The sequence below is a fragment of the Patagioenas fasciata genome, chromosome 1 (assembly GCF_037038585.1).
Source record: "Patagioenas fasciata isolate bPatFas1 chromosome 1, bPatFas1.hap1, whole genome shotgun sequence".
Classification (NCBI taxonomy): domain Eukaryota; kingdom Metazoa; phylum Chordata; class Aves; order Columbiformes; family Columbidae; genus Patagioenas; species Patagioenas fasciata.
This window is the reverse complement of record NC_092520.1, coordinates 211,561,826-211,706,004: the sequence shown is the minus strand read 5'-3', so window position 1 is coordinate 211,706,004 and position 144,179 is coordinate 211,561,826. Positions and strand designations below refer to the sequence as shown.

General features: G+C 43.8%; 2 long non-coding RNA genes across 2 annotated transcripts; one reads left to right on the top strand and one right to left on the bottom strand.

The window, feature by feature from the left end:
• Window positions 1-39,837: 39,837 nt before the first annotated feature.
• LOC139826944 (uncharacterized) lies at window positions 39,838-43,177 on the bottom strand. The gene is made up of 3 exons (XR_011737096.1): window positions 42,862-43,177; window positions 41,201-41,406; window positions 39,838-40,873 (listed from the first exon to the last, which is right to left on the bottom strand). It is a non-coding gene; the product is annotated as an uncharacterized lncRNA (long non-coding RNA).
• Window positions 42,857-107,638, top strand: LOC136097287 (uncharacterized). The gene is made up of 3 exons (XR_010650771.2): window positions 42,857-42,989; window positions 78,645-78,903; window positions 107,591-107,638. It is a non-coding gene; the product is annotated as an uncharacterized lncRNA (long non-coding RNA).
• The last annotated feature ends 36,541 nt before the right edge of the window (window positions 107,639-144,179 follow it).

Sequence of the window (144,179 nt, the reverse complement as noted above, 5' to 3'; positions counted from 1 at the left end):
ATTACACCAGGCTCAAATCCTACCCCCACCTCTGGTCCTATGGCCCTCATGACTAGAAGTCCACATAGCAGCTATAGACTGCAGTAATTTGTCCATTTTGGTAATGATCCACCCCAGGGCTTAAACAAAGTAGTAGCTGGAAGAAATACATGTGAAGATGGAGCTTGGAGAAAGTTTTCCTTGCAACAAGAAGTTTTGCCCGTGCTTATATTGTGTGTCTTGAGCTAATGCTTTCCCAGGGTGGTGCTGAGGAGCTTATTAATTTTACAAGAGTGAAAAGCTACTGAAATATCTTATTTGCTTTCATCTATTGGCCCAAGATGCACGTCAAAGGATCTTTTGCAAAAAAAGAGATGCAGTGAAGTCCTCGGCAGCTCGTGGTGCTGGAAAAGCATCGTCTCAGCTGCCAAAGCCAGAAGCTCCCCCAGGGACACCGCGAACAAAAAACACCTTATGAAAGCTTTGAATAAAATGCCACCTCTAAAGACGGGAAATACAAATGGGTTTGTGTCTGTACAGTCGGAGTAAAAATGAGACGAGAAGGCAAATGAAAATAAACAGGTCGAGTTTAAGAGCGATTTATGCCCAAGGGACCCAGCCACTGAGGTGAGGGCTCAACCTGAGAAGTCAACGCTGTGTTTTCACCATGGGCTTCTGGGCAGCGAGCGTTTCAACAAACATTTAGCCCTGCGTGAGTTTATCACACTTTATCCACCTTCAAGCCTTGTCCAGTGATGGATGAAGACCCTTCATGCTCTGGACAAGCAGAGAGACATGAGGAAGGAAGGGACCTCATTGTGTATCATCTCAGGCACCTCAGAACATTTAATTTACCCAAGTGATGCTCCCAGGCCAAACAGAGGTATTAGCACAGGTCATCCCTTTAACAGGACACTATCTCGCCACTGTTAGCTTCACTGTTATTAGCTTGGAAACAAGATTTAGGATGGATTACCAAGGGGATAAGTGGGAAATAAGGGGTGGAATGAAGAGAGAAAGTGGTTAGGTTAAGTGCTGAATTGTATCCCAGTAGAAGTATTGGGAGTTGCTTGCTGCACGTACATTGTGACAAAGCTGGAGACTGGTAAATGCAGAGAACAAGTTTGTGCTGGCAGGGACGAGGACGGCGTGACCTGTTAGATCTTTCCTATCTCTAAATTCAGAGCAAAGATTTTCCTTTAATTGGCTTTAAACCATCTATTTAAGTCACTTCTATGGCTCCCAGTACTCTAGGACCTGAACGATATCCAAGATTTTAATGTACTTATCCTCCACTGCTCTGCAGAGGTAGGAAAATGCTAAGACCTGTTTTGCACTTGGGAAACTGAGGCAAAGAGAGACCAAGGGCCTGATCAAGAGCTTTCAAGGTGGAAATGGGCACAGAGCATTGGTACAGTTGTCGCTCTGCTTGGCAACTAGGAGCAGTTGGAAGAAACTGATTTGTTCCCCTCTTAGGAAAGATCAGATCTCTCTTCTGGGTGAATGTTCAAGTCACAAGGTTAAAATTGGGCTTTTGTGACTCTAGGAACTGCAACCACTGTGGGATCAGTTCACCATTGGTAAGACAGAGTGTCCCCTCCAAAGAAAAGGTCAAAACCTTGTATGCCCCTGGGAGATGGGGGAAATGTGTAGAGAATGGCACCAACTGTGGCCAACCTGAGGGAGGTGCTGGACCACCATGTAGCAGGAAGGAGAGACGTGTAGAGGAGGGTGCTACATCCCTGACCATCCTTGGAATAGAAAACCAGGTACCCTGGTTCATTATAAATGCAAAGCACAAGGGCATCTGACCCTGCAGGAGGGAAACGAACCTGCATGTTTTCAAAGTGTGAACACACATGCCAACCACACATGCCAGCCTCCATCTGACCATAACTTCACCCTGGAACAAACTTCTCCTGGGGTTATGGGCATGTCACTTAAATGGTCTGCACCTCAGGTTCTTTGTCAATTAAGTGTCACTGAGATCTGGCTGTGGCGGCCAGATCTGTGTGGCCACAGTGCATGGCCTTGTCTCAGATCTCCAACCACCAGCGGTCATACCTTGATGACCTTCCTCTTTTGGAATCTGACACATGCAAGGATGAGCACAATTTCTCAACTAGGCTGGGTCTAACCTGGCCAGATGCCAATAGTGAATTTTAAGGTGTTGTCTACTGTGTGGGTTAACCCGAACATGCTATATGTGCAAGAGTGTGGATCCATGCTCCAGCGCCTGCATAAAGCTGCCTTCTTCCAAATCCTGAAATGTGCTTGACTTCATGGAAAATGTAAAAGTTTCTTCATGGAAAGGGTTGTCAAGCGTTGGAACAGGCTGCTCTGGGAAGTATTTGAATCACCATCCCTGGAGGGGTTTAAGAAATGCATAGATGAGTTTCTTAGGGACACGGTTTAGTGACAGTGATGGGTTAACAGTTGGACTCAATGATCTTGAGGGTCTTTTCCAACCGAAATGATTCTATGATTTTATGAGTCACACAATTGACCAGTCATATTCTAGCACAGCAGAAAAATAATGTTGGCAACTTACATGAAATACCTTGAGCACCTGTGAGTCACTCCAGCAGCATCTCTCTCTTGGAGATCTATAGTAGCACAATTGGATGCAGTTTTATCACTGCGGGGTTTCATGTCAAGTTACAGTTTGTATTACCCACATTCCTCCCTCAGCAAGCCCATCAAGGACGTTGCTGTAAGACACATCCAGCAAACACCTGCCTGGAGGGCTCTGCTCCGAGCTGACATAAATACATTCTTCAGCTCCCTCAACAGAACAGCTATTCGCTTGGATGTTCTGCATGACTTGTCCCGCTGCCAGATTCCGAGCGTTGGTCTTCATCCAGGAGAAACAAGAGACCAAGTTTGGAGGCTTTTGCCTCAAAGCATCGAAGCACGGATTCCAGGTGTTGTGCTGACTAAACGAGAGGAGCCACATTATCTGCAGAGCCAAGGTCGGTGGAGGTCGCTCCGCCGCCGACCGTGACTCCCGAGCGATGCGTCAGCTCTTCTCGAGCCAATGGCACAGCACAGCGGCACGGGCGGTGACAGCTTTCCAGGCGCCGGCTGTATTGTGGAGCCACTGCCCCTCGCCCCCCGTGGCCTCTTACCTCGTAGTCACGTGAAGGCAACTTCTTGGTGAGATCCCAAGGCGATGGATGGAGTCACAGCACGGGGGAGGACTTTACTCCTGCCCTGTCTGTGCAACTAGTCCAGGACAAGGTTCAGTGTCCAGACATGACCGATTGGCAACAAAACAGGATTGTTCTGGGCAGCCTTTGCAACTCAGCAGTGGCTGAGTTTTGGCAAAGAGAACAGGGACAAAGCCTGGCGCAGGAGCAGTCGGTGACGCGGTTGGTCAGCAGCCCGACAGTTGACCTTTTCCTTTGCGCAATGAGGAAGCAATGTCCTTCCTCCACCCCGGGAGGACTACACCAGACCCCAGGCAAAGGGGTAGCACTCATCTCCCCTCCCCTAACTTCGGGTGTCAACAGCAGGCATCTGCTGTGCTCATCACATCCCTTTAATCACCCACTAATAGAGAGATGCAGGTGCAACTAGAGATTGGTCTGTCATTTCTGATGCCAACCTTAAAATTAAGCAAACCAAGCCCTACTGCTGAGATTGGCATTTATAATGCTACGATCTTTGTTTCCTGTGAATTATAAAGGTGCTTCAGTGGGACGTTCCACAGCCCACCCACAAAACTTGACCTTTTGCATAAATGGTCCTACTTGCCCTTTTAATGTGTCAAACTCTGGCAACCATTTAAGGGGAACCATGTGCCTGTTGAGTTCAGGGGATAGTACCAAGTTAATCCCTAATTCATTCCTGGAGAAGTACCTCCACTTTTATGACAATGGCCAGTTCAAAATCTGTTGGCGTGGTACTATAAATCAGAAAGTCCATGAGCCAGTCCTACTCTGGCTTACCAGAGAGCTCTGTGCAAAGCAAAGCTCATGGCCCCATTTATGTTTTGCCCCAAATGCTTTTTATGGACCTTGAATACCCTTCAGGGCTTTGGTTTTTGCCTTTGGCACAGTGGACATGAGGTTGGTCAAACTCCACTGTGCAGAGGGGGATCACAACAAAATAATTTTCTGGCAGATGTTCTATTGGCATCTCTCAATTTGGCCAAGGTGTCTTCTGTATTGCGGTGACATTGGTTCTACATTTCTACATCACATGGAAGAGGAACGGGGTTGTGTTGAATAAGGGAGCCCAACAGGACTCTCATGGGTCATATCTGACATGCTGGGAAGTGCACAAAGATGATTGTTTGTATTATCAAGTTTGAGAGTCACAGCACAATCTAATGGCTTTATTCAGGCAATATATAATAGGGCAGTTGCCCTTTCTATTCATTTTTATTTGTCTTAGCTAATGCGTGTATGAAAGCCTCTCCCTCTGAACTAGGACCTTGCACTGGTGGGATTGTAAGGGGTATGGAAAAGACAGAAAGTGCTTCTGTGCTTATAGTAGGTATTTCTAATTCCGGTATTTCCTTGTTGTCCTTCATCCCATCATGCTGAAGTAATGATTTATTGATAGCTTCATAGTCATTTTAATCTCCTGAACTCCTCACAGGCCTTAAAGAAACCAAATGCTATGATTTTCTGCTATCTTTGATGGCTTGTTTGTTTAAAAGAGCTTTTGGGGAAGAACAAGGAAAACATCCCTGAGGCTAATCTGGACACTGGATCTTTTGATATGTTCTCCTTTCTGTTGGGTGGTAAGCTGAGCTAAGCTGCTCTCTCCTTTGGAGCAGTTAATTCTATTGAGTGAGGAAGATGTATATGACTTTTAACTTATAGGTAACACTTCAGGATAGGTTAGTAAATCACCCAAAACTTCCCATTAGAAGATGCATCATCTTGCTTTTAGTGTTGCGAGTTCTGAAAAGTTTGGGCAGGAGTTTTCTCCTCTGTTTTGTACTGCTTAACCTTCAGCCAGAGTCACTGAGTCATTTCTAAGAACACAGGTAGGCAATGCAAGATGTTTCTCCCTTTAAAGAAGATTGTCCTTTAGATTCCTGTGAATATCTTCCTGAATGCAATAATATTCAAAAATGGCCATTGGCCAGCATTCAGACGAGTTGTCTTCCGTGAGAGCAGCTAAACTCAAATCACACCACAGAATAGAATCATAGAATAGTTTGGGTTGGAAGGGACCTTCAAAGCTCATCCAGTGCCACCCCTGCCATGAGCAGGGACATCTTCACCAGCTCAGGTTGCTCAGAGCCCCGTCCAGCCTGGCCTGGGGTGCCTCCAGGGATGGTTCATCCACCACCTCTCTGGGCAGCCTGGGACAGGCTCTCACCACCCTCAGGGACAACAATTTCTCCTTCCTGTGTGGCTTGAATCTCCCCTCCTTTTCTTTAAAACCATCACCCCTTGTCCTATCACAACAGGCCATGCTAATAGGTCTGTCCTCATCTTTCTTATTGTCCCCTTTTAAGTACGGAAAGGCTGCAATAATGTCCCCCCAGAGCCTTCTCTTCTCCAGCTGAACACCCCAACTCTCTCAGCCTGTCCTCCACTCTCCCTCCACCTGGAGACAGCTCAGGATTGTGCTGTCAGGGTTCTCAGGTCCAGCTCTGCAGGGTTTGGCAGCCAAAGAACAACACTGATTAGCTACTCATTAGCTGAGCACGGCACATCCTGAGCGCTGAACCAGGCAGCAGCTCAGCGCAAAAAATAGCACAGGAGTGTGTAATTAAGGGCTATCACCCACACAGGATGGATCGTTGCAGGTTGCATGGATATTTTTAAGCCACGGTCTTCCCACCTTGTGTTTGCTTATCTTTGCTTGGCTGGGGCACTCCACTGCACTGTGCCTGGCTGTGAGTTTCTGAGTTTATTTGCTGAGTTTTTCATATAGCTCTTGAAAAAAGTACTGAAATTAAGGGAATATAGGTGTCTATTATTAGTACTGACAGCAGTGATTTCTTCTTCCTCGTGCCCTAAAAGGACCTTGGTCACCCAGACATGGTAGGGCAGAGGTTTAGTGCCGTCAGCCCAAGAACAACTGCACTGCTTCCTCTCGCTTTGCAGCAAGACAGAGCAAATATCCCAGCAGCACGTCCCAAGCGCCTGTCCCATCCCACCAAACATTTGTCACAGGTTCATCCATGGTGGCAGGGCTCATGTGACCCCGTGTCAGCCCATGCCAAGCCGCTGCTCCAGTTTCGGGGTGGCCACACGTTGCTTACTCAGAGGGGATGAGGTAACATCGCTGTCAGCAGTGACGCCATCGCCTTCCCTGCAAAGCACCCTTCTTATCGCCCTCTCAGTCATGTTTTCCTGGCAGGTAGCCCAGCCAAGGGATATGGTAATCTCCCAAACGGTATCAGACAGGTCAATCAGCTGAGGCTGGAATATCTCACTGCAATGTTTAGGGTGATAGCATCCATCCGCATGGACAGGGGAAGGCCAGCAAGACAAGACAGAGATTTTTGGCTCCCTCACCCCTTCTCCCTCTCATCTCTCCTTGTTTTCTGCCCGGCATCCCCATGGCTGAGAGAGTTGGGGTGTTCAGCCTGGAGAAGAAAAGCTCTTGGGAGACCTTATTGTGGCCTTTCCATAATTATAAGGGGCCGATAAGAAAGATGGGGATGGAGTTTTTAGCAGGGCGTGTTGTGATAGGACAAGGGGTGATGGTTTTAAACTAAAGGCCAGACATGAGGAAGACATTTTTTACACAGAACGTGGTGAGAGCCTGTCCCAGGCTGCCCAGAGAGGTGGTGGATGAACCATCCCTGGAGACATCCCAGGCCAGGCTGGACGGGGCTCTGAGCAACCTGAGCTGGTGAAGATGTCCCTGCTCACGGCAGGGGTGGCACTGGATAAGCTTTGAAGGTCTCTTCCAACCCAAATTATTCTATGATACTATGATTCTATGATTCTATGGCTCTGTTCTTGGCCAGTGGGCTCTGTCCCTGCCTGGTCTTTGATCCCTGCCTTGGGCAGAGCTTTGCAAGGCAGCAAGACCCACCTGAGCTCCTTCTGCTCCCAAGGACCTGAAGAAATGCTGAGTCTCTCTTTGGATGGTTTTCGGTTTCATGGTATTTAAAAGGAATAAAATATTGGCCAGCAATAAGCAAAAGCTTTGAGTTTGCCTTGCCCAAGCCTGGATTTGATGTGGTCCCTCTCTCCCGGACCAACATGCAGCACATGCAGGATCCTTGCTTCTAGACTTTTTGGAGTTAGTGGGATCAGCCTGAGGCTTTCAGCTGCTGCTTCCAAAGAGTGGAAGGTGATCTCCATGGGGCCCTTCATCCAGAAAGGAACTGGGATCCTATGGGGACACTGGGAGAGCAAAAATTAATCCCACCAGTCCTGCCAAGACTCTAGAGGGATCAGCTGGTCCTGCTGGGCTGCAGGAGATAGATGCTTTCTTAAGATGCAGAAGACACCAGCATTGTACCAGCTCCTTTTCACTGGAGATCACTGCACCAGTCTGCAGTGGGATCACGTTTTGGGGTGAAATCAGCTCCCACAAAGCAAGCAGCTTTGACAAGGCAGGACCCGCTCACCACTGGCTCCATCCTCCAATGCAACAGCTGGATGGAGAAGAGGACATGGTCTGCAACCCACCTGGCTGCCCTGGCATGGTGGGAACGATGGCAACAGCAGATGAACTTCTTTGCTCCCAATAAACAAAGTGGAGTTGTCCTATACGCAGCCCACCATGGTTTTTAAAAATCAGGCTCGGTTTTTTTTCTCTGGATAGCGCACTCATTTCTCATGGTAGGTTTCGGCATTGCTGACTCATGTAATTTTATTATAAACCTTGTGATATTTCATGCTGTCTTTGGTGCAAGGGTGCCCGGGGTCATGCGGCTCTGTGACAAGAAGCCTTTATTGGGGGCAGAAATAGATGGTATATTTGTGGTCCTCACACCATGAGGAAAGCAGGAAAACATGCCCCCTAAAGGTTCAGAAAGCAGGCAGAGAAAGAAAAAAACTCCACAACGCAAATGAAATCTGTATGATCATTCTATAAAATCCCATGATTTTTAACCCGCTGTGATTTTTCCTGATGCTGGTTCGCTTCTCCTGCTCTCCCGAGGGCAGCCGCGGCGACGGCTTCCAAGCTCTTCCCTGAAATGTGGAAATCCCCCTTACACAAACAATGGCACTGTTAATCTTGCTGATTTTCTGGAAGCACAAAAACATGTTTGTTTTCAGCCGCGATCCACTGAGGGAATTTCCTCACTGATTTGGAGTTTGGGATTTTTTTTTATTCCTCTGAAAGCCATTTTGCCCGTTTCCAAGGACCTTAATAAACTACAATTACCAAGATTAAGAGCATTACATACTTGGCATCCGACGCAGAAACAGACCCTGAATTGTGATCACGTTGGTGGAAATGGGCAGAAATAGCTGAGTGAAATGACCTGTTTTTCCTGCACAAAGTCTGAGGCGGTGAAACTGATGTGCTCCTGTTTGGGATAACAGGTTGTCTTTAGTTTGTGTTGATGAACATGCAGGCAGCTGTTGAAAGTGGCTGATGGGCAGAGGAGCCCTGCTGGCACCATGCGAAGGTGCTGCTGGCACCATGAGAAGGTGCTGCTGGCAGGTGAGCAAGTTCATGGGAAGTTCAAGGGCATTTCCCAACAAACACACTGTGAGCCCTCGCACAGTGGGTAGAGCGGCTGAACCTGCAAGGCTCCGGCATCTCATTGATCAAGGGCACAAGCATGATTACATTTTTTACAATAGGGGCGGTGAAACACTAGCACAGGATGCCCAGAGAGGTGGTGGATACCCCATCCCTGGAGACATCCCAGGCCAGGCTGGACGGGGCTCTGAGCAACCTGAGCTGGTGAAGATGTCCCTGCTCATGGCAGGAGTTGGATGAGATGACCTTTGAAGATCTCTTCCAACCCAAACTATTCTGTGATTCTATGACTCTATGATGGACTCCGTGTCTCCATCCAATGTGCCACAGATGTTGCTGCTGGCTGTCACTTCCCATGTGTCCTCTCTCCACTCCAACGCTGTGAACGGCTCTCAGCACAAAGTCGATGGAGGGAGGGACAAAGGACACAGATCACTGCGTGGATGGGTGTCAAGGAGGAACATGTGGCCCTCATGAGAAGCACAGGAGTGTCACTCCTGGAGCTGGTGCTGGGTTTGAGGGCATGGAGTTTGTAGCTCATCGGAAAGATAGAACCATAGAATTATAGAATCTTTCAGGTTGGAAGAGACCCTCAAGATCATTGAGTCCAAACACAGCCTAACTCTAGAACTAAACCATATCCCTAAGAACCTCATCTCTGTATCTTTTAAACCCCTCCAGGAATGGTGACTCCACCACTGCCCTGGGCAGCCTGTTCCAATGCCTGACAACCCTTTCCAGGAAGAAATTTTTCCTAATATCCAATCTAAACCTCCCCTGGTGCAACTTGAGGCCATTTCCTCTTGTCCTATAGCTTGTTACTTGAGTGAACAGACCAACACCCTGCATGACAGGTGATCTGTCCTCGCATGTGGGGGCTGGAGGAAGAGCTGCTCCCGGGAAGAGCATCTCAAACTGCATCACTGGCAAATGGTTGTGTGGTTCCTGGAGCTTCCTTGCCATTCTTGCTCATATGCCCCCGTCCAGAGGAATATGGGCAATATCAAGTCATGCCCAGACCTAGCAGGGCTGGCAGTGTGCCACCAGCAGATAATAAATACCAACCCATCTCACTGAGACTTTTTGGAGCCAGATGAGCTGTGACACTAGAGCACTCCCAGTACCGCCCTTCCTTCCTTTTGTGTTTTACTGACAACTGTGGCCACCCTTTCCCTGTGCTTGAGTCTCAGCACGTCAAACCCTTTGGTCCCTGCCACGTAACCGAATGGCGTCAGTGTGCAGAGCACACCATCCAAGCATGCAGATGTGGAGCAGCTGGCAAGTCGGCTTTGGGAGAGCACTGGGTGCCTCAGCAGAGGGATCTTTGCAGTGTAGAAGATCTGAAGTGAGGTCTGAGCTGTAGAGGTGGGGAGTACCACGAAGGTTCCGCACACATCCCTCCTGTGGGAGGAAGAAGCTCCTCTGCTAGTTATCCCTACAGATCTTCCCAGCAGGGCAGACAGCAGCTATTCAAGAAGGAAGTCTTTGAAACCAGACTGTGCTGCAAGTAACTCAGAGACATCCTGAATGACCCCAAGATGAATATGTAAGGAGTTTTTTTTTTTCCTAGGATAGGTTGAAGGATACATGGAATTTCCTAAAATAATCAGCAAGGGACACATTTATATTCATTTGTGTGACCATGTAGCTTTGATTCATGAGCTTCCAGGCGTGTTAGCAGCTCAGCATGACCACTGGGGGCTGGCAATTGCTGCTGAGCTCGGTGGTCCTTTCCACCCCAGATGTTCAGTGGAGACCCAGGAGATGCTGAAAACTCTCCACAACATCCATTCTCGTTCAGGCACCCGCAACCATGCAGCTTTACAACAACATCCATGCCCATCCTAAAAATTGTCCCAAGGGGAGTGGTCCCATCTGGCTCTGGAGCTCCAGTCACACCAGCAGCTCCACAGTGGGATTGCAATCAGTGCAGGAGGATGAGAAGCATCACCCCTTTCTTGGCTGTCTGAGCTGACCCTGAAATGTCCAGCACTCAAATACATCTCAATGTGCTCAGGAGAGCATCCTGAAGACTGATGTCCAACACCCAAATACATCCCGATGTGCTCAGGAGAGCATCCTGAAGACTGATGTCCAGCACCCAAATACATCTCAATGTGCTCAGGAGAGCATCCTGAAGATGGACACGGTGCTTTTCCCACAGCAAGTTTCCTGCAGCGCTCCACCACCATGAAAACTGCTTCGCCTGCGAGGGAGGCAGGACTTAATTAGAGGAATCTGGAGAAAGGCAGATTTTGTCATGTAAATGATTCCTGTCATAGGACATGATCTAAATTTGGATTCTGAGGCTGGGGCTGAGCAGAACAATCTCTACAGTAGCGTGGCAGCTGTCAAAGGTAAGGAGAAGCTTTGAATGTTTGCAGGAGTGATGGCTGGTGCCTTTTATTTCACTGTGGTGTACGTTTCATCCTCTGAGCACATCGAGTGATTATATATTGCTGGACAGGAGCGATCCTGTGAGACAAGTTCTCTTATCCCCGCTTCTTTTAGCAAAGATAGCCAAAAACCCAAATGGTTGTAGGCAATAAAAGGAGTTTTTACCAGGGACATGATTTGGTACTGGGATTTCCAAGCTCCCAGGTCTGTGCTCAGGCCATGAGCCAATATCACAGCCTGTTTCTATTTCATATTTTCTTTCTCTTTGCTCAGTAGCACATAGCATCACAATGGGAGGCAGCGCTTCTGTGCAGTTCCACCTGCTAATGGTGTCTCTCATTGTGTTTTCTTTCTGATGCTGCACCACAAGGTACTTATTCCTTTAAAATAACAAATTCTAAATAAGTTCCCCGATAAGGATGCATTTGTGCTGGATTCTCCAGTGCCTCATAGGGTGGAAGCTCAGGATCACCTTGCTTGCAAACAAAGGTCCTACAAGACTTCATATCTATCTGAATTCCCAGGGGACTTGCGGTCAGTCTTCAATCTTTTTCATCCTTGCTGTTCCCCTTTATTTGTTTTCATTAAACTTGGAGGAATTTTGCACTTCTGAGTTCCCCATATCTCTGTGTGAAATGCAGCTGAAGATGCCCAACAGGGTCACCAGCTGCAAGAGGTGTCATAGAGCCAGGTACACAAGCATGAACCCAAATGCGTGGTGCTCAAACCCGCAAGCCTTGCCTCCTTTGGAAGCCAAGCTAAGAGGGAACAGTGAAAATTCACTTTGGAAAATGTCTGGAATAAACATGTGGGTAATCTTCCAGCGACTGGGAGAAGTGCAAAGATAACTGGAGCAGAGCAATAAAGTGCATCGTTCATAAGCACCGGCTTCTTTAACAAGTGTGGCTCCTTATTATGCTCATGAAATATGCATGGAGAAATCACAATTTCTGATAGTGTTCAGCATTCCAAATCACTGGGTTCAAGGGTTTAACTCTGCATGGACCAGGCATTGGCACCACTCTGGAGCTGATCCCATTTGGATAGGTTCACTTTGGCTGGCCAGGAAGTATGGCTGCTCCTCGACCGATTATTTAAACAGCTTCAGCCTCGATGTAAATCCCTCAGCTGTGAATATTCCGGTTGTAAATTTGACATACAGTTCCTATATGCCTGTAAAACCTGACCTAGACCAGTAAAACTCTTAATGAGCTAAAAAAACCTCCACCTACCCAAACACAAATCTAGCAAATCTCTTGGAACGTGGAAGGAAATATGGGCAAAATACTGTTGGCAGCATTTGCTGAAGGCTCTTCATTGGCTTTTACTTCTGTGACCCATAGAGCACTTCCATGGCACATTAAATCAAACAGACCATGCTAATAAACCATTTTCAGAAATAAAACCCCTGAGGGATAGGTCCAAAAGTCAGGCTGCTTGCTGTGCCATCACGTACAGCAGCAAACCACCCTCCCCTTGTCCTCTCCATCTGCAATGTGTGACAAGTCGCAATTACCCAGTCCTTGGGCTCAACAACACCTTGAGCCCAAAAAGGTTCAGGTGTGAGCCCCATTTTGTAGGAAACCTGTCTTGAGCCAACCATGAATTGAACTCTAAGGTCAAGCTGAGTTTGAAAAGAGGAGAAATCCAGCGTGCAGCAGCCCAAAATCGTGCCCCGAGTGCCCTGATCCCAGAGTGGTGGTCAAACCATGTTCCAAGCTCCAGGACACCAGGTCCTGAGGGTCTGGCCCATCTCCCACTCAGGGCTGTGGTCCTGATTTTGGAAACCTGATCCTGAGCTTGACTCACCTCCAGGATCAAGGAAATGACTCAAGTGACCCTTTGGCAGCAGCGCCTGAAAGGAAATAATAAAGAAACCCTTGAAAATAAAAGACGCGATCATTAGCAAAGAACTGAAAACCCAGTAGAGTTTTTGTGGGGTTTTTTTTGAAAGGTCCCTATCTCGGTTGAGCAATCAAACCCAAAGGGAAGCAGCACATTGTTCATATTCTTCCTATACCTGGGGACTGTATGTACAGAGCAGGACTCGTCTGTGCAAGGAACTGTACAAATCCAGAGCAAAAAGGACTGACCTTACCCCAACAGTGGCTTTTGCCTTCTGTGTTTCCCACAGGAGACAGCAGATGGACTCAGATTTAAGGACAGATAAATTAGTACGAAATTTCAGTGACAAAGCCATCTGTCTAGCCAAAGTCACCCACTTCTGTAGTCTGTGAGGCTTGGATCCACCCACTTGTGTTGTAGAGCCAGACTCTAAGATCAGTAATTTCACTTATGGTTGGGTGCGATGTCTGCTTTACGGGGAGACGAATTGTGCCCTGGGGCTACGTACTTCTTTGCATTAGTTGCAAATGCAGAGCAGGATTTAATTCTGACTTTGTCATCTATAGTCAACATGTCCCAGGCAGATGCTCAACAATTTAGCTGTTTCTTTGTTAGAGATAACTTGTTTTCGTGTCTTGGTGCATTTGTATTTAGGGTTTAAGTGATGAGCAAGCAAAGAGGATCTTCAGGATACTTTCATGAGTTGACCCAATGGCAGAAGGACTGGTGCTCACAAGGCTCCATCCTACCTCTTATCACCCACTGCCACCTGACCGGTGTCTTCTCCTAGCTCAAAAGTCTCTGTAGAAGCACAGTTAAATAAGACCTTTGATATTTTGGTATAACTCGCTGTTCCAGATGGAAAAGACATGAAGTTCCCTGCTGTGTCACAAGTTTACGTTTTGTTTTTGTGTGCTTGGACATGAAGAACTCACTGGTCCCCAACCCAGTCATCCCTGTTCAGTGTCTCCTTCAAGCTCCTGCATGCTGGGAACTGCTGGAAACCTCCGAAATGCACTCAGGGGCATTTGACCAAAGGGGAAAAACACTTGGGGCATTAGAAATAAGCCATCCAAGAAGCTCCTGTTGCCCTGGGGTTAGGCTTGCTTTGTGGAAACACTTGTATCTGTGCATGGTCCCCAGGAGAACACTCTGGACCAAAGACAGAGCCCCTGTCTCTCTTCCTCCCCATCCCTCCCACTCATAAGCAGCTGGCTGACAAAATGAAGTTGTGATGGCTCCATCTCCACGAGTCCCTAATTCCTGCTTATGTAAATCAATCTGCATCCTCCAGCCTGTTCCAGTGGGCGATAAGGGATAAGATCCACCACCGCTGATGGTTTGTCTAGCTTGATGGATGGGGCTTTGTATGCCAAGGGACCTGAGGTTTTGGTAGAGTTTTGTTTTCACATTGTTATTTTGAAATGTCGAGGCCACGTTGCATTTTGATGCCAGGCATCGTCAGGAACAGCCCCACCATCTGTGTGTGACAGGATGAGGCACGTGCAGGGAGCTGGAGCCCATCCTGGCAGAGCCTCAGAGGCTGCAGCCCAGGACAGGTTTGCAGAAGCCAACCGGGAGCCTGTGCAGCTTCCAACGTGTTTCTGTCCTCCCACCCGCGTTCCTACGAGCTCCTCATCATCATTTTTACAGCACAGCTGACAATTCCCTCCTATATTCTCTGTCCCTGAGAACTCTCTGTTCAAAGCGCCAGCAAGAACTGCCAGGTGTTTAGTCTTACACAGGTACCTCTTAAGAGCTGTTTCAACACTATTTACCTGCTTTTGAGGTGATCTGCAAAGTATTTGAGTGGGCAAAGGCATATTCACCTTCTGGGCTCTTGGGCTTTTTATGGAAAGAGCATCAAAAGCTCCAGCCTTTCAAAGCTGTGCTGAAGAGCTTCTTGCGGAGTCATCGCTGTCCTCTGCCACATTGCTGGCAGCTATCAGCTCGTTAAAATACAGATTCCCATTATCTCTGCCTCGGCCAGCAGTGTTACAGGTGCCTGGTTAGTCCCGCACGTGTTTCTCCTGCAAATGCATTACTTTCCTCTGGTCTGGCTGATTTTCCAACCTTTCCCACAGTCATTCATCGATTCTTTGAAGCAAATTGCAAAGCAAACAAACCAAGAGAAACAAACCAAACCGCAACCCCCAAACAGAACGCAAAAACACAAAATAAAAACCCCAAGCCTCATCAACTTGAACAGTTTAAAGCCAGAGAATATATTAAAAATTTCCATCATGGAAATTTCCTAGCTCAGCATGGAGATTTCCCAGTATATTAGACTCTTCTGTTTTTCAAGGCTGCAAGCAAAGAATGGAAATTTCCAATTACTGCATCAAAGGCTGATGCTCTCCTGACAGTGTGCTTAGCAGGGGTCATCTGCTCCTGTAGGACATTAAATAATTTAAGGGAGGGACAGGGAGTATTTGCTCTCAGATGCACCATTTCCTGCACAAGGCACGAACGTTTCCTCCGGTGCTTGGTGGATGGGAAGGAGCCCAGTGGCCAAAGCAGGAGCTTGGGGCTCAAGACTTGGGGGGATGCTTGTCCCCCATCCTGGTAGGCTCAATGTGCAGAGGTGAGATGCAGGGGAGCCCAGGGACCTTTGCCTTCACTGGAGCTATCCAGCCCTCGACCTGTTGCATGGTTGACTTCCCACCACCAAGATGCACATGCAGAAATCTCCTCTGTACTGATGGATCATGGTTTTTTATTCCTCCCAGTGCACTAGACTGGAAGGAGAGGGATGGAGGTTACAGCATGGGGGGTGTTGGTCTCTTCTCCCAAGTAACAAATGATAGGACATAAGGAAATGGCCTCAAGTTGCACCAGGGGAAGTTTATATTGGATATTAGGAAAAATTTCTTCCCAGAAAGAGTTGTTGGGCATTGGAACAGGCTGCCCAGGGCAGTGGTGGAGTCACCATCCCTGGAGGGGTTTAAAAGACACATAGATGAGGTTCTTAGGGACGTGGTTTAGTGCCAGTGTTGGGTTAACAGTTGGACTCAATGATCTTGAGGGTCTCTTCCAACCAAAATGACTCTATGAGTGATTGTTTGCCAAAGCAGGGAGGAATCATATTGCTCCCCCAAATTTGTAGTCATCTCCCACCAATACCTTTGAACTTCAAATAAAAAAATCTCTGCTGGCCACTTCCAGCCAGGTTGTGCATGGAGGGAGGGAGAAAGGCAGGAGAACCAGCCCTTGCTTTCATCTCTGGACTCCACCATGCATTTGCAGCAAAGCAAACCGAGCCTCTGCGTGGTGGTTGGCAAAGGTGAGTGATGGCTCCTACCAAGCAGCCCATTGTGGGACTTAATCGATTTGTGCTTATAAACGGTGTTAGACTTCCCAGCTGAAAGCTACTCTATATAAGTGCAAAGTAATGCCATTACACGGTGATTTTCTTTAACAAGTCTCGGTGCTGCAACATGAGAAATGTTCAGGATTATGCCATTAATGGTAGCCAGCTCATCTACTTTGGCAAAAGCAGCAGGGAAGGAGGAAAGGGAGAGAGGGAAGAGAATTGAATATATATGAGTCCTAGGAGAATTCAAATTCGGACTAAATGTCTGATTTTTTACAGGCCACATCGTATCTGTATTTGTAAATTTGGATTCGGGGCATTTATGGGGAGTCTCTTGTACTGATAGTTCTTCTGAACTCTCATAGTTACAGTGTGTTTTTTGTGGGTCCCAGCTCATTACAGAGGTAACCATAGGAGCCAGTTTATTTACAGGGGCAACTAGATCTGAATGTTCTCTAAACTGAAAACATCTCTTATGATCATGAGTCCGCGGAAGTAACTGCTTGTACTTTTGCACCTTCTCACATCCAAGAAATTCAGAACTTTTTGCAAAGCAGAGTCAATGTTTTCTCCCTTATAGTTATGGGGAGCTGGAGAGAGAAAAAGTGGTTTGTCTCAAGGTTTCTTTGTGATTTATTGGTAAAACATGATTAGAGGCTTGGTCTTAAGGCACGTTGGCCCATGTACCTTCTATATCCTCTCAGTTTTAAAAACAAGTCAGGCTGATTGTAATTAAGCTCAAGAGCGAGTATTTGTAGCATCTGAGAATCAACATGGGTCACAGTTACAGAACAGAGTAAAATGAGCTTTTCTATGAGCTCATCTTCATAATAAGCTTCTGAAAATGCAGCTGTTGTTAAGGGGAATGTCAGTGTGAGTCAGGTATGTGACAAGTTTCAGGCTGCCAGCAGAAAGAAACATCCACAAGCCTTCTAAAAATTAAAGGAGATCATTTCCGTCACAAATGATCTCGCACCTAATATGAGCCAACTGGTCCAAACTTCATTATGACAGATAAAATTACATTTACTACTGGACTGGAAGCTGGTGGCTGATCACAGTCTTGTGAACATCACCTACGACAGCATTTGGTGTGAGCTAAAAGAAAACAGTCTCAAAGAGAGATGCAGCAGCTGGCAGCACAGTAGGGGCTGGTTTCCCAAAGCTGTGGAGAGAAATGGGATGAAACATTGAGATGAAACCCCTTGGATGGAAATGAGAAGGTTCCAAAGAAGAGGATTTTTTTGGGATGTCCAAAAAACTACAAAGAAGAGTTTCTTGGGGATGTCCAAAAATCTGCAGTGGTCAGCGTGGTGCTCATCTTGGGTGAACAGCAACATGGAAGCACCAAGAAGAAAGAAAAAGCAGTGAATAATGGACAAAAAGCAGGGGAAAGAGGGGATGCAGATATCAGGTAAAATGTGTAATGTAGGGAATAATTAGGGAAGCTGTAGCAGTGAGAGGCATTCTGGTGGTGGTTGGAGGTGTCCTGATGAGGATAAAGAAGATACGAAGTATTTAAGGTTTATGAGGAGTAAAAGGAGCTCTTGCAATGGAGATGATAAATCTCTATTAAAAGGGAGAGGAGGCAGAAGCATTAACCCATGTCTCTATCTAGAAAGAAGCCATGCGACATGTGTGTATCACAAGGATAATGTTTTCCTAAGGTGAAATTTGGTTCATCAAACCTGGCTATCAAGCATTAGCATCTGAACCAGCTGCTTATTTTGCCTTTCTAAGCAGTTGATGGAGAGAGGCAGCTCTTCTGGAGGGTGATTCAGTTGCTCCAGGGATGGGTGGGATGAGTTACTTTCTAAAAGCGCTTTCCTCCATTGAGTAGAGAGTGGGAGGCTAGACGCTTGGCTCACACCGAACACCTGACTTTTCAGCAGCTAAAATTAGGTGAGATGAATCTCATCTGTTGGTAGAACCAAAGAGGATATTTGATATCTACTACAGACAAGTATTTTTAGGTCAGTCAACTAGGAAATGTGCATCAAGGAGTCCTTAAGAGCTGCCTCCATAGGCCTCTGGACTGCTCGTGTTAACTCTACTGCAAGCCTTGGCATATGGAGGAGCTCCTGAAGGCCAGGAGAAGGACAACGTATTGATGAAAAGGCAAATAGGACAGCATAGGCAACTATAGGTGCCACAACAGATCCTATGGAAAATGGTGGAAAGGCTGACATACAATTCAATCCATATGGAGTTAAATTACAAGAATATAATCAACATCAGTCAAGTTAGTTTGATATAAAACCAGTATTTTCAAATGAGCCTCACTTATCATTCTTGGATGAGATTACAGATTTGTTTGATAGAGGTAATTACGACTGTACAATATGCTCAGACTTTTGTCCATGTACCCCGCACTCCATACGTTCTTGTTGGTGATACATTTCCCTTAAAAAACTGATACTCTAAATTATCAAAGAACCGTTTGTAAAACAGATAAAAACCTGGCTGCTGGTAGATCTCAAAGATCAGCCTCAGCTGGGCATTAGCGCCAAATGCAACGGTGAGGGTGAGGTGTCACTGGGATCAGAAGGAGGTCTGACAGTAAATACAAAGACACTGCTGGTGATGTGCCACTTTCAGATGACACATGGGTTGATGTTGGTTGATGGGTTGACGAATTGTCTGACTCAGGCTCCCCATGCAGACTGTGCTCACTCAAACGCCCACCAATCGAAAGTTCTCCACCTAGGGAGACGGACGGCAGGTCATCCCTGTCTGCTGAAGGATTATGCTTGGAAAAGATTAACTGTGGAAATCATTCAGGAGGCAAGGAACTCTATATGACCTCCCAGTATGAGGCCTATGAAAATGGCTAATGCAGACCTTCTGTAAGAGGCACATCCTCCTCTTTGTGTGTTGTGGGGAGCTCTGCCCAGCTCATGGTTGTGAAAGGATGTTGCAAATTGGGTAAAAAGAACAGAAGGGAAACACTGGTCCAAAGAATAGCAATGAAGTTGGTGAAGGGGCTGGAGCACAAGTGTGATGGGAGCAGCTGAGGGAGCTGGGGGGTTCAGCTGGAGAACAGGAGCTGAGGGGAGACCTTCTGATCTCTGAACTGCCTGAAAAGAGGTGGTAATGAGGTGGGGCTGGTCTATTTTCTCAAGTAACAACTGATAGGAGAAGAAGAAGTGGCCTCAAGTTGCGCCAGGGGAGGTTTAGATTGAATATTAGGGAAAATTTCTTCCTGGAAAGCATTGTTAGGCATTGGAACAGGCTGCCCAGGGCAGTGGTGAAGTCACCTCCCTGGAGGGGTTTAAAAGAGGTGTAGATGAGATTCTTAGGGACAGGACATAGTTTAGTGCCAGCGTTGGGTTAATGGTTGGGCTCAATGATCTTAGAGGTCTTTTCCAAACTAAATTATTGTATGATCGGCTTTGTTCGGTGGCTGGAGGCAAAGCTGTGGAAAGACGTGCAGAAAGCTCTGGCTTTTTAGCTGGTCAGAAGCTAGGCAGAAGAAGATTGCTGTTCATGTGCACTTCCACAGGACATGGGATACTAGGCTCTTGTGGGCTCTTTAAACATCAAAACAGTAATTGCAAAGTCTAATGACTCAAAGTGGAAACCAGACGAGTTCAAATCAGAGAAGAACTTCAAGACTGTAGTGGGAAACTTAATCTACCACTGCCACAAGGGTGGCATCCCTGCGTGATTCTTTCCTGGGCTGGAACATGTGCTTCTGCTGAGCGTGCCTATGGGTCCCCATGCCAGGTGAACCAGAGCAATGTGTTGGGTTGTCATCTCGGAAAGATCCAACTGGATGATCTCATGCCCCATACACAACTCTGACTTTGAACTCCATGGCCCAAGGCACTTGCCAAGCCAGTCTCCCCTCGAAGGGGAGCTCTGCGTCAGCAGAACGTGCCACAAAGAGCCAGCAGTGCCTCCTCCGAGCCAACTGTGCACCATTCACTTTTGGGATTTGCTCCAGTACTTCGGGCTTTTCAACACTTTCCCGCTCCTGGTCATGCGTCTCTGACAGGGACCTGACTCACAAAGGGATGTGCCTCGTGTTCATGACTCCATCCGCCTCCCTGACCCGTTGCTCATGTGCATCTAATGACTGCTGGGTGATTTCAAGGTTTGGACGTTTTCCTTGCACTAGCTCTGGCTCCTGCGACTTCAGCTGTAATATTTCCCCAAATCCTGCCAGCTGCTTTTGCCAGGGGCTGTTGCAGACATTTCAACGCCGGCAGCTGTTTGGCAACGTGCCGTGCTGCTGCAGTTGGGATGAAGGATGCCGACCATAGCGGCGGTGAGCTTTGGGGTTTGCAGCCTGTGGCTGGGGTGGTGACACCCCAATGGGTGCTGCCTGTCTCAGTGCCAGCCAGATGACTCCTTGTGACTGCTCGGCTCAGCAGGGGATGAGCTGTGCCACCTCCAGGCTGAGCACAGGCTGAGGAGGGAGGATGCTCTTCCAAGCGATTTGCCTCAAAAAGCACCTTCCCCCCAAGGGCTCTCCCACTGCATGAAGAACTGGAGAGCTCAGAAGGTGGTGGCATCACCAGCTCCATCTTACAAAGTGGGATTTAGCCTCCTCACAGCTTGGAAGAGCAGCTTTTGAGGAGAAAGCAGGTGCTATGGGAAGGACTGTGTATAAACCAGAGGGTGACGCTTATTGCCTGGTGTGAGGGGTAACTTATAGAGCAGGGGCAGGGGAGGGAGATGGCAGGAGGTATCATGGCCAAGTGGAGGGAACATGTTCCATTTTTGCAGTGTCCAACATGTTGGGTGGTAGCAAATCAGTTTCCGTTTCTATAAAATCTGGTGCCATAACCCGAGCAGTATGGTGATCCCAGGAAGCAGTGCTAGATCTGACTGCTGCATCTTACAGGTGAGGCAGGAAAGAAATGTGCTGCTCATTGACTTCAGAAGGTCTGATTCTTTCAAGTCTTCTTGGCTGGACCTGCTCATTTCTTCAGGCATCCATTGGATATGTGGCCACCCAGGTGCAATTTCTCTGCAGGCTCCATGAGGAAGGTAAAGGGATTTTCTACCTGCTCCACACAGGCAGGTTGTGTGTTGAGTAATGGGAGGCACCACCCAGCAAGGTAGAGGATGGGAGGCCTTCTGTGCATCAATCTCATCACATAATTAACCACTCTAAGTAATGAAGAGATATCTAGATAGTTCAGTCTAGACTTTCACACTCAAAGGATAGCATTTTATGGGCTCTTACGCGTTTTCCAGTAGGGCCCTACTACTCTCCTGGTACCACTTTGGACTCACAGGGACTGATGATATGATATATGATATTATATGATATGATATGGTATATGATTGATATGGTATGATATGATTGATATGATATGATATGCCTTAATGCCAGACAGTTATACTTTTAAAATAAAAGGTATGTCACATGAGATGGGAAAAACTACTCCAGTAGCACAGGAGATGAAATGATGAATCGCACAAGGCTTTTTCCACACGATGCCGAAACAATGATGCAATGTGATGCCTCTTACAGCTTCACTATATCATGCACAGACAACAAGAGAGGTGCGCAGAAAGCATCCAGAAGTCCTGGGCTGAAATCCCAGTAAAGCTGGTGGCGGGATTTCCACCCATTTTGGTAGAGAGAGGACGTTTCCCCTGAGAATCCTTGTTGGCTCTGCTGGGTTCTGTGTCCATCTCCAAGTTCTCCTTCTGTTGTATCCATAAAAAGGACACAGGAATACCTGTTTTACTCATAGAGCTGTTGGGTAGCTTAACTCATTCATATTTGCATGGGGATTGTCTGTTGAAAGAGTCAAAATATCCTCATTCTTGTCTTTATTGCTTGAACAGATGCCCATGCTATAAAGGCTGGAAGCAGATTCATGCTCCCAATCTATGAAGCTTGCCAATGGTGTCCTGTCTCTCTCTCTCCATCCTTGTGCTTCATCTAAGCACCTTCTGTGGCCAATGAATATCAGTAATGAATTGGCGGTGGCTTTTCCTGGAGGCTCTGGTGTTTCACAGAATCACAGAATAGCTGGGGTTGGAAGGGACCTCTTTGCTGCCTGGGGCACAGGTGTGGTCCAAGCCCAGAGGGGATGCTTGGGATGGAAGAGGTGCCAACTTTGTGCCATTTTCACACAGGGGTCCATCTGCTCACCCACTCACCTTCTGGACAACTCATGAGTTCTGCTACTCTACCTTTTCTGGTCCAAAACCAAAGTATAAAAGCCATGTATGGGTATTTTTTTCAGATGTTTTCACCATGCAAATCACTCTTGCTCCATATTGCTCCTGGAACTTGGGTTTATATCCTTGAAAAAGCAACAAAACCAGGACTCAGACTGTGCTGGAGGGGTTTTCTCTTGGAAAGCTTCACAGATCTTCACTGCCAATGGGCTGAGCCGAACTGTGTCTGCAGAAAACATTTCCAGATGGTTCACCATTGAAACTGAAGGTGGTTGAAAATCCCCTCAAATCAAAGGATGCTGGGAGTGTCCTCCACCCTCTCAAGTGGACAAGGGAGGGAGAGCCATTATCTGAATAGCATGTCATGCCTGTGTCTTCCTGAAAAGGCAGAAGATATTTGTGTTTAAAGCCAGAAATAAATTTTCCTTGGTGAAAGAAAACAGTGGGCACAGCACCCTTGTGCTACAGAGACAACAGGAGAGAGCTTGAAGTTCAAAGAGACAGAAGCTGGGCAGAAATTTGTCATGGGCACCAGACTGGGTGGTCAAAGCCAAGAAGAAGGTGGCATCACAGGTGCATCACCCTGCAAATACAAGTCATGGCTAGAAGGGGAAACCAAGGGATGAGTCATAGCTAGCTGCTGGGGAAGGAGATGACACTGGTGCTTTCTGATGGGTCTACATCCCCTGCGCTATCTAAGGCAGAGGATTTCCTTGGGTGGGTTTATAGCTAGCTCAGGGTGATCACCTAGAGAGGTCTTGAAATCTTCTCTCTGGGGGTATGGACTCGAGGACCCTAGCGGCAGGCTACAAAGATGCTGAGGGATCCGGAGCATCTTTGTGATGAGGAGAGACTGAGAGAGCTGGGGCTGTTCAGCTGGAGAAGAGAAGCTGAGAGGGGATCTCATCAATGGTTATAAATATCTCCAGGGTGGGTGTCAGAGGATGGACCAGACTCTGTTCCGTGGTGCCAAACAACAGGATGAGGGGCAATGGGCACAGACTGAAGCACAGGAGGGTCCATCTGAACATGGGGAGAAACTTCTTTCCTTTGAGGTGCCAGAGCCTGGCCCAGGCTGCCCAGAGAGGTTGTGGAGTCTCCTTCTCTGCAGACATTCAAACCCACCTGGACCACCTTCCTGTGTGATCTGCTCTGGTGACCCTGCGTTAGCAGGTGGGTTGGACTGGATGATCTCCAGAGGTCCCTTCCAACCACAGCCATCCTGTGATTACATAAAGAAGTTTCTCCTCTTATTTAGATGGAACCTCCTGTGCTTCAGTCTGTGCCCATTGCCCCTCATCCTGTCATTGGGCACCACTGAAAAGAAGCTGGTCCCATCCTCTTGACACCCACCCTGGAGATATTTGTATTTCCCAGAGAACATTTTTAAGGCTTCATTGATTGCCACTTGCCAAGAAAATCCTGGGCTAGGAAGGACTTCAGGTAAGATGCTGCAACTCTTCCTGATGGCTTTTTGCATGTGGTAATTCAGGTTATTTTAGCCTGACTGCTCAGTCTTTGTGCAGCCTGGAGGTAAACGCTGCCAGGAGTTTGTAAGTTTGAATATTATGATCTAACGAGAGCCAAGATTTTAGTATTTCAGCGTTCAGGAGTGTTAGAGGAGCCCTAAATGACCGAATTGTTACTTGTGCTGAAAGAAGTGGGCATGGTGTTTCCAATTATTCTTCATTTCAGACAACAGCTAGCTGTTTTGGTTTATTGGAGCAGTAGCTCGGTGGAGGAACAATATTGAGTAAACGGTGCTGAAAAAGGCTCAGTGTAAGGCAACAAATTTTTCTGACATAGACCCAACCTTACTTTGGAATATTGCTGGCAAGTCAATAATAGGTACAGCAGAAATCAATCTGTAATAATGTTGCAAATGAGGCAGGGAGCACAAAAAGTCCTTTCAGCATTGTAAATAAATCTCTGTTTGTTCAAACAAGTAGCATTTATGACATGATACGGAGCTTCCAAAGCAGACATTTGGGCAAACAGAGAAAGACGGTGAGTTTATTAAGCAGAGTAACTGAAAAAGAAATAGGCAACCTCTTCTTTCTTCTTTTCCTCCCTTTTTATCCCATGGAGATAGATAAAATATGAGAAACAAAACGCAAGCAAAAGGATCTGAAGTTAAAGCATCTTACAGAGAGATGCAGCTGGGGGGAGGCAGTCTCCTGCTTAGAGAAGATACTCTCTTGGGCATACAACTATTTTTAGGATACAAACCTACGGCACGATCCTATAGAATTTAGCAGGAAATTATACCTTTCTGTGGAGCTCTTAGATGATATTAAATCAATGCAATAGAATTTTAGAGGTTATTAAAAACTCTGTAAAAATTAAATTATTCTCTGTTTAACTCTACAGCGTTTTAAAATAACTTCCATAAAACTGAACTGAATTTCTATTGACTCCCACTGCTTGCTTTCCTTACCCAATTCTACAAGATTTCTCCCATAAAGGTGTATTATATAACATTAAAATTGCGGTTGATTTTCATTTGTAAGCGGACTGTCTTCCAGCTATTTCAGTCTTTATTAAAACATACAACTCAATAGTACTAAGAAATTAGTAGCACAACAAAAAATCTGATAAAACATTCGCAGATGCATATTGGAAGAAAGGCATTGTTAAAATAACTTAAAATCTTTTGAAATTGTAGGCTTTAAACCTTGGAAGGTCTTGTATAATCTGGGTATTGAAAAAGCTAAGGAACAACTCAAAGCACAAACAGGAAAGGGCATTAGAACAAATAGGAAATTTTGTAATGTATGATACAGTAAGGAAACCTTGTAGGAAAGTGGTAATCTCACAGCCCATCAGAGAGCAAAAGGAGCAATTAGGATGTTGCAGAGAAGAGAAATCATTTCTTTGTGTCTGTTTCCAACCCAGAGATTGTCACTGAAATATTTGTTCTGTGCTTGCCCATTGCATGCAATAAATCTGGGAATATTGTCAAAGAATTAGGCTAAGCCCGCGCTTAAACATTTTGCTGGAACAACAGCGTCAGCAAAAAGCCCATGTGCTTTTTATATTATACCAGCAAAAAAGTCAGCATAATGCAAAAGACAGCTTATTCTGCTAGAGGAGGCTTGTTTACCCCAAATTAACAAAACCTAAAGCGTCGACAAAAGACAAGTATGTGTAATATCTCCATTAAGGGAGCACAGACTCTGACTTCAGGATGGGTCATGAAAGGGTTGAGTGGGTCCTTCCCCATCACCGGCTTTTGAATCTGCCCTGCAGAAGGGTTGGGGAGCCAGGAGAGCTGGTGGTAGCCCCAAAGGATGTCCCTTGGTAGAGTTGACCAATAGGCACATAAAGAGCAAAGAGCTGGCCCAGGAGTCACGGGAGGACCAAAGGCGAGAACATGGGTGGGTTGGCCATGCTGGTGCTACCCGATGGGGCTTGCCGTGGTACGCCTGGTCTTGCTACAGGGCTTGCTATGGTATGGTCCTGGTCCTCTCCTAGCACAAAGCACACTGTGGCTCGGATGTCCTTTGCACAGAGGACAGGTTGGTGCGTATGTTGGTCTTCCTTGGATGCGGATTTAGGACATGGCCAGGGCTTGCTTGTCTTCCTGGACCTAGGAACTGGGGAGGTGGTTTCTCAGTATTCTTAGTATTCTCAGTATTCTCTGCTACTGTCCTCTTCAGGCAGCAGAGCATCCAAGGCTGAGCCTCATTCTACATGGTGGATGGAGAAAAGCAGGCATCAGTTCAGAGCAAATGCCCATAATGCCTAGACCTGGTATATAAAAGGATATTTTTGGATATTCTTATGTGAACCACATCAACAATCCCCAAGAAAAAGAAGGCAAGTGCCCTGGGCTGTGTCCCAGCCACAGTTCATCCATGCTGGCTGTATTGCTTGGGGTTCTGCTTTGGGACAACCTCAACTACTGGTCATTTTCTAGCACCTCCAAGTGCTGGCAATCCCCGCTTATCTAGAGAAGTCAGATGAGAGCAGAAAAAGAGATAATGGAAAAAAAAAAAAAAAAAGGATTAATTAAAGAACAAGAGGTCTTTAGGACGGGTGAATGTACCTCCATGTATTTGGGGGAAAATTAGCTATGAAGCATTAAGCCATGAGGAACCACATGCCTTCTTTGCATTGAAAATCTGTGGCTATCAAAGGACTGGGGTACACCTGGGTAATGCTTATTGACAGCAACTATTGTGGAAGAACAACCAAGTAACAGCCATATTGGCCGTGTTCCCAAGCCCCCGGTCCAACTGGCAGCATCTGGCCACCAGGATAAACCCTTCTGCTTTCCAAAACAGGGACCTTATAGTTAAACCACCCATCGGGAGTGTTAAGCTCAGGACTGTGCCCAGACATGATCTAGGAAAGCATTCATTAGCCTCGGCCAAATCTAGACCAGGGCCACAGTAAAAATTTAACAGTGTGGGTGACGCTTGACCCTGTGCCCTGGCCCTACTTAGTCACTCGTGTAGACGCAGCTGTTGGATCAGACCAAGGTCCAACCAGTCCAACAGACGTCCTCCAGCATTGCCCCTACACGCATCCCCACACCCATGGGGCTGTTTGTAACAAGTCTCCACCCAGGAGAAATTTGTGACTGTGGGATCTGTCTCATGTCCCATAGCACTGAGCAAAAACAGGAAAGCCGTGCAGTCACTGTGGCTAAAAGTAAATTCACGATTAGCTAATATGTTTTGCTGCAATAGTAACACAGTGATGTCTGGTGCTAGCTCAATAGCCAAAAATGACTGGTGATAGTTACACCCTGTGCTTTGCACAGAACAATAAATAAATGATCCAACAAAAATGCCTTGCTCGGTTTGACCCGTTTCTTCACTAAGGTGCAGGCAGAAGTGCCAGTTCCAAGCTCCTGGGAGCTGAGACTTCCATCATCCTCCATTCATCTCTGTCCTCGGTGGCTTTCAAAAATCTCAGCTATGAAGTAACTGTCCCAAGTGAGTGCAAGATGAATAGTTGTGCTGGTAAAGGCTCAGCTTATGCCCCATGTGGTCAGTGACTGCAGCAAAAGAAGGTAGGGGGACATGCAAAGGAGGCTTTTCCCAGGTGCACCATGTCCCCGCACCAAAACCAGCGTGATGGGATCTCATCTCTTTCCACAAAGTAAAGTCTATGAAGGAGAAGCAGCAATGACCCGCTAAACCTTTTCCCCTCCTGTTTCCAGATATGGAGCACTTCCCAAAGGAGCCAGGCAGAATCTGGCCCAAGATGAATGATGTGGCTTTTGGCTAGCCCTTCTCACCTGTGACTCTCAAAGCATTTGGCAAGGCGCTCTCTTCACTTTCCTCTAATTGCAATAATCTTGACAACATGCATAATGATTCAGAATTTTTATAATTACATACCTTTGTCCAAAGGACACGGTACAAAACTGTCTGTCTGCAACAGAAATTAATTTCCCCTCATTAAGGTGCAGTCACGAGTTTAATTGCATGAAAAAAAAAAATGCAGAAGACTTCAGATGCTATCCCAAGAAATTGTTGCTGTCATTCATCCAGCTGGTCAGGATGTGATGATCAGTATCAGTTACTCAGCAACTGATCTGGCACTGGTCTCCTTTGATTTAAGGTTCCGTAGACTCACTTGAACTTGCACGCAGAAACGAGTTCTCCTAAGGACAGGCAGAGTCTCCTCTTGGAAATGTAGTATCTCTTGTAAATCCTGGAATTCCGCTGAATTGGTGGGAGGAGTTTTTTCCACTGGGGAGCTGAGTGCTTGTGAATCAGCCTTCTGAAGACAAATTAAATTTGCTGATAATTTAAGGTTTAGCTAATGCACAGGATGATCTTTTGGCAATGCTGTGATGCAAGCTTGACGTTTTCAGGTTATAAACCTCAAGCAAATAAAAGGAGAAAGAAGAATGGTTTCGGAAAAGTTCCATTGTGCTATAAGTCAGAGGCTGTTCCACAACATTTTATCTCTGAAATGTCACGCTGTACTGGCCTCAATGCTAGAAGAACAGACGGTTCATCTAATACAATTATTTTAGGATCCTTTCATCATAAACAGCGTGCATGCCAAAATGAAAACGTATCATGGGAAAGCATTTCTCATTGAAGCCTGAATCTCCTCCCTAATGTTTATTCTATGTCATGGAGAACACTAGGGGCCAAATACACTCTGGGTTAAAAACACTGGCACCAGTTCTTGCAACACAAATCTGGCAGGGATTCAGGATGTGACAGCCGAAGGAGGCTGCAATCTTCCATGTACCAACAAACCAGTTGATGCCTGATACTGGTGAGGGGCAAAAGGAGATGATCAAGAGAAATGTGCCATGGAGGCTCAGTCCTTTCTACAGCTGCTGGCTGGATCCTGGATCCCTGCCATGGTGGTGTCCCAAGTGCCTGCAAGGTGCAGAGTAGGTGGGTAGGAGCAATATCTAATCTTGTATTGATAGAAATCTCCACATGCTGGTGATTTGTACCTCCTTGCTACTGTTCTTTGAATGCCAACCTGGGTGGCAAATCAATCTCTTCGCCGTTTTCAAGTGAGACCACACCTGGAATATTGTGTCCAGTTGTGGCCCCTCAGTTCCAGAAGGACAGGAACTGCTGGAGAGAGTCCAGCGCAGGGCAACAAAGATGCTGAAGGGAGTGGAGCATCTCCCGTGTGAGGAAAGGCTGAGGGAGCTGGGGCTCTGGAGCTGGAGAAGAGGAGACTGGAGGTGACCTCATTCATGTTTACAAATACAGAAAGGGTGAGTGTCAGGAGGATGGAGCCAGGCTCTTCTCGGTGACAACCAATGATAGGACAAGGGGTAATGGGTGCAAACTGGAACACAAGAGGTTCCACTTAAATTGAGAAGAAACTTCTTCTCAGTGAGGGTGGCAGAGCCTGGCCCAGGCTGCCCAGGGAGGTTGTGGAGTCTCCTTCTCTGCAGACATTCAAACCCGCCTGGACACCTTCCTGTGGAACCTCAGCTGGGTGTTCCTGCTCCATGGGGGGATTGCCCTGGATGAGCTTTCCAGGTCCCTTCCAATCCCTGACATTCTGGGATTCTGTGATTCTGTGAATGTCAACAACTCGTTTTCCTGAAAAAAATACTTGCAGTGCTGTTAGTTGATTTGGGGTTGCCACAAAATTCCCTCTTATTCTCAGCACATTCCTGTTTAATGGATAGGACAAGGGGTGATGGTTTTAAACTAAAGTAGGGGAGATTCAGGCCAGACATGAGGAAGAAAATTTTAACACTGAGGGTGGTGAAACACTGTCCCAGGTTGGCCAGAGAGGTGGTGGATGAACCACCCCTGAAGACATCCCAGGCCAGGCTGGACGGGGCTCTGAGCAACCTGAGCTGGTGAAGATGTCCATGCTCAAGGCAGGGGTGGCACTGGATAACTCTTGAAAGTCTGTTCCAACTACAATCATTCTATGATTCTATCTACTTTAAGAAACTCTGGCTACAGCCACATTACTTGTACAGAGTAAACAAAGTACTTTACAAGAAGAAGGATGCCCGCAGGAACCTGTCCGTGCTTTCTGAGCATTCAGAACTTGTTGCTAGTCTGAGAAGGGAGAAGGTGACACCTTCAAGAGCACACAAAAATTCCCAAAGACCCTAATGGCTATGGTGAGCAACAGTCAAAATTCTTAAATTCTGTCCTTCTCTTCTTATTTTTCTCTGCCTTACCACTTCAAAATTCACAATGTTCTAGACCTTAGTGTTATCACTTTTGTTCAGATTCACCAGCATTTGTTCTATGATTCTGTGGTTTTATTTGGACAGTTTTATTGCTCCTACATTCTGGGCCATTGTTTTCCATCTTGCAAACTTGAGCTATACTTTTAACAAGAGTGACGCTGCACCTTTTTGTATTTAAATTCATCTTATTTCCTCGCTGCACTCCTACCATGGGTCTGGTACAACTGCCTTTCACGTCATCTGCAAGTTTATCACTGATGACTTTTATCATTTCCTTTGGGTCAATCGTAAAGACACTGAACAATCCAGGGTCCAAAATAAATAAATGGAAGACTTCAATATCTCTAGTATAATTGAATTTCAAATTGCATTATAAGATCTCCTGCTGAAATAGTTTTTAATCCATTTAGTATACCAGATTAGGTTTTGTACCATTCTTCTTTAATTGGGACTGTGTTCAGGAACTGTTCAATAACTTGCAGAAACCTAAATAATTTATAACTGCCTTATCTTTATTAACCGAACTTACATTCTCATTAAAAAAACATTCATTTATTTGACACGACAGGCTTTCCATAAAACTGCTCAGGCATATCAATCAGGTTAGTATCCTTTAATTCATTACTAATCATAACCTATATCAGATTTTCTTTGATATTGTGTGGGATCAGTGTTAAACCAATGAATTTGTAATTACCCAGGATTTTCCTATTATATGAAATATAGTTCTGGATTCTGCACAGAGTGTTCTTATGAATTTAGGCACACAGAACCAACAAGCTCGGGCAGTCTAGCAATTTTGTTGGTGATCAGCTGGAATGGGTGGGACAGCAACACAACCATCCCAGACCCATCTACAGAGGATCCCAGCATCACACAATGATTTGGGGAGGGAAAGACCTCCCAGACCTCCAGACCAATGTCCTGTCTCACAGCAGGTCTAACGTCACCCTTTGGTCAGATTGCTCAGAGCTTTACCCAGTTGAGCTTTGCAAGGATGGAGATCACATAAGCTCTCTGGACTCCAGTTCCAATAGTTGATCACCTTCAGCGTAATCTGCCAAATATCTAATTGTAATATCCTTTGCTGCATCTTGGGTTGACTGCCTCTTGTTCTATCACTGCGCACCTCCAATAAAAATCTGTTGTGTTTTTTTGAATAGTCTCCTATGGGTAAAGACAGCAGAAAGCTTTATCTTCTTAAGCTTGAATAATCTCTGTTCTGGGTCCCATCAAGTGTCCTCCATGGGCTCAAGAGCTGTAGGTACGTGCTGGCTCCGATGGGGCAAAATGCTTATCTTCATCAGTAGCCACAGTGATGAGGAACAGATTGATCAGATACTGAGATCTACTTATTTACTGGTCTTTGATGAAATGGAGGTTGACAGCTATATTCATCTGGCTTAAATAATAGAATAGAATCATAGAATCATTTTGGTTGGAAGAGAGCCTCAGGATCACCGAGTCCAACCATAACCTAACCTAACTCTAGCACTAAACTGAATACTACCCAAGTCCTCATAGCGGCACAGTGGAGAGTGCTAGTGAGTCTGGAGAGCCTTGGGAAAGCCTGGAGCAAGAGTCACCTGCATCTAGTTAAGGAGAAAGAAGAGGTAGGTGGACGTAGGTGGAATTGCAGGTTTGCTGTTTATGCGATCTTGCAGGTTTACATCTTTCTTTGTTTAAAGATGTAATCATTTTATGAAGAACAGCGACCTGAAGCGCTGAGAACTTAGTTTAATACATTTAGTACATGCCTGGGTTCATTGTCTGACTTACTAAAGAGATATCAACACAATTTTTGGTGGGAAAAAAATGCCATCTGTGTGCTGGATGTTATAAATCTCTAAGGATAAAGGGATGTTTCAATGCATGGTACACTCAGACCTCGTAATTGCCTTTCCTAAATGCCTGCTCAGTCTCCCACTGAGCTGGAGAGGGGTGTCTCAAGCATGCTGGTGACCTCTGAAATGCTTACATGAACCATCGTATTAATCTACCACCCTAAAAAGAGTTTTAAATAAAGCCTCTTAGCTACTCTTTAAATCTAGGCACTGGGGACAAGAGAGAAGGAGATGAGGGGATGAGAAACGTCCTCTTTCATCCTTCTGTCTGAGAGTAAAAGTCAGGGCAAGGACTGGCATATTGAAGAGGTGAGGCTGGTTTTAAGAGACAAATTGATTACTAATTAGATCTGCAATAAAAGAGCAAAATAAATAATGGTTTCCTATCTGGAAAATGAGCCAAGGGTGTTCTGAAAAGAGGGACTGCACTATAATTAGCTTTAAACTGTGTTTGGAGGAGGTTGGCCACAGAAGTTCAAACGATGGAGCAAACTTCCTGTGAAGGGAGGAAATTGTTGTAGCTTTCTGAGATTAGACTCTGACTAATGGGGAGGAGATTGCGGAGAATAGGAAGGTGGAAGTTAATGAAGTTGAAAAAGAGAACAAAATGATAGAGCGTTTTCCACTGAAGAAAGGAAGGAGTGAGGGAAGCAGAGAAAGGAGAATGGACATTGAGCTGTACAAAGACTGGAAACAAGAGTAGGAAAATGATGTCTGTAAAGGAATAACATGACTATGGAGAACTAAAATGAGAAAGATCAGGGACAAAACGAGTTTCCATTAGGAAGGGATACAGAGGGTGACAAAGGAATGTTCTGTAAAGGTATCAGAAATAAGGAGAAAGCAGCGGAAATTAAACATAACTGAATTAACAGAAAATGAGAGAACAGAAATAACAACAGAAAAAAAAAGACTGGACCATTCATTATTTCTTATGCTTTACCCACAGAGGAAATAAAATAAGATGATGAACTGATATTTATCAGAACTACTTTTATCAAGGGGCTAAGACAATCCAAAATAGCAGAAGAAACAGTTAAAGTAATTCAAAGAAGTTAGACAAATTGAAGTCAGCAGGACTGGGTGAAGTTCCCCCCAGAGCACTCCAGGCACTAACCAGAGCAATCTCTGACTCATTACTAATTATCCAGGAGAGCTCGTGGAGAACGGGGGAGATCCCAGAGGAAGGGAGAAGAGCAAACATAGCGGGAAAAAGGACTCGGGGAATTATACAGTAGTTGTTTTAGCATGTAATGCAAATAATACCATAAACTGTTAAACAATTAGTTATTAAGCACTTGACTGTTAATAGAAGTAGACAATCAATCAGATTGGATTTGTCATAAACAAGCGATGTTAAAACCATCTAATTTCCATCTTTGAACCCAACAACTGTGTTGTAGAATAAGGGAGAAGGAAGTATATGCCATATATTTTGAAATAAGCAGAGTTTTTAACATCGTTTCACATGACATTGCCAAAAGCTGACTGGGAACTATGATCTCTGTGAAATTATCTAAAGATATACTTAACGGGAAAAAATAAACCCTACTGTATTCACATAAGAATTACTAACTCCTTTCCTTCCAATTTAGAGGACTTTCCAAATGGGGTCCCACCAGGTTCACTCCTGGACCTGATTCCAGTATTTTCATTAGTTATTTGGATGACGAAATAAAGAACATATAATTACTCTGAAGGATGTGTTCCAAAATGTTGCTGGGAAACTGGAGTAAGAGTAGAAAATCAATGAGATTTGATTCAGTAAGGTCAGAAGCAACAAAATATGGCAATGCAAAGTGGCAAATCACGAGTCAAGCAGGCGATCAAAGGAAAAAGAGGCGCGAATGAGATACTGAACAGTGCACAGCTGTTGTAGAAGAAAGGCAAATCTTATTCTGGGGTGTATGAACAGGACCGTAATAGGTGAAACATCAGAAGCAATTATTCCACTCTAATGAGGGCTCAGTTGGAATAGCAGGTGTGGGTTTGGATGCCATACTAGGAGAAAGTAGAAAAGAGATGGAGATAAATCGTAGAGGAAAGCAACAAGGATTATAAATGGTTCAACAAACTTGGAGGACAGGCTGATGGATTTACTTTGTTTTTTCCAGAGGGAAAAGACTGTGGCAGAAGACAAAAACTATCATCTAAGACAGAGGGGGCTTACAAAAAGAATATTGACAATTGTTCTGGGTACAACAGAGCTAAATTGGCTCAATTTGCTGCAAAAAACACTGGTACTTGATATCTGGGAAAGAAGAAAAACCCACAAATCAAACCTAAATGCTTTCTAATTCAAAGCATATTTCTTGGAATTAAAATCAGAATTTCTAAATTAATTCTTAAGTCTTCCTCTGATTAGCCTCTCTCAGGAATGGTTGGATGGATGGTACTGAGGAAGATTCGTGGTCTCTCTCCAGCTCTACTTTTCCATCACTGTCTCCTCTAGGTTTGCCAATGCAATCCATCTTCCCCGAGCCCACTCAGAATGCAAACTATTGATAAAAAAATCTTGTCTTTCCACTTGCATGGCTTCAAACACACTGTTGGTGTTAATTAATTATCCAGCAACAGAAAGAAGTCAGTGATACCAAATGAAGCATGGAGCTTTCCCCAACCAATAACAAAATCAATCCTTCTTCCTGAGTGTCGCATAGTTTCACCAATTTTCTAATATACCAACGTAGCTCTATATAAGCAGAACGAAGAGCCTCCTTTTCTGCAGATCTCCCACAGACAGCATGTGGTTGACAGGGGGATGAATGTGATACTGCAAAACTCATTTCCAAGGGCTAGAAATATCAGTGAGTGCGCTGAAGTACAAAGCGGTTGTGCAAAAACACCCATTGCATGGCAGGGAAACAGAGCATTGCTCACTTTTCCTTAACAAGGAGCTTGTAATTTGCAAATAAAGGAATAATACACGGATAAAGTTTGCCAGGGCTGTTGTTCAAGATGGGCCAGTGATGAGAGAAAAGGAGGAGGGAGTTCACAGGCTATGTGGAAGGAATATACTCTCTCTGAACTCTAGGAAGATTATGAAACAATCTACTGGATGTCTCTGGGTAGAGATAAAGGAAGAGAGAAATCAAACAAAACCAGAAGCAGTCTCATGGTAGAGCCTGTTGTACATCAACTAATGAAGAAAGGAGATTGAGGAAGGGTTTTTTTGAAAAATAAAGGGGTCATGCAATGAACAAGTGCTGGTGAACCTGAAGGAAAACGATAACACTAAGGTCTAGAACACTGTGAATTTTAAAGTGGTAAGGAAGAGAAGAATAAGGAGATGAGGACAGAATTTAAGAATTTTGACTTGCTCACCATAGCCATGAGGGTCTTTGGGAATTTTTGGGAGCTCTTGAAGGTGTCACCTTCTTCCTTCCCAGACAAGCAGCAAGTTCTGAATGATAAGACAGCATGGACAGGTTCTGGCGGGCATCCTTCTTCTTGTAAAGTTGTTTATGCTGTACAAGTAACGTGGCTGTAGTCAGAGTTTCTTAAAGTAGATAGAATCATAGAATGATTGTAGTTGGAACAGACTTTCAAGAGTTATCCAGTGCCACCCCTGCCTTGAGCAGGGACATCTTCACCAGCTCAGGTTGCTCAGAGCCCCGTCCAGCCTGGCCTGGGATGTCTCCAGGGATGGTCCATCCACCACCTCTCTGGGCAACCTGGGCCAGGCTCTCACCACCCTCATTGTAAAAAATTTCTTCCTTATATCTAGCCTGAATCTCCTCTCTTTTAGTTTAAATCCAGTACCTTTTCTGCTGTTACAACAGGTCCTACTAAAAAGTCTCTCACCATTTTTCTCATTCTCAAAAGCCCCTGCAGCAGATTTGCAGCATGGTTTTGGGGAAGGAACAATGTCTGTTGTTACTTTTGGAGAAGGAGCAACTGGGTGCTCCTCAGCTCTACACGGTGTTGACAGGCAGCAGGGATTGTTACTAGTACTTGTGAATTTATTGCTGTATTTTATCTTGAATGTTTACCAAATGTGTGTTACTAAGGGTTTTCAACTTAAAAATCATTTTATGAAGCTTGTATGATGCTTATAGAATCCCCATCCAGCAAATAAATAATTCCTGTTCTTGAAAGGATGAAACAGAGGCAAAGAGTTCAATAATTCATACTTAGCAAATCTGGATAAGCCTTAAAGGTGAGACCCCCTTGTTCACTGGAGAAATGAGGTGTAAAATGAATGTTCGTACAGTCTCTGCACCTCTCCGCCTGGTCGCCTGTGGGACGCTGGGGTGGCTGTAGGTAGCACACTTCACATGTTACTGAAAAGGTGCATGAGGAAACGATCAGAGAGGGTAGGATGTGGTTAAAGCCTCGGTTTGCAAACTGGAGCTAATGTGAGGGAAGCACATTATGTCTCGCATCCATTAAAGCCTCCAGCAATCACCTCCCACTGAGACGAAGGAGCAGCAGAGAAGGAATTGTGACTTCCTGAGTCCCAGTAGCTCCTGGAGCTATTCCTGTTAATATTCAATTATGTGCTGCCCTGGTCTTAGAGCACTGAACTACGTCTCAGTCCAGCCCTGAGGCTCAGCTGCAACAAACACAGCTGCAGGAGGCCGAGCCACAGAGAGAAACAACCCCCAAAACAGGGTTATCACACCTCCAGCCACTCGTGCAGAAACAACATGTAGGAGGAACCGTGCTGTCCACCCCCTGCCTTCTCCATCTCCCCTCTCCAGGCTGCACAGCTTTTGGGAGGAGACCACAGGTAGGAGCTGGTTATACCATGAGCTGTGGGCAGGGCCATCAGACTCCTTTTTTTCCCCTATTTTTATCCTGGATGTGCCAACTGACCATATAATGCTCTGAGCATGCTCGTTCTCCATCTCATACCTTGCAACTTCTACTATGGCTTTTCCTTCATCTCACCCCCCAACCCTGAGTGTCTCCCATCGCTGTTGACCCATCCACCCTCTGATAAACCTCTCCCACTTCTAGATCATGGTATTAACTTGACATTTGCAAAAGGTCACTGTGTTTGCTCTGCTTGAGGGTTATATTGCTTACTCTTTTGTCTTTTTGCTTTGAAAGCCCTTCAAGGCAGAGGTTATCTCCTAGGGTATAACTATACAGTGTCCAGGAAAACGAGGGCCCTGATCTCAGTTGGTGTCTAGCAGCTGTAACAGACATCATAATGTGCTCCTCGATAGAGAGGCTGGCTCTAATTTTATAGATTAATCATGAGAGGTTAACGAATCTTAATTTATATGTAAAAGTCTTCCTTCCGGAAGCGGTCCATATGCAGCATCTCATGGTAGAACAACTAACGCCTTAGTTTCAGAGTACCAGTGCCAGATCTCTGCTGTATTTCCAGGAGTCCATTTGGACAGCACGGTATTGCTGGAGCATATGCCATTTGTGACTGCTGCAGGAACGAATATGGGACATAAGGGAAGTGACACACAATACATATTTTGTGCATCCAGTTTATGCATATGAAAGCACGGCTTTTTTTAGCTTGTAGTTTGTCACGTTGAAGTTGTTTGTTGCACCAAACTAATTGCAATTGAGATGAGAGCGTATGTTATGTCCTGCAGTGGCTGGTCCAAACAAGGTGCAGTTGGTAGAGGAAGGAAAGACAAATTAGAATCATAGAATCATTTTGGTTGGAAGAGACCCTCAGGATCATCAAGTCCAACCATAACCTAACTTTAGCACTAAATGATGTCGCTAAGAACCTCGTCTAAACACTTTTTAAACCCCTCCAGGGACAGTGACTCCACCACTGCCCTGGGCAGCCTGTTCCAATGCCTGACAACCCTTTCCAGGAAGAAATGTTTCATAATATCCAATCTGAACCTTCCCTGGCTGTGCTTTAAGGTAAGAATAGGTCTGAGCCTTTCCTCCAGAACACGTTGAGGCAGAGATGCAGGGCTTGAGCTCTGTCAGGAGAGCTCCAGCAGAGGTAGGAACCTGGCATGTTTCCTTTTTGTCCATGAGGAGATATGCCAGGCTTGGCTCTTCTCAAGCGCAAGCCAACTTCAAGTCTCAGCTACAGTGAGGCTACACCAGAAAGGTAGATGGAAGAGTGGGGCTGTAGGACTCGGTAGGTTCAAGCCTGTAGTTGAGACATCTCTTCACTTGGTGATAGAGTCATCTCAGTGACAACGTTACCTACTGACCATGTTTAGAAGAGGTGCAGATGGGGGATCTTTGCCTATAGATATTTGCAATGGGCACAGATTGAAGCACAGGAGGTTCCATCTAAACATGAGGAGAAACTTCTTCACTTTGTGGTGCCAGAGCCTGAAACAGGCTGCCCAGAGAGGTCATGGAGTCTCCTTCTCTGGAGACATTCAAACCCGTCTGGACACATTCCTGTGTGATCTGCTCTGGTGAACCTGCTTTAGCAGGTGGGTTGGACTGGATGATCTCCAGAGATCCCTTCCAACCCCAACCATCCTGTGATAGCTTTAGTGCCAAGATCAACAGAGCACTAGACTGACAAGCCATGCTAGCTTTAAGAACAGCCTGACCTGGCTCCTCTGCCATGGTTTGCTTTGGGAGTGACACAAAAGCTAGATCCCTCTCCAAAACTACATGGAAGCATTCCCATGTACCAACTTCTTCCTTGTGTCTAGTGATATTGCTTAAACTATACTGTTTTGCTTTGAAATCAACTTGTTCCCCAAACTACACTGGTTCTTCTGCTTCTCCATGATACCCTTTGCCTGCAAGTGAAAAATACAATAGGCAGGTTATGGGAGCGCTGTGACTTGGCTTAGCTACATGTAGATTAATTGGTTGGTACGTATGGGTTGGGTGGCTGCAAGGTGGCTGCCAGCCCTGATGTGCTATGGCTACGTTCTGCTTCAATTTCTGATCTGGGTCTTTCCCTCCTGTGCAACTTGCAGGAATACAACTGTCTCTGAAATATCTGCCTTCTCCCGAATTAATCTGAAATTCATTAACGGGTTCAGAAGCTTTTGGGAGAGGGGGATAGACACATATGTGAACAGAAAAGCAGCACAGCAGAACCTTTGCTTCCTTAAAAAATATAAGTGTTTATTCTCATCTGTTGCTGAGCTTACGACCCACACAAATAACAGGGAAAAGCGAGCAAGCAGCCAACTGCAGAATGGGATCAGGAAAAATGACTCAGCAAGCTTGGCACCAATCTGGACAAAATGCAGGTACATTATAACCTTGCTCGAGCATCAATCTCATCCGCGACATGACGTAGAAATAGCAGCTAGTGTAGGTATTTGCATCTGACAGAAAGATTCCTTCTGATAAATGATTTAGCTCTGCTCTTGCAAATAGTTATATACAAGAACAGAGCAGGTGAGAGGCTCCCTTTACATTTTCTGGCAAGGGAGAGAAAAAAGTTCAATGAAAACCTCTAATTGCTTTTAAAATATATACATATATATATATATATATATTAATTATCGGTTGACAGATAGCTGCTGAATTATAGTTTCACGCTTTGTTCGTGTCATTCTTCCTAAGATCAGTATTTCCTGCTACATCACCTTAGAAACTCGATCAACAAACACTCTGCTCTACATGTAAACAAAGCTTTATTTTACCCTATTTTTGACAGCAGCCAGCGTTTTAGAAACCAGAACATTTCAGGTTCTCTGGGCTATTTGCCTTAATTTCACAATTTGGTTTTGTTTTTGAGGGCCTGTCAGCATTGTTTATACCTAGATCTGTCTGAGTAGTAATGTTTTCATGTGAGTGGCAACGAAAATATATTACTGCAAATTGCTTTCTGGAGTCAGGCTTTCTTCTCTTCTGCCGAGAGTCTAAATGAAACTGCACTTTCTAACACATTGGAACTGAAGAGCGAAACGAATTAGAAAGAGAAGTGAAACAACAAGGTTAGGTTTCAGTGACAAAAATTAACCAAAAAAAGAAGCAAAGACAACATTGATAAGTAAGCAGGACCATCTCCGAAGCTCAAGCTCTAATAAAACCCAAGAGTGTCACCTCTAACAGAAGAACTGAGGGACTCTGCTGAGCCCTTTAACCATTTCCTTGTGGAACAGCATGAAAAGGATCTTTTTTTATTGTCAAAAAAATAGGACTGGAGCCCTATAAAGTTTTCTTACTTGCTTTCACAAGATGAACATTTCCCAGGTAGCTGCTGTGAAAAGACAAATTAATCCAATAGCAACTCGGAGATTTTATTTGGCAGTTTTAAAAACCTACACGGGTCTCCTGTTGCCACAACTCAGGGACAGAGTCCATCAGATAGGGATTAATTTTAAGACGGATATCAAAACCTATCACGTGATGAAGTATTTTCCTACGTGTACACTTCAATGGGATGCTTTAAATCCTGTGCATACGCGTGTATGTGCACGCTGTTGTTTATTCAAACCTTTTTCGTTCACAGGGAGACACAACCTTAGGTTTCTCCAGGCCTTTCCAAGGAAGGTAAACTTGAGAGGGGAGAAAGAGTCATCTTTATACCTCATATTTTTGAAAGTAAGTTTTTGGAGGAAACAGTTTCAGGTGGAATGAGCCAAGATTGTAAAGATTCTACAACTAATGACATTTTTAAGAGGAGGCAGAATCTCTGCTCGCTCTTAGTGCAAGCCTTCATTGCAAGAATTTGAAGCAAATTTGGGGAAAAGCACCTTTTTTTCTTTACAGAAATGCCTTGTTTTGCTTTTCTGCTCGGCTGTAACCTAAAGCCTCTCGGCTTGACAAAATGAAATAAAGCTGTGTGATGATGCGCTGTCACTGCTGCTGCCACCACTCTGCCTCCTGCAAATCTCCCAACATCCTGCACCGCTCTCCCCGTCGGAGCCCAGTGAGGGAGCGACGTCTTCTCTTCCCAGCCTAAATCCTTCACCAGACAAACTTACCCTCCAGCTCTGTAAAACATGGCTCGGGTTTGCAGCAAGCGGCTCTGCCTGAGGGTGCTGTTTCCAAGGGTTGGTGTGGCTGGGTAACTCTCTTCCCATGACACAGCAGAACAGCAATAGCAGCAGCAGCAGCAGTGTAAAACAGATCGGTTCTGGCAGTACTCCTAGAAGACTACTTTATATTCCAGCTCCAGCTGCTTTCTCCTTTAAGGATGATCTGAGGAAGGGAATATAGAATAAAAAGAGGATTTAGGGAGGTAGAGAAATAAGGCCCTAGGAGATGGAAAGTGAGGCACGCTGGAGCGAGGCTCCATGGTGGTGGGACACCCTGGATAAAATGGCAGAAATCCCCCCCAAATTGGATGGGAAAGGATATTAATAGATAAACAAAAATGAAGTGTAGGGGAAAGACTCTAAGAAGAAAGGAAAGAAGGAATAACTGTTCCTCAGTCGGTTAACTCTTTCCAGCTAAAATAATTGAATAATTCCTACAAAACTCCTGAAAATCTTGAAAAATAATGGTAGAGGTACCTGAAACACTAACCTGTTATATATCGAGCTCATTGCATAGGCATTTAGAAACGAGGAGGGTAGAGTACAGCTACTTCAACTCCAAAAGCGTCAATGGGAGAGCGAAGGCATATGATCTGCCGTCATTGCCAGGATCGGGCCTGCGCCGTCTAACCAGGTGGCTCCGGTCCGGTCCCCTCCCGTGGCTGATGGGACGTGTGACGGGCAACAGCATGAACCCTGCAGAAGGGAAAAAGGTCGTTTATGTGGCTGGTCGTTTATATGACTGCTTTCAAGGAAACTCAGCAGGACACTGAAGAAATTAAATTCCAAACTTAAAATTTATTGCGTTTGTGGGTCACGCTTCAAGCTGCCGAGGGGCTGCGCTTTCCGGTGGAAGCCATAAGGAAGGAGCGAACGTGACGCGCTTTTCCTCCTTCAGTTTTTAACAGTAAATCCATCCCTCTTCTACAAGCTAACCCCTCGAACCTTGCACTTGACCACCAATGAAGCACCACCGGTTCAGGCGCAGAATTTGGGGAGCTCCCACAGGAACCACGCACTGCCCCCCATGGAGAAAACCCCGAGACCACCCTGTGCATCGCCAGCCTGGCAGAGGTTTGGCGGTGCAAGCACAGAGCAGGGTGGGCTGTAGCTCCTTTCTCCCAAATCCTGGGGGCAGGAGGAGAGCTGGGAATAACCAGGCACTTCAGCACCGCAGGCAGAACAGCAGCCTGAGGAACGCGGCGCTGCCCGCCCGGCCTGCCCGCATCCCCGGCCGCACACGGGCAGTGGGGCGCCCGGGTCTTCTCAAGCCGCAGAAAATACCTTCATTTTTCCATCTTCTAGAAGGGGTGGGTGTTTGTATACGCGGCTTGTTTTATTGCGGTGGCAAGTATACACGCCTAGAAGCGGCTCCTTCCAGGACGTCTGCACCACAGCCTACTGTGGAAAACCGACGGTGTTAACAGGTTAGACCGTAAACCGTTTCCCGACCGGCCGGCAGAGTTAAACACCGCGTTCGCCACCACCGTATCAACCCCGCACCGACGGCAGCGCTCGCACCTCCAGCCTCCTCCGTCTGACACAAATAAGTTTGTTTGTTTTGTTTTGATGTTTTGTTTGCTTGTTTGCTGACGCTTCCAGCCGCGGCCGCAAACGACCGCGGGACCCCGCACCAGGAGCGGGGGCTGCGAAGGTGCTTGGCCGGTCGGGCGGTTGTTTCCCCTCAGCGAGCAGCAGCACAGGCGGTGCGGAGCGAGGAGGGGAAAGGAAAAGAAAAACAAAACCAAAACAAACCCCAACCAACAAACCACAACACACCAAACCAATCCTAATTAATAATAATAATAGAACAAGCAAGCGCAGCAACTTGTTTTGACTCGCAAAAGTGAAGGCGGGAGGTGCGAAGGGGGCAGCCCCTCGGGGAAGGGCAGCGGGGCTCGGAGCCCCCCGGGGGTACCGGCGGGTCCGGCGGCCGCATCGTCACGTGAAGGTCCCCTTTAAGTTTCCATAGAGAGGCCTCCGGGTGTCACATGATGGACATGATATAATGAAACAACATTGTGGGGAGGGAAGCATTAGGGGAGCCCGGGGCGGCTGGGAGGCGGCGGCGGGGCAACAGTGCCCCCCGCCCCGGCCCGCCCTGCCCTGCCCGGCCCGCCCGCCGCTCCGCTCCGCGCCGCCCGCCTGCACCTGTCTCAGCGCCCCGGAGCGCGGCGGGAGCGCGGCAGATGTGGCAACCCCCGCTGATGGGGCTGCGTGTGGCACCTTCCCCCAGGAGGGGAGCGGGAGAGCCGGCGGAGCAGCGGCCGCTCACGGAGGTGAGTTACCGGCGGGACTCGGGTGAGGGGCTGCTCCGGGAGGGGGGCGGTGAGGGGTGCCGGGGGGCGGGTGTGCGCGGCGGTCGCGCCATGTTTGCGTGGTGAGGTGCGTGTGTGGGGTGCGGGGTGTGTGGGGGGGGCCGGGGGTGCCGCGTGTCCCCGCGGAGCGGCGGGCGTGTGCGCGCCCTCCCGCCCTCCATGTCCGCATTCCAGCTCATGTTGCGCAGATAAAATTCAAACTTGAGGTAAACACAAGCGGCGAAGCGGAGGGGGGGTGGGGGTGCTGTGGGGGGGGAGGCGGAGGAGGGAAGGCGGGAGGGAGGTTCGCTCCATCCCGGCTCCCGCCGCCGCTTCTCTTCCCCGCTGCTTCCCCCACATCCCACCCGCGGGGACCCCACGCACCTGGGCTGCCAGCGACAAGCTCCCCCCTCCCGGGCCGGTCGCTTCGCAGGAGCTGCCGCTCTCGGTTTTCTCGAGGAGGGAGAGGCGGTTTCCCCCTCTCACCGCACCGCGCACCCCCTGGTAGGAGACGCAAGTGTGTGGGGGGGGAACACACGGTGCGTGGCAGGTGCGCGGGCTGCTGTCGCGACATGGGGAAGGGGGTTGCTTATCGCGACGTGGGGGAAGGAGGCAAGTGACAGCGCGGGGGGGAAGGACGGGACTGCGCCGCGTTGTTTTCCTTGCTGCGTGGGTATCCCGAATCGAGCCAAAATAACAATTCCCCCCCACACCCCTAATACCGGGGGGGCCGGTCCGCATTTCCAAGTGCGTATGGAGAAAACAAGATGCGGGCGGGGGGTGGGGGAAGCGGGGAGGGCCGCGCCGCCGCTCGCCAGCCCGGGTCCGTGACACAGGCGGTGCCGCCGGCAGCGGGTATATTTAGCACTTCCCCCCCCCCCCGCCCTCCCTAACCCTCCGCATGCTCCGCGCCCGGTGCGAGCGAGCGAGCGCTCGCCGGTTGATCGAGGCGGGCCGGCCGGCGAGCGGCCGAGGGCACGGCCTGCCGCCCCACAGGTGGGTGCGTGAGGAGAGAGGGGATCCGGGGAGAAGCGTTTGGCCTTGAGGGTCGAAGCTGCTGAGGGGGAGGCGCTGCCAGAGCCGGGGTGGGCGAGCCGGGGGGTGCAGAGCGGCCGTGAGGGTAGAGGAGGCGGCTGCCACGGGGCAGCGGCGCTTCCTGCGTGGCGCAACTCGGGGCTGTTGCGGGAGGACGGGGTGGCTGGCGGAGCTCCGGATGGGGTTGGGGGGGTGGCTGCGTGGCCGTGCTAGCCGCGGGGTGAGGGCGCGGAGCCGAGTGTGAGGGCGCGGAGCCGGTTGTCGGGATTGGGGGGCTCGGTTCTTCGGGCCTTCGCGGAGGGCGGGAAGCGCGCGCGACCCCTCGACGCGCGGCAGCGGCCCCCGCCTGGCGCCTCTTCAGCACTGCACCAAGGCGGTGGGACCGCTGGCCACGCCCACCGCGCCCCGCCGGCCAATCGCCGCGCCACTGGCGGCTGCCCCCCCCCACCCCTCACTCCTTTTCCTCACCCCCCCCTTTACCTCTTCTTGGCTCCGCCCGCCTTTGGCAGGGCGCGAGCGCGGCCCGCGCCCGCCCACCCGCCTGTTTGTTATGGTCGGGGCCACGTGCCGCCGGCTCAGGCGGTCACGCGGCCCGGCCTCGCGCCGCCCCCGGCCGTCGCTGCCCGGGTGAGGGACCCGGGGTGTGACAGGGACCCGGTGTGTGACAGGGACCCCGGGGTGAGGGACCGGGTGTGTGATGGGGGCCCGGGGGTGTGGCAGGGGCCCTGTGTGACGGGGCTGCCGTTCCTGAGGGGTCCTGCAACCCTCCTGCCCGAGGGGAGGTGACCTCCTTTGAGGGGAGCGGCTGTTTGGGCCTCAGCCCCATGACACCTGAAGGGCCTTGTCCCAAGTTAGTGGGTCATAGAATCATAGGATCACAGAATGTCAGGGATTGGAAGGGACCTGGAAAGCTCATCTAGTGCAATCCCCCCATGGAGCAGGAACACCCAGCTGAGGTTCCACAGGAAGGTGTCCAGGCGGGTTTGAATGTCTGCAGAGAAGGAGACTCCACAACCTCCCTGGGCAGCTTGTTCCAGTGCTCCATCACCATGAAGAAGTTTCTTCTCATATTTAAGTGGAACCTCTTGTGTTCCAGTTTGTACCCATTGCCCCTTGTTCTGTCATTGGTTGTGGGTCTGTCCATGGTTGAGCTGCGACTGCCCATCTGCAGCTGGCTCTGCCCTCCAGAGAGGGAGGTTTTTCTCTCTGGAAGAGAGCTGTTCTTGCCCATTTTCCTTTTGCCCCCCCTCCCTCCATGTTTTCCTGCATAACCACAGCAGTAGCTGCATATCTGCCTAGCCCGGTGTTGTTAAGGCACGCCGCTTTATGTAGGTAACGCAGGGGAGCGCCGCAAGGATCGTGTTCAGTGATCAGTCTCCTGAGCCTGAAGCTTTCAGCCTATTTATAGGTAGGTTGGGCAGCCTTTAGCGTGAAGGGCTTGTGCCGTGTCTGAATCCGTGGCAAAGTGGGGTATCTTAAGTGATGGCGTTTTGTTTTTTGGCAGTTCTTTGGAAATAGGGTTTTATGGAAAGCTCTGGAGGAATGGTTGTTAATAGACTATATGATTTGTTTGGAGTCAAGGAATGTAATGCCGTTTTAATGCAACTTCTCAGATAGCAGAGCAAACAGTAAGAGGATCCGCAGTTCTAGATCAGCAGCTTCCAGCTTGCAAGGACTGGACCCTGGCCGTTTGCAAACAACTTACACAGGGCCAGTAGCAAGCAAAGAGGAAAGGACATCTGTTTTCTGGAGGCTTATGTTTGTTATAGAGATTTCTGCACTGCTAAAGATACTGTGGCTGACAAGCTGGAAAAAAAAATTGCAGGCTGCTTTTCTGGATCACTGAGATATTTTTGGCTTAAAATAAGTGGAGGAGGGATGGAAAGATAAACTGTATCTGTGTTCATGTTGTACTCTTTCAAAATTTAAAATTCAAGATATTTTTCAGAATTACATAACCATTCGTAACATTGTGTCTCTCAAATAGCCTTAAAGAGTTAAGTAACAGCAGATGAACGAGAACAGGTCAAGAAGAGATGGTTTTATAACTAGTGGTGAGGACTATACACGGATATTTAAAATTGCTTTGGAGTTGCACTAGAAAGGAGTCTTCTGTTAGTAGTAGTAGGATTTTAATACCCTACAAATATAGAACATGAGAAGGAGGACGGAAAGATAAGGTTCGCAGTTTTATGGTGTCGTAGTCCTGTAAATGGATCGGGGATGGTTTATGGTGCTTCACGTGCTTTCACTTCTGTTCCATCATAACTTTTATCAGTGCTGTCTTTTTCATCTGAAATAACGAGTTTCCAGATACTGACCAAAGTTGATGAGGAGGGAATATGGCCTTAAAATAACAAGAAGGGTAATGGGCTCTGAAAGGAGTGAGCGCCGCTGTGGTGGTGGAAGGACTGGGGTGGTAATGGGCCATACTGAGAATGTGCTCTGAAGAGCTGGTGCTCTGTGTTGATTACAGGAGTCAATTGAAACGGTGTTACCTACAGAAATATATTGATTCAGCCTGGGCAGTATACTTGGTTTGTACAGTTATATCTGCATATCTTTGTATTTTTTTTTTTTTGAAAAATAAAAAATAACCCTACCTTAAAATAGGAAATTAATGTGGAGCAGTTGGTTTCTTAGAGATTTGAGAATATCGAAAGGTGCACAGTAGCACACCGTGCCAGCATCTCTTATTTTTGAGTGTACATGGAATTGCTGGTGGAATTGATGCACCAGGAAATTGCTTTTTCTATTTTTGTTGGTGAGATGCAGTTAATGTAAAATGAGCCCTTTGGATCCCATATCCCATTTCTCTTTAATATATCTAAGATCATTTATCTTCTCAAGACAGCTAGAGGAAAAAATAGTTCGTTTTGTAACTTAGTTCACCTTCTCTTCAATTGCTGTCAGTTCATGACGAGGCACAGAGTGTGCTGTACGCTGTGTTCTGCAGAGCTGTTTTGGTGACGAATACGATGTATATGAAAAAAAGGGCTATAAAAATAGGTATTGTGCCAGTTCTCTCCGCTTTTTGTATAAACAATACCAATTTATATCTTAAAGAGGTACTCAGTTTCATATTAGGATCTTGTATCTTGCCAAATTTTAGTGGCGTAAAAGGTTGTTATTTTACTCTTCGGAAGTACTTAAAAAGTGTCTGAAAAGGAAACAGTTAAACTAGTGTTTGTATTGGTTTTGAGATAGGAAGTAGCGAAACCCTCTATTTTCTGTTTTAATAAAAAGGGAAATTGTGAACTTATTTTAAAAATGTATGTTGCTGCTACTGGTAGCCTATTATATGGTTAAAATTAAAAGCACTGGTTTAATCCAGGCTAGATTTTACTTTGAATTGCTATCATCATGTGTTTACTATGTTTCTTTCATATTTAAATATGAAAACCATGGAGTCATGTTTTTTTCCTCTCGTCTGGTTCACTGTAGTTGATCGTGCTGTATTTGCACAGTGTTTTTCCATAAACATCTTGCTCCTGGAGTTATTGTAGTATCAGAATATGAGTTTGAAAATATCATGATATAAAGGGTAAAAGTGCTTGCAGACATGAATGCTGAAATACAAAGTTAAAAAAATAATCCTTCCCCGGCAGTTCTTTCAAGTCAGTTTGATAATTTTGGATCCTGACTCATGGCTTTCTAATTGACTGGAGATGAAATTAACGGGGCTGCAACTGTTTGTCACAAATTTAAGCATAAACAGTATTTTTCTTTTGGCTTTGGATTTCATGAAGACGCAGTATAAAATCCACCATCCTTTGTTGGTCTGTCAGGATGCTGCACCTCAGCCAGGAGATGCAGCATTGTTGTGTACAGTAGTGAGGCTGGAAATGGGAATTATTTGTTCTGAGTTTTACCCCTACTGATGCCAGAGGTTTCATCCTTCCATAGATTTCTGATCTGGGCATTGAATACTTGCAGAGGGTACTAATTAATGGTTTTTCATTAACTACCTTGAGCTCTAGGAAGGAACGTGTTAAATGTCCCCAGTGTTGTGCTTCTCTACAGACATAAATTTGGAGCTTTCTGAAAGACCAACATCCATATAGCAAAAATATTAATAACGGTAGTAAAGCAGTCAGCCTGAAATGTTTTATAAGTTTCTTATATAAAGTGATGTGTTTGGCAGGACAATAAAAAAGTTATAATCGTAACAATATGCTTATATTGAATAGTTTTAATTGTTGTGGCTATTGAAGCTCTGCTGTTGACAGTGCTGTATTTTATGAATGCTGTAGTCGAAACATGTAAAATATTGGTGAGGGGAGATAGTACTACTCTTGTTGGGCTTCACAGTAAACTGAATTTCAGTATACCATTACTTGAGAACTATCTGTTTTTCATAATCCTTATTATGTTATGAAGCATTAGGGAAGCACTCATGGTAAGGGTGTTGGGTTTTTTTGCTTTGTTTTGTTGGGTTTTTTTCCCTCTGGCTTAGTTTATACTAAGGTATAAACAGAAGAAATTGAGAAACAAATGGTTTAAAGGGCATTTCTAACACCATTTGTAAACCATAATTTTACCAACACTCCTCTGAATGTGTCTTGTTTAAGAAGTAGGTCCTGTTGAAGAACAAATTCTGCAATCACGTAGAAAGTAACCAGTCTGTAAATACAAAGCTACTAAAACAGACGTGATATTTTTTCCGTCCTATATTGCAAATTCTTACTCTTCTGCAACTGAAACCATGATGTGCTTATATGTAAAGAATGCTGCACAGTAGTTTCATCTCAACAGAAAACTTGTGAAGTCAGTGTGCTAGTAATATCGAGATTTTTCCCCTTTATGTCATCTCCTAGATTGTCAGAAGCAGCAGTTAGTTGCCTGGGTGAGCAGGATGCCGAGAGGGAAACCTGGTAAGGATCGTGCTCTACTATTACAAAATTTAGGTATTTCTGCATCCCCCCTCCTTTGCATCCCCCCCCATACTGATTTGCGTGTATGCTACACCAAAATCTATCAGTTTGAGTGCAGCTGCTGTACTGTTGAGGCTGAAATCATCCTTGTTTTTTTCATAGTGCTTATTAGCTTGGGTTGAATGTTGTCTTCAGGACTTCTCCCAGTGCAGGCAGAATGAGTTTGCATCTGTCTGGAAAAATATACCTTGAATCTGAGCTAATTCTTTATCATCTGTGTTGTCTCTGGGTGTAATTTTGGTAGTGTATACATTTTCGGAAAAGGATGGGTTTTGGACTCATTTAGTAACATTGTGTATGGAATACCCAGAAAACGTACTAATTTGAATAGTACCTCTATTATGTTGAAGTTACTGAATTTTAATGTAAATGTAGGAGCTTGTGCAGACACAGTTGCAAAATGAAGGCTTTATAAACTTCAGTGTGCAGAATTGAACCGATGATCACATTGGGGGGAGGAGGGGGGGAAGGTGGAGATCAAACAAGAAACCAAAATAAACCAACCCAAAAGCAAATGAAGAACCCAAACCGAAACAAAACCATAAGCAAAGAACAAAACCCAAACAAACTCTTCCCCCCCCCCCCACCCGGAAAAACCCAAAACAACAACAAAACCAAAAAACCAACATTGTCTGTTTTATCTTGGTTGCTATTTACGTCAGCAAAGGAAGGTGTTGCCCAGTGGCCAGATACCGGGTGATTGGTGGTAGTTCGGCCAGCAGAGATGTGTTTGAAGCTGAACATATCTTCATGTTTTATTATTGAACTCAGGAGATTTCTTGCTTCCCAGTTAGGTAAGCAGCTGTGAAGCCTCCTGGGAGGGAGAAGATGTGTCTATCCACGGTGTTCACTTTTCACAGGAGGAGAAATAAGACGTTTCTGGCTGTCATCTGGATTTGTTTTGTAAACTGAAAGCACTGTTAATGCTTTTAACGAGGCTTAGTTGCTGCATCATTGTGACTTCTGCAGTTTGGCATGTTTACTGTCTCCCCCCCCCCCCACCCCGTTTTGTTTTTTAAACATGATTTTCAATGTTAACATTTGCTGTATGGACTGTAGTTCCTGGGAGATTTTTATATTCTGATTTCTGTGACTTCATGGCAGTGCCCCAGGGTCCTGGAGCAATCAGGATTAAGTTTATCCTGTTGACGGAGAAAAGGATTCCATATCTGTGAGAAGCAATTTTTTTTTTCATGTAGAGAAGACGCACGTAAGAAAAGCCCGAATGGAACAGCAGTGTTAAAATCCTGCAGCGTTAAATCCTGCTCGCCTTGCGAGGGGGATGCTGGTGATATTTAATTGTGGGAGGTATTTAGGCTCGTTTTGGGGAGTCTGTTGGGGGTGGCAGAGGGATGCGCGAGGGCCGTTGCCCTCTGCCGGAGGCATCCAGCAGTGCAGGGCTGTGTGTGGGCCCCAGCAGCCACAAACTGCTCTCTGGGCTCTCGGATGCTGTTCCCTTGCTCACTTGTCACTTCAGCTTCCTTGTCACATCAAGTTCAGAGATGCCATCTTTCTTCTAGAGCTGGAACAGTGGTCCCTGTTCAGACTAGATCATCTGATTCCTCCTCTTCCTTTTGTGTCTGTGTCCGTGGGTATCTGTTCAGAGAAGCCTGTAGTTGTATAAACAGAAAGTTCCAAGGATGGATCCAGCATTACGGGACCTGCTGCTTCTCTGAAGATTATTGTCCTGGAGCCACAACTTATTCTGGTGGCTTTGACGGAGAATTGTGCACCCTTCCTGCAAAAAAGGAAATAAAACAGTTTTAATATTCGGATTGTTAGCCCTGTCAGTTTTCAGTAATCCAGAAATATTAGTAAAACAATATTGACCTAGAAATTAGTATTTTGAATGTAAAATATAGTTAAATTTGATTAGTGTTCAGACAATATGGAACAGAAACGAGGTCTGTCCAGCTTAATATATGTGGTTACCCTAACGCCGAATGTAACTGCTGTTCTGACAATTCTGTATAGCACAACTATTTAAGTATTTGTGTGGGGTTTTTTTTGGTTTGTTTTTTTGTTTGTTCATTTGTTTTTTGCCTTTTATTGTGGTGTAGGAAAATGCCTTTTTTTTCCTAGTCTTCAAGAAACTCCAGTTTTCATATAGAACTGGTGTTGAGGTTAAAGGGAGTTAACAAGGGCAGAGTTCAGCTATATTACTACAGTGGGAACCTCTGTTCTCCCAGCCCTTTTTGTTAAGTAATTGCTGACATTCATGAGGAAGTACTTGCTTGAATATTGGAGAGGAAAAAGTCAGAAATGGTGGCTTGGGATAAGTAACCATAAATTGTGAGTTGAAATGTTATTTACTGAGTAAAGTTGAATTACTCAAAAGCAGTATTACTTGATAATGAATGAGTGGCATCTATAAGCAGCAATAATTTGTACTGGAGACCAAAACTGCATAGTATAGCAGGGGGGAAAAGAGCTGGCAGAGATGTTTGATAGGTTAGCCCAGGCCCTTAACATTGTGATGAGAGAGACGCATCTTCTATAGCACTATTTCTATTACAGAAGCACGGGAAAGAGATTTTCATGGGGCAGCCTGGATGGCTGTGTGATTCAGTATGATTCCCCTAACAGTTTTCAAGCTACAAATCGAAACCCTCATTGCTCCCCTCAAAAAGCTGTTCCACTGTCTGATTTCATTGATTTTTAGAAATCTAGTTCTCAGTTCCAGCACAAATGTAGTTCACAGCCAGCTTACATTCATTTGTTGTACAAATAGTGTAAATACCTCTTTTCTCTCCCTTGTGTTTTGCATGTGCTGCATCTGCAGATAGCAGTTATATTAATTTATAGCTCTCATTTTGTTCTAAACCAGCTGTTCTTCACTTTTTCATGCCCTTCCCCCTTGTCAGGATGTATCGCATGCCCCTGTAGTTTTAAAGACCACTGGTTTTAAAAACAAGCCCTTCTAGGCTTTTCCTGTAGAGTAAACTTTGTGTTCCTGTGGGTGAAGTTATTTTTGAGAAGGTTCATGTAAGATTATTCTCTTAGTTGCTGGATCAGGTGAATATTATAAATACAATTTGTCATGTCTAGTGTTATCCTGGTCATAGTCTTTTTAAGGTATATCTGGTTGTATTTATCCCTTTTGTTGATGTTTTCTTTTGAAATTATAAAGTCCTGCTATTATCGTGAACAGGTTTAATTCTGTTCCAGATGCTATGGGCTGATAATAGTAGCAATGCGTCTTCTGGCAGTTCTTTACAAGATCAGTTAACGTGAAAAAATTGTGTTTACCCAAACTATATGAGGTCTACTTTGCAGGTTTGTGATGTGCATAAATTCCTAATAGACTGTAATTTCTTTCTTTCTTGCTCTGCTACTTTAGAAAGATCTTCCTGGCTAGATTAAAACTGGAAGTCAGCTCTGAGTCTTCCAAACGCAGTCTGTTTGGTAGCTATGTCAACATTAATTATTGTATACCTCTAACGTTACCATATAAACTGGCATCTCTTCTGGCCTGCAAAGTTTGTCCTGGGTAAACTGTGCGCGGCTTATTTAATTTTCATATTTGATCTGTAAATCGTTGCAAAGACCTTAACAAATGTTGTTAACTGTTCATTGTTCTTCTTGATAATGTGGATAGAAATGGATAAAGTTTTTGAAAAAGGTTGTGATTCTTTCTCACTTCAGGATTTTTTCACTTTGTCCCATTTTGAAATGTTCCTTTACGGTTGTGCCTGCTATCATTATCCATACTAGGTCTTGTGTCTGGTCTGCTGCTGCCTTGCAGGAAACAAAAATACGGGTGATTAACTCCATCCTCTTCCTGCAGGTGGCATTCAGGATTCCTCTGTGTTCTTCAGTTGTTTTTCTGCCTTCCCTGCAGCAAAATGGGACTTTGCCTGTTTGCTGAATGCCAGGTCATCTTTGTGGTTTGGTGGTTCTGGCAATGGAAAGAAAGAATCTACAAGAGAGTAGAAATTCCAGCAAGGAAGGGCAGCAGTGGGTAGGTCCTCTTCATCCACTGTGTCCTTGCTGTGAGTGGAGGTCCCTACATGGTGTCCTGTTCTGTTAGCATTACAAGGTTTAGCCACGGTCAGGCTCTAAGATCAGCTTTTAGTTACAACGTGTGTTTTCTGCTTTCTGCCCCTCGCTGCATGAAGATGAATGCAAAGTCCGTCTTACGCTCTTGGTAGTGTTCAAGGTAATCCCCCTGCAGATTGCAGCTGTATCGTTTGTAACTTAACGATTTCTTGAGTGCAGACTGTGATAGTCATACCTGGGTTTTTTCCTGTAGATCAGCCCCGTAAGTGAGTGACATCACATCCTGTGGTTGTCAGGTATGTATTTCCCTGGCATCTCCGCTGTGTGTACTAGGTAGATGGAGGTTCTCAGAATAGTTCCTTTTAAGACTGGCTTGGTAGCAGCATCTCTTGCATAATGGATTTTTGAGTCTGATTTTCCCTGCTAGCATTATTTTAATTTAAAACTGATGAAGATCATAAAGATGTATGTTTTCAGCTAATCAGTACTCAGCTGACCCCTCTACTTCTACATTCTGTGCCTCTCAAGGGTTCTGTTAAATAATATTTATATTAATAGTACCATCTACTGCTGAATTCCTCCTGTGGCTTATAAAAGCATATTTAACTATTACATTAACCAGCTTCACTGATAGCTCAGGATTCAGGTTACTTGTATTTGCAGTTCTGCTGCTAAGTTCTTTATCTCCTGTGTGTGTTGTAAATAACAGAGGTTGGAGCTGCAGAGGAGTTTTCTAACAGCCTGGGCAGCTGGGGCTGTGATTCCTCAGCCCTGCATGGGAAGGGGCTCTCTGGAACTGGCTTGAGATAAATCCACAGTCCCTTTGCCTTCCTGGGTTGTTTAATATATGTGGATCAGCATCATGAGCAAAGAGGAGGCAGCAGGCGAGTGGAGTGCTATCTGTAGGCAGCAGTTCCTGACAGAGGATGAAAGCACAGAAGCGTAGAAACTTGGACTAGATAAGATTAAAAATCAGAGTCTGTGAAGAAGAGGCAGATAACTAACAACAGGAAGACCAGAACAGGTGAGGTTCTCTTTTAGGAAAGCTTAATATAAAAAGTTAAACAAAAATGTTTTCTTTATACACAAAAATGAAATTGGAACATTTCATAGAACTTTTCTGTATTTCGTCTGGTTGCTGGTAATTAACATTGCTACTACATGTTGTTATGCACTCTTACTAACTTAAGAAGCATATCCATTGGATTTTGTAAGCTATACCTACTTGTGGGGTGGGGAGAGTGGCAGTATGTTCCCATAGGAAGGTACCATCCCATACTCAGCTTTGTGACAAGATGGCAATATCTGAAGCTTTCACCTTTGCTTGCCCATCTTCCTGTATGTTGAATTTCTGCTTGGCTTTTCCATAATCCTAACAATTGGCCATGTTCATTTGCTTACTGCCCTTTCTTACAAGTGCTTGTGTTTGACTTGACTTTGTAAATACAGAAAGTTGGTGCCTTTTCTTGAAAGAACCATTGGATTGGTGGAGGGGTTAACTTCAGAGATGTTAAGTGCCTGAAGCTCTGGTGCAGAAGTTAATTCAGGAATAAAGCAGGAATTTAAATATAGATTTCACTGTAAGATATGTCTTTGTGCTACCATTAGATTAATGTGTTGGCCCGGGATAATGCTGGCTTTTGAAGAGCTTATCTTCAAATGTTTAAAAATCTGTTCTTGTGTTTTACCATAAACTGATGTGGTCCAGCAGTCATCTGGCTCTCATACTGGAAATATTTTCTTTTCCTTTTACATGACTCATTACCATGCATTTGTAACTATGGTTATTTTCTCTTAAAGGATTTGTTCTGCCCTTTAATTGTATGATGTGGGGCATTCAGGTTTGACGTATTACCAATGTAGAAATTCCTCCAGGACTGCTAGCTTCTAAACAGATCTTTTTAGGCCATGTGCCCATAAAATTACCAATCCTCTTATTACTTCTGCATTAGTCTAAATTAGGACTTCAGTGAGGTTACATTGCCCTAGTGCATGTGTGGATCTTAAGATGTACTTTAGGTGTCACAGTGTTGCTTACAACATGTTTGGGGTTTATCTGCTAGAGGGGCTCTGACGTGTGGTAGCAGTGATGTGTACTTAGACTGATGTAAATGACGAGTGAACTACCATAGCAGATGTTATTACTGATAAATCAGACTCCACAGAGGTTAAAAAAACAACGAAGAATCATTGCCTGTGCATACTTGTTCTCACCAAGGTATTTGTTTAATAGCTAGTGATAATTCCCTTTCTTCTTGCGTTATTGTGTTCTTCTGTTTGCTGTAAGACTTTCCTTGTTACAATCAGAATACCTGGTTTTGTTTAGGAGAAGATGTAACTGGTACTTTCTGAAGGTTTGCATTGCAATTTTTGTCCATTGTTTTATTGCTGAACAGAGGTCATTTTATATTTCAAAACGGTCTCAGTTTTGTTCATTATTTATTTAGTATTTGATAATTATTACTTCTTACCTTGAGTTCTTGGTCTAAGATCCTGCAGAATTACTGGTAGCCTCTAGTAAAGCTATTGAAATGGTGTCCTAGCTTTCTTAGTCTTGTCACTTGATATAGGAAGCCTGGTGTTGTCTAATTGCTATATAATCTGTACTTCACAAAAATAAAACTCTACCTTAAGGACAGTTTTTTTTACTTCCATTATTAGAATAAAAAGTAAGATTCTAACCTTCAGAGCATCCAGAGTCTTAAGACTTTGAATTTCTAGCCTAACATTTTGAAGGGCCATTTCATACTCACTTTTTTTCTTTCTTAGTGGTAATTGCAAGTTCTGCCTTATGCAGATCTCTTAGCTCATGTTTATTCATTAAATGCTCTTAAGACCAGGAATTATATTGCTTACTACCCCTTCAGTCAGGTAAGCAAACAACTTCTAGTGTGTGTTCCGTTCTTCCAATCGTCCTGAACTATACCTGCTCTGCATACTCGGCTCAGATCTGAGCTGGATTTGCACCTTAGCTTGCCTGCTGCCCACACGGCTAAAGCAGCATGGGATACCGTGTCCCTTAGCATCTCTTAATATCCTCCAGAACATCTGAAGTCTGTGGTGAGTTAGCTTGCTGTGCTGGGCTTTGATGTGTAGTGCAGTTGGAATCGTTCATGAAAGCAGAAACATGGTTTAAGAAACTATTCTTAATCATCTTGCTGTCGTTAGCTGCGGCTCCGCAGCTGAGACTGCATGAAATGACTGCTTGAGTCGTCCTCCATTTCCTGCCTCAGAAACTTCGTGGTCCTGCCTTTCATTTTGGAACTGGTGCTGTTGTGTCATTTCCCAGCTGAGACCAGTGTGGAGACTGCAGGTGCTGCTTCTCTCCACTTCGTTCAGCTGATTCCTGCAGTTGAACAGTTCAACATAAACCACTGATGGAACAGAATAACAAAGCAGGAGCTCGTGCAGGCAGGCATCTGTCATTGCTGGGAGGCAGCAGGAACAAGCAGCCACTTTCTCTCCATTTATACCGGTGTTCCTCTTCTGCTCTTTTCCTTCTCGTGGTCTAGAGCGAATCCTTTGTCTGCTGTCACTGGTCTTGACTGAGGAATTGTAATTCTTGGTCTAAGACCACTGCTGGCAGTCAGATGATGTCCTTTTTTCTTTTGAAACTTAGGGTGAATTGGACCAGGTCTGTGCATACTGGCAAGCACTGGACTCTCAATTAAAAGGTAGAGGTCAGCATCTGTTGCCATTTCTGCTACCCAAAAGCGCATTCTTTTAATGTTTGAGTGTGGATTTGTCTTTCTTAAACAGGGCACACACAGTAATTAAATGAAGTTTCCAGGTAGCCATAAACTGGGGTCACAGTTGTTTTATTTCACAGGTGTGTCACTCTGATGACCCACGGTCACTTTGTAATGGGCTAGGCTTTTTCTTTCTTTACAGTTTCAAAAGGAACCGTTTACCTGGTGGGAATATACATTATACCCAGGGATTTGGCTGCATCTTCTGCTGTTGAAATTCTCTTTTACTCAAGTCTGTGAGGTTATCCAGTTATTTTTAGAGACTATCCCGTTTCTCCTTTCTTCACTCAGTTTTATCAACAAAAGTTAGGATTACTAATGAAAAAATAGACAAACTAATCTCCAAGCCTAACTGATGAACTTAGAATTCGAAGCATATACACCTATCCATCTACAAAGACCATGAATAGTACATGTGGAGGTCTTTAGAATAGTGCAGTGCATCTATTGAAAAAAATTGGGATTTTTTTTTGTGTTCTCCTTATCAAGACTTAAAATAAGTCCTAGAATATGTTGGGGGATTTAGAAAAAGCAGATGGTGAGGTCCAGTTCTTTCTGAAGACATTTCAGCTTGCTCTGAGCTCTTAAACCAGAGACCTGTAGGTTTGAGTGCAGAGAAAAGCAGGAACTTCTTTCTATGGTGCAAGAGCTGATCTGAGAGTGTTTAGACTTTTGTATTACTTGGGTAGAAACAGTGAGGGGTTTGAATCCAAATGTGTGGAAAAGTGCATTAGAGAAGCAATATAAAGAATGGGGAAAGGACTGAACCTGCTATAAAAGATGAGAAAGTAAACAGAACCTGCAAGCTGCGTTAAGACACGTCAAACACAATGATAAATAAATACCAAAAGATTCTCTAGTCATTCAAATAAAAATATAGAATGGGGAAGCAGAGCTGTCATTGCAGGCGATAGCATTTTAGCAGTTTAACAGTAAGGACATGGGGAAGAGGCAGGATGATTAATGGACATAATGGTTTAGAAACTCAGGCAGATGTGAAAGTGAGTGATACTGAAGTGCAGAAGTCCAGGTGAGCTGATAAGCTCTAAAAAAGACTTGGAGAGATACATACGCTTACTACGGCTTCGGTAGACTTCTGAAATCTTAGTAGAGACATAGAGTGCATGGCAAAGAAAATAAAAGTAGCTCATCAAAAGTAAATTATGCTAGAATAACTGGATGCCTTCTCTGGTAAGACCTGCTTTTTCCCCTCTCTTTGGTATGGTGCTTGGTCAGAATCTACAGAGAAAAATCTCATTTTAAGTTGTGTAACAAAAATGTGTTTTGTAAGAAGGGTTGTAATAGTGGTGACCAGATGGGCAAGAAGTAGTGGCAAGTGGTTTTGGAAATGGAAGGAAAGGGGTGGGGACAATTGTTGGAGAATATGAGTATTTTTGATGAATGGATTGGATGTGAGGGGTGATTAATCATCTGCCTGTTAGAGCTTTGCAAAAGCAGACTTAAGATTCACAACAAAAAATTACTGAAGGGTTATGATATTACAGAGATTTAATGTTTATTAGCTGCTTGGAATGGCATGGGTGTTGCATTAGTGCATGTTCTAAACCTATAAAAACCCTATTCCCTTCGTCTGCAGTTCGTCTTTCATAATTGGGAAGCATTGAGTTAAAAGTTAACGTGAACGTTAAAAGAAAGTGGTAGGGAGAAATATTGCTGTCTTTCATTTTGTAATTGTGTGGTATTTATAAGAAGCTGTGAGGTCATTGGCTTCCGGTGTGAGCCACTTCCTGAAAACCTTGTTTTACATGGTAAATCTAAAAAAGTATTTCTTAGAAAAACTCAGCTGAGTTTTGTTTTGTCTTCCCTTGCTTCTCACTGTCCACCTTACTTTTGTTTCTGCTCCAGAGCTTATAGACCACTGCAGAATAGTGATACCTTGTGATGGAGGGTAATGCTGTGGAGGGCACAAGCTGGTTTGGAGAAGGTACCACGAAGAAATACAGTTGACAAAACCCACTGCAGTCGGTGGTAGCGTGGAAACAACTTAAACACACGGTCTGACACGTAGAAAGTATTGACAGTCTGGAGCTTTAGTCAGCTGTGAGTCATACATTGACAAATAATCCGATTATGTTTTAAAATAATGAGGTAAAACCAGCATCAGCAAAACCATTGTGTGTTCTTGTTTTCCAATTGAGTTCCAGGTATGTAGAAGACAATTAGTTTCTTGCAATTCCAGTTAAAACTAATCCATTGTTTTTTGCACGCAGGGTTTTCATGTGGTCGGTGGCTTCTGAACTCATGGATTTTAAAAGTAGCCATCAAATTTCCTAAGACTTTAAGGATTTGACAGTAGAAAAGCGGAATATATGTTTGTGTGAAAAAGGAAACAGGCAGCCATACTTTATTACTTTATATTTATTTATAGGACATATATTTTTATTATATAACTTTATTATTTATAACATAGAAGGTATAATTTCAACCAGAAATGCGTTCTTAAAAATATGGCCATAATAGAGCAATATAGATGAATTAAACTGCAGCAAGTCAGTGTGTGTGGGAACCAGGCAAGATAAATAGCACATCTGAAGGAAAACCTAGAATTTCAGAGTAGTTTAAGGGAGTTAAGTCTGTGTTTGTCTTCTTAACCAGGTTGCATGAACTAACTAAAAAAATTGTATATTTTTTTGAATTGTGATTCTAAAAATGTGCAGATTGTGTTTTGGTGTTTTTTTTCCTATTAATTGGCTAAAATACTTGTTAACTCTAATATCTAGGCTAGCGGAGTACAGACTACGTTGAACAGCTTTGTAAAGGAGTGTTTGGACTTACAAATTATATCTGGGTCTGTGAAAAGTGTCAGAACATCATGTGTCAACTTGGAGGATAAACCTGAATTTTGGGGGTTAATCAGATCAGGTTGTTTTGTTGGGTCATCATGGAAAATGTATTGCAACTTAGGAGACTTCACAGAAATAATAACAATGGGAAATTCTTCAAAATAAAAATAATTCTTAGATTTACGAGCAGTTTTAGAATAATGTGGTTTTAGCCAGTCAACATGCTGTTTTATAATAGTTATAAAGTCATTCCCTCTGTCTCCAGAAAGACACGCTGCCTGTCAACCTGTAGTTGGCAACATTCCTATAAATTCCCATGGTAATTTTATTGGTAATTACCATTTGTCAATAGCTTGTCTGTCGTAACCTCACATGTCTCAAACCTCTTCTGCTCACGGAGGGATCAGTTTGCAGATCTAAATCTGCAGTTCAGACCTCAGCTTTGTGGCTTTTATCTCTATATGAAGAATATGGGTTTTAAACTCAAGTACTTGAGTTGCCTGTGTTCACTGTTCTGTTGGTATTTTTTTCTTTCTCATTTTTCTTGTCAAAGTTTCAAACTTGCGGCTGCGGAGCCAACATCCTCATCAGTGTTGTTCTTACTTCTGGTGTTTGTTAATTAAAAAATTGTCTTGTCAATCTGAAAGTGAAGACTATGTACTAAAGTTACAGGCATCTGTGGGAGTTTTTGTTTGGGATCAGGCTCTGACTTTCCAATAGCAGGTTCAGCTTGTGTGTGTTAATATGAGGCATTAATGTACTTGTCCCAGTATCGTAATGCAGTTGCTGTGTTGTCAAGACTATCGCTGTATGATTTTGCTTGAATAATTTGTGCTTTGATCTGTTAATTCTGAAACAGTAATAGCTGGTGTAAGTTAACACTTTACAGCACTGGCAGCTTTGGAACTTTAGGGGGAAAAAAACCCAAAACTAAACTTGATAGCACTTTTTTTGCTATAATGCTTCACTTGCTGATGTTCATAGTGTTTGAGGATCTTGGGGTACTGGGTTAAATTGAACACCGTGCTGCTGGTATCTGAGCCTCTTGTGTAGAGGTAACAAGGTTGCTTGTCATGGCATTACATTATACATTTAATAACAGTACTCTCTGTATTTCCTTTAACCACAGATCTTGGGGAGAATACAGTAGCCTGCGTTGCCTTTAGCAGTGGAAGCAAGTGGTAAGAATTGTGGCTATTTAGACAAGGGAAGTACTTACACTGAAAAGTTGTAGCAGTTGTCAGATTTGAGGTCCAGGTGGCCTTTATTTTTTCAGTTCTGTCTGGTGGAGCCCTTGATGATTTTTTGCATCCCCCCTGTAGCTTGGTATTGTGGTTCACCTGCTGAGGTAACCTGGGAGTATCTTTATTGAATCGGTTTTCACAAGTTCTCTGTCTGGTATGTGGTGTAGTCACCTGATAGGTTGAAAAAAGTATCAGGTGAAGTTCTTCTGAAGGAGCACGAAGGTGAAACGCAATAACCTGTGAAAGAAAAAGGATTTGCGTTAAGTGACCTAAAGCCTTTGGACTACAGAGCTGTAGTGCAGTTACTGTGTAGAAACGGACTTGGGGTTGAAGTTCATGAATCTTAAGGAACTACTACATTGAAAGAACAGTGTGTGTTTGTTCAGATTTAAAATAACTTTGGGTGAAACTTTGACACGTAGGCTTAGCTGAAAACTGTGTTGGCATCTGTTTGTTAGTTTCCTACTTTGCTTAAAAACCTAAACCTTGAAGTACTTTGCAAATGGCTGTTTTAGCCTTCATATTCTCTTCTGAAAAGTTAAGTTGCTTTAATGGTTTTACATTTAGTTTGTGGTAGTTACGAGCCATCTTTACATCTTTATTATATTCCCAACTGCATATCTGGTGTTGAGCTTGCGGAGGTTTTATTTACATGAGGAAAGGTGAGCAGTGTATGGCTCGACAGGTGCAATTTTTGTAAATTAGAAGTAAAATGAAGTAAATGAAGAGTTAAAGAATAGGAGCTCCTAACAGCACATCACTGCAGTTTCAGATAGTTATCACTAGGAGGACACATAGACCGTGATATTAAGGAACTAATTGTTTACCTTTTGGTATTAACTGGTTTAGGGCTACAAAATTACGTGTTGGGTGGTTGGCATATAATAATGTGTTAATTAATATGTTTTATTTTACTTGAAATTTAAAAAGAGTTGTGCAAAGGGCTAAAAATGAGTATAACATTTAGAAATGCCACAGCGATTACTTTGTCGGTGAATCAGAAGGACGCTTATTCTCGAGGGCGTATGCCAGCCAGTAATAGATGACATTTAGGTAGAAGTGATTCCTTTTTTTTATCGTTTATTTTGTGTTGCAGGAATTCCTGACCCTTTTTCTTGAATGTGGCTTCTGCTGGGCAGGACACTATGTAAGCTGGAGCTCTGGCTGAGATTTGATACATTTGCTGTTCATTCGTGTTAAATCCATTTGTGATCTTTTACACTTTGCAAATAGCTTTGCTTATATTTGTCTATATGTGTTTACTTTAAATTCTGATATACAGTGTCTGTATCACGTTGAGTAATATGGAAATTAGTCTAATTCATTTAAATAGTTTGTAGACTGCCCATGTTGCTGAGGCAAACTGTTACCTAATAAAGATTTCAGAATCTGACTCTTTCTGTATAGAATCATTATTGATATCACACATGCAGACAAAGATGATAACTGAAGCATATGCTTTAAATAAAACGACATGAGAAAATGAAAAATGGTTTCAAAATTAAAGTTAGTGAAGGATGCACAAAAATAACACCAGATGGAGAGAAAGAGAAACTAAGATACAGATTATTAATAAAGTGTGATGTGTTACTGTTACACAGACTAGAATCTTACAGACTTCCAGTGTGTAAAATTCATTGTGACTTCTGTAAGAGTTGTGTAAAAATGAAACAGCATCATTTGGCTCTTCCAGAATACTGATCTCTGAGCCTCCAAAAGAGAGCACAACCCAGTTTTTAGACATTTTTGAAAGCTTAGTAATTGTTTTGCCCTGGTCAATCGGGGGAAGACAGAATGATACCTTAATTTAAAATATTGTTTATGAAATTAATACAGTTTTACATCTCTAGATTCATAAAGTTGCTTCACTAGGAGACATTTTCCTCAATATTGAAGACCGTTTCTATGGTTTCATTTTGGTAAACTGAACAACAAACCACTGAATCTGCCTTTGCTAAAACTTGCGGTCTGGAATTGTTGTGTAGATGCTTTATTGAAATCTCTGTGTTCGAATGCACTTGTTCACCTTCCCCTCATTATCTGCGTCTAACACAGTTTAATTCTTCACACATTTGCTGGTATTCACTGTGTTGCTTTCATCCTTACATCAAAACCTGTTTGTTCTTGCAGACTGTAGTTCCTTTCCATTTGTATTCTCGCAGTTCAGATGACTTTATTTTTTGTGAGAATCAGTCTCTATAACAAAAACTTGGTGTTCTACGTGAGGCCCTTCATTGTTGAACCATGAGGACCCAGCCTGGTTCTGCTGCCCCTGGGGACAAGATGGGCATTCTGCACACCTCAGGCTTTAGCCTTTTTACTATGTAAGTTTTAGTGACTGAGGCTTCTCAAACTGTAATTGTGTTCTGAAGTATGAGCAGAAACACTGTATAATACTACTTGTTACATCACCAGAAGTCTACATTGTCTTTGTAAATGATCTAGTTACAAGTTTTGAGCATAGAAGGTGAAGGTGCGACCCCCTATTAATGTTATCCAGTGAAAACACAGCAACCTTTTTTTACTTTAGTGGGGAGAATCAGGATGAGACTGCAACACTTCTCATTTTGAACATTCCACAGTTAAGTGTTGAGGGTTTTTTTTCCCCCCTTTTTACCCTTTTGTTATTTTTATTTCCCCAAAGTTGGATGAAATGCTGTGTACTGAAGAGTTACACTGGGCTAATAGAATGAGACAAGCTGCTTTCAGAATTAATAAATATGAAGTATAGTTCTTGTTCATACTGGAGAAGGGCTGGTGGTACTATCAGTGTTAACACAGAGTAATTATAGTAGTATCACAGAATATTTGCAGTGTTCTCAAAAGGCAGTACTGGGTTGGTAGTGAAGTATGGTTTTGATTATTCAGAGCCCTTAAATTAAAAGATTGCACGCTACATTATACTGAGTTACACAAAGTATTTGATCAGGTTTTTCTTTTACAATGTAGAAGTTTTTAACCTTTGACTGAAAATGAGTCCTTTGGAAGTCATTCAAGGCGTCACATCAAGATCATGATTCAGATCTTGTGAGAGTTACCCAAATAGATCAATACAGAGATCTTTTGTGAGTAAAATCAACTTAAATAATGTCTCATAAATTTAGCTGTGAGACTGGGAGATTGACAGCTGGTACAGACTTGGAAGAACCATCAGGGCAGGGGAAGACGGAGGAAGGAAAGGTTAAAGGAGGTTAATGCAGGCAACCATCTGATGGGCAGACACTTCAAAAAGCAGCGGTACAGATGGCAGCACTACTGTGAGTATTAGTATTTGTAGCGTAGTGCATTAGGATCCTGTGTGCATTTGCCACTAGGAGTGTAGCCATACGTGAAATCCTAATTTTTGTAGCGTTTAGACTCCCATTACAACGGATTTGCTAGACTTGCATTTTGCAGTCTATGAGGTGTTACAAAGAGCAAATCAAGTATGAAGCAGCCTTCTTCCTTCAGCTTCGGAACTGTGTACCACGAGCTGGAGAAAAGGATTCTTGGTTGCAATGAGGCGTGGGCTGAGGAGGTTCAGACGTGCTGAAATACAGGGTCGTCATGTATCAGCTTTTCTCAGCTGGTTGCCAAAACTTAAATGCTTCTCTGAAGTAGTTGCAGGTTTATTTCCAGAATATACAGAAAATGACACAGTCAATTCTTCTTTAATCAGAAAATCCGGAAAAAAAAGCAGGCTTTCTTATTCACCGCAAATATAAGGACTTTTACACTGTCATTTCAGTGAGTAATCAGTTAGATTTTGTACTTGTTTGCTTTGATGTAGAACTACAGGAGCTGTCAGCACTGATGGCAAACAGTCTTTGCAAGAGTGTGTTGCCAAAGTTCTCGTCATTTACTTGGTAAAAGGGAGCAGAATCCGATCGTGGCCTTGTGGAGCGGTGTAGGATTTGATGTAGCTGCTCTCTTATTGCCAGTTTCTGCCAGTAGAACCCCCAGAGTAAGAAACCAGTTCTGTGTAATTCCAACAAAATTTTTAAGAAGTGATCTTTATCTTTTTTTAAAGATTCTAAGGATAAAGCAGAAATCCTACAATTTATTTTGCACTCACAACAAACAATTTAAGGTTTATTTCAGCTTTTTTCTAGAAGTAAATCTGTCTTCATATTTCTGTACTTGGTAGTTGATAATTTTTTCCCTCATACTTTACTTTAAAGCCTATATTTTTTTCTTTTTCCCTTTAGTCTCATTGCTAAATGGATTTTCTGATTTTAAATGCCACAAGGGGTAGTGCTGTTGGGATAATGAATGAGTTCGGGAAAGACAATGATATGTTTTGTCATTGTCAACATTAGAATTTGATCTTTTGCTTTGACCCAAAAGGTTTGTTGCAACAGTACCGAACAATCTGTACAGTTTTGTAAATAGGTGTGAGAGCCAGAGCAAAGAAATGAAGGTTCTACCCTAGGACAGAAGCTTTACCTGAGTCAATCTGATGTGAATTTTGGTAGAGATCCAAGGTACAGGAGTTGCATAGAGTGTCTGTGTTGTAGAAAGAGCGTTTTTACGCTGAGTTTTTAAATGTCTTACGGGAAATATTAGATGCTGTAGTCCAGTGTAGTTGGTTTATTGAAGATGAAAGATAATTGAACCAACATCGGATTAAAGACGACTCTCCTATCTATTACTGTGAGCCATCTTAAGAGCTTTTAACCAAGCAGTGGAAAAGTACATGTGTGTCTGTAGACATTTGGCAGTCATTGTTCCAGAAGCCATTTCCAGGGCCTTCATTTGTTCCTGTTAATTTGCATTAGCTGCTATCAGTTTCTTGAATTTGATAACAGTCTCGACATATCCTTCAATTTTAAATCAAAGCAGAATGTGACTGAAAAGAGAGGAGGAATGAAGGAAAGACCGGAGTATTCATCCCCCTACATTGTGAATAGAAGAGAATACTTGTGTAGAACGAAATGGAATAAATGCATGTGTAGTAATGTGCACTGGAGTCTGTTCAGTTCATGAAGGTTGATCAAGTGTTTTTTTTTTCCAACATAAACAGTGCAAATTGATGTACAGAGTGTTTTTAAACTCCATTTATTATCATTTATCTCAGAGCTCTTGGCCACTAAGGGTGAAGCGTGCACAGCTTCAACCACAGAACTGATAAGTTCTAATGGAATTATGTCTCCGTGTTTTAAAAGATGTCTTGAAATTTCTTGGAAGAGGAAGTTCACTGACATAAATGTACCTGAACAGGAAAGGAAAATCTTATTCCTCGTATTGTTCGGGGTATTTTTCTCTTCTGCAGAATACTTGAAAAGCAGTTGAATCACTAACAGGAATGACAAGTTAGGAAGTTTTGAGGGGAGTGCAGAGATCAGATTTGATAGTGCGTACTTAAGAAGTCAAGCTTGGCACCAGGCCTAAGTCAGTGAAGTGAATGTTAAACCAGCACAGGATTTTTTTTCTGGATCTTCACATCTCAAATATTCAGTAATACATCATTTTAATTTTGGTTAAGAAAATTTTGGAGTTGATTTACATTTGAGGTTTTCGAGTAGAAGGCGCTACTTTGAATGTGTGTTTTTGCTGTGTGGTGTTGGTGGTTTTTTTTAAACCAAAACTTGTTGGGAAGCTGCTCAGGAGCAGTAAAATACTTACAAGAGTAGTATAAGGTGGTTTAATCTTGCGCATTGTGTTACATAGATAACAAGATAGTCTAATGATAAGAAGAAACTATAAAAAGGTCAAAAATGACATGTGGAGGTAAAATTGTGGACTAGATTGATCTAGAATATAATTCCCTATTTGTAAAGACAGGCCTTATAATTTCAGAATGCTTTAGGCTGACACTCCCCCTGTACTGTATTGTGAGAGGTCACAGCTTTATTTTGAACCCCTGCTATCCCATTACGCTGTCTGTACAATTTCACTGGCCATAGGTCACTGAGCTGTCACGGATGTAAAGATTAAATGAGGCAAACTGCTGTATATTGTGCATAAGAGAAATCCCTGCTTTTCATTACTTCTTTCTTCTGGCTGAGATTCTTGGCTATCTGTTGTTTCTTGGTTAGGTATAAAGAGTCAGTGGTTTCAGGAAATAAAATCAGATATGTTTGTTCATTTGTCTCAGGGAATGGTGGAATTTTTTTAATAGAAGCGGTGCTCAGGCTGGGAGTGTATAATGTCCTCAGTGTCATTTCCCTGGCTGACGACCTTGGGGTCAACATGTTTCTTAATTAATATTCTGGGCTTGTGTATATCATTTTGGAACAGACTGCCCAGGACAGTGGTGGAGTCGCCATCCCTGGAGGGGTTTAGAAGGCCTTTAGATGAGGTTCTTAGGGACATGGTTTAGTGCCAGAGTTAGGTGATGGTTGGACTCTGTGATTCTGATGGTCTCTTCCAGCTGAAATGATTCTATGATTCTGTGATTTTTGATACCAGAAGTACAGTGACCGCTTGCCAGCCAGATGTACCCCATTCCCTACAACCCTTTGAGCTCTGCCCTTCAGCTGGTTCTTCACCCAGCACACCATGGACCTACTCATCCCACAAGTGGACAATTTGTCCAGAAAGATGTTGCAAGGGACAGTATCAAAACTCTGACTAAAAACACATGAAGTTCAACAAGGGCAAGTGCTGGATTTTGTACCTGGGACACAGCAACCCTGGCTGTACATGCAAACTGGGGGACGAGATGCTGGAGAGCAGCTCTGTGGAGAAGGATCTGTGGGTTCTGGTTGACGGCAAGTTGAATGTGAGCCAGCAGTGTCCCTGGAGCCAAGAGGGACCCGTGTCCTGGTGCACCCAGCACAGCATTGCCAGCCAGGCAGGGAGGGGATTGTCCTGCTCTGCTCTGTGCTGGGGTGGCCTCACCTGGAGCATTCACTGTGTGCAGGGCTGGGGATGCAGCATAAAAAGGAGATAGTTACTGGAGAGTGTCCGGAACAGGCTATGAAGTTGGTGAAGGGTTTGGAGGGGAGGCCGTTTGAGGAGCAGCTGAAGTCATTGGGTTTGTTCAGCCTGGAGGAGACTGAGAGCAGAGCTCATGGGGCTGCAGCTTCATCACAAGGGGAGCAGGAGGGACAGGGCTGAGCTCTTCTCTTTAGTGACCAGTGACAGAACCCCAGGGAATGGCAGGAAGATGTGCCAGGGAAGGTTTAGGTTGGACATGAGGAAAAGGTTCTTCACCCAGAGGGTGCTGGACACTGGAACAGGCTCCCCAGGGAGGTGTCACGGCCCCAACCTGACAGTGTTCAAGAAAAGACTGGACAACGTCCTCAGACACACGGTGTGAACTGTGGGGTGTCCTGTGCAGGGACAGGAGTTGGACTCAATTATCCTTGTGGGTTCCTTCCAACTCAGGATGTTTATGATTCTATGATTCCAGAAAATCTACATCCACCACCTTCCCTTCATCCACTGGGTAGGTGACCTTATGGAAAACTAAATTAGTTCAACAGGACTTTCCCTTGGTGAACCCTTGTTGACTGTGCCTGGTGATCGCATTGTTCTTTATAACCCTTTCAGTGGTACTCAGTATAATCCCCTCCATAATTTTTCTCAGAACTGAGGTTAGACCAACAGGTCTGTAGTTTTCTGGGTCTTCCCTTCTTGCAAACTGGAATAATTTTGGCCAGCATCCAGTCAGCAGGGACCTCCTCAGCCTGCTAGGACCTTTGGTAGATGATGGAGAGATACAAGGTGCGATTCCTCTTGTCTTTTCACAGCAGAATCAGCATCATTCTGCTGGTTTGATGGTGGGATTTGTGCAGTAAGCGGCTGCCTCTTCACTGGATGCTGCATTTCTGACACACGCTGATATTTCTCCTTGGTTATTGGTGTTGGTTTTTCTAGAATTATTTTCTGCACAAGTAGATGCCTCTGATGGTTTAATTACCGTGGATTATTTTAGGTATCATGCTGGTGACATGGGTGAGCAGAAGGAAACAGAATGGGGTTGTCATGACTACTGTGATGCTTTTAATTTTTGTACTCCCATTTAAAAATATTTTTATCTCTAAATTTTTAGGGATAAAATATGTCCTTTTCTGATTGTAAATTACTGGTCATACTTGAGACTTTCCCTGTTGTAGCAGAGGCAGTTTTTGAGGGCATATTTTCTGGCAATCACAAAGGGTGAAAAGAAAGAGTGTTCTCTTGGCACCTTATATAAAGGAAAATTGGGTTAGTTTAATACTTGTATAATAGTCGAGTACAATTTATTTTGGTACTTAGACAAGGGCCTGATTCGTTTCAGATCGGGTGGTTTTGCACAGAATTTCACTAGACATTTTTTAAATGCTGACAGTTTTTGCTTTAACTGGTAGATTCTGTGATCTCACAGCTATTTCTGATAACGGTCATTTCATTGTTTTATTTAAATTCCTTGTTTTTCCACGAATACATTTTGCAATACTCATGCCTTAGTTGTGGTTAGAAACATGTTTCTCTTGTGGAACTGATTCAGGCTTGTAATTATTATGTAGCAAAAGGAAGACTCCAGTAATTTAAGGTATTTTCAGTCATTCGAGGGGGCATATTGACTTCTTTATGACTAATGGAGTAAACATACTACTGTAATGCATTAGAGTGGGTGTCTTTTGTTTTCTGGGTACATTCATTCTCAACCTTTGCATTACTTGGACCATAAACACGGGAGCGCAGGGACGGGTGTGGTTCCGAGTTCCTGTGCCATCAGTGCGTTGTCAGCATTGATGAAGCAGGAACCCTTTTACAGTGAACAATTTGGCTCCGGCTTTTAAAACAGAAATCTTATATTTTTTTAAAATATATATCCATTTACAAAAACTTCTTAGTATATCCTTAAACATATATATTTATGTGATGAGTAACTACGTAGTTACCTGCTGGATCTAAGTGGATTTATGCTTCTGACCTCTGTTTATTGGGCAGTACCAGCAGCGTCTGCAGTGCTGTGCTTTGATTCCCAAGCTGGTTTTAGCTTGTGTTGATGATATAACCAAATCAACCCAAGCTGAACATGGTTTTATTTGTCCTTTATCTCTAGCCCTTGCTGAATTGCCTCTTACATGAATACACTGCCACTCGTCCCCTAGCTGGCTCAAGCTCATTCTTACTGTCTTGCAACCAGTGTTGGAACTAAACAGTAGGAAAATTATGTCATGTTTAGTAACTCATAATTTTTTGTTGTGAAACCTAGTTAACACTATTGAACAACACAAGCAATAGGATAAAGAATCTTGTGTAACGTTGGAGTTTGGTGCTGTACTGATTTACCTCCAGCATAAGCTACGTGCAGTTCACTCTGCTGAGCAGCTTGTGTCTGAAATCCCACAACGGAGCCACTTAAAAGAACAAACCTACAACAGAGGATGTGAGTTTGTATAAAGAGTAACAGGACTTTAAAGGCTCCTGATGGTTAAGATGTTTCTGTGCGGTGTCTTCCTGTACAGAACATGCTTACACTTGGTTTTCAAGGTATATAATGCCAAACAAAAGTTAGATAAGTGATGATCTTTTATCTCCCAGCACTTTTTTCACATCCTGTGTATTGATGACTGTTCTCCCCACTACCTGACCACACTTCTCCAATCCATATTCTGTCTCTGCATGGTGGATTTATAAGTGCAGTTTGCCAGTGCTGCTGATTAATTCCACTTTGCTGAAAGACACCGGTCACACAGAAAGCAGGAGATGATGTAAAATAATCCTAATGCCCTGCCCTGTACCTGCTTGCTCCATTTCTACTTCTCTGACAGGTATTGCTACATAACTTAACTATCTTGTGGTTAAATGAGCAGAATCTTTATTTTAAAATGAAAACAGAATTTTGACAGCACTAGAAAAATGCTCCTACTTGCCCTGAGTGGATTTTTTGATTTCCAGGGGGTTTGTGTATATGACAGAGGCTGTAAAAGAGAGAATGAGGCTGTGTGGGCACTGGCAGCAGGCCACACTCTTCAGGCCGTGCACTGTGTCATCTCTCCTCCTTTTGCTGCCTGGCAAAATGTACAGGCTTCGATACATAAAACAATACATTTATTTCGAAATTGTGTTAAATGAGCACATCTTAGTCACTCAGCAGTTATGAAATGCTGCCAAGTGCTACGCTTCTTGTAAATGTATAGATTTTTTTGCAAAGGATGAAATACTATAGTTACTGAGGCAGAGAGAAAGCATCTTCCTTCACCCATAACATACTGAAGCATGAAGAAAGATGCTGAAAGCCAAGATTTCTCATTCAACCCCCCTTTCTTAGTGCTTCTGAACATGCAGATCCTTGCTTGCCGAGGCTGCCTGCTTGCGGCAGGGAAAATTACCATTCAGCACCTTCGCAGCTGAGAGTTCTGACGAGGTTGGTAACCGGTTGTAGCACAGCACGGCTCCTTCTCCCTCACCCCAGCTCGCTAGCAGGAACAAGTGAGACTTGTGCTGCTTCCCTTGTAACGAGGTACGAATTCCAGATCAAATGTTAGAGCTTCTCGTTTCGACGCGAAGAAATCGGATTCAACCCCTGGCCGTGTTCCAAGCAGGGGTATCATTACATTTGATTTTGTTGCTTCCAACTGTTAGAGAATTCTGATCTGACACAACCACGGAGAGAACTAAAATATACGCGTGTTTCAAAGGTACGAGGCAGAAGGAACTGCGAGATAATTTAATCTGACATTTAGGGTATTGCAGGTCATTACATGTAACTGTTACTCCCAGTTTTGAGCCTAGTAGTTCATGTTTGAAATATTCACAGGCATTTGTTGAGAAGTGTGGGTTTTTTTCTACAAAGACATGCTGTCGTACTTTCAAGTTACTCAGAAATGAAGATTTCAGCATCTCCTTTAGTAAGTTGTTCTATTGGTTAAACAGTCTGTGCTTTCCTCTTTTTCCCTGTGTTTTAGCGCATTTCTAACTTGAATATGCCGTGGTTCTCATTTTCTGTAGTTTCATGGGAATTTGAAGCTGGCATAAACTGGCAGAGCTGCTGAAAAAAGCAGTCGGCTCCCCCCCAGTTGCTTGTTCCTGCTTTGACGCCAACTGGCGTGACCAGCACGCCTGGTCCTGATCGTTCTGCAGCTGTACAGCGAACCCCCTGCAGAATCAGCAGCAACAACAACAGCAAAATCAGATTTATCTGGGGTCAGGACCAATATCTGGTTCATAGCACAGCTGTACAAAGGGTGCTGTTACAAACCAGGAGGTGGAACTGGGATGGGAATGGCTCAGGGATGAGAAATGGGTGAAGCTGCCCATTTTGGTGGCTGTCCCAACAGCAGATGGCGAAACCCCAGAGTTACTTGCAGCTGTTGGTTCTTGGCCATTTCTCTCTTGGAAATACTAATGTTCTAGTGGTGGCTCGTGTTGCTCTGCAGCCAACAACGGGTCTGTGTGTTGGTCCTCGTGGTGTTGCCATCATGACTTCACAACTGGGTGTATATCAGAACACTGGAATAAAAAAATGCAGTTATTTGATGTAGCAAAAGCAAATATCGTCAAGGTATTAACATTTGTTGATAGTTTTTTTAGTATCTCATCTTAGTAATTAACCACTAATACTCAAGGAAAAAAGGCTTTGGACTGTTTTGCTTCAGGGCTTATGTGAAACAAATTGGTCTCAGTGTTAGCAGGTTGAAAGTGGAATTTCCCAGCATGTGAGGGCTGTGTTTAGTAAACGTTTTTTAAATAAACTCAGTCTTAAAGGTACCAATTGATATTTATTAGGTAATAGGATGTTTTAAGACCTTGCTGTTGAGCAATATCTAATTCCTAAACCAGGTGAACTTCACAGTTGTTTTCTTTCTATTGAATGTTTGTTTCTCTTATGAGAGCGTTTGGTAGGCGATCTCTGTACCAGCTCTCATGTTCTGAATATTGTGTTTCTTAGTGAGAGGAGACCATCATCAACCTTCACAAATTTGAGAGAGATGTACGTGATGCTTGTTGCGTAGTCTAAGGAAGAGTGTGGCTTGCTGAGATACAGAAGGAAAGAGCTGGAGCTCTGAAGAGCGCGATCCCAGGGACAAGCCAAACCCAGCAGTACGAGACCATCCAGTCTGGGCAAGGGAATAGCTCCAAACAAACCTACATTGTCACCACAAAACACGACAAGAAAGTCAGAATATGTACCAGTCTTTTGGGGCATCACATCCTGCTATTTTCTAGATGAGGAGAAGTTTCTTTGAGATACTGCTGAAAGTGTTGACTGATGTCTTTTTTAGTGCTGTCAAAATACCTTTTTTTTTGCTTGCATTTAAGTTTACCAGTGACTCTTACTGTAGTGAAAGTTGTTATATGAAAATGCGCTATGTTTCATTACCAAAAGATTACAATATTGTTTAGGCAACAGTGCTGAAAGGATGAGCCATATCGTCACTATTTCCTGCTGTTGAGCACACTGATTCCATCTCTCTTCTGGCAGCACAATGCAAAACCTACATTTCCTTAGAAGTGTTCCCTCTTCCTTTGAGATGGGCTTGGTTTTGGATAATCTGGTGGTGTGTTGTTTCATCAAGATCATGAATTTCATCAAGTCACAGATTCTTGCTGGCACAGATCACATTTTGCACATGGGAACTGTTGGAAATGGTTGTGTTCTATAAGAGGACTCTGGTTTTTATCCTTCCATTTTTGCATAGGAGCTCCTACCAGCCTCGTTCATCAGAGCTGTTGCCACCACTTGGGTGGGGAGCGAGGAAACCGCTTGAAATCTGACCGATGGCCAGTGTGCATTCAATTCACAAATGCCTTTAAAATGACTGATTTTGGATTATCCTGAATGACATTCGTTGAAGCTGCCACAGCCCTAAGGATGTTCTACTGCTGCATCTCTTCTTCAGTCGTCTCTGTTTCTGCTTGACTCACCCTCCCAGTTGTTACCTGTCTTATTTCCCTTCATATGGTTGCTGGTTGTGTCCTAGGCAAAGTGTCTTTTTACATCTATTTTGTATATTCTTTTTTCATTGAATCTGTGAAAAACCGTCTTGAGTGAAAAATATTCTGACCACCTGTGTTTTTTTTATAGGGGAAATTCCCGTATTTCTCATTTAAAACTCTCACTTTAGGTCTTTATTGAAGGCAAAAAAGGGTGTCTTTTCTGCTCTTTTTCATCTTTGTTTCAATATTCATTGTGCAGATCTGCATAGCAAAGTTGTGATGATCTTCACTGGGGGTGGAATAGTTTAAAGAAAGCTTTTCAGTCTGATTTAAATGCCTATACTTCAAAACAATTTAAGATGCCTTTTTATTTACCAAACGCTTGCAAGTAAACCTTAAAAAACCACCACAGTAAAGAGCAAATGCTTTCCTGCACAACATAGGGTCTTCTCTTTCTTCACAAATCTGTGTCAAAATATGGGATTTTTGTCAGGCATAAAAGTGTTCAGAAGATGCTTGTTATTTTTCCCTTCATTTCAAGTAGTAAAACATATTGACAAGCTTTCTTAAAAAAGGTATCCAGGTCTGACACAGCTTGCTAAAATACCAATGAATTTGTTTTCAGGTGGAAAATAAGGGATGTAATCAGTAAACAGTGCTGAAATAGGCCTTTGTAAAAAGAGAGACTCTCAAATGATGAATTGTTTCTGGAATCTTACTTAAGCTTTATTTTTCCAACAGAGCAGGGAGGCTCACACTTACTAAAGCACCTCTCTGCTGTTGTATATACAATCTGCAATAGTATGTATAGTATGTATTTCAAAACATAAAATTAAAAGGAAGCCTTATATTGGGTAAAAGCCTCCGTGTGCCTCCTTCAGATGCTACAAGTACAACTATCAAGACAATATCAGCTTTCTGGTTCGCTAAGGAATGTGGTTGTGGCTGTGTATCAGTTTTGTGCATAGCAAATTCTGAAGACTTTTTTTTTTTAGAATAAAAGAAACAATAACTAGAGAAACCACAATTTTAAAATTAATGGCCATTAAATTTTCCAAACCTATTAATTCAGCTGTAGGTGAAACCAAGAACAGATCAAAGAACTTTGCAGAGAAGCGTGGTTGTGGCTTGAATGTGCCTTATTGATGAGAACTAAGCAGGAATTTCCACTGGGGAAAAAGATTGCAGATCTTATTAATTAACATTTTGGCCACCTGACCTTTCTTGGTCCTTTTGAAAGCCCCAGCGTGGGACGCATCACAAATGGCATTTGAATTCCTTGTATCTTTGCTACCTACAAGAGGAGGAAGGTTCCCTGTGCTCTCCTGGGTGCTGTGTTGTCCATGAGGCGCGAGTCTCTGGCAGGATGGAGATCTTTGTGTTCCCTGAGCATCTGAGCGTGTTTCTGAGCAGCAGATTATTCAGAGGACGGGGTGGAGATTGTTCAGGAATGGAGACTGAGGAGAGAAAGAACAGCCTTAGTACGTGCTTAAACATGGAAACAAAGGCTTTCCTTCAGGGATTATGCAAAATTAGGTTGTTAATGGATTGAGAACAAGCCTGAAAAAAAGACAAAATGAGACCACAGTGGACTAGGGGAGTTACTTAAGGCTTTTATTCATCTTGCTTTTACTGTTGCTGTTCAAGAGTTCCATGTTTTATGTATCTTTCTAATAACACTGAACTCTGGAGCTTATGGTACTTTTAGTGTTTCGATGATGCTCACTCAGAGTGCAGGCAGCTCCTCCAAGCGCTGGGTGACATAACAGTGGTGTTAGAGACAAGGCTGCAAATCTGGGGTCAGTTTTGGGCCCCTCCTGGCAAGAAAGCCCTTGAGGTGCTGGAGCAAGTGGAGAGAAGGGAACGGAGTTGGGGAAGGGGCTGGAGCACAAGTGTGATGGGAGCGGCTGAGGGACCTGGGGGGTTCAGCTGGAGAACAGGAGCTGAGGGGAGACCTTCTGATCTCTGAACTGCCTGAAAGGAGCTTGGAACTGGTGGATGTCGGGCTCTGCTCCCAAGGAACAAGTGACAGGATGAGAAGAAACGGCCTCAAGTTGCACCAGGGGAGGTTTAGATTGGATATTAGGAAAAATTTCTTCCTAGAAAGGGTTGTCGGGCATTGGAACAGGCTGCCCAGGGCAGTGGTGGAGTCACCGTCCCTGGAGGGGTTTAGGAGATGCGTAGATGAGGTTCTCAGGGACGTGGGTTAGTGCTGGAGTGTTAATGGTTGGGCTCAATGATCATAAAGGTCTTTTCCAATCAAAATGATTCTCTGGTTCTGAAGGCAGCTCTGGGCTGGGGTGCTGGAGCTGGAAGTGAACAAAGACATAGGTCCTCTGAAAGCTGAGACAGAAGATTTTATTTAATTTATGTTTTGAAGAGGCAGTAGTACAGAAACATTCTTTCAAGTCTAGAAGAGAGCTGCAGACAGTGCGACATCTTTCTTCAAAGAGTTGGCCAAAACTTCACCTAGTGGGAGATCTGTGTTGGTCCGGGTGTCTTTGTAGCACCTGAGAGGGATGAGTGTTACAGACCTGAAAAGAAATCCGAGTCACGTATTTTATTAATCTTGTGGCTTTATGACCTTTATCTATAGGGAGAGCATCAAGACAGTTGGGAGCCCAGGAACCAAGTCAGATAAAAAGAAGATGAAAAAGGTAGCAGCAGTATCTCGTCTGCAGACTTGGAAATGATTTGTTTGCTATGGGATGATGAGGACAGGGAAAAATGTGGTAGCTCCATCACCTACTGCAGATGAAGACTCTGGAAGTCACCTTATTGAGGGATGTCTTTGAATAAGTGTAGAATTTAAAACAAGGTAGAAGAATCCTTGCAACACAACTTCGAAACAGTCTCAGCAATGCTGCTCTAAGTCAAATTAAAACGGAAGGTGTTGGTGCCTGTTGAGAACTGGATGCACATTTTTTGAAAACATCTCAGTGGGTTAAAAGGACTAACGTGAGGGAGCTGATCACGTACTGGATTTGGTCTGGAACAAGGATAAACTAACCGTCTGAATTGAGGTTGTAGATGAAATTCTGTCTGCTCAAAAAGAAGCAACAGAATAAGATGATGAGTCTGAGGTGAGATGTGAGTGAGAGTAATGTCAAGATAGTGGAGGTGGGGAAGAAGAATCCACCTTTCCTGAAACTCAACCATCTGTGTTAAAAGGGTCATTTTGGGGCTTTGGAGACCCAGTCTGTCAGAGACACATTGAGAGAACTGGGGAAGAGAAAGGTTTTCTTCTGCATTAACAGGTCATGCAGATTATATCTGTGCTTGTGAAGACGAGGAACAGGGAAAACGCTTTCAATATTCCACAGTATTTTGACGTGCCACTTCTGCAGGGAGAATCCTTGCAAGATGCACATCGAACCAAATCTTGATGGACTGAAAGGGGAGCAGGTTGGCTCTCCCAGAGGATGCTGGTGGGACAGGGTCGTGTTCCTCCTAAGTTGCATCCAGAAACGATGAAATGCTTCTGGAACTGCTGGGGAGCAAGGGAACACAAATACCTGTTCTTGTCAACTTACTTTTCGGAAGCCTTTCTCGTAAAAGGTCAAGTTACGTGACTGAAAAGAATGCACAGGAGAAACTGCAGAAGCCACCGGGAAGGAGGCAGCCTGTGTAGGACTACTTAAAAATGTTTTGTCCTTGGGGAGGTTGGATGAGGGAGGGAAATAAATACGTATTTATGCTCGTTCTAGTAAAACTCAGCTCAAAAGAAACGTATTCATGTGGCTTTTAGGTGTCTCACAGACTCACACAGAATCCCAGAATGTCAGGAATTGGAAGGAACCTGGAAAGCTCATCCAGTGCAATCCCCCCATGGAGCAGGAACACCCAGCTGAGGTTCCACAGGAAGGTGTCCAGGCGGGTTTGAATGTCTGCAGAGAAGGAGACTCCACAACCTCCCTGGGCAGCCTGGGCCAGGCTCTGGCATGCTCACTGGGAAGTTTCTTCTCATATTTAAGTGGAACCTTCTGTGTTCCAGTTTGAACCCATTTCCCCTTGTCCTATCATTGGCTGTCACCGAGAAGAGCCTGGCTCCATCCTCCTGGCACTCACCCTTTCTATATCTGTAAACATGAATGTGGTCACCCCTCAGTCTCCTCTTTTCCAAGCTAAAGAGCCCCAGCTTCCTCGTTATGGAAAGGTGCAGGCAAATCTGCCTCCACAGTGCTGTCTTGCTTGAGGCCCTGCCAGGCAATTTGTGAATACTGTAAACCAAAATACATATATATTTGAGTGTAGTCTTGAGAAATCATTGTTAGTTTGGGCTTTATTAACAGATCCTCCCCATTTTTCATGCCACAACCTTAGGGTACAGGGATGACCATTTGCATGATTGATAGTTGTAGTGAAAATTATTTTCTGAAGGCTTACCATTAACCTGTTGTTTGTTAACACATTAAACGTGAGAAAACAGAGAAAAAAAGATATTTTTTAAAATTGAATTTCATAACTTTGAGGGACAGAAAATGTAATTAGTTTTTGGTTTGGTTTTGATATCTTTATTTTGTTACATGCAAAGGGTCAGCTTTTGAAATAATGAGAAATCAGGGCAAGGAAGATTTTCTGTACTTTTCGGCAAGCTATGTGAATGCAGAATGAGATGCTTTGCCAGGCTTTTAATTGTGTTTTAAGCACACAGAACTTGCCTGGTTTTAAAGGCGAAACGAAGTCTGAAGCAATTTGCTGTATGATACAAAATACAGTGATTCAGCATTCTTTATGAGAGCTATTTATAGTTACTCTATTTTTATTCAAAGAAAAAACAATAGCACTGAATTTTGGGCGGTTTGACCAGACGCTTAGGAAGGTCTCTGTGAACGCTGAGGGAAATCTCGCATTGCTTGATCTCAGAAGCTGAACTCGTGAGCTCCTTCAGCATCAACATTTCAGTGCTGTCCTCCCGAAGGTGAAATTCAGTGCTGGAAAGCTCCATAAGCAGCGTTTCTCTGAAGCCTCATTTTGTATCCACTGTTAAGGGGCTATCAACATTCACTGCGTTGTATTTTTGAAGAATCGAGCAGTGTAATTAACCTCTGTTAATTTTAACCATCTCTTTCAGGTTTTCACGACCATTCTGTTACCCTGTTGCTGCCGCCAACGCGGATCCAAACGCCGTGGCTACAAAGGCTCGCTGCTTTCCCATGCTGGATCCCTCAAATCCAAGAGCTCCTTGGCAGTTTCCAAGGCAACCACCTGTGGAATAATTAAAAAGGATGAAGCGTTACTGGGCGCCAGATATAAGGAATTCTTGCCTGGAGAGAGCGCTTCGTTTTCATCTGTCTTGAAGAATCAAATGTGTTTCTGCCAGCAAAGTTAAGGTAGTACAATTAAAAAGTACTGATTTGTTTTCTGGAGGTAATGAAAGGTTGAGTAGGAGCAATAATCCTAATGTTACTATATACTACTCCCTCATTACTGTGGTTCCTTCTGTGTTAATTTTTTGCGTGTATTTAAGCAGAAAATCCAAGAGAAAGATGATAGTGGAAGCGCAGTGTGGGCGAGCAATATTTCGTATCAGTAAAACAGTTGCACGAACTGTTTTGCGCTCTATGCCGTCTTTCCTCACAGATGATTTTTAAGCTGCTAAGGACTAAAACGGAGCATTTAGTAGGAGCATAAATATAGGAAGTGCAGCCTTCATGCCAAGTACACTGAGATTTCTTTGGCATTCAGTGAAGGGATAGATAAAAAAGGAATGTAGGAGTGGGCTCACTGCAAAATGACGGAATCAAGGATCGATCTTTATTCCGTAGCTTAAAGGGTGTGCAGTGATTAAGTTGGCGTTGAAACCAAACTGATAATCGGGTTTAGCTTCCTGGGTGAAGCAACAGCTAAGACCATTTTGAAGACCAAATTCCCTGATTCAGAGCTGAAATTGCATGCTGGAGTAGCTGAAAGGTAAGCAAACGAAGTCCGTTAGCATAAGAATAATGAAAATAGCAAATTTGGTTCTCGAAGTTTGAGATATTGCTAGGGTAAAGCTCTTAGGCTCTAGATAACTGGAAAAGTTCTCAAAGTATAATATGTTACTGGATCTATCTGCTTATTTATATCTTCCTTCTCTGCCAGTCATTCAAATATATTTGAATAGGAAAATATTATTCATTTCTGCCAATGAAGTTAAATGGAGAAAGCCACATTCACGTTCTTCTCATAGTCCAAATAACTGTTCAGTTAAGTCTGGTTACCTAGCTTGATGCTTTTGTATAGTTAATTTTAGATGTGATGCTTTTGTATAGTTTATTTTAAGCAAAAAAACACCCCAGATTTCTAAATTTTGAAGTAGGAATATTTGGGATGCCATCTGGCCTTTACATAATAAATTTTTCCTGCCAAAATGTTTGTGGGATTCTGTTGGGATGTGGATGGGATTTCACATTCCATCCCTTCCACAGCACAAGAGGATCATTGTTTGTAGATACGGTGGGTCCAAGAAGAAATGAGAACTGCATGATGGCAGCTTTGTGATTTGAGGGGATACAAACAGAACCCACCCAGTAATGACCCTTAACTTCTACAACCGTTACCGAATTTCAGAAGCTAATACTTGTAAGGAAACGAGTACAACTGCAATTTTCAACCCTGATACTTGATTTCCAGTTCATTGGTCATTGTCATCACGGCTTAACTGCCAAATTGATTTTCTTTTTGAAGTAATTCTTCAGGCTGTTCAGTTCCTTTCAGTACAGAGCTGAGGACGAGGTTTTTGGAGACAAATCTTGTTCTCACATGTGTAATGAATATGCTGGCGAAGTATCTGCACCAGGCACAGTGAAGATGATAGAAAATTGAGATGAAGTAGAGCAAGGGTTGTCGGTGTGTGTGGATCCAAATCTTTTGCTTTCCCAGCAATATAAGTAACTCTCGGGTGGAAGTGGATGGTTGTGAGAAGAGCATATGTGTGTATTTGTGTAGAAAAGATACTGAACATGTTCAATTATCTCATTTTTTGTTTCTGTTATGCCTCAAATACTGTGAAAGGAACCTCTCTTTCCATTGATAGTTCAGCCTGGACCAGTTTAGACCAGAGGTCTAACATTTCAGTAACTTTAAGCGTGTAATTAGATGTATTTATATATGAAACTGTATACATTTTTTCCTCCATATTTAGCGAGACCTGGAGAGGCTGGAGAGTTGGACAGGGAAAAATGTAATGAAATAGAACAAGGGCAAGTGTAGAGTCTTGAATCTGGCCAGGAACAACCCCAGGTTCCAGTGTAAGTTGGGGAACGACCTATTAGAGAGCAGTGTAGGGGAAAGGGACCTGGGGGTCCTGGGGACAGCAGGGTGACCATGAGCCAGCACTGGGCCCTTGTGGCCAGGAAGGCCAGTGGTACCTGGGGTGGGTTAGAAGGGGGTGGTCAGTGGGTCAGAGAGGTTCTCCTGCCCCTCTGCTCTGCCCTGGGGAAACCACACCTGGAATATTGTGTCCAGTTGTGGCCCCTCAGTTCCAGAAGGACAGGGAACTGCTGGAGAGAGTCCAGCGCAGGGCAACAAAGATGCTGAAGGGAGTGGAGCATCTCCCGTGTGAGGAAAGGCTGAGGGAGCTGGGGCTCTGGAGCTGGAGACTGGGTGTGACCTCACTGATGTTTATAAATATGTGAAGGGTGAGTGTCAGGAGGATGGAGCCAGGCTCTTCTCAGTGACAGCCAATGATAGGACAAGGGGTAATGGGTTCAAACTGGAACACAAAAGGTTCCACTTAAATTTGAGAAGAAACTTCTTCTCAGTGAGGGTGGCAGAGCCTGGCCCAGGCTGCCCAGGGAGGTTGTGGAGTCTCCTTCTCTGCAGACATTCAAACCCGCCTGGACACCTTCCTGTGGAACTTCAGCTGGGTGTTCCTGCTCTGGGGGGGATTGCACTGGATGAGCTTTTGAGGTCCCTTCCAACCCCTGACGTTCTGGGATTCTGTAATTCCCGGTCCGGAGCTTCCCATGCAAGTGGAGATGCACTTGATCACCAGTTCAACCTGCTTACTCACCCTCCTTTTATTACTCAGGCATTTGACCCTGGCGATTTTTCCAGACTTCATGTAGAAGCCTGTGGTTCTGTATCAAGGATACCAGAGAGCTACATGGCGTTTGTTAACATAGTTTCTAATAGAAATAAAAACACGCATGCTAAATTTAGGCAATTGGACTGTGTGAAAGAAAATGAAGTGGCTAGGGACTGTATGTGGCTTATGTTTTAATGATCTTTATCTCTGGGATGTTTGATGGGACAGAAGGGGAGTAGAAATTTGGAAGCAGTGATCAATAATTTTCATTTCTTCAAGTGATACAGTACATGGCAACATAAAAGTTGTTTTTGCAGCCTTTTTGCTCCATGTGGGAGCAATCAGATGTCCCCCGAAAGGAAGAAAGGGAAATAGTGATACATTAATTCTCTTAAAGGTTACTTTGATAGGGTGTTTTCTTTTTTCGCCTGTTTCAGTGTCAAAACTGTATCAAAACAGTCAATTACAGTGTGGTAGTCTTAAAAGAAAAAATCATTAAAATGTCCCTTAATTTTGTCAAGTAAATAGGACTGTTTCCCAGAATAGATAACATTTACTTGTATTTCCAAGCAACAAGAAGAAATTTCTCCAGGAATTTTTCCTTCTAGCAGGAGAAGCCTTGAGTCAAAATACAGAGGAAATGTAGGGCAAGAGTGAAAATCAGCAAGTCACCTTCCCACTCTTGGAAGACGGAACTCAAATAACAAATGGACCCCTTTGCCGAGGCTTTTTTTGGGGACCTGATCCCTACATCTCTGGAGGTTTTAGGGTATATTGTGCTGGGCGGACACGTAGAACATCTCATAATGAGATTTTTCACCTTCCCAGAGAACAAGAATAGGAATCAGAATGACATAGGAATCAGAATGACATAGGAATCAGAATAACATAGGAATATCAGTCTCGACAGGGTGCTGTGTAGCATTGTGTATCTTATGGTTTTTAGGACCATCTCTTTGCTCTCTGACCCCTTGAAGGTTAGAAGAGGGTTAAAATCACCTGCCCAAAAGTGGTGAATGTTATCCAGCTGCATCAATCCAGAACACCATTAGTACCACTGTAAATATGTGAAACTCCAGATAAATGCGTTGTACTCCCCTGTATTGTGCGTGGCCGCCCGATTGACAGCACTCACAATACCCTTTCAGAATGAGAGAATTTTTTGCTGTACTTAGATGCGGTTAGATGGATGAATGACATATGAGGATCAAGTCAGCATTGCAATTTTAATGGTTTTTAAGATAGAATTATCTACGAGATAATAGACCTTATGCTTAGTCACAAGATCCCTATTGCTGTTGCTGCTTGTGCATTTTGCATGTGCTTTTTCAGTGTAGTTCAGAGGACTTTCCCTGACAAGTTATTCAAAAAGTCCAGAATAGGATAGAAAGGTCAGTCCTCTTTGTCATTCTAGGACCAGTTTGGCTTTCTTTGAGATCAAATAAAAAAACTAATAAATATTTTCATAGCAGTGGAATTGTTTGCATTAATACATATTTCCAACCTCCCCTCTGTGATTTGAATTCCTCATGTTGGTTTGTGCATCTTTTCCTGTTCTATTAAAGCAAGACTTTAGAATTACAGAATCATATATGGTAGAGAGGTGGAGTGAGGCTTTAAATTGCTGTCCACAGTGAACATTTGCATATTTGTAACAGGCACTGAAGAGATGCTGACGCTTGTCAGTTTTTTTGCGGCATTATACCTGTGCCAGACAAAATGAGTTACAGAGGGGTAATGAACATAAGACCAGAGGAGCAGCTGTTCTCCTGCAACCATCTAGAACAGTTTTTTGTTTCCAGCAGTGCCCAAAGGTGGGAAACTGAGGAGCACAGGAGCAGAATGAGAATATAGAATCTGCCTTCTTAGAAGGGGGGTGGTTAGTAGGTCAGAGAGGTTCTCCTGCCCCTCTACTCTGCCCTGGGGAGACCACACCTGGAATATTGTGTCCAGTTGTGGCCCCTCAGTTCCAGAAGGACAGGAACTGCTGGAGAGAGTCCAGCGCAGGGCAACAAAGATGCTGAAGGGAGTGGAGCATCTCCCGTGTGAGGAAAGGCTGAGGGAGCTGGGGCTCTGGAGCTGGACAAGAGGAGACTGAGGGGTGACCTCATTCATGGTTACAGATATATAAAGGGTGAGTGTCAGGAGGATGGAGCCAGGCTCTTCTCGGTGACAACCAATGGTGGGACAAGGGGTAATGGGTTCAAACTGGAACACAAAAGGTTCCACTTAAATTTGAGAAGAAACTTCTTCCCAGTGAGGGTGGCAGAGCCTGGCCCAGGCTGCCCAGGGAGGTTGTGGAGTCTCCTTCTCTGCAGACATTCAAACCCGCCTGGACACCTTCCTGTGGAACCTCAGCTGGGTGTTCCTGCTCCATGGGGGGATTGCACTGGATGAGCTTTCCAGGTCTCTTCCAATCCCTAACATTCTGTGATTGTGTGATTCTACATGCTTTTCAGTCTCCAGACATCTGTAGCACGTGGATTTACTGAGCTGCATGTCTTTTTTTTCTTTTTAATTATTTACTGGACTTGTTAAATCTTCTTTTCAAGCCATGAGAAGTATTGGGAGGTGTAATACTGTGTGGTTCCACAGCTTAACTAACGTGATGAGGAACCATGCTATTTTGTTAGGTTTTGAACCTAAACTCCATTTAAAATCCACTTACTGTGCTGGAAGAGACGTAAATAATTCATCCCTATCAACTATCTATGTGACACTCATAGTTTTCTAGAGATCAGCCTACTGCAAGTGTTAAGAGTCAGCTCAGAGCCTTCCTAACATGAAGTTAGGACCACCTTGGTTATGCCACTTCACACTTCATTTCATTGAAATACTTTATGAATTGCACTGCTGAATTTCCTTGCTGTATTTTATTGTCCAGTCAGTAATCCACACATAGTCCTGTCTCACTTTTTCTTACTCATTTAGCGTCTTTGCTGCCGTGAATACCTTAGTATCATCAACAGACAGTGTCATGTCATCTCCCCGTTGAGCCCTTTTCATGTCATTTATGAATTCACTGAGGAGCACTGGGAACAGATCCCAGCACGGATCCCTGTGGAAAGAAGAGCTGAAATCAGACCAAGTGCTGCCAAAAGCAGGAGTGGGTTTACCCGCTTTGCACGTGGCACAGTTGAATCTGTAGTAGTTTCACTGCCTTGTTTCGCTACCGTTGTCAATATGGAATCACTGTAAAATTATTTTGTAGGAATTGACAATTTCATACGTAAGATACAGCGTCATTCTTCATCAGCTGAGTATCTGTAATTTCATCTTTGGAAAAGATACAGTGGGGAAGAGATTCATCTTCTTGGATGATCGAGGATTATTGCCTTAACGTTTAAAAGGACCGGGCCTATGTAGCAGAACATCTTTCATTTTCTGCGTTTTTATTCTTAAGAGCAACTTGGTTGGAACTTAACTGGTTTATCACACTCTGCATTACCAGTATATAGAAAATAGTGTTGAATAAAGGAAATGAAGCAATTGACTAAATCTCTGCAATCATAAATAGATATTGGTTTTAAATTATTACGTGTAAGAGATACAATACAACTGTTACTTGTTTTGTGATGTTAACAGAAAACATCTAATGCAGTAGTAAGAAAACTGAATCATTTCAAAAGGATCAATAGCATAAAATGGTTCTTTTTCTGATAACCTGTAGTTGAGGGCAGTGGGCAAGGATGGGGGATGTGGTTCTGTGTCCCATGGCACAGTCACACATCCTTCTTCATGGCCTTCCATGAATTTCTCTAATGTGAACCCATTTTGTTGTCCCTGATATCTTACAGCTGTGAATTACAATAGTTTAGAGTCATAGGGTAGTATGAGTTGGAAGGGAACTTCAAAAGTCATCTAGTCCAAAATTAAACAGGTTATGTATTCATTTTATGTAATAAGGCTTCTTGTTTCGAAGTGTTTGTGTGACCACAGAACCACAGAATGGTTGGGGTTGGAAGGGACCTCTGGAGATCATCCAGTCCAACCCACCTGCTAACGCAGGGTCACCAGAGCAGATCACACAGGAAGGTATCCAGGTGGGTTTGAATGTCTCCAGAGAAGGAGACTCCACAGCCTCTCTGGGCAGCCTGGGCCAGGCTCTGGCACCTCAAAGGAAAGAAGTTTCTCCTCATATTCAGATGGAACCTCCTGTGCTTCAGTCTGTACCCATTGCCCCTCACCCTGGCGTTGGGCACCGCTGAACAGAGTCTGGTCCATCCTCTGACACCCACCCTGAACAGCCCCAGCTCTCTTAGTCTCTCCTCATCAGAAAGATGCTCCATACCCCTCCTCATCTTCATAGCTCACTGCTGCACTCCCTCAAGTAATTCCTTGTTCTTATTAAGCTGGGGAACCCAGAACTGGACACTGAACTCCAGATGTGGCCTCACCAGGGCACAGCCAAGGGGGAGGAACAACCTCCCTGACCTGCTGGTCACACTTTTCCTAACGCACCCCAGGTACCATTGACCTTCTTGGCCACAAGGGCACATTGGTGACTCATGATCACCCTGTTACTGACCAAAACTCCTGAGTCCTTCTCTGTAGTGCTGCTTTCCAGGAAAAGAGCACCACAGCTACCCATCTCTTGCTCAGCACTTCTGTCCATCCCTGTCCAATCTCTCTTCAGTCCTTTTTTTTACCAACTGAGGAATCTTGCTTGATTTCATCCATCCTCATGTGCACGCTGCTCCCTAGTTCTCATCTTTGCTGCTCTGTCCATGGGTGTGTTACTTCTTTGCTAAGATGGGGGACCAAACCAACTTTGGGAGTTCAGGACACTACTGCACTGCAGACACGTGCGCTGTTGCAGTGTCGCACTCTGTTCCCTCCCTAATTACTCCTGAAATTCCGTGTGCTTTTTCGCTGCTCCTGTTATCAACCCCCGTGAAAATTGTATTTTCATAAAACTATCTACAGTAACTTCGAAGTCTCTCCTAATCAGGAAAACCTAATTTAAACACCATAATTTTCCAAATGCAGGGCCTTGCATTAATCTACTTGAATTTCGTCTTCTGTTTTCTCTCCCAGTCACACTGTATAACAACTCTTTGGAAGAAAGGGCTGAGGATAACTACTTTGATGCACTTAATGTTTGTTCTTTAACAGACCTGTGACCTCACATTGTGTCCCTTCCAGCATAATTCATTGTCAAGTTAAATGTGAGAGGCCTAACTACGCATCTGTATAGGAATCTTTTTGTGTGTATGTGTGTGTATAAATGGGTTTGTTTTTGGCATGTTAATTAACTGTTGGTTAATAAAACCTTCTTCCTACAGCTGAGTTTTCTTTGAGAGCTTTTAGAGAAGCCGATAATTTTGAGCATCTCCCAGTATCCAGTTACTCAGCGCCCCTCGTGTGTGTGACCTGTGTATTGCAATCCCTCAGTTACCATTTTTAGTATTTTGATTGCCGTATTAATCTGGTTGAGCACTCGTGCCCATGGCTGTTTCATTCCTGGTAGACCTTGTTAGCTGTGTTTAACTGACTGGAGAGGATCCTCTTCCCTTGTCCGCTCTGCAGGCAGATTCCAGCTCTGGACATTCCCCAAACTCTGTACATCCCAAACGGCAAATTCTTTTGGGTTTTCCTGTGGCAAAGAAGTAATATTGAGGTTCTTTCCCCCATTCCCCATGGATTTGTCTTGCTAGGCAAGCCTTTTACCTCTTTATCACCTTCTGCTAAACTTAATTCTTCTGGTGTATTTGCTGAAATTTTCTCCTAGCACATCAGCTCTCACTATTTTGTATTTTTAGCTTGCAATACAAGGAGCTTGCATTTAGTCCGCTAAAGTTATGTATTTTTTTAACTGACGTCCTACTATGATTTCACTTTTTGAAGGGCATGCTTTTACATGCTTTCTTAATGTGTGGGGTTTTTTTTTCCTTAAGTTACACTTACTGTCTTCTTCCATATGCAATATGGGGTCTCTAGCAAGCTGGCAGCCCCTAGAAACACTCACCTTTTTGCCTGTTCTTTTTAGCTTTCTTTAAAGAAGCTTCTGTTCTTCTTAATCACAGAATGCTTGGCATTAGAAGGGACCCAATGAAGGTGATCTGGTCGAACTCTCCTGCTCAAGGAGGGTTTTTTTTTTAAGTTGTATAACTAAAAACAGAGAAAAATAGTCTTTCAAATACTGAACTTGAGTTCAGGACTGAGTCAAGCCTTGATTCTCTTGTGGGTTTGTTCACAGAATCCCAGAATGTCAGGGATTGGAAGGGACCTGGAAAGCTCATCCAGTGCAATCCCCCCATGGAGCAGGAACACCCAGCTGAGGTTCCACAGGAAGGTGTCCAGGCGGGTTTGAATGTCTGCAGAGAAGGAGACTCCACAACCTCCCTGGGCAGCCTGGGCCAGGCTCTTGACACCCTCACTGGGAAGAAGTTTCTTCTCAGATTTAAGTGGAACCTTTTGTGTTCCAGTTTGAACCCATTACCTCTTGTCCTGTCATTGGTTGTCACCGAGAAGAGCCTGGCTCCATCCTCCTGACACTCACCCTTTATATATTTGTAAACATGAATGAGGTCACCACTCAGTCTCCTCTTCTGCAGCTCCAGAGCCCCAGCTCCCTCAGCCTTTCCTCACACGGGAGATGCTCCACTCCCTTCAGCATCTTTGTTGCCCTGCGCTGGACTCTCTCCAGCAGTTCCTTGTCCTTCTGGAACTGAGAGGCCACAACTGGACACAATATTCCAGGTGTGGTTTCCCCAGGGCAGAGCAGAGAGGCAGGAGAACCCCTCTCATCCTACTGACCACCCCCTTCTAATCCACCCCAGGTACCATTGGCCTTCCTGGCCACAATGGCCCAGTGCTGGCTCATGGTCATCCTGCTGTCCCCAGGACCCCCAGCTCCCTTTCCCCTACACTGCTCTCTAATAGGTCATTCCCCAAGTTATACTGGAACCTGGAAGTGATAATTAATGGTGTCTTAAAAATGGGGTGTTTATATCTGTGCACATACGCAGGTACATTGCAAGAAGAGCCAGAGGCCACGGATGCATTTGCAAAGAGCAAGTTTTATTTTATTTACCTCTCTACTGGGGGATCTCCGAAGCCACATCTGAGCTCCCAGGCAGAGGTGACACAAGCGGGGACGCAGGCGCTGGTCAGTTCAGCCCTGCTGGAAGATCGCTGGGCCTGCTGAGCTCGCCTGTATTTCAAGACTTCAGGCAGGCGCAGCCTCCCGCTCTTTCTCACAACAAAGCAGGAATCTCAAACACAGTGATAAGGTGCCCAGAGTTTCTCCCAGGCCTGTGTTATCTAACACAGAGCTTCTACTCATCAAGCAGACAAGGTCAGTAAGACAATTAGTGTGATGCGTGTGCTTTTTCTACAGACAGGAGCAAGTCACTTGAGCGTATTTACATTTAACAAACCTCCTCGCCAAATCTTCCGCTATATCCCCATACAACATCACATTGACTATAATGAAAATTTACCTATCTCTCTGAAATCCTGTAATTCAGCCACTTCAATCTCCAGAGGTGGTGTTCGGCACTTGTAACTGTCAGCTTCCTTCATGGGGCTCTGATAACGTCACCTTCCCCTTCAGGCTGGAGCTGGGAAGCCTCTGTGTCCTGCTGAATGTGATTTTGTGGCTTTTCTTTCTTCCTCTGCTTTTGAGGAGGCTTCGAGCTTCATGAACCTCATGTACTTCGAGATACTAAAGTCAGTCGGATGATGTGATGCGGTTTCTACTGGAAAGTTTCTCCACTTGGGATTGTGACTCTCATCCTGCTGGAAAATTCTTCATTATCCGAACTGGTACCAGATTATTGTTTAGTGGTGGGTGCTGCCCTCAAGCAGTGAAGTTGAAAGAGCAGTTTGGTTCACCCTAGTGTAAATGTTTTCATGTGGTTAGATGAGTTGCTGTCTGTATTTCTCTGGGTTGATAGCTTTCCAGTGTAGCGGGGAGGTTAGACAACCAAAATGCTTATAGACCCATTTTAAGTGTTTGAAATTGGATGGATTGAATCCCACCATAGTATTTCAGTCTTCTGAACCTTGTTGAGCCAGAGTTGTCGGTCATTCTGGTGCTTAAGAAAGAGCGATCTGGATCACTGGCGTGGTAAAACGCAAGGAGAAGGCGAAATGAACCTGGAGTTTAGTTGGTGACCTAAAAGGCTAAAATGAAAGTGGAGTTTAAAATGAAATGTAAAGATAATGTAAAATGTTGATTGCTAGGAACAGCTTGGTGTGACTTGGGTGATTGGTAGTTTTGCCTGTTTCTCCTCGCTCTCTTAGGAGTAAATAAGTCTGCAACCTAGAGATGTAACCACTTATTGCTTGCATTTCTAGCAATATATGTTCCATTTTAGTGTTGACACTCCAAGGTCTTTTGGATGTCTGGAGAAAGCAGTAGTCATGATGCTTTTTCTCTGAGTTGGAATGATGTGAGATGCCCACAGCTGTCAGATCCATTGATGACCATGCAGTGCCCTATGTAAACTATGATATATATTTATTTCTTTTTCAGTGCTTAACCATAGCCCTCTACAACCAAGACATTTTCTTTAAAGTTCTGCAGAGACAAGTGTTGTCAGAGAGCAGTTCTTCCCGTGGTTTAAGATAGCGATGACAGGATGGGATCGGTGGGCTCAGTTGTTGTCTGGAAGTGCCCATCAACACAGTGGTTGTACAAAGAGCTTAAATGAATGAGGAAAACCCCAACATTTTCAACAGAAAAAGACCTGTATGAGATGAATCTGGCCTTAAAGGTCAGATTTAATTTGCATGTCGTCACTTTCTGATGGTTCTCTATGGTCAGTTGAGCTGTTTTTGCATTTTTAAGATGAATTAGTGTCAGTCTGGAGTTATTCATACACTACCAAAAAAAAGAAAGCCAACTAAACGCTTTTGAGTGTATCTTTTAGCATATTGTTAGCGATTGTTCATCCAAATGGCTGATCTGACTCGCTGGAAATTTTGTGGTGCTTTACCCCCCCACATTATGAGAATTCAGGCTGAAGCTCAGGTTTGTGTGGGTGAATGGACAATACTGCGTAAGTGTGTAAATACAGGTTCATGAGCTGCCTTCGGGCTGAGATTAATTAACTTTTTCTGTTCCCTTTTGTTCTGGCTGCAGCTTCCTCCGTTTTGGGCCCTGCGAGAATTGCAGACCGGTCTAAAAACTATGTGATTATGTAATATCGTGCTGGGGTTTATTTCAGCTGAATGGTGGCTGATCTCAGTTTCTAGCAGGTTTGAAATGCTCTTGTGCCCACTGAACGATGCCAGAGCTCGGCTGAAAACAGGTGTTGGCTTCGACAGCGGTGTTCACCCATCTCTTGGTATTACGTTAATTTGGGGAAAGATCGTATTTTATGCATTTTCTGAAGGATGCTGAGAGCACGCTTTTAATTTGTTCTCATCAAATAAGCATAGATTGAATATAAATGCTTGGGAATATTAGGACAGAGGAGATGAGGGGTGTTTCCAGTTAATGCCTGCTAAGAATTGAGGAAAAATTAACACAAAGTCTTTGTAGTTTGCAGGAATACTCAAGTTGTTGTCTGTTCCATAGCTGAAGGCTGTACTGAGTACTTGACTGTTTTGAAATGGGGGGTTATATCCAATTAGGTGGGGAATGTTTCAACTTTTTCAGGGTTTATTAACTTGTACTTCACTTGGACACTTCCCGTGATTCTCAAGGCAATGACCCAATAGTCCTTGCTCAGGCAGAAATCTCATGGAAATAAATCATAAGGATTTGTTGTTCTTACTGAGGCCTGAAAAAAAAGAAGAGGTTCACTCTGCACTGTTATGTATGAGACAGGACTACTCAGCAATCAGTGAATAATCATGTTTGTGTTTATTCAGAGAGCTTGTTGCCTTCAGATTGTCTATTTTCACCTTCTGTAGGGTCCCAAGGTTATTTCAGGAATGATGTTTCTAGTGTTGTCTATTTTAGACGCTTGGTGCAGGGTTTCAAATTGTGCTGAGGTGTTGGCAGTGCTACAATATGTGTCTTGTTTACAGTAACTCCTTCTCAGATTTGTAATGCAAATACCATTTCTGCAAATCTTCCGAGCTCTGGTTCCTCTGGAGTAGAGAGTTTTCACCTCACCCAGGTTGCATTGAGAAAGGTGGTATCCATCTAATCCAACCAGATTAAGATTAATCTCATCATATTTTCAGGGAGCTGAAGTGAGGTGAGATTTATCCAGAGTCTCTTAATTCCTGGAATGATTTCAAACAGCAAGAAGCAAGATCTACTCTTCTTTTTATCATTGTCATTCTAAATTAGGCTTCCTTCATAGTTACTTCTTGCTGTTCTTCCGTAAAAGCAGTTGAAAGATAATTGTGCAAAAGGGACTTTGTGCCTGATGTGGAGGGGTCTTCATGTGGGTAGAAGAGAATTAGTATCCTAAAGACTTAGGAAAAAAACTTGCTTTGGTATATATCAATTCTTTAGATAGATACTGCTTCTCTCCCTTGAAACTCTTCCCATTTAAAAAAATACACACTGCCATATGCTACTGTAATACTATGCACAAACGGTATTAAAATATAAACGAACAGAACTGCAATTTGAGGTTTTAATTCTGCAGAGAGATCCATTTTGGAGCCTTTTTTAACTCTACAAAGGCCTAAGTTTAGTTGTACCACATGTTTATGCGAAACATTTTGGAGGCTCTGGTTCTGAAGTGGGGATGCTGAAGAGGCTGAGAATGAGAGAAAAGGCACTTCTGCAATTCCAGTGCCTGGGAAAGTATTTGGTGAGTAGACAATGAAACTGCTATTGCAGAAAAAGCTTCACTGAGGTTTAAAGGCTAAGTATTGGACTTCGTGGTGGAATCAGCCTTTCTTTGGTCATTTACCCATTTATTTTTAGGTTGTAGATTGCTCCTAAGTTGCTGATGTTCAGTGTGGAAACAAACTGTGCTTGTAGTAGTAAAATGAACAGAGTTTAGTGGGTTTGAAGTGTTCTGTGGTCATCCACACTATTAATCTTCAGTGTACCCTTCGATGCTGCCAGACCAGCTACAGTTTTCCTAAGCAACAGGTGACTTGGTACCTATACCAGATTGAGCCACCTATAGCAAACGAGTCCTAAGGCAAATTTTTGGAAGCCGCTCAAGAAGCTTGGATACTGAATGGGACATCAGCTTATCAGAATTATAGCCACAGGTTCACTCTTTCCTTCTGCTCTTCACTTACAATAACTTTAAGACAGATGTACTTAAGAGTTATATAGGATTTGGATTCTTTAATGTGTGTGTTAATCTTTTAAACTCGTGTATTTGAACAAAATTTGTGGGCCATATAAACATGTCCTTTAATTGTGAATTATGTTTTACGTAGACATTTTAAGTCTCCCAGCTGCTTCTCTCCTGAAAGTTGTTTTGGGCCAGAGTCGTAACAAACTTGAAGCAATAAATGGACAATGTTGCTGTTATTCATGGGAAAGTGCTCCTGCTGATTTTATTCTGTGTGCTGATCTGATAGCCGTTGGTGCAGTGATCTCAGAAAGAAACATATTAGTTTAATTAATGTGTTTCATTAAAGCCGTAGATACTTATTTTAGTACCAACATCAGGTACTTGTAATCTTGAAAAGGTTGGGAAGCTGTGATGCAGAACGGTACTTTTCTTCCTTTATCTTTCCCCTCCAAAAAGACCTGACAGGAATGCATGGAAACTGTCAACAACATTCCTGACCAAGTATACAGGCGCAATTAGGCCACAAGTATTTGAATAATTGATAGTTAATGAGACTTGCTAAATAACATTTTGAGTTCCTTTTACGTGCCTTGTGGGGTTTTTTGAAGGGGGGAGGAATGCCAGCCAAACTTGAGGCATTTCTCTGCTACCTTGGAGACTAGAAAATGTTTCATAGTTGGCATCTGAGGTTCTTACGTAACCTGGTAATTCTGGGAACGAGAATTTTAAGAAAAATGCTGAGCAGTTCGAGTCTTCTCATAAAATTACAGGATTCAGGAACACTGTGCTACACACTCCCGAAATATTAGTATTCCATGCTCCTGGAATGCATTTATTTTGCTAGGATTCCATCCTTAAGGAGTTAAACTCCAGTCCGATGAAGCGAAAGCCATACTAACAATTCTTAGATAAAACCGGTATCTTTGGTAGTGCAGGATATTACAATGTAATAAAATGGATGTGTAAGGAGATGGTGACGAGTTCACCTCCTGGCATGAGGAGCAGGCCGGTCCGTGTTTAGGATGTGGTTTGTGTCGTTGCGCAGGCCCCTGTGAAGGAGTTTCCCCCATCTCTTCCTGCTCTCAAGAGGATTCTTGTTTCCTCCACATTCAAGGTCTGTGGTTCTCATGGGACAAGCCAGGAAGGGACTTTCCCTGCTTTTATCTCATATGTTGCTTATCTTACCCGCTCTGTTTGTTCAAAGCTCTTATTATATTCAACAGAGAGGGCTCGATTTATTTTCATCAGTATAAAATGAAAATGGTGACCAGTTACTGTTGCCTGTTTCGTGAATTTCGTAATTCTGAAGTGGGTTAGAGATTGCTGTATTCTGATACCTTCTTCAGAGCACAGATCGTCTGACACGGGAATCCACAGGTTCAGGATGACTCAGAATTAAAAATGAGTCACTTGTGCCTTATTCTGTTTAATTTTATTTTATTGAAATACACAATTAGAAGCAAGTAGAATGGGTCCAGTGCTGTGTAAATTCATGTGCTGTATCTGGTAGGGAAGGGGAGGGATGGGATTTTGTATTTAATATCCCTGTAGCAATGGCAGTGGGGTGGTAAAATGAGTAAAACAGAAGAGTGACCTGCACTCTTAATGCTCTGAGTATCACAAAAGGCACAGTCTAGTTTTGTAGAAGAGATTTTGAAGATTTAGGACCTATCATGAAATAAAAAAGGATAAATGTTTAAGGTTGAACACCTACAAGACATGGCTGTTCACAGAAACCCAGAATGTCAGGGGTTGGAAGGGACCTGGAAAGCTCATCCAGTGCAATCCCCCCATGGAGCAGGAACACCCAGCTGAGGTTCCACAGGAAGGTGTCCAGGCGGGTTTGAATGTCTGCAGAGAAGGAGACTCCACAGCCCCCCTGGGCAGCCTGGGCCAGGCTCTGACACCCTCACTGAGAAGAAGTTCCTTCTCAGATTTAAGTGGAACCTCTTGTGTTACAGTTTGAACCCATTACCCCTTGTCCTACCATTGATTGTCACCAGGAAGAGCCTGGCTCCATCCTCCTGACACTCACCCTTTCTTTATCTGTAAACATGAATGAGATCAACCCTCAGTCTCCTCCAAGCTAAAGTTCCCCAGCTCCCTCAGCCTTTCCTCACACGGGAGATGCTCCACTGCCTTCAGCATCTTTGTTGCCCTGCGCTGGACTCTCTCCAGCAGTTCCCTGTCCTTCTGGAACTGAGGGGCCACAACTGGACACAATATTCCAGGTGTGGTCTCCCCAGGGCAGAGCAGAGGGGCAGGAGAACCTCTCTGACCTACTGACCACCCCCTTCTAACCCACCCCAGATACCATTGGCCTTCCTGGCCACAAGGGCCCAGTGCTTGTGAGTTTTCAATAAATACTATTAGACATCCTGTTTACAGTGCAGTTACTAGAATAATATTTTTTCAGTGTAGATCAACAGTTGAATATAAACCAGTGCTTGCTTTTCATTTTGATTTCTTGTTTATCACCTTCAGAAACTAGATATTTACTGCTTTTTTGTGTCAAGAAACAACCTCTTCTCCTGCAGCATTTCTTGTAGTGTTAGTGATTTATCAGGACACATTCGTGATGCTGATAAGTTGGTTTTGTTTGCTTTTCATCTCAGTGTGCTCCATGCAAGGCGTTACCAATGGGCTCTGTGCACGCTGGCACAACCAGCCTTGGAGGTAGAGTATGTGCTTCTAAAAATCTTATGTTTTACTGATTTACTGACCTGTGTGTGCTGTCCGCTTTCATTCCTCCAAGTACTGTCTCAGCTTCAGTCACAAGTGCAGCTTCTGGGGTCACATCAGGGATGGCAATAAAAGGTGTTTGCATGATAGGAGGGCTGCGAAGAGGGAGCTGTGTCATGAAAGCAGCAAGCATGTCTTTATTCACTTCTGTTAATTGCTTTCTTGGCTAAACTGATGTCCTCTTTTAATGTAAATTCTCATATTCTAATAATACACAAGTTACCATCTCTTTCTCCCCTAAATTAAGGCCTTTCCTGTCTTCCATGTTACTTTTTGAAGTAATGAGGTGAAAGAAAAATAGTAGATCAGGTATTTTCCATGCTTGTATTTTTGCAGATGAGTTTGTTGAGGGGAAAACCATCTTTAAAAAGCTGCTTTCAAGTCAAAAGAGCACAGTTAATCTTTAGGCAGCACATAGTAGGCATGACATAGCAGTAACAATCATATTAAACATTAAAATCAACTTCTATACTAGTTTTTGGGTTTTATAGGTAGATTTTAATACATTTTTAGACCCCTCTCTATACAAAGCTTGTAATCTGGTCTGACTTTGCATGTAAGAAAATGACAATGTTTTTCCACAGAAGTGGGTGTTTCAGTGCCATCAGGAAGCTCACTCCTCCTAACACACCAAGCAGTGGTAAATATTTAACAAACCTATTGCTAAAAAGTGACGAGTTATTTTGAATTTGAGCGTGTTTGGCCTCCAGCTGTAGTGTCTTGCTGTGCCGCTCTCTAAGGACTGCAGGGTTGGTTGGTAGTTGCCATATTCACGAAGTGCCTATAGAAACAAGGTCACGTACGCATCTTCTCCATAATATAGGAGACCTTTGACCATCGTGAAGTCTCTGTCCCAGCCAGACCAACTCCTCTCTGAGCTCGTCCTTTGAATGCTTGCCAGTACCTTGACATCTTTGCGCTGTGGGTATCAGAGCTGGACATGAAATTCTAGCTTAAAATTAGCTTGATTTCTTCCATAAAAGCTGAAAGACGATGTAATCAGCCAGGTCCTTCATAAAGCTTCAATACAATTGCTTCAAAGCTGTTTTCTGGGTAGAAAGTGTCAGAGTCGTGGAGGAGTAACGTACGTTCCTTCTTCAAACACGGGCAACTTTGATTTGTTAGGATTAAAATCAGTTATAGTCATCTGCCACCAGGTCACTGTGGAGTGTTATTATTTCTTCTGCCAGTACTTTGTTTATCTAGAAACTGACTCTCAAGTATTTTTCTTATTATCTAGATTATTTATAAAACTACGAGGGCCCAGTCCCAGATCTGTTGTTCCTTCGTGTCACCCGGGAAGGGCTGCCATCCACTTGCTTGGCGTAAGAAAGCGGTTACCAGCTCTGGAAAAGATGAGGGGACTTTGGTATCCCAGGTGATTATTCTTACGGACAGAATGAGTCATTTTCATGTGGACTTCTAACATGTGGGTGAGTGAATCATCAGGTGTTGAACAGATTAATCTTTTCAATAGGACACGCACAAGATAATGTTTTCTCACCGAGACAACTTGTACCTGTCTAAAGAAAACATTACGGAGGCTGAAATACAGCGATGTCGTGCACCTTTGAATGAGTTACCTTGGGAGATGATCCATGAAACAGCCCAGGGTTGCTTTTCGTAGTTCTTGGTATGTGTGGGGTGTAGTGACCTTCGAAGTATTGTTGAGAGTAGAAGGCTTAGAGGGGGGGGAAAAACCCAAACCAAACCATATATAAAAAGTTGACCAATAGTTGTATAAGAATTTGAACATGAGTGTGACTTTCTTGTGTACTCATGTTATAGAACAGTTGTGCATAAGCGATATTGGTCTCTTCTACCAAGTAAGAAGTGCCAGGAGCAGAGGAAACGGCCTCAAGTTGCGCCAGGGGAGGTTGAGGTTGGATCTTGGGAACAATTTCTTCCCCAAAGGGCTGTGGGGCATTGGAACAGGCTGCCCAGGGCAGTGCTGGAGTCACCATCCCTGGAGGGGTTGGACAGGCAGAGATGAGGTTCTTAGGGACATGGTTTAGTGCCAGTGTTGGGTTAATGGTTGGACTTGATGATCTTAAAGGTCTTTTCCAACCTAAATGGCTCTGTCATTCTGTGTAATTTCACACACCGCATGATGATGATCCAACGCTTATCAAGAGCTCCCGATAAGATGTGACTGCATGCGTTTGTCTGATGAAGGGCTGTGCCTGTTGACCATTTCGGTAGTAAAAGCAAGCTACATTTTGTAGACTTTTTTCTTTTTTTTTTTTCCATAATTATACTTATTGTTGGGTTTGACTGAGATCTGAAAATTACAGAGCAAAACCATCTTGCTGTTATGAGTGATTTGGATAGGAAATAAAGTACAAAATTTAGGCCTGGGTAGGCAGGGTTTGAGGGTTTAACTCACCACAGGTTTACGTGAAAAACTGGTGATCCTTTCCTAGAATTTCAGTTAAAGTTTAATTTGGTAATAGTACTGTGAGCTCAGGGAATTTTCTTTATAGGTTTCATTATAAAGCATTTCTCACTAGGTGTCTTTTGAAGGGTTTTGAAGAGAGAAAAATGATTACAGAGAGCCCTGCATGGACAAAATTGTTTTCTTAGCAGTGCAACTTCTTACTCAATATAGACTGCAATATATATATATATATCTATATGTGTATGTGTGTCACCAAAGTAAATTTGAGGGGCAATTAATTCATTCATTGCAAATGAAGGTGCAGGTGCCTTTAGAATCTGACCCAATATCTGTAAGTAAAAGCATCTTCATCCTTCCAGACTTGTGAATATGGATTTCATAGAGTGGAAGGGTTGAACACCAGAAGTGCCATAATAATAAAAAACCCAACACCACCCCCAATCTTCACACCCACCCCTCCCCAGCTGTCTAGCTCAGTGAATTTCACACCATGGTTGCAAGGCCAGAATGATTACAAATGAGGGTTAGCACAAAATCTAGCTGTTTGAAAATTTCACAGCGTTTTACTGTTATGTACAGGCTAGAATTTATCAAAAAACAAATCCGAAAAAATGCACAGGGGCAAGGAGGTTTTGCTTTCAAAACCCAGTTCGTTGCAACACGAAATGGGATTTCTTAACCTTGTCTTTCAATCAAACCGAACCGTGAGTTGCCTCTGTGCACTTTGCCATTTCGACTGTGATCTGTTGTGTGCTCCTTCACACTGATATCTGCATCCCTTTCTGTCTGATATTCCAAAGGTTGCAGTACATTAAAACCATTCCATATAATGAACATTTTTGGATAATTTTTGACCTTTATTCTGGTTGTCCTTGGACAAGGCTCCAGGTGGTCGCAACCACATTCACGGGAGATGCAGAACATGGTAAGGTTTTTATAAATCTTACACCACGTGGGGCTCTCTGAGAGAGTATTGTGATGAAAGCAGTGTACTTATTCTTCACTCAGATTTTAGCTTTGGCATAATCACTCTTAACTTAGTTACCCTGGGGCTATAACGTCCTGCTTTTTAAGATAGTAGAGCAGGGTAGGGAGGACATACAGAGAGATCTGGACTGACTGGATGAGTAGAAGGAAATGGCCTCAAGTTGTGCCAGGGGAGGTTTAGATTGGATATTAGGAAAAAATTATTCCCAGAAAGAGTTGTCAGGCATTGGAACAGGCTGCCCAGGGCAGTGGTGGAGTCGCCATCCCTGGAGGGGTTTAAAAGGCGTTTACACAAGGTTCTGAAGAATGCGGGTTAGTACTGGAGTTAGGTTGTGGTTGGACTCAGTGATCCTGAGGGTCTCTTCCAACTGAAATGATTCTGTGATTCTGTGGTTTGTTGGGCTGAGGCCAATTGTGTGAGGTTCAACAAGGCCAAGTGCCAGGTCTTGCACGTGGGTCACAACAATCCCATGAACACTACAGGCTTGGGGAAGAGCGTCTGGAAAGTGCCTGTTGGAAAAGGATTTGGGGGTGTTGATTGACAGCTGGCTGAATATGAGCCAATGTGTGCCCAGGTGGGCAGAAAGGCCAACGGCATCTTGGCTTGTACCAGCAATAGTGCGACCAGCAGGACCAGGGAAGTGACTGTGCCACTGTACTTGGCACTGGTGAGGCCGCACCTTGAATCCTGTATTCGGTTTTGGGTCCCTCATCATAAGAAGGACATTGAAATACTGGAGAGAGTGCAGAGGAGGCAGTGAAGCTGATGAGGGGCTGGAGCACAAGGGTGATGGGAGCAGCTGATGGACCTGGGGGGTTCAACCTAGAGAACAGGAGCTGAGGGGAGACCTCACTGTCTACAACTACCTGAAAGGAGCTTGGAGCATGGAGGATGTTGGTCTCTACTCCCAAGTAACAAGTGATAGGACCAGAGGAAACGGCCTCAAGTTGCTCCAGGGGAGGTTTAGATTGGGTATTAGGAAAAAATGCTTTCTGGAAGGGTTTGTTGCGCATTGGAACAGGCTGCCCAGGGCAGTGGTGGAGTCACCATCCCTGGAGGGGTTTAAAAGACGTTTAGATGAGGTTCTTAGGGACATGGTTTAGTGCTAGAGTTAGGTTATGGTTGGACTCGATGATCCTGAAGATCTCTTCCAACTGAAATGATTATATCATCTGAGGTGGTGCAGGTGAGAGCTGCACAGAAGTTCCTTACAACAGTCACTTCAGTGTTGAAATCTGTATGTGCTGAGCTTTTGTGGACCTCGGTGCTGGGCAGCTGGTTCTTCCAAAAGGATGTTCACTGTGTATTCAGCGATTTAAAATTCTGCTTATGGATCAGAGCCTTTGCCTTAAGGATGGCAGAAGATAAGTGGCTTTCAAATATTCTTACAGACAGTATTTGATTAGAGGTTTTGCAGTAATCGGTGATAAAGATAACAGTCCAGTTCCAGGTCCCTGGTGCATCCCCCCACACTCTGGCCACTGTCAGCTTTGCTTACCTTTGCAACTTTCTTTTCCTATGGAATATTTAATAATACATTATTTTTAAAGGCTCTTGTTCTCTATGTCAATATTGAGAGGTCTTGCATTGAAGAACACATTGTTTAATTGCTATGGAGGAGTATTTATAGAAATAAGCTACATGCAGTCGCAGCCTCTCTGCTTGCTGCCCTGTTTTAAAGGAGGTGTGAGAGCTGCGAATGGATCCTTCAGGATTTCAGTAAAGCATTGATACTTCAGTCGCCTGTGCCAGAACACCTCAGTGTATATTAAGACTTAGTGACATCCCCTAGAGACGAGTCATATTGCCCTGAGAAATGCCAAACTGGAAACGAAAACCACTGTAGAGGCAGAAGAAATGATGATGATTGTTAGATCTATGATGGCTATCTTAATTTTCCCAAGGAGTGTGTAGTGAGGTGGCTTTAATAGCTTTTCTTCCTAATCTTTTTAGCGCAAGGTGTGTGTGCAGGATCATGGGTCAGGAAACCACTGTGTTTTGCACAGCAGTTCCACTCTGGGTTCTTTTCTCCTGCTCTAATTGTGCTCAGTGTGGCAGCTAAAACATATTACACTCATGGTATTAAAAATATTACTTAACTTTAGCTTTTAATTTATCTGTCCTCACATTTGGAGAGAACAGCTAATGTGATTCCATATAATAAAACCAACCGTGTGAGAATCTAGAGGTGATTTTCTAAATTTAAGATTTCCTTTGAATTTCTTTTGATCAGAAATAGATGGGATTACTATAGGCTGTGGCAGTGTGAGTCACTTGTAAGTGCCTGTTAATCCAATAAACCTGAGTGGTTTCTTATGGAAATACTATTTTCTGATTTCTATTTATATGATGGTCCTGGCCCTGTTGAATCCTCCCTGACTTCACTGGAAATTGCTCTTTGGAAAAAACGGGTGTAATTTCATGTGGTAATGGACATTACAGCGAATCGGTAAAATGAAAAATAGCCTCAAGTAATTAGTAAATACTTTAGAAGTTATTTTTGCCAACTTTATGACGTATTTTGTAGCGTTATCAGCTGAGAATATAAATAATCGTCAGAGGGTTTTGTTCGATTGTGGGTTTTCTTTTTTTGTCAGTTGTGAGGGTAGAACAGCATTTCTGTGTTCTCACACTGTCCTGCAACCTGGTGTTGCCACTGCCCCACTTTGTACTGGTACCTTTATTTCCCATTCATAACATACTCAGCTCTACCAAAAGATAGAAATCCTAGATTAAAGAAAAGTAGCTGTTTTAAAACCACGATTTCAACCTTTTTCTGTTTTACTTGTGCAGCGACTGGTATTTAATGACAGCAGAAGGCAAAATTTTTGCCTGAAATAAGAAGAAAAAAAATCTGGAGAATAAATGTTTTTCCAGCCTGAGATACAGTGAAGTTCTTCACTAGAGCACAGAGAGGGTCTGAATAAACCTGGTCTTGTTCTGAACTAGAAATTGCAGACTATGAATATATTATCCATAGGGAATTTCTAGTGCTGAGGGCGGGGAGAAAAGAAACTTCTGGAAATAGTTTGAAATAATTCAGTGTTTGTAACACATGCAATGGTGCTGCTGCACCAAGGCACCACAGTTTTCATAAGCTTAAATTCACATACACGTACCAAGTTCCCAAATATCTTCTTCCTCTCTGTCTCCGCCATCGTAGGATGCTCAAAACCCCTGAATTTTCGACGCATTAAGACAGACTTTTGCAGATGCCACCTGCCCACTTGATGACATGTAATGATTATTGAGCCTGCGCAGTAAATATTGACCGGGGAATGGGATCTTTAGTGGAGGAGATTAGAAATCATGGTCCTTGCTGCAGGATAGATTCTGCTGGTAAATGTTTCATGGCATTTTCATGGCATTTTCATGGCATTTTCAGGATTGTGTGAAGTTGAGATTTTTAGGTTGGTCAGTGATCGTATTTTCTTGGTAGCAACTCCAGATCCTAATTAATCAAGATTTCAGATGATTTTACCCACTAAATATATGATCTCTTCAGCAGATGCTCAGAGAAGAGGATACATGGAGACCTGAAGTTAACAAAGCATCTAGAATAAAAGCACTAGAGAAAAGGACAAACAAAACAAGAGAGCTTTGCATTGTGTTTATATGTTAAATAAGTCATTTGAGAAGTAGAAACAAAGACACACAATTCAAAATGAACATAAAAGCATACCAGGGTTAATATAAAATCGAAGGTACAAAAAGGTGGATAACTAATGTTAATAGATAACACGAAAAGACCTTGCAAATATATTGGAAGTGAGAAGTCAAGGGAAAATGCAGGGCTCCTTCTTTACCAAAGAGTGGCAATTAATAAGTGGTACCACACCGAATAAATCACTGAGCATAACTGTATTTAATCATGGGCCTTTTGAAGGAAACAAAACTCCATTGGACTTGCTGGGGGAATGAATTACTGCAGTGGATTGGACCGATTTCGGTAAGGCCGAATTGCTGCATCTGACACAAATGAACTGTGTAGCAAAGAGATGCATGTATGGAGTGAAAGGTCCTGGTCTGGAACGAACCTGCTGTTTCCTAGAGAAATCTGATTTCTAAAACCCACTTTCGTTCTATGTAAAAGTTAACATTAACTTTTCTAATAGTAGCACAGAGAACTGTTTCAAAAAGAATGATTTTAAATTAAGAAGGGAAGGGCATGTGTGGCTCTGGGTACTGAGACGTCATTAATCTCATTAAACTGGTAGCACGGTCTTAGCCTGTGGTGACCAGCACCCATCCAGACAACGCTCGGGCATCATCCAGAGCTGAGGATCATGCAGAGATTTATTTCTGGCGAATGGATGTGATACAGCTCCTGTGATTTGGGGCTGGGAAAGCTTGACTGCCTGTACTGGTACCAGCTCTGCTGCTGTGGCCGGAGGACGGTCCCTAACCTGGTTTGTGTGTTAGGTAATTGATGCTTTAAAGTCAGGATTTACTAAGATTCCTGATCCCAACTGGTTATTCCACCTGGGAGGAGTGGCTGACACTGGAAGCTGTGCTGCCATCCAGAGACCTGGACAGGCTGGAGAGCTGGGTGGGGAAAATTTAATGAAATAAAACAAGGGCAAGTGTAGAGTCTGGAATCTGGGCAGGAACAACCCCAGGTTCCAGTCTAAGTTGGGGAATGACCTATTAGAGAGCAGGGAAAGGGACCTGGGGCTCCTGGGAACAGCAGGGTGACCATGAGCCAGCACTGGGCCCTTGTGGCCAGGAAGGCCAATGGTACCTGGGGTAGATTAGAAGGGGGTGGTCAGTAGGTCAGAGAGGTTCTCCTGTCCCTCTACTCTGCCCTGGGGAGACCACACCTGGAATATTGTGTCCAGTTGTGGCCCCTCAGTTCCAGAAGGACAGGGAACTGCTGGAGAGAGTCCAGCGCAGGGCAACAAAGATGCTGAAGGGAGTGGAGCATCTCCCGTGTGAGGAAAGGCTGAGGGAGCTGGGGCTCTGGAGCTGGAGAAGAGGAGACTGAGGGGGGACCTCATTCATGTTTACAGATATAGAAAGGGTGAGTGTCAGGAGGATGGAGCCAGGCTCTTCTCAGTGACAACCAATGATAGGACAAGGGGTAATGGGTTCAAACTGGAGCACAAAAGGTTCCACTTAAATTTGAGAAGAAACTTCTTCTCAGTGAGGGTGTCAGAGCCTGGCCCAGGCTGCCCAGGGAGGTTGTGGAGTCTCCTTCTCTGCAGACATTCAAACCCGCCTGGACACCTTCCTGTGGAACCTCAGCTGGCTGTTCCTGCTCCGGTGGGGGGATTGCACTGGATGAGCTTTCCAGGGCCCTTCCAACCCCTGACACTGGATTCTGTGACTTTCTCTTGACAACGAGGGGCAATTAAAGTGCTGCTCTTAAGGCTGTTTTTTCTTTATCTGTAACACATTGCCAGGCATTGGATTAGAAAGTTCTGTTTTCTTCCAAACACATACACTAACCATAAAGCCAAAAATAGGGTTTTTTTGTGTGTGGTTTATGACCTTTTTGCGTTCCCACAGAGGTATTCAGCTGCAAGAGAGGACTCTCATCCCAAATATTGGGCACCTGAGAAGTCAGGCTGAATTGACTCTGTAGGTTTCCTGGTTTAAATTCATTCTTAAGCAGAAGCAGCAGAAGTATTTGTACCATTTGTCCTGGGAATCAGTCTGGATAGACGAGTGAAAAAAGGGAATTCAGACACATTCAGTGTGTTGTTTGGTGTGGCTGTCAGTCCTGCAGACGGACAAACCTTCCTCCAGCAGGCAGGGCTGGCATCGACCTTCTCAGCTTCCAGGAAAATGATGTGAGCAGGACCCTCAAGCTGACTTTTGTGAGGATCTTTGAAGCAGTAAACATTTCACGCTATTTATGGAGTATTTGGGAATAATAATTATATTGAGGGCAGAGTTAGATCCTCAGTTTTGTTTTCTGGATGATTTGCATGGAAGGAAGAAGCTCGTGGGTAAGTCAGGGAGTAGCCCATGTGCCAAGAGAGGGAGGAAACCACGCCGCAAATCTCTTTATGTACAGGGCTCCAGTTGGTATCGCTTGGGGCTGTTTACCACCTGTGAGTAAAGACTGAGCCGTTGTGACAGAGCACACTGTGAATTTTTCTCAATACGGACCGTAGTCTGAGATTTCTCACTCTGCTCCCTCGGAAGAAATGCGGTGCTATCAAATCAGCAGTTACGTTTTACCAGCCCTATACATCCCTAAAATGAAAGGTGCAGTTACCAGGTGATTTTAACATCAACAACGATAACGAACTCATAATCCTTCCCAAAGGCTTCACGCAAACCTGATGTTCCTGTAAGTGCTACCTACTCAAGTGGAATTGCATATTTCCATCTGCGAGCAGGATGCTCAATTTTTACACCGTTTTATGCGAAAGATTTGTTACTGGCTGTTCATCAAACAGTGAGAGCACTGCAGAGAAGAAGGGGAAAGAAATAAAGTCATAGCAGAAGATGTTGTAGTAGTTAAGCACTTCTTCTCTTGTAGAATTGTTTCCAGGACAACAAGATTGATGAGGGAGTTATAAAGTGAGTATGTGTTTCCTTTCCTCTTCCTTGATTTGTTAGTGATCATTAAGGTAGGAAGACCTCTCTTTGTACTTGAGTTGTATCCAGAGAGTTGTGCTATATTAGTTATCCTTAGTATCCATACGTTGTCCATGCAGCTCTTTGTAGCTATTTAGGGGATATCTGGTATGCAAGAAATCCTGTTTCTGTCGTTTTGTTACGATCATACGGTATCTAAACAAATTACTCTCTCTGAACTACTGACAGCTCAGTTTTGTGCTTTAAACTTCAAGCTCATCTCACTGATGGGATCTGAGTTTCTTTAACTGTTTGCACAAAATTTTGCCTCTGTTGGTATAATAGGCATTTTTTGTATATACTGATGATCTGCTGTCATACAAATGAATTTAGAATAAATTAAAGGAAATTATTTTGCCCTGCAGTATATTCAGCTGTGGAACTCCATTGTGAGATCTATTTTCAACTGGAGTTTGGAATTTGGAAAAAGACACCACTGAATTCAATGTAGTTGCCAGTTGTTAAGGGGCATAGCCAGCATAAAATCCCACCCATCTCCAAGCTATGTTGATCTATTTAAAATCTGGAGGAGTCTGATGAAATCTGCACTTGTGTGGTTTTCCTTTGCATATTTGATTGTACTCTGAGTTTAATTTTTTATGATATTTTTTTTCCTTCACAACATTTTAAGAAAAGAAATGTCATTTTATTACAAAAACCCACAAATATTGGCTGTGCGTTTTAGAGACAAGCGTAACAAAAAGAGTGCCAGGTCATTAGTGAGAAACACACATCATAAAGCTCTATTGTTCTGCTAAATTAAATAATGTGAAGTTCAACGGTGTCCTTTTAGAGGAGTTAAATTATTTCCTACCCCCTATTGCATACGTATTTATTTCATATTGAGATGTTAGACCTTAAGCTCACAGAAGAGTCAGAAAACATTTCTTCTCATGCATAGTTTTCTGACGAGTTAATGAGATACTGTTTTCTTCTGGATGGATTGGTTTGGATTTTTTTCCTGATGCTAAAGGTTTGATACCACATGCTAAGATCAATATGGGGTCACTGTCATGAGCTGTTAATAGTTTTATTATTTGGATATATTTTTCCATCCAATTCTATGGTGTGTTTTTGAAGACCATACTTAGTAATTTAGGAGAAGGACAATAGAACATGGTGAGAAAACCAGCGTGCTCAGGTGACAGAGGATTCTTTCTGACCAGTATCTCCCCTTTCCCTCTCCCCTTTCCCTCTCCCCTTTCCCTCTCCCCTTTCCCTCTCCCCTTTCCCTCTCCCCTTTCCCTCTCCCCTTTCCCTCTCCCCTTTCCCTCTCCCCTTTCCCTCTCCCCTTTCCCTCTCCCCTTTCCCTCTCCCCTTTCCCTCTCCCCTTTCCCTCTCCCCTTTCCCTCTCCCCTTTCCCTCTCCCCGGTATCATTTTCAGCATATTAAGAACAATGCTAACCTTGAGTGATGAGATACCTTTGTAATTCATTTTCCAGTACATCCTGTTAGTTATTCCATTATGTGGAGCATACGAGTTCTTCACAGAGGATTCAGTAGTTCTTCCAGGTCACCACTTGACATTGACATGAGGAAATTTTTGCTGCTTCTGCTAAAGGTTTACTAATTATGTGGCTAAATAGAGAACGTAGCATTAGAACATTCTTTTCAAGGACAATACGTTCATAACTCTGCTTAGTAGGGTTTTCTTTGTTGTTGTTGGTTGGTTGTGTTGTTGTGAAATGAGACCAAGGGAAAATCGTGACCTTTCTGAAGTAGGTGCTGGAGGCCTCCAAGGAACAGCCATAGAGTCTAAGAAGACACTAATTAGCCATCTTAAAGCAATTAAATCCTTCTTTACATTCCTCCCTCTCCCTATGACCAAGAGAAATTTCTTTGGTAAACTTTGCCATAGGATTTGGGCTTTAGTTCTTAGTTCATCAACGTTAGACTCAAATCACGAGGCAGCCTCCACAACCCATCTTGATGCAGCAGTTTCATGGGACAGAAATATTCTGGCCATCAAATCAGAGAAACAGAAATGAATGATGGGAATATTTTCCAGTGCTAACTAAAAGCAAACAGTAAACTTGAAGCATTAATTAAGAATATAATGAGAAACTTCAGTATAAGCAAATACTTCTCTTTTAACAGACTTTTTCTTGTCTTTGTTGTGTTGCAGAAGGAACGGTGACTGAGTTGTACAGCAAACCAGGATAATCCAAAAAGTAAGTCAAAGACAAATGCTAATTTTCCTTTTCTCTGAGACTCATAGGGCAATGGTTCTATAGGAGATCCATGTAATTAAGAAGGCAGTTAGTTTTCTTTCATTTTTTTGGCTGTGAGTGTAGCGAATGTGGTTTGTAGAGCTGTTCGAGTTACTTGGTCATTTCTCTCCCTTTCTTACCACTGTACCAAGGCATAAAGTGGTTCAAGGTTGTGTCGTGTAATTGCATTATTCCCGTTGTTGTAGCAGTGATGGTCCAAGCGTGGAGAGGAGAGATGTGTAGGGAAAGGCTTGATCTCTTATTAAACTGTTTCTGCTAAAATTTGAATTATCAAGCCAACCTCCAGGAATGCAAGAAAAGCTGGAAAGGGGTTTTGGACTCTAAAGCTCATCAGTATTCTCCATAATATCAGTGTAAGAAAGTTCTTAACCTTAAGGCTGCTGTGTTTTTGGCTGAGTATTTTGGATATATTAAAACCATTTACTTGAGAGTACTGTATGTGTTTATGGTTTAGCACAGGAGTTTTTTGCACATTGGCCAAGAAAGCAGGATGTTTTTCAGTGGTATTTTAGGCACAGGCCTTACAGCTCGTCTTTCTGATTCACTTGTAGCAGGCAACAGCAAATTTTAAAGATCACTGCATTGAACAGAGCATGTATTACGTGTTACCATCTACATTGCAACCGTAATAACAAAACCTAAGCTTATTCTGAATTTACTTTCACAATGGCTAACGAGTGGACTCATTAAAAGATTGCGGAAGGTTTTCTATGTATTGTTGACTCAACTTTAAAATATCTATAAGCCTGCAAAATATGTCTCAGCTTGCTTACTAGGGGATAAGTATGTTTTTAATGCATAGGTTTTGAAATTATTGATCACTCCAGTTTGTCAAACAGCGTTAGTGGGGGGCTTTCTGTATAATTTTCTATTACTTATATGAATGTAATTTTAATTTATACCCATGTTTCTTCTTTTTTGTCTGAAAAGTTAAAGTAATTCTACAGACTTGCTTTTTATAGACACTTTCTATTTAAAAAAAAAAAGTGGTAGAACATGTGTCAGGCATATGCAATTCCTTCAGCATCATGTTTTCCACACTGATTTAATAGCTATTGAGTCTCCTCAAATATTCTTGTTTCCAAGACCTGTTTTAGGGTAATAAATCTTCTTGGCTGTAAAATTCTTGAAATGATTCAGTAGGATGATTGTTTCCTTAGCACATTCCATGGGAGAGAATAGCTAGAAATGGAAAAGTCCTTAACCAGGTCATCTTTTTCCCTGCAATACATGTAGTCAGTGTTGGAAGTGATAACGAAATCACCAGTGTTTGTTCTGGCGAATTGTCCACTTCTCCCTATTATCCAAATTTCCCTCTTGGTAATTTACAGTAAGCTTTTCGTTAGTGTCGTGCTAAACTACGTTGAGAAATGCATAGCTGGGTAAAGAAGAAAAGCTGTGGCATTGTGTGATATAACTCTTAATTTGAACAAAAAGGCCTTGAATTTCATAAGAATGATGCCGTCCTTGAGGCAGATTGAATTCATAAATTGTCAGGTATGCAAAGATGATTAAGTTGAGATTCCTGGTCTGTCAGCGTCTGGAGGGTGGACCCACACAACCCCTGTGGCTTTCTGAAACAGCTGTTAAGATTGGACATGGCTTTTTGGGAGCGGGTAAGAAAGGAATTGTGCCAGGAGCCCACGAGGAGTTGTGCATATTGTCTTTCCAGGGTAATCCATTAGGTATTTATTCTGGAATATTATGTGTGCGAAGAAAAGGGAGATGTATATTTACCAAAACTCTGCACAGCTGGAGCTCCAGGTAGAAACACCAGGTTATACCGAGAGACACAGAATCCCTTGGTCTTAACATCTGTATCTTTCTGAAATATTTTCTTTCTTTGATTTTTGTTTTTAACTAATTAGACATTAGAATTTGGAATTGTCCTTTAGGTTTGTTTATGGTGAGGGAGACGCCAAGTTCTGGGGTTGTTTCCTCCATGAGCATTTCTTAAAATACTCAGGCTATGGGATCTGAGATCCCGATCCTCTGTGAATACCTCAGGATGACAGGGCTCTGCATTTACCCCAGGGTTTATAGCAGATTTGTGTATTAAATCTGCTTTTACCTTTGTTTTGGAAAAGGGATCATTGTATTATTACTGACCTCACCTGCCAGGCAGAGACTTCGATTTAAACTATGCATTTTAATCAGGTGCTTTCACTACAAGGCATAAACCGTAGTGGTTTTAATGTTTTACTTCAAAATGATCCAAAATAGCTTTCGTTATATTCATAGATACTACTAGTCATGATAGAGAATAACCTCTGTGCTTTAAAGGTGGACTCTAAGATTACATTGTGTCAGCATGCTCATTCTAGATAATGTCTTACAGAAGAAACAGTAACATTTGGGACCAGTTTGTGTGTGCACACAGATGTTTTGGGGGCCGATCTTGCTGCCGTAGTCCTGTTTGAATCGTTGGTTGGTTGTGTGAAGATGTAGGGTGGTCTAATAAATGGACCAGGTGATGAGAAGCTTCTAATTTGCAGTTGAGGTTCTGCTGGCTCGTGCACCTTCCACAGTCGCGTTGTCAGATGTGTTTGTCACTTGTACCTGTGAAGTGAGGGCACCAGAACTACTACAGAGTTCAGATACAATGATTATATATTGATGTTTTGACTCTTCAGTGAGAAAAGCCCAATATCTGACCCTCATGCCCATGGCTTGCACACGTGTGAGCCAACAGGTGTCATGGAGCACATCACCATTCAGTCTGAGAGGCAAATAATAGAAAGTTTGAAGAGGAAAGAACACCCAGCAACAGTAAAGAAAGTCATTTTCCTCTCCAGGTATCTATTTTCTTCTGGAAAGGTCCACAGGCCTAAAAGGAGACAAACCACAGAGAGGTCAGTGTTATTGGATATGTGTGAAGTAGCCATTAATGCAGGCAGCGGGTATTCAAAAAGAAACTCTCCGTTTGACGGTGCCGTCTTCTAGATGACTTAGAAACATAAAAACACAACTTATTTTTAAAAGAGCACTTTTAATTTTCGTCAGATATGAAAGCACCTGTAAGTTTAATGTGTGCTTTGCCAAGACAGGGAGTGTGCTAAGACTGCTTAGTGCATTTTCATTTTCCGAGTTGTGTCTGCGGTGCGGTGGCTTCACATACACCGTTAACACTGAGACATTTTTACGTGCACTTTGTAGGAGCTCTCCTCTCGTGCTACATGTGTGTAGTGGTCTGTGTTGCTCACTGCACATCATTGGGCTAAAGGGTTGACCATCAATTTGTTCTGGATTCTCTGTCTGCAGCCGTATTCTGAGCTGCAGGAAACCACAGGGAGCAGGACTCTTCTATCTTCATTTTTCCCCCTTTCCCATAGTAATACAGCTGCTAAAACAACTTTTCTGCAATGGTAAAAAGCAGTGATATTTCAACCTGGAATATACATGTATTCACAAGAGCAAGCTTATACATTCCCAGGCTAAGATGTAAATGGAGTCTGTTCTTGCCTTACCCACCTGTGCTTTCTGGTAATCTCAGTCTGATAGTCCAAAACTGCAGATTTCTGGAGACTTCTAGTGCTTGAAATTGAAAGACACCTAACAGCAAAACCTCCTCAGTTTTTGCTTTTAATTTCTTGCTTAAAAGCACTTGTTTTCAGATCTTTTTAGGTGTCGAAGATCCAGAGTTTAGCTAGAAATTCACCTGTAACCGGTTTGCAAGCTGAAAATGGAAATTCAGAGATGTATCCCAGCTTGCAGTGATGCTCATTCGGTCATCTTAAATTCTCTCAGGCAAATCAGTCTGCAGACAGACAAACACAGGGTAACGGAGGAACGCAGGGTCTTAAAACCACTGTTTCTACCTGGATAAGCTGCAGCCGTGCTTGTCTCTTGGTGCTGGGAAGGGTGCGCATCAGGCGGAGGACGGGTACCGGTCTTTAAAAACCTCTTTCTGTAGAAAAGCTGGGTGAGAAAAAAATCTTCATTCTATAAATATTTGTGTGTTGATAATACTTTTGCATAACATGAAAGTCTGAGACTGACAAATCATTTTTAAGCTTTATTTAGATTTTATTTTCCCCTGAGGCTGGTTTTCATAGCACAGGGGTGGGAGCCTATATCCTTAAGGCTATCTATGACTCACAGTTGTTTCATACATCCTACCATCATGTTATTTTTTCACATTATGTATTCACATTTATGTAGAACAGTACAGACATGTTTATTAACAAATGGACATGGCTTGCTAAATATCTTTAAAAGCCTTGGCCTTTAGCTAGAAAATAAATCTCTGTTACTGTGAATTGTTACAGTACACCCATTTTCACTTGTGGAGATACCAAGTGTACTGAGTACTAAGTAGCCTTAGTTACTGAGAGCCACCTGGATAAAAGCCAGGGATGGACAGAGGTAAATCACTGCTCCTAACATTTGGAGGGATGGAGGAACTACAACCTGTCTATTTCCAGCTGAGAAATCACTTGTCCAGTTGTGGCCCCTCAGTTCCAGAAGGACAGGGAACTGCTGGAGAGAGTCCAGTGCAGGGCAACAAAGATGCTGAAGGGAGTGGAGCATCTCCCGTGTGAGGAAAGGCTGAGGGAGCTGGGGCTCTGGAGCTGGAGAAGAGGAGACTGAGGGGGGACCTCATTCATGTTTACAGATATAGAAAGGGTGAGTGTCAGGAGGATGGAGCCAGGCTCTTCTCGGTGACAACCAATGGTAGGACAAGGGGTAATGGGTTCAAACTGGAACACAAGAGGTTCCACTTCAATTTGAGAAGAAACTTCTTCTCAGTGAGGGTGGCAGAGCCTGGCCCAGGCTGCCCAGGGAGGTTGTGGAGTCTCCTTCTCTGCAGACATTCAAACCCGCCTGGACACCTTCCTGTGGAACCTCAGCTGGGTGTTCCTGCTCCATGGGGGGATTGCACTGGATGAGCTTTCCAGGTCCCTTCAACCCCTGACATTCTGGGATTCTGTGATTGTTGAGCTTACAGTTTTATATGTCATATTTGTATCACACAGTTTTGAGTCTTGCATGAAGATAGTGAGGCAAAAATACAACTTTATAGAAGAAAAAAAATAAGGATTTTTTTTTTTTCCTTTAAAACATCAAATCCGGGGTAGAGCTGTTGAGTAGGGTGATGGCCTCATGGATGGTCAATGTGGATGGTCATCCGGGCTTCTTCCACTGGAATTCCACTGTCTGCAGTGGTTTATAATCCTTCTGAATGGGAAACCTCTGGAATAGACTTTGCTCATACAAGACAGGTGGTTTCCCCCATGTGGAACCAACCTCCCGGTGACAGGACAAGGTGGAATGGAGGACGCAGGGAAGAAGTTCACATCTGTTGTGATAAGGGGTATAGTTTTAAACTAAAGGAGGGAGATTCAGGCTGAACATGAGGAAGAAATTATTGCCCCTGAGGGTGGTGAAACACTGGCCCAGGTTGGCCAGAGAAGTGGTGGTTGAACCATCCCTGGAGACATCCCAGGCCAGGCTGGACGGGGCTCTGAGCAACCTGAGCTGGTGAAGATGTCCCTGCTCATGGCAGGGGTGGCACTGTGAATGCTGTGAATGTCCCTTCCAACCCAAATAACTCTGTGCTCCTGTTGTTATGTGATCTTGGTGGATATACCTGTCACGAATAGTAATGGAGTTTTCCAGTCTGTTCAATGAGTTTATATGTGTAGCAGTGTATTCTGCTTAATCCTGGATGGCTTTGCAGATAAATTACTTAACATTGCCTTGTGTACAAACAGCTATCTCATTTAAAACTTGCTCTAAGAAATTCTGGATATTGTTACTCCAACTTTGGTGATGGGGGAGATGAGCTTTAGGGAGAGCACTCAGTGTAAAGGTTCTGTGACAGGTACACAGCAGAGCAGGGACCAGAACCCAAGGAGGTTTTCAAAAGCTGTGGCCAGCAAAGGCACCACAGGATTTCTTTGTTTGTTATTTTTCTAATTAGAAGGGTAATAGGACACAGACATGGAGCCTGTAGATCCATATTCTTTTTGTACTTCTCCTTCGTTCTGTGAGCTTTGACAAGTTGTTTTGCATTTCCCTGCTTCATTTCTCCTGTCAGAGGTGGGTATGTTGTACTTGATACTAAAAAAGCACTTAAAAAATCTTGAATTAGTGTTATTATGGATTTCTATAAGCTTACTTAAAATCCCTTTCCTCCTCACTCATGCCCTCCCAAACACAAGAATAAATAGATTTTATTTGTTTCGTTTTCTTTTCAAATGGTATTGATTGACTGATATTCTGCAGCTACTTAGGGCAGGATTTAACTGATCCTTTCTGTTGTCCAAACACCCACTGAACAGCTTCAAATCGAGTGTGCTGTTGGGTACATTGTGTCTCTGATTCTGTTAGGGATGTGGTAAGGTAGGAATTATTTCTTTGTTCAGTTTACTGAGCAGGCTGGAGTTTCAAAACCTTTGAGTGTAATGTAATAGACCTTTACATTAATATTGGCTGATCTTATGCATCAATCAACCAGAGCTTGGAGCATCATGGGTGGATGGCTGATCTGTAGCCTGATGATGGTAAAAACCCAGTTTGTATGAGCAGAAAGCTCAATGTCAGGCTGTTACTGTTCTCTGCATCACCATCAGGTCCTGAACACTTCATCACCCTCTGACCCTCAGACGTGAAGGGCTGGTGTACCAGTACCAATCTGCTGTGACCCAGCAGCAACAGAACCTCTGGGCAGAGAGAAGTTCTTCTGCTGAGCTGCTGCTATGAAAATGATGAGGCATCTGGAGCATCGTTCTGATGAGGATAGACAGAGAAAGCTGGGGCTGTTCAGCTGGAGAAGAGAAGCTGAGAGGGGATCTCATCAGTGTTCATAAATATCTGCAGGGTGGGTGTCAGAGGATGGACCAGATTCTGTTCAGTGGTGCCCAAGGACAGAATGAGGGGCAACGGGCACAGACTGAAGCACAGGAGGGTCCATCTGAATATGAGGAGAAACTTCTTTCCTTTGAGGTGCCAGAGCCTGGCCCAGGCTGCCCAGAGAGGTTGTGGAGTCTCCTTCTCTGAGACATTCAAACCCACCTGGACACCTTCCTGTGTGATCTGCTCTGGTGACCCTGCGTTAGCAGGTGGGTTGGACTGGATGATCTCCAGAGGTCCCTTCCAACCTCAACCATCCTGTGATTCTGTTGGGAATGAAAGAAGTTAATTCAAGCCGACATTAAGCTATGTGGATGCAGTGGTTAACAAGAAAAACGCATGGATCTTGCACAGCCAAGTGTTGTAGAAAGAGTTGAGTTAAATCACCGTGCTTAGAAGAAGAAGCTTTCCAGTGAAACAGCCTTGCTTAGAAGCAGCCTGACACACTGATGTGCAGCTTTGCATTCCCCGTCAACATTACCAGCGTCCTGGCAAGAATCCCGTGTGCGGAGCTGAGGAAGTGGATCGTATAAAAGCACAACTCTTTGGGCTTTTTGTTCTGCGTTGATCCGTCAGCCTTGCTGCAACTGTGCTGGGACAGAGCATCTGCATCCCGCGTCTGGAGACACAGAGCGAGTGTGCTCCTGAAGGGTGGCGACTGAGCATCGCTGTGATTGTGTTCGGGGCTGCTAGAAGCCCGGCAGTATGTGCACAAGCTAGCTGTAATTTATTTTAATTAAATACAATAGCTGCGTACATACTGCAGAAGGGATAAGACAGGGATTCCCCACCTATAATTTGTCGTCTTGCCGTTTGGATTTCTTTGCTGTCGTCTTCCCTCTTCACAGGTTTGTGCGGAGATGTCTCTTCCTTCCCCTGTCTTTTGAAATACAACACATTTCTTTAAACTTTTTCGGTTGTCAAGAAGCCATTCATGCTGTTCGATAGCGGTGGCATCCCTGTCCTTCTGACACACACACATACACAGGTTTTATTTGAATAACAGAGCTGCAGGAAGCAGAATTCCCATCCCGTGGGAGCCTTCTCATATGTGATTTGTATTTTTTGAATTGGGGAGCTTGCAGTCCCCACCCCAGGGCTGGCAGGCGGCCGGGCAGGAAGCTGGACAGACTGGCTCGCCGGCCAATCTTGTTGCCTTTTATAGAGCGTTTTCATGAAATCAGCACATTTCCACGCAATCAGTGTTCTGCATTTTAAAAATTGTTGCGTTTGGGAGTTTTCAGAGCGGCTCTGGCTTTAGTCTGCAACTTGAGACTTTTGGGAAATTGTTGGTTAATTGTAGTAATTATTAGAGAGGATTTTGTGATGGAAGAGGTGGTGTTTCTATGGTAGAAAATCCTCTTGGAAGGACGTTCTTCAGTGGATGTGAAGGATTGCCTGGTGTGCATCGTTGTTCAGGTCGGTGAGTTACCTGCCGGGGACCTCATGTTCGCCATCCACAACTCTCACATCACAGCAACTGTTTCTTATTAAATTGCTGCCAAATCTTTTCTGATTTCTTAGAATGGCTTACCTGGGTGAAATATAAACCATGTAGGACCTGAATCTCCCAAACTTTTTGGTAGAGCAAAGCCACTTAAGTGGTGAATTACAACCTGGGAGAAGCGACAGAAGCCTTCAGGTCTGCAGGACAGTGAGTAACTGTGTTCAGAGTACACAACTGTGCCTTGTGCTCGGTCAGGACATCACTGTTCTGCTCTTTACAGATGTTTTGCAAGTAGAACATGACACCATAGCACACGTTTTTTGAAGCAGGTTGCATTGTCTCATTAAATCACACTAGTGCTAAAACAGGCTAGACTCTTTAGGCAGTCTAGTTTAACCTCTTGCTCAAAGCAAGGCGGACTTGGAAGTTATGATGAGCTGCTAAGGGTCTTTCCTACTTGAAAATCTCCAGGAACGGAGTCGATGGCCTTTCTGTTCCCATCTTCCAGTGTTTTCATACTGAAGATTTTTTTTCTTTAGATCTAATCCAAATTTACCTCACAATTGTTGCTCCTTGCTCTTTGTGTGCTCATGAGAGGAACCTGGCTCTGTTTTCTATAGGTAACCAGAGAGTTAATTAAGGGTTTTGACTAATAACTCCTGTGCAAGTTTGCAAGCAGGATCAAGGCATCTTCTTTGGATCACTCCTCTTGGGCCATGAAGTGCTAGAAAGAAGCCAAACTTGCTTTCTCAAGATAAAACATTGCTGCTGAGAGATGTTGATGTTTTGTGAGCTGCTTTAGCATCTGATGGAAAACCCCTCAAATCCAACAGGCACAACAGAACCAGGTGTCAAGCGCTTTAGAGAGGTCGGCCTGATCTTGAGTGTATTTTCTCTCTTAGTCCTCTACAATAAATTAATCTCCCTCCTTACAAGATTCTTTGCATCATGAAGCATCTTGAGGTTGTGAGTTTACAATCAATCCCCAATTAGCAGTTCAGTGAAAACGATTTCAAGTGAAATCATAACTTTGTGTATTTAAGTAGTTGCTGCTTTCAGGGGAAACATGAATATAGCTTCATTTCTCAGAAGCACCTCATGCTGTAGTGGCTTTTGAGTGTGTCCTTAGAACAGATCTGATGTTTACACAGACATTACAAATCGTCTGTATCATTTTGAAAGAGCTGGTTTTGAATGAAATTCCATCCACTAGGGAGGTATATATTTGAAAATTTAAATATGGTGGTTTTTTTGGCTGTTGGAGCTCCAGTATTTGCACAGTCACTGTGTGGAAGCTGCGTGTGTAAATCCCACCAGAGTGGGATGTAGATGATAACCAAGAGTACCGATAAAAAGAGTAAAGAGGGCAACTTTCCCTTCATGTCGTTAGTTTGAACAGGTTTGGTGGTTCTTGTGTACACAGTGTAACTTCACAGGAGCCCATCCAGATTCACAATAGGTAAACAGTTCCTCAGAAATCAAAGGAGGTATCATCTTATAAAACTTGCATAATAGGAAAGTTTGGCCTTTGTATCCAGAAGCTAAACTGGCTGAGCAAACATCTCATATTGACATGGTTTCTTAGTCTGCCTGCCTTAGACTTTGAGTGTGAAAATTACCTCTGGCAAAATGAAACATTCCTTTAATTAAAACTTATTTAGCTTCTTGCTCAAAAAAGCCATGTGTTCTTAGCAGAAGGTGGCTGGTTTAACTCTGTGCTTAACCTTTTTCTCCCTGTTTTCTGCTCTAGTGCATAGGGAACTAGAACTGTGACAACATGGCTGTTGCTTAAATAAAACTACAGTGAGATTCAGGAGTTTACAGCCAAGGAGTCAACTCTGCAAACTGTTTTTTTCCATACCAAAGAAGCATGAGTCAAATTTTGCTAAGTGAGTCAAATCTATCCTCAGATTCATTTGAAGACGCTCTGATGGATATAGAATTTGCAACAGTATTATGCATAGAAATGGCTTATTAAAGCGATTTAGTTTGTAGTGTTCCCTTTGAGTGGGAAGGGGATGGGGTGGGCAGAAGTGATGGGGAGCAAGGCAAGTCAACTCGGGTGTGCCTGAGGCCCTAGAAACAGCGCGTAGTCCTGTAGTATAGTCAGATTATCTTTAATCCACCACTGGGGCCTGAGATGTTGTTAATGTAGGTATGTTTGCTCTTGGTGATGCTGCAAAACCCTGGTCTTCAGCCTGACAACGCTGCTTAAATGAGGATGAAGGTTGTCCTTGGACTTCCAAATACAAGACCTACTCAGCTCATCCTTTGAGATGCATGTTGGGGTTTTAAACATAAAACCTGGCCCACATGAGGAGCAGTATCTTCCTAGCACATTATTTTAAATAGATCCCTTTGCATTGCATTCCTTCCCTTAATCTTCACCTGGCCGGTGTTCCTGTGCAGATAACTGTCCTCTGAGCTCACATGTGCTGGAGCTGCCGCTCTTCACCAGGATGTGACTCTTGCATGTTTTGCTGGCTGTGTCATGCAAAATCGCTCCCTTTCCTCTGGAGGAACTGCATGGCAATTAAACTTGGAGGCGATATCACTTTCCAAGTCTCCGTTTCTTCTCCTCTTTTCCCATGTTTAACCCTCCTCCTGAGAAATCTCTCTTTTTAATTGTGAATTTCGACCAGGAAATGAATTTGATAGCTCCATTCTTAAGCATCAGTCTTTGCCTGGCTGCAGCCAACATCCTAATATTGTGCTCAGAAAAATGACTAATACCTCCTGTCTGGCCTATGTCTTGAATGAACTAGTAGACAGGCATGCGTTGCTTTTTCCTATTCCTGTGTGTAATCAACCTAGAAAGAATTTTTTAGATTTGCTTTTCTTCTGCAAGTTTTGGTGGAAACCCTGAGGAAATGTATGATGGAATTCAAATGTAGCAGCTCAAAGAACATCTTTGCCGTTACTTATTTGTGGTACGAAGATGGGTTGGCAGCATCAGATAACGTGATTCCCTGACTGATCCACACAATCTTTGGCTTTTTTTAAATTCTTCCTATAACTGAAAACATCTTTGAGTCGTTTTCATTCTGAATGAAGAACATCATGGCTTTAGAAATCTATTTGGTTTAGATCATTCAGATCTTTATCTTTTCCGAAGGGTTGTTTGTAAGATGGTGGTGGTGGGATTCAGGAGTCTGGTTTAAAACAAAACGCCAACTATATTTAATAAGCCACAAATATTAGTGTATTTGTGCATGTCGAGGGTTTAGATTGCGGGGTGACAGTCAAACCCTGGCAGATGCGTTGTTAACCTCCTCTCTCCCCCCTTCCTCATTCAGCCCCTCCCTCTCTCCCCTTCCCACTCAGCACAGGCGATCGGGAGGGAAAGAAGGGCAGAGAGAAGAGAGTTGGAAACATTAAAAATGTTTTACTAATGCTACTGATAAAATAGAGAAAATAATACAAAATATGCAAAACCAATCGTGAAAGTCTCAGCAACTGCAGAGCCAGCACCCAAAGTCCTGGACTGGACTCTGCAGCCAACCGGAGCTGGATTCAGTCTCTCACTAGGCCTCAGTTCGCAGGGACGACTCGCAAGGTCCTCTCCTAATGTCGGCCATAAGCAGAAGGGACGAAGAAGGGCAAAGAGGGGAAAAAGGGATGACATCCTTGTGATCTCCCACTTTTATATGAAGTATTCACGTGAATGGGATGTTATACACTGTTGGTCAGTTTCTTGGCCACCTGTTTCTCGTTGCCCCTCTTGAGAGATGTCCATCCATGCTTATCAATAACTTTGCATTCCATTGCTGTGTTTACCAAACCGTGTATCTGGTTTTCCAGGAAGATGCAGCTGATATGAAGCTTTAGCTGACAGGCAAATTGACTAAAAGAGAAACTTGGTTTTTAACAAAACCAGGACAGTGCAGAACGGTTTTTACCCCATTCTCTTTTTACTCCTTTTCTGTCTAGTTCCTCACTTGAATTCCATCTATGTGAGCATGCTGCTCCATTACCCTCCTTCAGCTCGTCTGCCAGTAGCTTTTGAGTTAATTAGCGCGAAACTGAGAGCAACAGGTTTCAGATTTTTCATGCTCCGATCTCTTTTTGGGAAACTCTGCATTGCAGTTAGAGAAAGCAGCATTTGCCTGAGGGAACTCAGAAATCTGCTTCACCGTCTCGCTGACCTGCAAAGCTGTTTCTCCCTCTGATGTTCATGTAAATTTTTATTTCGGAGGAATTTAACGAGCTTCACCACCGGCGGTTGCCTCTTTTTGACAGCTGCTCAAGAACATCATTTCAAGTGAGCCTGTGAATTTTGGCACCTGTAGCTGAGCAAGACAAACCCAATCCTGCTAGCGGCCAAATCACTTAAGTCCAGTCCCTGTATGAGCGCAGAATCGCAAAGAAGGTGTTTTGTGTACATTAATTCTATATCCTATTCACCGCACATGGTTGAGGATGCCTGAGTTACTCCAACAACAGGTTTATAAATCAGCACTCACTTTTGTGCAGATTTTCTCAAACGGAACCACTTCCTGGACAATATGATAAACAGTTTGGTTTTTTTTTTTCTTGTAAATTATTTTTATCGTGTTTTGAATCTTTCTCAGTTTTGCTGCCACACACGCTGGAGACAGATCTGACAGTTTTTGAAGTACAGGAAAACACCTGAGGATCTGCTATTTAAAGGCTGTCAAAGACACTTTATAGACCACCAGCCATATTTTCAACTATGTACATTATTGCTCAGCTATTTACATTAATCATACCCCATGTTGTCTACAGACTGTGCCTTGCTGTTCAGACAACACAGAACTCTGTGATAATTGGCATTTTAACGTTTTATTACTTCTTCATTAGATGCCAGTGTCCTAATGGGATCTGCGTGTCATTTTTAAAGAAGTTACATTCTATTGAGACACTTGATACTGTCACAAAACCCCATGTATAAAATTCACCCAGTTGATTCATGCTTTGCTGGTCCAGTGCGTGAAATAGAGATGAGGTTTCTTTCCTAATGCAATGCATTGCCGTTCTGGTTCCACTGTCTGCACACAAAAGCATTTATCAAAGGGAGTGGAGTCCTTCAGTATTTAAAAGAGGGCATCATATTAAAAGTGAATTTAAAGCACAAAGTCTTTTTCTCTACTCTTTTCTATTTTTAGGTCAGATGATTCAGGTTTTCCTTGTTGCTTTTAACCTTTTGCCATCTGAGCAAGCTGCGCAAGAAAAATGCCACCTCTGCCAGGATAATTCTGTTTTACTGCCTTCCATAATATTTGCTCTTACATTCTTATGCCTTTGTTAGTATCTGTTTTTTCAAAGGTAGCATCCTAGTAAATATTCCTCTTTAGTTTTCCTTTCACACAGAATCACACAGAAGGGACTGGGTTGGAAAAGACCTCAGAGATCATCCAGTCTAACCCTTGGTCCAACTCCAGTCTGTTGACCAGATCATGGCACTAAGTGCCATTTCCAATCTCAGTTTCAAAACCTCCAGGGCCGGTGAGTCCAGCACCTCCCTGGGCAGCCATTCCAATGCTGACCACTCTCTCTGCACAGAATTGCTTTCTAATCTCCAGCCTCAGTTTCCCCTGGCAGAGTTGAAGCCCATGCCCCCTTGTCCTATTGCTGACTGCCTGGGAGAAGAGCCCAATCCCCCCTGGCTAGAACTGCCCTTCAGGTCGTTCTAGAGAGTGCTGAGCTCAGCTCTAAGCCGCCTCTTCTCCAGACTGAACAAGCCCAGCTCCCTCAGCCTCTCCCCATAGCTCTTGTGTTCAATCTTTCACCTCTAACACTTCCCCTCTTCATATAAAAGTCCATGTGTAAGAGACAGAGAATAAAAATGGCACGTAGCTTGTTTAATCTCCCAGCTTTTCATGGAAATGCAGACTTAATTGTGGCAACAGAACAAAACCAGAGTGTTACCGTTTCTCATTCTCATTTTACAAAAATTTCTGTAGCTTACTGGATGTTACGTCCTCCTATTTTGTTCTCCAAATAATAAAGTGAGCATACGCTTGCGTTCGCTTCCTTTACGAAGTGCAGAATCCCAGAATGTCAGGGGTTGGAAGGGACCTGGAAAGCTCATCCAGTGCAATCCCCCCATGGAGCAGGAACACGCAGCTGAGGTTCCACAGGAAGGTGTCCAGGCGGGTTTGAATGTCTGCAGAGAAGGAGACTCCACAACCCCCCTGGGCAGCCTGGGCCAGGCTCTGCCACCCTCACTGAGAAGAAGTTTCTTCTCAAATTTAAGTGGAACTTCCTGTGTTCCAGTTTGAACCCATTACCCCTTGTCCTATCATTGGTTGTCACCGAGAAGAGCCTGGCTCCATCCTCCTGACACTCACCCTTTCTATATCTGTAAACATGAATGAGGTCACCCCTCAGTCTCCTCTTCTCCAGCTCCAGAGCCCCAGCTCCCTCAGCCTTTCCTCACACGGGAGATGCTCCACTCCCTTCAGCATCTTTGTTGCCCTGCGCTGGACTCTCTCCAGCAGTTCCCTGTCCTTCTGGAGCTGAGGGGCCACAACTGGACACAATATTCCAGGTGTGGTCTCCCCAGGGCAGAGCAGAGGGGCAGGAGAACCTCTCTGACCTACTGACCACCCCCTTCTAACCCACCCCAGGTACCATTGGCCTTCCTGGCCACAAGGGCCCAGTGCTGGCTCATGGTCACCCTGCTGTCCCCAGGAGCTCCAGGTCCCTTTCCCCTATGCTGCAGGAGTTTGTAATGTACTTGTGGACTGTCCTGCCTTTTAAGTTTTTAAAATAGATTTTAAGACATTCATAGGAGTGTGTAAGGATACAAGAGTGTGTAGATAAGCCATGGGTGGCTGGATTGTTTGGAGAGCGATTAGAAAAGAGGCGTCAGAAATATATTTAAAAATACCCCACAAATAGATCGTGTGGTTCTTGTCCTGCATTAAGCAGACCTGAAACAATTGCTGTGTTCGAAAAGCAGAAGCTAAATCTTTATTTTTAAAATGACTTTTCAGACACCAAATACTCTATTTTGAACAGAATAAATCTGCGAAAGGCGACATTTTTAAGAGAGCCACGTTGAGGTAAATGAAAGCTGAATTTGGCCCTTCTCGTTCTGTGCTTTGAGTCATGTGATAATCTTTCCATAAATCATGCACTTGAAAGGTTTTCTCGCTTCCTGCTTTTACCAATCGGATCATATAAAATGCAGATGAACCAAGCTGCTGGTTTATAAGCAGAACAACCCCTCTCAATCCCCTCTTGTCACGCCAGCCCTGTTCCCCCCGTTTGAAAACGAGATCGCAAGAATGACAAACTTTGACTAATATCGTGGAGTTTTTTGGTCTCCTCCCTTTCCTATTCTGACCTGTACTTTGCTTTCGTTATAAAGCGAACATAGAAATTACCCTGTGGGAGTGGTGAAACTGCAGCGGAGAAACAAAAACTATTTGGATTCATGCGAGAGCTATTCGTTCGCTTGCTCTTCTTTTTATTAACGGCTCGAAGCAGTTTGTCTTGTTCTGACTACGTATCGCTCAGCGAGAACAGAGGTAATTCTTTGTCTATGTTTCTTTTTAATAGTCCTTTAATTTTATCAGGAAAGGGTTTTGTGTTTTGCTCGAAATCTATGTTTTTGAACTCCTTTAAATGTGCATCCAGCATGTTTCTATGGATCTCGACAAGCTCCTTTTCCAATATCTTTATATTTTTGAGTAGAAGGATGGGGATTTAGGTTCAGATCCAGGTTACACAGGTGAAAATCACAACTCCTTCCACAGGAGGTTGCAAAGCTGCTTCCAGCAGACGTCAGCGTATTCACAGCCTAAAATGTAGCCTATAATGGGTTTTTGTTTTAATCATCCATGTCTACCAAGATGATCATCTCTCTGTATTGATGTGTCGGGGAAAGTGTGTTGTTGTGAACTGATGAACAAGCTCTTGTCGCTATTTTCTCTGGCGGGACAGGATATTTTTAGTAAGTCGTTTCAGAAGCGTAGGACTTCCTGATGCTCTCATTGTTAATCCTCTGCAAACCGAAAACGCGGGATTTGGCAGCATTTAATTCTGCGAGGATCCTTCTCACGACACACAAAGCGTTACCGGTCCCTGGCTGCAAGTGCAGGTTGTTACGGTTGTGAGACAAGCGGTGTGTTAATGGCAAAAAGCAAAGCTTTGCTTGGCCGGTGGCTGGAGCAGCGGGGTTAAGAACGGCTCTTAAATATCGCAAAGTAACTTTATGCTCCTTAACGCCTTTGCAAGGGGGGGAAGGAAGGAAGGACAGACGGAAATCCTTTAGATTTTGCTAATATTACCTTAGATAACCACTTCTGGAACTCCTCCAAAAATCTGTTGTTGGGTGTAATATTCGCAGAGTGTTAATCCCGGTGAGTTGTGGGTCTCCTCGCACCTACAAACAGGCTGGTGTGTCTTATGAAGCAATGGGAAAGGGCAAGGTAATGAGTTTTAAAGAGGATCACAAAAGAGAAACCCTCTGGTTACACATCCTAGTTTTAAAGTATTATCTGTAAGTATGGCTTCTAAAGCTTGCATTAGTTTTTATCATTGAAATATAGATCAGTTTGCCTCTGAAAATGCAGCTTTCACTGAACACTTTGCAAATAATACACATTTGTCGGTCCTGAGTACTTTCAAGAGCAGCATCAATTGTATTGAGCAGGGCAAATCTACATCAGAACCTTTACGTTAAAATCACAGATGTGTGCCTGTGATCTTGGGTGTGCCGTTCCATTCTTCTGTGCTGCAGGTTCCCATCTGGAAAATCAGGATTAATGATATTTACTTCTCTGCACTCTACTTCACACTATATGGATGAAATTTAGTTCATTCATTACCACTGTACCATTTAACCTGTTCTGAAAGAGCTGAGAATTGCTACAGGTAGGAACTGTTCCAAGTGACCGTAAAGATTTGATAAACAGTACGTGATTAGTTACAGTTAATAGCTGAACTATGTATATGAACCGTATGCCAATACTCCAGTTGCTTATGTTGAGTTCCAAGCCCATTAGAGCCTAAAACCAAGTTGGTTGAAGAACAGGAAGAGTTTACATGCAGGATAGTCATTAACATAATCTAAATAAGATTAGTTTAATTGAAATCGTGCAGTATTTTTTTGTCTTAGTATTTCTCTGGAGTTAACCTTGAAATAGCTGAGTTATTTGTTGGGTTTCAACCTCTTTTCTCACAAGTTGTAAATGTGCTAACATATATTTACTAGATACCAGAAGCTGACTGAGATGCAGTGTCCTGTAGGTAAACAAGGTCGTATTGTCTCTTCTCACTCTATTCCAGTGAATTTTTAAAGTGGTGAGTCAATGCATTATTTTTCAAATATTGGCATTTTCACCATCAGTTTCCAAGTGATTAAGGGAGGAAAGATTGGCCTCATCTATGCTGAAAAAGTGGACATGAGCAGTTTTCTTCTCCAGTCGTTCTCCCTGGCTTGCCAAGTCATGCCTGCTACATGAATTGTGTGTCTAGTGTCAGGAAAACGAGGTTATTATTTGGGATTGTTCACAAGATCAGAAATTCTTTAGTGATTCTAGACCCCTATGGAAACACGAGAAGGAAACTTCCGTAGAGAATTACGCCAATATTCTAGGCCAGCTTTTAAACCCGAACTAAAATTTCGCAATCATGAGTTGCACGTACATGCAACTAAGAACCTACCTCTTTTTTGTCCTTTCTTTCAACTCTCTCTTTAACCACAGCACACATCAAAGTGTTCCCAAAAGCCAGGGCGCAGGAATTTGTATTTGGAGAGCATTATCCATAGATGACTTCATGTTTGTTCATCTTCCCTATTTGCAGGTTCTGAGACGCTTTCGTAAACTTTTCCATTCACATCCCTGCTTTGAATTGAAGCCACTTTGAAATAGAAAATTATTCTGAATTCCTTAATGAAAACTTGCAAAATTTACCTCCAGCTCTAGCAAAACTGCTACGGCTCTTTTTCCCTAAACTGCAGAACGCAGCAAATGAAAATAAACAGAAGCTGGCATGTTGCTTCTTGTGCAGTTTTATTGGTGTGCGTGTTTGTTCATTTGTCTGTTAGCTTGTAGAATTCCATGGTCTTACAGGGTGGTTTTGCGGCTTGGTTTGAATTGGTGAGACTTTCCTATTTTTCACATTTTAACCATTACTGACATTTTAATGCAATAGAAACAATGCGGCTGGCGAGCCAGGTTTTGGGTGGTTTTAAATAGCCGTTAGATGTTGCGATGCTCTGTGTCACTGCTTTTAGATGATATTTAAAGAGCTGCTTGCTGGATTTTTGAGCATATTTTAATGAAGTATTTTAGGGGTGTATTCATACGTATTTCCATGCCCAGTTGTCAAATGGAGCGACAGACACATCCCAAAATGTGGATTTTATTTACAATCCTGGTAAGGGTGGCTACAGAACTTGCTGTTTATATGTATAATACCAGGATTGCTGCTCCCAAGAGTTCACCTGCAGTTGTGTGGTTACACATCGCGTCCTTTTCATCCTTTGTATTAAAATTGAGGAGAGCTTGGCTGGTGTATCCCAAGCGTGGGACTGAGGAGCGACACGTTGAACTGGGGTTGATCAGACCCGTGTGACCGCTGGAACATCGACCAGAGCGCGGTGGCGAATCCATAGCTGTATTTTCTTTTAAACACCAGCACTGCATGCTATACATGCCCAACAATACCCCTGTGAAGCAAGAGGTCACATTGATCTACTGGAGTTCACCGGTACTGCGATTTTCTTGTTTCCTGAGGTCAGTAATGAACTGAAACAACCTTTCCAGCATTTGCTTTTCCTATTAGCGGTGCCAGCGGAGGAGCTGGGAACGGCCTCCTGGTGTTTTCAGGGAAACTCATTGTTCACGTAAACCCTGAGAAGGAATTTCCCTTCCTTCTTGGCCTACTGGCTATGCAGTGAACCATACAGTTTGCTTTAGCTGCGTGCCATCTGCATTTTATTTTTGTTTACTGACTTTCCACCCCGCTTCAGAGTATCAGTATATTGTGTATTCCACCTTTGTCAACAGCTTGGGTTTGCTCCTCCGAGCAGTCTCATGTTATGCAAGTTACAGGTGTTTGGAACAGAGCTGATCATGGAAAAACAATGAAATTGGTGGAAACTTCTACCTGCATTGTGTCTTCAGGAGAATGGGCCTTGACCGCTTTGATTGTTTTAGGGCTGCTGCTGTTTGTCTGGCTTACGTGCGGTTCTGTACTTTGTACCCACGTCGTAGCACCGTGTGCTGGGACCTGCAGTCCTTGGAGTGCAAGGATGGAAGTGGCTTCTTTCTTTCTTCTGTCTCGGCATCTGCTTTGTTTTGGTTTTTCCTTTCTCTCCTCACCTCTTTGAATGGCCAGTTTCTTGTTTGCTGGAAGAATTATTTCTTCCTGAGATGATCTCAGCCTCGAACAAACACTGTTCCCATGAAGATCCAAAGCTGATATGGCAAGAATAACCCAGGACACCAAGAGGAGTTTGTGGCTGGCCGAGCTGATGTGGTCTGGTGTGCAGTCAGGTCTGTGATGTCCACGAGCAGAACATTCGGGTGGTGACTTTCCTGTGGCCAAATACCGGAACGGTGGTACTGACTCTGGACTGAACAGCTTTGTAAAATACTGTATGTAGACACAAACTGCGCAAACCCTCGACGCTGAAGGCTTAGAGGAACATGACTGCATTCCTTTGGGACCCAGGCTGGACCTGCACCTTTCTGCGGGGCCATGGCCAAGCTAATAAAACGACGCAGAGATGCCAGGAGCTGCCTTTGCAAAGAACAGCATTGTTATTGATAGTTTTTCATTAACCAGGTTACCCCAGCTTCCTGTTATCAGACATATTTGAGAGTTGACTGTGTTGTATTGTATTAGAGTTCCTTACTCCTGCTTCATGGTCCAGAAGTTCAACTGGTTTTTCTTTTGAGATCGCATTAAACAGCAGATTCAGGATCACTTGTGATCCCAACATTCCCAGATAGATTTTTGGCTGCAATTATAATCAAGTCTGGTTTCTGAGAACAAAATCATTGTGTTACTTCTAGGTGAGAATGAACAATTGGTTAATGTTCACTGAGCAAGATTTCCTGCATCCAGCAGCAATGCGATGAAAGGCCTGGATGACTCCATTTAGTCAAACAACCTCCTACCAAGAGGTCTTGCTGTTAGGTAAATCAAAACATGTTATTCAGAGGGTGACTCATGGAAAACTAAGTAAAAGTTTTATAATCGGATCCTCAGCAAATGCTACATAGCACATCACAATAAAATCGTTAAAATCTCCTTATATAAATAATTTATACGCTGCTAATCCTTTTTTACGATGAAAAGAGCATTCAGTGGGTTTTTAGTACAGGAAATGTGTTCAGTTACCTATGTATTTCTGATGGTGGTTTGAATGAATTTGAATCTGGTGCCTGATTTTATATCTGATGATCCTGTCTGAACCCAGCCTGAAGTTTCTCATGCAGAATACTTCTCAAATCCTCCGTCGCAGCTGCAGAATAATCTAGATGACACAAAAGGCATTTTACGGTCACTTCTTCCAGAGCGAAATTTCTTGCAGAGTGCAATACTTTTGTCCCCAAAATTCCTGCGTAATGCTAATTGTTCTTCACTTTCATTTGCATCCCTTCTAAGCCCTGAATCTTTGTTCTTGAGTTGAAACCTTGGAGAGATCTTCTGTAACCTTAAGTTTGACTGGCCATGAAGAGAAGTACTGGGGCCAGTATTATTCAATATATTCATCAATGGTTTGGACGAGAGAATAGAGTGCACTGTTACGGAATTTGCTGATGACACCAAGCTGGGAGGAGTGGCTGACACTGGAAGCTGTGCTGCCATCCAGAGACCTGGACAGGCTGGAGAGTTGGGCAGGGAAAATGTCATGAAATAGAACAAGGGCAAGTGTAGAGTCTGGAATCTGGGCAGGAACAACCCCAGGTTCCAGTGTAAGTTGAGGAATGACCTATTAGAGAGCAGTGTAGGGGAAAGGGACCTGGGGGTCCTGGGGACAGCAGGGTGACCATGAGCCAGCACTGGGCCCTTGTGGCCAGGAAGGCCAATGGTACCTGGGGTGGGTTAGAAGGGGGTGGTCAGTAGGTCAGAGAGGTTCTCCTGCCCCTCTGCTCTGCCCTGGGGAGACCACACCTGGAATATTGTGTCCAGTTGTGGCCCCTCAGTTCCAGAAGGACAGGGAACTGCTGGAGAGAGTCCAGCGCAGGGCAACAAAGATGCTGAAGGGAGTGGAGCATCTCCCGTGTGAGGAAAGGCTGAGGGAGCTGGGGCTCTGGAGCTGGAGAAGAGGAGACTGAGGGGTGACCTCATTCATGTTTACAGATATAGAAAGGGTGAGTGTCAGGAGAATGGAGCCAGGCTCTTCTTGGTGACAACCAATGATAGGACAAGGGGTAATGGGTACAAACTGGAACACAGGAGGTTCCACTTAAATTTGAGAAGAAACTTCTTCATGGGAAGGGTGTCAGAGCCTGGCCCAGGCTGCCCAGGGGGGTTGTGGAGTCTCCTTCTCTGCAGACATTCAAACCCGCCTGGACACCTTCCTGTGGAACCTCAGCTGGGTGTTCCTGCTCCATGGGGGGATTGCACTGGATGAGCTTTCCAGGTCCCTTCCAACCCCTGACATTCTGGGATTCTGTGAAAAGCTGCCAGCAGTCAGAGGACTGGTGAAGGGTTCTGGATCAAATGTCCATACTGGGAATGAAGTCCCTGGGCTCAGCTGGAACTGAGTTTAACTCAGTTTGACTGAGGAGTTTAAGATAACTTGTACAGTGTACATGCGTGTGGGCTGGAGGAAGCTGAACTAGAGGCTAAATTGAAGTTGGGTGAAAACAGAATTAGGACTGACCCAAAGTCTGTGCTACAACTCTGGGGAATATAATGACTTACTAAGAGCAGTGTGGCTGAGAGGAAGTAATAGTCAAATTTTCCCTCATACCTAAACACTCAAATGTGGATAGTAAATAAAGAACATGCTGCTTTTTTGGGGTGACCTTTCTTTAGTAGTGCTCGTCTGGTTGCTCCGTATTCTTACTCTTATTTCCCCGTGAATTCTTATTTGAAAAATAAGGTTATCACTGACTGTGCCAGAGTGAATTTGCTTATATAGATGTGAGCATAAATAGTATTATGAAATGGAACAAGTAGGGTGTAGGGAATTTCCAAATCCTAAAATGAAAATAATTTCAGAGAAGTATAGACAAGTTTGAAGCATTACCAGTAGAAATGAAAGTTGCTGGGTCCTTTCTTGCTGCCACCCAATTCTGTAACTTTTGGCAGCAGAAAAGTATTTTTCTTCTTGTCATGAGACACAAAACAACATGAACAAGCCTGCATGGATTTTATAACATGATACATGGGATCAGAGCATAACTTAGGTTGGAAAGGGACCTCAGGAGGTCCCCAGTCCAACCTCTTACTCAGAGTAGGATCAGCTGTCTCTGGCATTTACCTGGTAATGTTGCTGGAAATTAAATAATCACAACTGCTTCTAAAATTCTGTCATTGTTGTGAAAAAGTACCTGGCAGAATAAAGGCAACTAGTCAATGCTATGAAAACTGTTCAGTCATTGAAAGAAATAAAACTTTTCAAAAGCAGGTTTATGGTTTGGGGTAATTGAGGCCAAGAGGACAAAGAGAAGATCAGATACCCCAGTACTGAACTTCTTTTAGCTGAGCATCCCTGTATTGATTGTCATCGCTTACCAAATATGCCTTAAACTGATTTGTGAGTTATTGCAGCATTCTGACCCCATCAACTCACTGAAGTTCAGGAAGCCTGATGTTGGGAGACTGCTGTGATTTCAATGACTATTTTAAGCTTGGCACACGTTCTCCCTATTTGTTTTCAACATCAGTGAGTATCATTAATGAACCTTGATGAAAATATTTCATATTTCCACTTATTTAATAGCCTTTTTTCTGTTTTTTTTTTTAACCTTTTAAGATGCTGGTGATGCAGAACGCTCTGTGTATCCAAAGCTGCCTGTTGTGCTGTGGGCTGGTGTCCCTTTGTGTCACTGCCCTCTCCCAGAGACACTGTAGCTCATCTGGTCACATCTGTATTTCTCTCTTCCCTTCATAACCTTCCTGTTTTCTGGTTGCTTAGGCTTTAGTTTATGCTGCACTCAGCTGGACTGCACTGAAACTGCTTGGAAGCATTAGAGATCTCCTGGTAGGTCCTTATCTAGCAAAGCATTTTAGACATGTCAGCAATCCACATGAAATTAAGATTATGTCCATTGAGGCTTTTAATTTTTAGTAAGTTTATTTCTGAAATTACTCTCTGACCTGAAAGAACAACAATAGAATAATTATACAAACTTTATATGCTTTCTTTTAATCAATCGCTTTCCTGACTCCATGTTTAGTCATACTGGACTTCAAAAAATTCTGAGTATTCCCACTGAAGACTGAGGACTGTTAATTTAAATATGAGGATATTAGGAAGAATTTCTTTCTGGAATGGGTCATTGGGCATTGGAACAGGCTGCCCAGGGCAGTGGTGGAGTCACCATCCCTGGAGGGGTTTACAAGACCCATAGATGAGGTTCTTAGGGACATGGTTTAGTGCTGGAATAGGGTTATGGTTGGACTCGATGATCCTGAGAGTCTCTTCCAACCAAAATGATTCTATATTTCTATATTTGAAATGGAAATAATGTGGCACAAATGATGGACTTGAAAAAGAAGTGGAAGGCTGAATTTCTTTTGTGTGAGCTAAGGAGGACAGGAGAGAGCTGAGACTCACTGGGTGAAATAAATACATGAATCATAGAAATACTCAGCAGATTGGGAAGAAGAGGAATTCAGATAAGCCCCTTGAAGAGCAGGAAGCTGTGCCGTTTAAAATCCGAGTCGCGGTTCTCGGCACCGCTTGGCACAAGTTGGGCTGGACCGGGAAATGGTTTTCTCTGCATCTTAATGCCGAGGGGAAGCAGCTTCGCTTCTCTTTGAAGACATGCCCGGAGAAGTCGATATTAACAATCATTCTGCTTGAGCACGTTCATAAAAAAATTTGTCTGGGTGACAATAAATGTTTTTCAGCTTTACTCTGAGTAGCCTCTTGCTTTGAAGTTGTCGTGGCTTCGTCATACGGTGTTTGCGTTACTGGGAGAAGTGTGTCAAACACTTTTATTTGCAAGGCAACTCGTATGTTAGAGAAAACTCTCACAAGGTGAGATACAAATCTGCTTTTGGGAGCAGGGTGCTCGTTTTGATATAAAACTTTGTAAGACAGAATCTCATTTATTCTAACGGATTTAATCCATATTTTACTGTGCAATCCCAGTCATTTTCCAATCATAATAAAACCTTTGTCATTCCCAATTCGTCCTCAGCCTGCAGACGAGTTTTGCTTCTTGTTTTGTTGTCCCATCGCTAGAGTGGGAAGAAGCTAAACTAGAAACTAAAACTCTGGATTATGATTTAGTTGTGGGGTCAAATTGAAGGTGCAGCTGAGAGAATGTAAGGTTTAAATCTCATATCGATTGTCACGGTAGATAGTAAAAATGGGCTGCAAATTAAGGCTTCATTAAAACATATTCTCTAGAGTTGGTTTAGGTTAGACCTCTAATATGCAGCAAAATTGATCGAGGTGTGAGAAGTGCAGAAGAAACCTAAACTTTAGTGTCGGAGATTTTCTTAGCTGGCAGAAATACATAAGGTTCTGATAGCAGATTTTTTTTCACAATTATATATTTTTTTATTATTATTATTATTATTTTTTTTTTCCCCTCCTCCTTTTTAGTTAATGTATCTCTTTGCCAAATCTCCGGTTCAGGGAGATGTATCTTATCATGGAGTTTCATCTGCAGGACAGTGGGGTTGACATTTGCTTCAGGTTCCAGCGTGTGCAGCGCTTCTGATCTTCCATGAAGAGTTGATCGCAACAGCTGATGCCCTTGTTATTTGGCGCACAGGTACAGCAAGAATTGGTATGGCGAAAGGGAGCGATGTAGAAACAGGTACCTGCCCCATAGTTAGAGCTGCTTATATTTCTAACCGTGCAGCTGTAACAGCCGCAGAAATAGCGATGGATAATGGCGATACAGTGGTGTTAACATGAAGGTCACATAATGTCTGGGATTTGAAGGGACCTGGAAAGCTCATCCAGTGCAATCCCCCCATGGAGCAGGAACACCCAGCTGAGGTTCCACAGGAAGGTGTCCAGGCGGGTTTGAATGTCTGCACAGAAGGAGACTCCACAACCTCCCTGGGCAGCCTGGGCCAGGCTCTGCCACCCTCACTGAGAAGAAGTTTCTTCTCAAATTGAAGTGGAACCTCCTGTGTTCCAGTTTGTACCCATTACCCCTTGTCCTACCATTGGTTGTCACCGAGAAGAGCCTGGCTCCATCCTCCTGACACTCACCCTTTATAAATCTGTAAACATGAATGAGGTCACCCCTCAGTCTCCTCTTTTCCAGACTCCAGAGCCCCAACTCCCTCAGCCTTTCCTCACACGGGAGATGCTCCACTCCCTTCAGCATCTTGGTTGCCCTGCGCTGGACTCTCTCCAGCAGTTCCCTGTCCTTCTGGAACTGAGGGGCCGCAACTGGACACAATATTCCAGGTGTGGTCTCCCCAGGGCAGAGCAGAGGGGCAGGAGAACCTCTCTGACCTACTGACCACCCCCTTCTAATCCACCCCAGGTACCATTGGCCTTCCTGGCCACAAGGGCCCAGTGCTGGCTCATGGTCACTCTGCTGTCCCCAGGACCCCCAGGTCCCTTTCCCCTACACTGCTCTCTAATAGGTCATTCCCCAACTTATACTGGAACCTGGGGTTGTTCCTGCCCAGATTCAACACTCCACACTTGCCCTTGTTCTATTTCATTACATTTTCCCTGCCCAGCTCTCCAGCCTGTCCAGGTCTCTGGATGGCAGCACAGCTTCCAGTGTCAGCCACTCCTCCCAGTTTGCTGTCATCAGCAAATTCCGTGACAGTGCACTCTATTCCCTCATCCAGTTCATTGGTGAATGTATTGAATAGTACTGGTCCCAGTACTGACCCTTGAGATGCGCAATTAAAAGGCGAATATCCCTTCAGACTCCACTTCTTCCCTGTCAGACAGCTGTTGCCGTTATGCAGAGGGGTTTGGGGCACATGCAGTTCATAGGAATCATCTGTATCCTCAAAACAAACCTTCAAACTGGGTGCAGTGATGTTGAGTGGATCAGGTGGGAAGCAACACAGAACCTGCTGTCATCTTTGAGAGTCGTTCTGTTATTTCAGCACACCACCTATTTTCCTGTGGATTTTCTCCTTTTCGTGCAAAGTAAATCTAAGGGCTTCAGTCTGTAAATGAGACTGGGGAAAAAACAGCACAGGGACATAGGAGGGATGGGTTCAGCTGAGCCCTGTGTTACTTTTAAATACAAGAGTGGCATGAAAGATCACTATTGCATACAGTGGGTGCTGAAAGTCCACCAAGGCCATCAGGCTGTTGGACATCAGAGTAAAACGCAGCTCCTCCAAGCACCTTTGAAAAAGGACATTTGCTGAGATGTCACAGAATGAAACCAAGGTTTCACTTCTTTCCTGCGTTTGTGTGGAGGGAGGTGGGATCCAGCTGCCACTGCCAGCCCTGGGAAATGCTAAATGAGAATTACAGGTGGGTAGGTGGATAAACAGGGACAATAGCTGTAATTTGGAAAGCACCCTGGTGCTCTCCAGGCCTCCTGGTGCAGCCGCGTGATGCCAACCAAGTGCCGAGGAGCCTTGGTTGGGTGCCAGCGATTCATATCCATTCTGCAGAGCAGCTTTGAGATCTACACGATAGAACTGCTAAGTGTTGTTACGAATGATTCAGAGCTTCTGGCTCGTGTTTCCATGCATGGATTGTCAGACCGTCTTTCTCTGCCATTTTAAAGTAATTGTCTGAATGACCTGAGTACCTTCGAAGTAGCTTGCATTTTTATTTGGGCGCTGGCTTTAGAAATGAAATCTTTCATCTGATACGCTTAACGTTAATTTCACTTCTTTAATGGGATTCTCTTTACCCAAATCTACATGATTCAGCTTGCAGTCTCTTGGATTTGTTCTTCTCTTTCAGTGATAAATTTGCCCGAGCATCTCCCAGTATGTGGTGAGAAACACGTAGGTAGCTGTTTGTGTGCCATCCCCTTCCCCGGGCAGACACACAATGAGGGGTTTGTTTGATTGTCGCTCCAACACCGCTCGAGAAAAGCTCCGTCCCGCCCGGCTGTCAGTTCTGTTGTTGTACTTTGCTCTTGGTGACATCACTGGTGGCAGCTAAATGAAATCTATTAATTGCGAGATGCTCTTTGACCGAGGATGTTGGCTTTTCCTGGCAGCCAATCACATCCCACTGGTTTTGCAGAAGAAGCCGCTCATCTGTAATATAGTAATTTAGTTAAAATTACTGGTGAGAGTGGAGTGGGTCTGTTTATTTAGATGGGAGATAAAGAATTAAAAGAGTACGACAAGCCGTATGACTTACTCTTACATTTTTGAGATCTGACACTGCATAAGCAGCATAGAGCTCCAAAATTAAAACCCCTCTGCTGCGTTCAGAGTCATTGTGGTGCCTCTGAGGTTATTCTTAGTGCTGGATTCCAGGGTTTCCTCTTCTTGCGGGCAGAGGTGCAGCTCGGAGGGATCGCAGCCAGGCTCCTACCAACGCCCGCTCGCGTTATTTCCACAGAAGCGATCCTTTCGGTGTCTCTGGTTTCTTCAGAAAGCCGTTTATGTACACGCGGTTGTCTGCTGAGGAGATCAGCGAGGGCAGTGAGGTTAAGGAAACACTCGCTGCTAACTCTTCTTAGGCCGAGAACAAGGTTGAGTGGCTGGGGAGCTTCCAGATAAGACAGATAAAACAAAGCGGTGCTGCAGAGGCCAGGGCGATGTCACGAGTGTCAGCTCTGCTCATTAATAGCTGCATCCTCCTAATTGTCCTTGAGATCCATCCTCTTTGCAGTCAGTCCTTCCATATGAGGAGAGCTTAGCCCTTGATGTTGTGCTCTAGAAATCGCTTCAGCAGTGCCTATTTTGACATCCTCCCAAGAAGATCTCCTTCCATGACTCTGTCCTATCCAGAAATCTAAATCCGAGGTGGTAAACATGATGTGTGTGGCACTGAGGTGGAGACTTACTGGTTAATGTAAGTGGGAAGTACAGTCCAGAGCTAGCAGTGCACTTTGGACGTCTTGCCCTTAACCATAAGATTATTCTTCCTTCCTCATAAACATCCTTTTAATAAAGTTGAAGGATATTGCATGATTAAATCCACTTTCTGCTCTTCAGCTTTATTGTGTTTGCTTTCAGTTTATTTATTTGAAGGGTGAAAACCGATCAATTACTTTGCACGTTGGCTCGAGTTCTTCGCTCACCTCTTGTGTAATAGGCCAGCACTGCAAAATTTAGTCTGCAAATTTGAGCAAGAGAAGAGAATTTGTGAACAAAAACTGTAAGAGGCAACACTCTTGTGTTTCTCCACTTAATTAAGTAGATAAAGTCTGCACCATAGGTTGTTACGAAAAACAATCCTGTTTTCCGTGTTGCTTCTTCCAGTAGCTTAAAGCAGCATTTAAGAATTGAACCCACTGTTGCTCATCTGACAGGGCTGCGAAGTTCCCAGCTTCCCTTCTGTGAGGGAAACATCCCAAGTAACTGTCTGGAGCAAGTCAGATGAATCACGTCATGGAAGTGACAGCTTTTTTGCGCTATGAAGAGGTTCCCTGTGACTAACTCGGATACAAATATATACGCTGCAGGTATTTAAATAGAAGTGAGAGTAACGCCCCTTGTCACGTCTCCTCTTTGCTTCTATTTGGGACACAGTGTATTGGGGGTCTCCTTGGCTTAGGAGAAGGATCTGGAACAGAGTTCCAAGGATTTTAATTTATAGATGTCTGCCTTTTTTTCCTCTCCAGCTGTTCCTTTCAGTAGCCCCAAAAACTAAACTCAAAGTTCAGTAATTGCCATAGATTCCCCAAACTTCTGGGGTCTCCACATTGGCATGTCCTGTTATGAGCAGGAGCCCAATGGGGACTGAAAAGATTCAAGTGAGGTTATTGCATCGTTGTGTTTGGAGTTAGTTTCTCTCGAGTTGTTTGTACATGGAAAATAGAGGCCTCGCTGGAATACTTCTGCAGGATGCTATTGTGATGTGTTGATGTCTACAGCCTCTTTGTTGGCAGAGTCTGGAGACGTCAACACAGAAATGTGCTCTCCTGCATTTGGAGGAATATTTGCCCAGCAGGTTGATCCTACGTAAACACGAATATGTAAATACACAAATAGTGCCAAACTGATGGATCAGGAAAGAACAGAATTCCCAAAGAGCAGTCTGGGATGGATGGTGCTACTCAAGCTTTCCTGTGCTGCTTCAGGAGTGCGTTTTGGTCCTTCAGTGAAGCTCTCAATGGTGAGGGCAGTTCAGTGTCCCTGCCAGCTAGTTCAGGGTATCTTACAGATCTAAATCCTATGGAAGGGGAGGAAAACATTATATATATGTATTTTTTCCTGCAGTGCTGAGGCTGAGCTGTTCTTTCTTTGGAAGATGTTTCTTCTTTCATCCGGACAAGAAGCATTCTTTGCCATTGCCCTTGGGGTCTATCAACAAAACTTCTTTCCTCCTCCAATTTAAATTGACAGTTGTTTTTCCATTAACGTGAATGCCAGCTCCAAGGACTGAGTCAGGTGTTGAAGCACTCATAGTAAATTGTTAATCCTGGTCTATTGAAATTGCACACACGGGGAATGTGGGGTGCGATGCCATGACAAGTACCATCCCTAAGCGCCCGCGATCGTTACATTGGTGCTGAACCGACTTGTTCTTTTTCGAGGGAATGTTGGTTGGGGCGGATACATGCTTGTGCTAATGCACTTTCATAAAGTAGGTTGAGTTAAATTAAGGAACTGGCAGCAAGAACAAGCAAGAAGCCTCAAGGAAGTGGTGCTGCCAAACGCTGGCACCCCTGCCAAGGCCAGTACACCGGGGCACAGCCAGGTACGCTCCAAAATGTGTCCAGCGCAAGAGATGACTTGCCTGTGAAGATGTTGGAGTCACCATCTCAGGATGGGTTTAAAAGGCATTTAGACGAGGTTCTTAGGGACGTGGTTTAGTGCCAGAGGGAGGTTATGGTTGGACTTGATGATCCTGAGGGTCTCTTCCAACTGAAATGATTCTGTGATTCTGTGCCCTAACGGGACTAGAGAGGTGATTGTGCCACTGCGCTTGACACTGGTGAGGCCACATCTTGAATCCTGTGTTTGGTTTTGGGCCGCTCATCATAAGAAGGACATTGAGGTCCTAGAGAGAGTTGAGAGAAGGGAACGGAGCTGGTGAGGGGCTGGAGCACAAGTGTGATGGGAGCGGCTGAGAGACCTGGGGTGTTCAGCTGGAGAACAGGAGCGGAGGGGAGACCTTCTGATCTCTGAACTGCCTGAAAGGAGCTTGGAGCATGGAGTGGTCAGGCTCTGCTCCCCAGGAACAAGTGATAGGACAAGAGGAAACGGCCTCAAGTTGTGCCAGGGGAGGTTCAGATTGGATATTAGGAAAAAATTCTTCCAGGAAAGGGTTGGAATCACCATCTCTGGAGGGGTTTAAAGGCATTTAGGCAAGATTCTTAGGGACATGGTTTAGTATCAGAGTCACGTTATGGTTGGACTCAATGATCCTGAGGGTCTCTTCCAACTGAAATGGTTCTACGACTCGGTGAGTCGTGGGCTGCTGCGCGTTTGCTGATGTGCCGTGGAGGTCTTGGGTCGGTGGGATGCAAAGTGCTTGACCCTTTTGGAAAACCGAGGGCAAAACGATGCTGGGGGTTGGTTAGATTGTCACCTGTTGTTTGCTTGTGCCCTGGACACTCTCCCTCCCGTCAGTTCATACCAGTGACTCCTTGGAGAGGTTTTGAAGGGTTTTTGTATCCGTTGAGCTCTGGGGATGCTCAGCAGAGCATTGCTCAGCTTATGTTGCACCTCCGAAAGTTCAACTTTTCCCCTCCTTTCCCATTTTCCTCGTCTCAGCTCTCTCTCCAGCACACACATGACTCTCCCAAGACATTAAGGGATTTAGTTAGGCCGCATCACATTCAGTTAGAAGTGCTGGAGCTTGTGTCCTGCCTTGCGTTCCCTTCCTGTGTGGTCACATTTTTACATGCTGTTGTCCCCATATCTCAGTTCTTTGGCTCTCGAGATAGCATTTTACCTGTACTTTTCCATCCCAAGCAGGATAAACAAGGTGCAATGCAGAGCAAAGACTTGGTTGTGATTTCACTGAGATGCCAGGAGTTTCAAACGTGCCATCTAGTGGTACAAACCAAGAGTGCTTGAAGGAAATCCCCCCAAAAATCCACCTTCCTTGCAATACTCATTATTTCTGAAATGCCTCCCTTGTTTTGGGCAGAAAATGAATATTTATGGCCTCTGCTACCCTGTCAGGATTTTTGAGTACTGGGGAACTGAGCTCTTCACAGATTTGTCTATCAGAAGAAGAAACAGGGAATTTTTTAGTGCATTATATACAGTAGATGCTAAACCTAAGAGGCCCTGGATACTGAGAAAAGGGTGTTCATTCTGCTGGTGCCTCCCTTTGGAGGAGCTCAATCAATTTTACTTGTACTCCCCCCTCACCAGGGGAGGTTTAGATTGGATAGAAGGTTGTCAGGCATTGGAACAGGCTGCCCAGGGCAGTGGTGGAGTCACCATCGCTGGAGGGGTTTAAAAGGTGTTTAGACGAGGTTCATAGGGACATTGATTAGTACCAGAGTTGGGTTATGGTTGGACTCAATGATCCTGAGAGTCTCTTCCAACTGAAATGAATCTGTGATTCTCTGAAAATAAATCTTAATGTTGAATCACTTTTACTTTAAGGAGGAGGGGACAGGGAGGTAACGATAATGTGGTTCTCCATAGCCGTGCAACAGTTCATCAAACCCGGGGTTTGTGGATCAGTCCTAGGACATCTTCACCCCAGCGAGTAACCTGAAGTCCTTCCAGCTTCCTCCCCTCTAGAAAAGGATCCAAAATCTTTCTAAAAACCTACATTCATCAGTGAGATAAGAATAGACCTTACAATGAGGAGTGTTAAAAGGCATGAGGTTTATACCACAATTTGGCTCGTGCATGCAGTGAGTTACAGTCTGAATTAAATCTATCTGGCGTGTTTGTCTTTACTGTTATCTTCAGTTCAAGCTCTGGCGAAGAATTAAAGTCGCTCAGGTTGATATTTATGTGCGCTTGCTGTTCCCAGGATTTTTACCTAGAGGTCATCGTGTCCTTTTCTCTTATTACCGAGAAACTTGCTTGCTGTTTGGATTGGATTATGTGATCCATCTGTTGCAGCTACCAGAGTAAGTCAGGAGAGCAATTCCATCGTGCCTCACGCGTTCCTCAAGTCACCCTTTTTGTGCCAGGGTCAGGATTCGGCCGCCCCGATCAGCTTCTGCAGCTCCAGATTTGCCTTGGTGCATTCAACTCATGTGCAAACCCATGAGACAAAACCTAAAAAACCCTGAAATTGCCAACACTGGAATTAGAAACATAAAATAATACGGAAAATGCCTCTAGAAGGAATAAGAAGAGTTAAAAAGAATTGCCAGCAAGCTAAGTGGGAAGAAATAAAAATGCGCTGGTGTTAAATGCTGAAAGTGTAGCTGTCCTAACTGGAGGTCTGCTTATACAGCTTGGCTAAAATGCAGAAAGAGGATTAAGAAAAGAAATTGAAACCTAGACTTCCAAATGCCCAGAAAGGTCCTTTTCTCTGGAGGGTAAGGTTCAAGCTGCTCTTGCATATTCTCTCACTGTGAATCTTTTATGTCTCTGTGAGCAGCGGCATGATTCAGAAGGAAGGGTGAGAGGTCAACACGCAGCTCGTAAATGTGTAGTATTAAAATTACGGCACATTGTGCGGCTGTGGGGATAGGAGGAGAAAGCAGACTATAAGTCTCATACTTCCCAGGTAAGAGACTTGACAGTAGAAGATGCAGAAGGGTGAGCAGCATCTCCGACTGTATTTTCCAAGGAAAATTTTAGCCTTGTGCTTCATGCTGAACCTTGGTGCTGTATTGTGGACCCCTCAGGTGAGGCTGAGCTACCTACAAGGCCAGTGCTATAATTTATTAATCTTAGGCAAGATGAGGTTTAGTTTGCAGCCCGTTTAGTCCTTGAACTGCCTCTGTGTGGTAGCGCAAACTGGGATGTGGCCGAGGGGGAGAGACCCTGGAATTATCACTGAAGTGCTGTGGAAAAAGCCCATGCTGAGTGGGTGGAGGCCAATTTATTTATTTGGATGTAGACACCTAAATGACGCTGAAGGGGGTGTTTTTGTCTCGCTGTGTGTGCCGTGCTGTCCACCCAGCCCACCCAGGAGGCTGAGGGGAGACCTTGTCACTGTCTGCAACTGCCTGAAAGGAGCTTGGAGCATGGAGGGTGTTGGTCTCTTCTCCCACGTAGCAAGTGATAGGACAAGAGGAAATGGCCTCAAGTTGACCAGGGGAGGTTCAGATTGGATATTAGGAAAAAATTCTTCACAGAAAGGGTTGTCAGGCATTGGAACAGGCTACCCAGGGCAGTGGTGGAGTCACCATCCCTGGAGGGGTTTGAAAGACCTGTAGATGAGGTTCTTAGGGTCGTGGTTTAGTGCTACAGTTGCGTTACGGTTTGACACAATGATCCTGAGTGTCTCTTCCCAGCGAAGTGATTCTATAAGACGTGGATTTCTTTAACCCAAGTGCTGGATGGTGCTTTGACCAGGTCTCTGTCCCTCATGATGATCACCATAAACATTACTGACAATCATCGTTCGTATTTGTTTGGGGTGTTTTGCTTGGTTTGTTTCTAAAGTGCCTGAAGGATGATCAGCCCTATTTGGTGGTTCTATTCCCAGACTAACAAGAGCTTGACTTTTAAGACATGGTCACATGCCCAGCTTTAAGTCCTAAAGCCCGAGTTGAAGTTTGATGTGATTTGATAGTGTAGTTCTTGCTGGAGCAGTGTCAGGGGCTTGTGTGAGGCCACGGGCACCAAACCTGGTACCCACTCACCTGTGCTGTGTCCTCACAAGGGTTTTTTCAGTGCAAACACACCTGGGGTGCTCCCTCCTCACCGAGGCCATGGGAACGCGCGTATCACGGATGTACGCGGGCCACGGTTCAAAACACGGTGTTATTTATTAGACAGGGTGAACGTACCTGCCAGTGGAGTGGTTTGTTCAGAAGAACAAAAATACCAACAACATACCTGGAAAAATAAAAGGCAAACAGCACTGAGGAAGTTTACATCACACCTTTGAAAACTGTTACCTTTTGAACGTGTTTCTATTTGTTTTGGTTTGTTTTATTTAATTAAAGTTAAATTAGACTTGAGCAAGTGATGAAGACGAGCCATTTCAGCTACTACATGTTTGTTTTATTTTAAGGAAGATGATGCTTTTATACCAAAAAATCAGATGCTTTGTACCCGTCGCCTTTCCTTTGACTGATTTTGATTTTTATGGCAGGAAATATTTGGCTGTTTGTACTAGTGGGATGCAGCATTTGGCTTTATGACTGCAATGCAGGTCTTTTAGTAGTAAAACTTAATGTATAACAGGATAATTCCGTTGCACCTACTGCTATACTGGCTTGATTTCATACAAAACAAGTTTCTACTTCCTTCAAGGCCTTATATAAGCCTGGACTGGGAATGGATCCAGCCCGTTCCATCACAATAAGGGAGCTGCTTCAGAACGAGCTCTTCTTTAGAAATAGTCGTAAACAGTTTTATATATAGCACCTGCTGTCCTGCACAAAACTTGCTCAAGAAATGCTTCCCAAGAACGTGGTGGCTTTAATAGGTGCCACGGGGACTCTGCTCTTGCCAGTTCATGAGCAAACCCCCTGTTGTAATTCCACGCAAGGTTTGAAACACAAGAAAATCTCTGCTGAAAGGGCTGGGTGAGAAAAGCATCTAATAAAAAGGCTCAGAAACTTCGGCTTGGCGTGCTACATATGCAAATGCGGGTGCTGTACGTGTTATATTTGGATTTCAGGGGTTTTCAGATCCATTTCCAGTCGGTCGGTGGAAGCCTTGTGGGGTTTGATCCCTCGCTTTCATCACCCGTGCCCAGTTCTTATACACGAGATCCACCAGCCCCCCTCACCGATGGTGCCTGAGCTGAGCATCCCCACCTTCGGGAATAATAAAACCTTGTCATTTGGGAATTTCTTTGCGGTCTTAATCAGGCAGGACCCAAAATTATCCCTTTGCAGAGCTCGCTGGTCAGACTTGAGCAGGTACGGTGACATTTGAGGAAACATGAGGATTTTCTATAGGGGGCTTTGCTGGTTTGTGTTCAGCATCATTGGTTGTGTGTTCTGTAGAGTTCTGGATACGTAGAGGGCAAAACATGGAAAGACTCCTCCCTTTGTGATTGATTTTTTTAAGGACAATTCCCCGTTTTGTTCCTCTCCTCCTTCCTAACGAGCTGAATTAAGATATGGTAATGTCAGGAGACACAGGAGAAAGGGTGAAGCAATACACTGACACGTTGAATCATTAGATCATCTCCTGCACAGGAAAAAAGTCAAGTATGAAACAGGAACAAGAAGTGCCGCCCTCCCCCACTGTAAAGGCACCAGGTCGGGCTCTTTTCTTGCATGCAGAAGCAGGTTAGACAATTAGATCTTTAGTATTAATTAATTTTGGTGCAATTCCTGAAGATTCAAAGCGTTACGCATACCAACTGTCCTCTATTTGTCTGCTGGATTTTTGGGGAGAAATTGAGTCTTTTTTTCCGAGGGCTGAATTCGGGAGCTGCGTAATTTGTGATGAAACAAAACAAATGACTGTTGCTGGCCTGAATTTGTAAATCCCGTAGCGGTTATTCAGGAAAATGCGTGTGAATTTCATCCTGAATAGCAGTCGGATAAAAGGGAATTCTGTGGAGAGGCACAGGACGTTGTGGCTGGATAACATTTGGCATTTTGGCAAAGCAGTGCTTCGTATCCCTTAAAAGATTTATTCCTTTGCAATAATAACTGCTTAATAATAAGATACCAGCTCCACGTAAACTCCCGTGTTTGGGGAGGGCTGTGGCGCCCTACTCAGTCCTTACCCACACGAGTAAGCCCTCCCCTGGGTTAAGTTTACTTGTTTGATAAACATAACGCTTTGCTTTTGTTCTCTTAATCACTTCCTTGGAAGAGTTAACTTTCTAAGCAGCCACAGATCAGTTCTCTCAGTTGTTTTAATTATTTTTCTTGTCACGC